General features: G+C 36.6%; 5 protein-coding genes across 9 annotated transcripts; 2 read left to right on the top strand and 3 right to left on the bottom strand.

Moving 5' to 3' along the window:
- Window positions 1–3,067: 3,067 nt before the first annotated feature.
- Window positions 3,068–4,817, bottom strand: LOC106081845 (putative mediator of RNA polymerase II transcription subunit 26). Its single transcript, XM_013244065.2, has one exon. It carries the CDS (start codon window positions 4,359–4,361, stop codon window positions 3,219–3,221), a length of 1,143 nt encoding a protein of 380 aa, XP_013099519.1. The 5' UTR covers window positions 4,362–4,817; the 3' UTR covers window positions 3,068–3,218.
- Window positions 4,818–7,397: 2,580 nt separating this feature from the next.
- On the bottom strand, window positions 7,398–8,920 carry LOC106081846 (uracil phosphoribosyltransferase homolog). Its single transcript, XM_013244066.2, has 3 exons — window positions 8,463–8,920; window positions 8,032–8,392; window positions 7,398–7,970 (listed from the first exon to the last, which is right to left on the bottom strand). The coding sequence occupies exons 1-3, from the start codon at window positions 8,690–8,692 to the stop codon at window positions 7,788–7,790; spliced, it is 774 nt and encodes a 257-aa protein (XP_013099520.1). The 5' UTR covers window positions 8,693–8,920; the 3' UTR covers window positions 7,398–7,787.
- A 15,031-nt stretch (window positions 8,921–23,951) lies between these two features.
- Window positions 23,952–64,594, top strand: LOC106081847 (mitochondrial coenzyme A transporter SLC25A42). 2 transcript variants are annotated; one of them, XM_013244068.2, is made up of 8 exons: window positions 23,952–24,467; window positions 60,797–61,008; window positions 61,090–61,204; window positions 61,274–61,462; window positions 61,575–61,694; window positions 61,786–61,931; window positions 64,046–64,232; window positions 64,312–64,594. In XM_013244068.2, exons 2-8 carry the CDS (start codon window positions 60,804–60,806, stop codon window positions 64,472–64,474), a joined length of 1,125 nt encoding a protein of 374 aa, XP_013099522.2. In that variant the 5' UTR covers window positions 23,952–24,467; window positions 60,797–60,803; the 3' UTR covers window positions 64,475–64,594. The 2 variants fall into 2 exon arrangements, with proteins under 2 accessions (XP_013099522.2, XP_013099521.2); XM_013244067.2 differs by having other exon boundaries at window positions 23,962–24,047.
- A 5,199-nt stretch (window positions 64,595–69,793) lies between these two features.
- LOC106081850 (atlastin) lies at window positions 69,794–116,820 on the top strand. Of its 4 annotated transcripts, none has more exons than XM_013244071.2 (6): window positions 69,794–69,935; window positions 111,019–111,378; window positions 111,447–112,379; window positions 112,443–112,723; window positions 115,647–115,713; window positions 115,773–116,820. In XM_013244071.2, the coding sequence occupies exons 2-6, from the start codon at window positions 111,184–111,186 to the stop codon at window positions 115,905–115,907; spliced, it is 1,611 nt and encodes a 536-aa protein (XP_013099525.1). In that variant the 5' UTR covers window positions 69,794–69,935; window positions 111,019–111,183; the 3' UTR covers window positions 115,908–116,820. The 4 variants fall into 4 exon arrangements, with proteins under 4 accessions (XP_013099525.1, XP_013099524.1, XP_013099528.1 ...); XM_013244070.2 differs by lacking the exon at window positions 69,794–69,935 and adding an exon at window positions 78,505–78,884; XM_013244074.2 differs by lacking the exon at window positions 69,794–69,935 and adding an exon at window positions 78,505–78,899.
- Window positions 84,723–89,849, bottom strand: LOC106081849 (putative inactive tyrosine-protein kinase Wsck). The gene is made up of 3 exons (XM_013244069.2): window positions 89,432–89,849; window positions 88,211–89,346; window positions 84,723–86,403 (listed from the first exon to the last, which is right to left on the bottom strand). Exons 2-3 carry the CDS (start codon window positions 89,327–89,329, stop codon window positions 85,090–85,092), a joined length of 2,433 nt encoding a protein of 810 aa, XP_013099523.1. The 5' UTR covers window positions 89,330–89,346; window positions 89,432–89,849; the 3' UTR covers window positions 84,723–85,089.
- Window positions 116,821–119,858: the final 3,038 nt, after the last annotated feature.

Genomic DNA, 119,858 nt, shown 5'->3' with positions numbered 1-119,858 from the left:
AAGAAATTCCGAGACATCATTAACGCAGCAGCCGCTCGCTTTATACCAGCCGGCCGAATACCCCAAGTGCGGCCCAATTTCCCGGCGAAGGCAGTGGACCCCACTAACCCCAGAATCAGCGAGCTGAATCTAAAAATAGAGATGGTAGTTAACGAATATAAGCGCAATATGTGGCTGGAACACTTGTAGCAATGTATCTTAGGCACCGTTGTAGGCAATCTGTGGTCTACTGTTAAGTCACTCTCGAACCTCAGTCACTTTTGGCGATGGGCTTGAAACGCTGGTCACGAATTATCTGTGTGGTCGCCAGCCATTTGTGCAATTTAGGGATAAGAAGTCGAAGCACCGTAGAGTGAAACAGGGAGTTCTCCAAGGTGGGGTGATATCTCCGGCACTGTTCAACCTCTACCTATCCTCCATTCCACCCCCTCCAGACGGCATAGAGATCGTATCATATGCGGACGACGGGAAGCTCAGCTTACAGCTACCGGCAAGTCCACACACTGCGGATCGTGGAATGCATTGTAAAGGAAGTGACTGCACCTACAGTCGCAGACAATCAAGCGATATCGAGTGGAGAGTCTCAATGAGAGGCCGAGTGGCACCTACTCTTGCTTAAATGCTAAGTGCCTATGGTGCTCGATATGACAAGGCGAGTTCTAGACGCCTTTAAGTAACCAATGGCCGTCACGTTCTTGCGGCGATCGACCCTATGGACCGGAACTAGATTCCTCACCTATAGTAGCTTGGCGAGAGTCGCTATTTGTGTAGACAATCTGAAGGCTATGCCTACGGGTCACGTGAGGTCGGGCGATGCAAGGAGGGTCTCGAACGTTTGGGGGCCGCTGTCAGATTGTGCTGAGTTCCGAGCCATCAAGGGGTGGCGAGAAACGAAGAGGGTGATAAGCTGGCCAGGTTTGGGTCGTGGAGCTACTCTGCGAGTGCGACGCTAATGGTGTTAGCTGTTTGGGATGTTGGTTTCCTACTATAACGAATGTTTTGACTCGACATGAGCTGCAGGGTTGCCAGGCCTTTGAAGCCGAGGTTCTCCGAAATGACCACGTCGATTGTTCTCGAGCTGGAGAAGAGTGACCTTGGTTTGTTGGTGGTAGTCCTAACTGGCACTGCAATGACGGGTCGCTGATATGGGCATGAGAAGAAGTTGGAACTTCTGCTGTGCCAATGCCCAGCGATGACGGGAAGAAGGCGTAGGTAAACAGTGTTCACGGAACACCCCTTCTCTTCCCTGAGTTCTCTACAGTTTTTCGACCCCTGAGTCACTCTGGACTTCTATAAGAGGGTAAGATGGTTGACGGAGCGGCCCTTTAGTCGTTCAGAATTCTTTCTGTCTCTACGCCGCCATTTTAGTTTATCTTTATCTTTTCTCTTCTCTCTTATTATTTTTCAGATCAATTATGATTTCACTTTCATATTTACCAAGCTGTCCCCTTAACCAATGAATATAACGGACGGTGCTGATTTTGGTGGAAAAATCTGTTCCGCTATACCCATTGGTTTGGGATGCTTCATATACGAAATAGCTGCAGCTGCAGTTGCGGACAAACAGCGGTATCAAGTGAAGAGTCTATGTGAGAGGCCGGACAGCCTATGATGCTCGATATGACAAGGCGGGTTATTTTGGCGGCTTTACATAAGTAATCGCCACCACTTTCCCATTGCGATCGGTCCTAAGGACCGGAACGAAATTACTCATCTTTAGGAATTTGACGAGGATCGCCACGTGCAATGTGGATACAACAACAACAAATGATAAGGGACCTCTGTTTATAGAGCATAGTCCGAACGGCGCGCGATACATATTGGGGGAGAAGTTTTAACATGGCATAACATCCCAGCACGGGATGATTATTAGAGCCACACGGATCGGAACTTTCAGCTCCGATTTGTGAGGTGTTCATCGTCATTACGAGAAGCTCAGCTGGGAGGTACTGGGGGCGCTTACAGGCTGCGTATAGTGGATTGCTTCGTATACAGAACAGCTGCAATTGCAGTCCCAGAAAATCAGCGATATCGAGTAGAGTCTCAGCCTTGAAATAACCAATGGCCACAACGTTCCCGCGAAGATTGGTCCTATGAGCTGGACAAGGATCGCTACCTCCACATGAAGGCACTTATTAACTTAAAATTATATTGAATCTTTTATTCAACTCTTGTCTAGAATCTATATTTTTTATTAAAGTTATTACCTACTTAGGTTTTTCTTGCTGTGTAATACGTATTTTATGCCAATAATTACTGAAATTCAAATAAATAAAATGTGGCTACAACAACAACTGGGGATACCCGCCGTTGAAAATTTTTTGTTCTCGCCAGGATTCTAACCCTGCACCGCCCTACGATGGCTCCACTCTATCACTGAGGTTAAACTTGAATTGAACAGCACTAATTGATGTGAAAGAAGATTGCCTCAAAAGGAATGTCCATTAGGAAAATCTGCAGTCACACAAATACGAAATCTGTGAAATTCTTACGACTGATAATGTTGAGGCCCCTACCTCGAAGCAAAATTAACGGTCATATAGATAAATAGGTGCATTGACTGACCGCCCAAAAGTTAAAGCTTCTTGGATTCTGACTGAGGGCACAAGATAGACCTGTGAAGCTGGTTGGTTAAATAGAACTTTGGTCTTTAAAAATTGGATTATCATATACGCATAGAAGAAATCTGTGACAATAAATCGGGCGTTACTCAAAATGTCCAATTAAATGGAAAATAATTATATTTTTGGCGATATAGATTGGAATGTTAATTAGTTTCAGTAACACCACCAGGGAGATAATCCCAGAAACATATAACGATGGAGGGTTTCATCGGCAAGGGCTGCCGCCTCACTGTACAACACACTGTTATAACAACCAACTTTTGTTGTTTTTTTTTTTGAAATTCAATGGACCAATTTTTGTTTGAAAGTTAACATTGTTTAAAGTATTTTAGCAGTTACATACCTCTCAACAAATATCATGCCCCAATGTATTCCAACGTAACAAAACATAATATCCATTGTACTTGTATCTATCTGTACGAGCATGTAACAAATCGACGATATGTGAGTGTGAATGATTTTGTTTTATTAAACACCCGAAGTAAGACAATAATGACTAAACCATTCCAGCAGGGACAAAGATGCAGTTGCCGTTACGATTGAATGTTGCTGTTGAGGATCTTGATCTAGCTGCTGCAACATGGGCTTCATCTCCTACTGGGACAGATGCGAGTTAACGCTCAAATTATCCAATTGCCCATTGAAGAGGACATCACTGATGAGCTTTTCGGCAATGATACGTTGGTGGGTATTCATGACACGTAGTTTGCTTGCCACATTTATGCCAATGGCATCAAACTCATCTTCGTTTCGTGTACCATTGCCGGCGGACGTTGTTGTGGTATAGGCGGTGGCAGAGCCAAAGAGCGGTTGCAGGTGTTCGCGCGCAATTTGTATGGTGGGCACTTGCTGATGGATCTGTGTTAGTTGTGCCGCAGCAGCAGCTCCATTTGCCTGCTGTTGTTGTTGATGTTGAAGTTGTTGTTGCATATGGTGTTGTTGCTCCAGCGAATTGACGGCCTGTTGAATTTCACGTTGTGAATTCGAATCGAGAGATGTGATTTCGAGCACTTTAACAGCCGTTGTATGTTGCGGTTGGGTTTGAGTATGAATTTGATGGTGTTGTTGGTGGTGATGGTGGTGCAACGGTGGCGGCTCATGCTGCTGGACGTGCTGCTGTTGCTGCTGCTGTTGGTGGTGATGGTGTATTTTGTGATCTTCACTCTTGACTATGGACACAGGCACCACTTCACCGTTGGCCACAGCTGCTGTTATGGTTGTTGCCAAATTTTGTTGTTCCTGCTGCAAATCCGTTTGCGAAGCCGAATGAGCACTACTTGCTTCGAGTTGTTGTTCATCCTCAAATTCCAGGGAATCATCATCTTCGAAAGCCAATGTAAGCGAACGTTTGGGTGGCTTGACATCCGAACCACTACTGCTGCCACCCAAACCTGTAATGGCACGTTTGAGGCCCTGGTCTGCAATGAACGAAAGTTTGTCGTAATACCACAAGCGGGTCTCATAGTTCTGTTTGGAGTGCATTTTGCGATACTCTCGACGAAAGGCCGAACGCAATGAGTTTATCTTACGCACCACCATATTGCGATCCGGATTCGGTTCCACCTCCTTCAGTTTTTCCACCAATTTGTCATAGGCTTTGTTGCGGACATTGTTGTTGCTGTAGTCGGGATGCTTGGGCTGCCACAAGCACTCTTCCGTCTGATACTGTTCAATAAATTCGCCCAACCAGTGGCGGGAATAGCTCCTCAAATCCGACAATTGGCTTATATTGGCCATTTCCCACGTAATTTTGCACAAAAACTAACACTGCAAACACAATAAAAAAAGTCAATACTACAAACGAGCCCCACTCTCGTTGGTTCCCTCGCTATTGTTGTTGGTTCGTTGGGGATGCTGTTGTCTGGCTGGCTGGCTGGCGTCGTATTGTTCTATACCACTTTATACTTATACCCACAACACCAACAAAACACACACACCGAATCGAAAGACGACGCTCATGCGAGTTTATTTTCCCTCACTGTTTCACTCTTTGTTCTTCAGTTTAATTTCTTTATGGAAATTCTTTACAAGCACATCATAAAATTTTCATTTCCACAGCTATTTTATTTAATTTTATCGCATTTTGCAGCGTTTTCTTATTTTTTCTCGTAGCCAACTCAAACACGTCGAGTCGATTGTTGTGTTGTGTTACCATATTCTTTTTTCTCTTTTTAATTGACAGATGTTGATATGTGCTTGTGCAATGAAAAGAGACAAAAGCTGTTCGAGTCAATAGAGTTTCCCAGCTCCTAAATATAACTGAGCACAGAGTGCCCAACAGTCGATTTTGGGCATTTGTAAATAATGCGACTATGAATATAAAGAGTCGTTAGATGTCATTTCATGAAAAAACATCAAAAGCCTATGCAATTGTCTAGGCAGAAGAATTGATGAGATAGTAAAATTTGCGTCGGAAAAGGATTATGGTCGAGACCATGTCTGAATTATTAAAAGGTTATTTCCATATGGTTCTTATGATGCTGTATAAAAGAGATAAACTTTTAATAATTCAGACATGGCCGCAACCATAATCCTTGTCATAAAGTTGATCGAATTTTTGCCAACACAAACAAAACTTTTTTCAATAAGTCATGGCCATCCAGTGAACCAGGATTCACTAGTAGAAGGTTAAGTCACTTGCGAAATCATAAAGTAGATAGGTCCCATCAACATCATTAAGGATGTCAAATAAAAAAAAATCGGCAAAGCCGGACCGGTATTCAAACCTGGGCACACGGAGCAACAGTGAGAGCCGTGGTCGTTGTCTAGCGTTCCAAGCCATCAATATAACTTCGAACAGATGCACAGAATTATGTGCACCATGGAAGTAGTGTAATTGACAAAAAATCTGTCATTACACGAAAACACATGTTTGAAAATTCTTCTAACCAAAGACGAAACGCTTTCCATTTGCAAAGAAAATCTCCTATCATTTATTTCGTCTCGAAAGAGAAACCAACAAAAATTGTAAAAAAAGGAATGATGAATGAAAAATGAATGTTGCGTTGCCCGAAGATAAAACCATGAAATACAAATTTGAGAATCAATATCAGTATTTGGAGCGATCAGATACTATGTAAAGTAAAAACAGGCAATTTAATACAGAAATGGAAATATCTTGAAAAAATTTGGGTAAAATTTTACTTTACGGGGTAGTTTGCAAAAAAAAATTCATATTTCCAAAAAATTAATATGAGTATATCACGAGGTGTAATAAAGGCATGTTGTCGTCTGGAAGGTTGAAACGCAAGTGAAGTTGGACGCTGGAGATGACAATAGTTATAGTGAAAGAGGTACCTACTACTATTGAAGTGTGAAATTGAAATATGAAAAAAGGACCTATTACTATTACATTTTTAAATTTTTTGTAAAAAAGTGATTTTGTTCAAAAAATAAATTTTTTTGTAAAAACAAGTGCCATTGCCGAAAATTTTTTCAATATTTTTTTTTTTTTTGTAGAAGAAAATACTTTTTTTAAATTTGTCGGTTTTGTTTTAAATTTGTCATTTTTCTGTAAAAAAAAGCGGCACTGGCGAAGATTTAAAAAAAAAATTACAAATCTGTCAAATAAGACTACTTCAACCCTACTTTAAGTTTTGTGAATATGGGCACTAATTTTTACATGTTGTAAGTCTTTAGTGAAATATAAGTATAACAGTCACAGTTGATGTTGTACCCACGTATTTGCATGTGGAGGTAGCAATCCATGCCAAGCACCAAAGGATGACTATGCGGCAATGAGAGCCAATTACCAACCATCACAATTTTTGATGGACAATGTTAAAAACGTAATTTTTAGCGGCAAATTGCCTGCTCTGAGCGCAGACCAATTTTCGACACTTATGCTGAAGAATTTGTATGTAAGGGGCATCGAGTGCTGGGCCAAAGACCTTAATCTACTTCTGCCATTCATACAGTTTACGATATCTGGAAAATGGGCAGAGTGATCTCACAACTGAGCCAGGAAAGAATTCGAATGACTTTGCATAGCACGGAGACTGCTGTGAACGCCATAATCTCACATATTAGCCGAGGTCACAAACAATTCAAACTCTGCCATACCTGTCAAAGCCTTTCAGTATGATCAGCCATGCCAAGCTTTTGAAGGACATCGCCAAAACGCCCCTCCAGGAGAGCCTGAAACGTTTGTTCGGGATTAGAAATATAAGCTCCTTAGTGACATAGGGAGTTATCCAAGGTGTAGTGATATCTCCTCCAGATAGAATCCAGTTCCTATCCCATACCAAAAACAAAGCCTCTAGTCTCTTTTCGCCAACACTTGGGGTGCAAAAATTTTTTTTTGGTTAAATACAAATGCAATTGTTCGGTCAATGGTGAATATGCAGCGCCAGCCACTGCACTTGAGGTCGAGTGCGACACACTGGTACCAGTGGTGCGATCTTGAATTGATGAAACTCTGTTGTTGCCTTCTAGCAGTTCATGCTACACAGGCGCCTCAAGGCTAAAGGGGAGAACAGCTTTGGATGTCTACCATAAGCACACGGAGTCCGATTTCCCTTTCTGGCTCCCTGATCATAGGTGTTGATATGATACCAGACTTTAACCAAAACTGGATTGAAAAAACTTTGGGAATATGTAAGTACCACGGTGTTGTGAGACCCGATCGCTGGAGTCTTTGCATTAGTTTGCTTGATATTTATGTTTGATTGATGGTAAATGAACTTGTTAACACGCCTACTTAAACTATAATGCAATTCCAAGTTGTTTCCCACTACTTCCCACATGCAAATTGCAGTGACAGTGCTGGCCTAGTTTGTTTTCATGATTCATCTACATCTAATTTATTTTTCTTTAGTTGTTTGTATATAGTATGTGTATATGTATGCACTTATTGTTTGTTGGGTTGTTGTAAATTAACAAGGTTTGTCAAAAAAGTTGTGTGTTTAAATCCATAAGAGGACAATATACAAATATATCTATATAAATAAATGGCTACTTTACAAATAAAACAATACAATAAAAATATTAGGTATTGCTTTTTAAAAAAAGCCAAAACGAGCAGTCATAATGTTAGAGGGGATAAAAATTAAACGATTTTAACTTAAATCTAATTTGTTTGCAATAATTTAGAGTTTTGACAGCATCATTTGATCCGGGCGAACTGTATACCAGCAGAATATCTATAATTGAGAGTCATGATGATTAGTCCGTGCCGAAATATTTTTGACCAAAGTGATTTGGTGCCACTGGATGCAGTTCTGAAGTGAGTATTTTTAAGCGGGGAAAAGCCGAAACAACACATTTGGCAGCAATGGGTGTGCAGAAGAGATTTGAGAGAATAATACTACTTTCAGGAACGCCATGCTCCTTAAGAACATTAACAGCCTAAAATTCCAAATAAAAACATATAGGGAAAACTGTATTTTTTGCATTGAATAACAACTACCTGCAATACCGTATTACCCGTGGACATTATTGGATACATCAGCAATATCTGTCTGCGTGCTATATCATCGGGAAAGCGGGCATATACAACCCGCGCTGCATGTGTATCTGAATCTGATTCGACCAAAATCTTGCCAATACGTATGGAACGACAACAATCACGCAAACCCTGTTCCATGGCCTCGCCAGAACGTATAATGGAGACACCACAATTTCCCGAACGATATTTTAGGCCGTCATAGATGGCACCAGTAGGTGTCTCAACACTGCAATCTGTGTAGGGTAATTGATTTAGAGATTCTTCGATGACTAGACGTATCAGACGATCTGCATAAAATTTGAAATCGCTACGCGATGTATTCCTATAAGAAAGTGCACATGCACAGCATTAATAAGTTACTCAGTGCCCTTGACCTTGTTTTGCATACTCACTTATCCCTAATAATTGTTAGCAATTCAGATACTTGCGGATTACATTCCAAAATTTTGAAATTTGCTCCAAAATTACGTAGTACTTCCTCGCTGGAGGTTATGGCGCGTGCTATTATGTTAGTCACACTGTCCATTTCAAATGTACTGTTTCCATTTGCGTCGTTGATGTTTTCGTCGGCATACTCCTCGTTGTCTTTTGTTTTTGTTAAATTGTCCAACGAAGCACACATTTTCTTCTTTGCCTTAGACGACTTTTTCGAGTGCCTTAAGCCAATTGACACTAAGACCTTTTACTCAGTTTTAATATTCTATTAAGTACTTGCGGCGGTATAGTTTGCAGTAAGTTGTTTCGTTCCCTATTTATAAAATTATTAAGTACGTCGTACTGCCGCTGTTTTTATTAAAGAAAACGTGATGATGAGTTGAGAATACCGACTCACATACTCACACATTCATGTGAACTTTCTTTTGCTATCTCTCTTGCGAGTTGCCAGAATTATAAGAGGACTTAAAAATAAATGTCAGCGGCTTTTGAGATTCTGGCAACTATAAGAAATTCATAAACATAGAAAAAAATAAAAATCGGTTTCAATCACGAAATTAATTAATCCAATTCATTTTTTAATTTTATCTGCTTCAATCACAAAAATGATAATATCAATCATAGTTTTTGAAAAGGTTATTGAAAAAATGTAAATTAAAAAATATTATTGAAATTTCTAATTAAATTTCCATTTAATTTTTAATTGATCTAATTACAAAATATTTGAATTGTTCAATTAATTTTTCAATTGATCCAAAAAAAATTATAAAAATTTCCTAAATATCCAATTTTTTAATTGGATCTATTACAAATTTAATTAAAAATATGCAAATGCTATATTAAAATTTTTTCTAAAGTCGCGTTGTATCACTGGTTCACATATGAAAAACTTCTGGAACACGAATCTTCTATATATAGAAAGTATTTATCAAAATTTCGAGCGGCTAGACTTTTTCAAAAACGGATAGTTATAACAGTGCTGTTGAGTATATATAAGTCTCCGATTGATTTAAATAATAATTAAAAGAACTTACTGCTTATACCACCAACAATTGTTCTTTTTGAAACTCGGTTCCTTCGCCAATTCAATGCAAACAGCTGTTTTCCCTTTATAAAATCGGCTGTTTTCAATGAATTCCTGAATGAATCGAGTGACAAAAAGTTAACAGCAGTTCGGGTGAGATCAATTCATTTTTTAATTGAAAACGTCAAAGATTTAGTTCAGATTCAATAAAAAAAATAATTCAATGACTTAATTTTGTTATTTAAATTGACAAAATTTTCAATCACGATCGTAATTGAAAATATCCGGATTCTATTAAAATAGATTAAATCAATTAGTATTTTAAATTTCAACCACGATCGTAATTGAAATAAAATCCAAATTCAATTTAAAAGTGATTGATTCAATTATTTTTTTAATTGAAAACCTTTTTATTTTAAATTAAATTTTTAATTAAAAAAATTTTCCAGATTTTTTCTTCTGTGTAGTGCAATGTAATCAAATTTGTATGAAATTAAATTTTAAATCGAAACATACAGCGGTCAAAAAAAGTATTCATCATTCAATGTTTTTTTTTTAATAAGTCTACAAAAGACAATTGGAATAAAAACATATTAAACTAATGATGCAGTAGTGCTTGTGTGATATATATGTACACAATTTCATTGTTTTTAAAGAAAAAAATAGTATTTATTGGAACAAAAAGGGCCATTTTTCAGCTGAACACAAAAAATTAAACAAAAAAAGTATTCATCATTGCAAAAAAACAAAAAAATAAATAACATAATTTAAAAAAATTAATACTTTGTTATTCGACCACCGCGTCTTATAACTTCTTTTAAACGGTTTGACATCGATTGGACTAATTTAGCGGTTATATTTTGTTAGGACCACATACATGCGCTAACTTGGGCCTTCCGGCAGCTCTTCGGCCTCAGGGAGATCCTCAACCCACCCAAAACTAGCCTATGGTCTAACATCATTTTTTTTTTTTAAGGAATTCACATAAAATTTAACAACACAAACACTTACAAAACACACGGGGATACTCTTTGGGATTTGAGTCCTATGGTGTTCCAGACCCACACTCTGCCCACCCTTCCATGGTCCATATGCTCCTTGCCTCATTTGGTATGGACCCCACTACCTCCCTCTACCACTTACTTCTCTCTTTCAACCGTTTCCCCTCCCAAACGAAAAAAAACTTACTCCATCTCAAATCTGTTAATACAGTACATAATATATATCCCTTTATTTAATTATAAAAAAAAAGAATCTAATTGAATCAGATAAATAAAAATACAAACACTAAATTCCCGTCTTTGCATTATTTAATTATGCTCTTTCTTTAAAAAAAAATCACAACAAACGCAAAAAAAAAAACAGATTAATCTTGCGGGTTCTACACAAACCTTTGGATGGGGTTCTGTGTCCAATGTGGACCGGATTACTATATCAGGATCTTTCTTTCCCTACCTAAATGAGCTCAGTTAAGTAGACGTTTTCCTATTTGCCTCAGTATTCAGTCTGTTGCAATAATAAAACCCTCTCACTGTTTTGTACAGTCCCTCACAAGTCACAAACAAAAAAATTAATCAATTATTAAATCCTTAAAGCATCAAAATCAAATAAGAATAAATTTATAAATGGTCAATAAAATTGTACATAAAATTGAAGATCATAAAAAAAATAGCAAGTAAATAAAATAAAAAAAAATAAATGAAACTAGGTTATCTACTACTATGACTACATTAATATCATAACCAAAATAAATAGGGGTTGGAAAATAAATTGAATCGAGGCGAATTGCCTCTTTTACGCACGCGCCTAACAGCGGGCTTTATTTCTGACTGTATGCCAGTCTTGGATCCTCTCGCAGTGTGGACTTTATGGGCTGTAAATCTCGTGGAACGTATATCGTCTCCACCGGGACACCATCTGTTCCCGAACAAAACAATTAATATACCAGCACTCAATGCGTCCCACACGTATATCACCCAACTTAGGTTGAAGTCGATGCTGCAATTGTTCAGCAGCTATGTGTCCCAACTTGGACAGGGTGTTCCACAACATGTACTTTTCTTGGTACCAATTTGGTGGTTACCCAAAACGTAACCCGGCGGAACGCCGTATGGACGAACGGACAGAATAAATTATGCACACGCTTACCGATGTGAGCTAGTCGCTTTGGCTTTCCTCCTAGGGCTTGTTCAATTTCAAGCAGAAAAATTCCTTCCGCAATCACCACGGCACCTATTGAAATTTACACACATTAACTCCTTATACATTCATCGTCCTCTTATATACATCATTGATCCATTTAAACTCACTTATAAATTTGCCGTTTGCTTATTTATTTCTGCCTCCAATTATATATTTCCCATAAACAATCATCTATAGGGCACCACTAGAGCGTTAAATAGCCGCGAAAATCTGCATAAATTCGTTACCGCCGGGACTTTTTTCTAAAACCAATATGGACGATTTTGGCTACTATTCTCCTTTTTATAATCTCGGTTCTCCCACATTTCACATCTACTTTCAATGTGTGGGTTAGTTTCCAAAACTACTTTCTCTTTTTCTCAACTGAAAGTTGTTATTTTATTTTTTTCAATTTCTCATTTTTTTAAATTTCTCATTTTTTTGCCATTCCTCTACGTCCACCAGCTTTCAGGGATGGCACACGTACCAACCCTGTACCAATTAGTTCATCGTAGTGTAACAACGCCGGAACCAACATGACATCTGGCACTTGTACATCTACATAGCAGCGCAGCCCCATTCATTCTTCATTTCTGACAAAACCCAAACGCATTAGCACATCAAGCCGGCAAGAAGACAATAAAACAAACCCTTGCCACATAAAATAGGAAGGAATCGCTGTGTGCACTGTCCATTGCCGTCAGAGGACTATTTAACACGGTCCCTGGCCTTACAAATGTGTCCTCGCCGTAAATTCTGCTGGCCCAAAAAAAAAAAACTAGCTGCACGAAAATTTGTAAACAATAGGTGGTGCATTTTGGCGTGATAACCAATTGATGGTTCACGATCCATGTGGTCAGCAGCCCTCACGCAACAAAACTCCGGCCGAGACGAATCCCGAGAGGACTGGACGGTGTGCGGGTGTGGTCCATCATAGGTCCGTCATCTCCTGTATGTGCTGAAGGTATCATTCAACCCTTAGTGCCATCTGCATCGTGCTGGATCTCCCTGTCGTCGCCAGAGACAAACGTGGGGAACTCCCACACCCTGGTGTCTCACAAGCCGGGCATAGTATCATCAGGGAAGTATCTCTCACAACGTTTCAGTGTACCTAGAGCATTGTTACTTTCTTTGAAATTTCAGGCTTTTAATCAGATGCAGTTGCCCATTCTGTTATCCGGTTAGCCAGTAGGGTTTTGACTGTGGTGATTCGTCTTCGAGTCGATTGAAGGTAAGTTCACCCCAATAGGGTTTAACCTAGGAACACACATATAGATGACATTCACGAAAAATAAATATCTAACCTATATTGCACTTAGTCCCTAGTATCACAGTCGTATTCTGGCCACAGGCAACTTATCACAATTAATATATCACATTTTGAGGTCCTTTGCGTGAGCCACACCCACTGGGCGACCTTGGAGATCTTCCAGTTCATACATATTATTGCCTATCGGCTTGACCACTCGACATTTCGTGAACTTTCGCGCAAATTTCGCATTGAAATTCTTTTGGAAGTCGCTGAGCATATAATTTCGCCGGAAAACTTCCTGGCCTGGCACAAATCTCACGACTCTTGCCTTTCGGTTATATATCTTTGCGCTCGCCTCATAGGCCTGATGCATATTCTGTTTGATCTTCTGCCGAATGAGCTCCAGGCGATCTCTTTTGTCTAGGTTGGATATCTCATGCTCTGTAAGTGACTGCAACTTTCTTGCTAGTTTATAATCGGCTCCTTTGGTGTACATATGATAGCCAAACAGGGCAAAAAATGGGGTTACACCTGTGGCTGCGTGTACTGAGGTTCGAAGGGCGCATTCGATTTCAGATAGATAGAGGTCCCAATCCCTATGGTCCTCTTCCATGTATGCCCTTATTGCCGCCAGGACGGATTGATTAACCCGTTCTGAGGCGTTCGACTGTGGGGAATATGGAGCGGTTCTCATATGGTTAATCTGATAAGCAGTCATAATGTCTTTAAATTGTTTGGAACAGAACTGTGCACCATTGTCACTATGGACAGTTTCTGGTACTCCGAACTTCCTGAAAACTTCTTCCACTAAAAATCGTACTACATTGCTGGCCGTAGCTTCTTTCATTGACTTGAGGAAAACGAATTTGGTGAAGTGGTCCATGACAATAAAAATATATGTGTTCCCACTTTTCGACCGGGGATATTTCCCCAAAAAATCCACATAAATTTTCTGGAATGGCCGATCAGTTTTCACCTCATTGCCAATTGTCGGACGTGTGGTATAGTTGACATTTTTGGTCTCTTTGCATATAACGCAGTTTGAAACATATTGACGGACTTGTGACGTCATAGTGGGCCAATAAAACTGCTGTCTCAGTCGACTCAGCGTCTTCGTCACACCACCATGAGCCGCCATAGGTGAATCATGTTCCTTCTGAATTAAAATGTGGGTCAAGGGCTCTGGTACCCATAATCTCCACTCATATTCACCTAATTCTTCCTTACCTTCCTGTCTCATGCGTTTGAAGACCATGCCTTCATGCACCTTTAAATCAGGAAGTCTGTCATGATTGGTCTCGATAGTCTTTCGGAGCTCCTGGTACTCTGGACTTTTGAAATCATTCGTGTCAAAGCCAAACATCTGCTGCAAATCCAATGCATCTACGGTGGGAAGTCTTGACAAGGTATCGGCAACGACGTTATCCTTCCCCTTCCTGTGCTCTATGGCGAACCGATAGGCCTGCAGCTGCAATGACCAACGAGCGAGACGACCACTTAAATCCTTCAAACTCATCAGCCATTGTAAACTAGCATGGTCTGTTATGACAGTAAAATCCATAAGTTCCACGTATGGGCGAAACTTTTTTACTGCCATAACAGCCGCTAAACATTCTTTCTCAGTTACACTGTAATTTCGCTGGCTTGAGTTCAGCTTCTGTGAGAAAAAGGCTATCGGGTGCTCGTCTCCTTGGTCATTGAGCTGAAAGAGCACAGCGCCAATGCCGTACTCGGATGCATCGCACTGAATGAAGAATGGTCTGCGGAAATCCGCGTGACGCAAAACAGGTGCCGTTGTCAGAGCCTTCTTTAATGTTTCAAATGCCTCAATGGCCTCTCTGGTCATTGTGAATTTCTTTGATTTGCGGAGGGTATCCGTCAGCGGTGCAGATATGGCGGCGAAATCTCTTATAAATCGGCGGTACCACCCCGCCGTGCCCAGGAAACTTCGCACCTCCCTTGGGTTTCTAGGTACTGCTATTTTCTTGATGGCTTCGACCTTCTCGGGATCGGTTTTCAACATACCATCGCCAATAATAAACCCGAGATATTTGAGCTCTCTAAAACAAAATTGTGATTTCCTCAGTCCGATAGTGAGGTTGGCATCTCTTAGACATTTAGCCACTTCTTTTAAAAGCCGCATGTGTTGGTCGAAATCGCTAGAGATCACCAGCAAGTCATCCAGATAGACGAACACGTTTTCTTTGAGCCTGGCGGGGACGACCTTGTCCATTAAGCGACATAGACGTTGTGCAGCGTTGCATAGCCCAAAAGGCATGACGCGAAACTGGTACAAGGGTCGTCCCGGTACCGTAAAAGCGGTGTACTTTTTGCTCTCCTCGTCCATTTCCACCTGCCAGAAAGCATACTTTAAATCGACGCTACTTATGTAGTACGTCTCATCAATCCGACTTAATATTCCATCTATATTTTGGAGAGGATAGGCATCCTTCTCCGTTAACTTGTTTAGCTTTCTGGCATCGAGGCAGAATCGGTTCTTTCCGGGTTTCCTCACCACTGTGGTCCGGTTACTCCACGGGCTCTCGCTTTCTTCTATAACATTCAATTTAAGCATGTTGTCAATCTCTTCATATGTGATTTGTTGCACTGCGGGCGACATGGGGTAGTGCCTGTCTTTCACTGGCTCGGCTCCCTCTATGAGTTTGATAGTATGCTTTTCCAGCTTGGTACACCCAAGCCCTTTTTCCTCGAATGAGTCAAATTCTTTAATGGCCTCGTTCAATCTGGGCTGTTGTTCTTCCGTCAGGACATGAGGTTTTAGCCGATGGTGCGCGCCTGAACTCCCGAAATCTTCGATGACTTTTTCCATATTAATCTCTTCTACGCCCAATATACCTGGGGCTAGATTAAATTTGCGCCAGAAGTCAATACCTAAGTAGAGGTTTTGCTCCAAATCTGGGCATAAATATAAGGTCATGTTTTCTTTATTATTTTCATATTCAACGGGACACTCGATCTTCCCAATCACTCCGTAGCTATGTCCGCTGGCTGTGGTGACATTGTTGTAAATCGGCTTTATATCAAACGATAGCTCTTCAATCAATTCTCTGCATCCTCTGCCAAGAAGGCTTACTGAGGCGCCAGTATCTAACAAACCTCTTATTAATTTATCCTTTAAACGGATTTCGGCATACATATGCCCTAGGGTCATTGCCCTTTATTTCTGCACGATTTAATGTCTCAACTATCATACGCTTAAGCTTGCGTCTATCTGCGGTCTTTTGCCGAATTTTAAAGATACGCCTTGATATATTGCCTGCATTTTCATCTTGACCAAATATCCTGGCCTTAACATTATCATAATTTCTTTGTCTCTCTTCCATTGTTATATAGTGCCTGCGACTGGCATATGAATCATGGCATTTACAGTCTGTTCTAATCTTGTTTTCTTCTTCCTTCTTTTCAGATTCTGGATTTCGCCGAAATACTTCTACTTGGCGGGGTTTTCTGACGGACGTGTCTCCCCCGGGTTCGCCACGCCCCTCTTGCTGTTTCCCGATTGGCAGTTTTGGCATCTCGGGGTAATAGTATTTGGTCTGCCGCATCGGTAGCAAAACAATCCCCTTTCGGAGGATGGGCAATCCATAAACATGTGGCCCTCTGCACGACAATTCCAGCAAACGATGGTCCTATTTGGCTGAATGTTCGTTCGAATAGCCGAAATACATTCGGGGGCTTCCCGGTGCGTCTCGTGTTCGTCAAATTCATATTCGTCAAGGGCCACTTCATTGACATGTCTCGTAGGACGCGTGTGAGGAGCCACAGGCCTTGGATCTCCCCTTGGAAAATTCCTCTCGGCCTCTTTGCACTCAACACGCAGCATCTCTACGGTGGCGATGGACATCGGATAAACCACCATCTTAATATTTTCCTTGACATTTACCTTTATGATGCTAATCATGTCTTGGTCAGTTATAGGGTGTAACAAGCGAGATCTCAGCTGTCCCATGGCCTGGAAATACGCATCAACCGGTTCATTTGACGACTGTTTTCTGTCCACCAAGTCTCTCATGGCTTCGAACGCCGATTTGGTAGAGCGATATTGGCACAGGAGAGCATCCTTCAATTGAATCCACTGGGTGAAATTCCTTAGTTTCTGTGATTGCCAGAACCACTCCAATACGGGTCCAGATACTAATAATCTAAAGTCCCTTAAGATCTCCTCCCACGGGACTCCGTATTGCGACTGTAGGCACTCCAAGCGGAATATAAATTCCTCAACGGTGAGTCTCATTGTGTTACCATCAAAATTTATGCCGAATTTATCGACTCTTATGCGCAATCGATCATCATTCAAAGGTGGCTGTGAGTAGTTCGTGCTCGTTGAGGGTGGCCTGTCCCTTTGTGAACTAGAGCCCGAGGATCCAGGCTGGGACGCGTTTGTACTCATGCTGCGGCTACCCTGGCTACCTGTTCCGTTCGCGGCGTTGTTACCTCCGAGGGCCATACCCTGCACGGTTCTAACCAAGGTATCTAATGTCTTTCTTATATCATTTACCTCGTTACTAATCAGATTTTTTATTCTGTCTTCCAGAGCCCTGTCGGCCGTGTGACTCCTGCCGTTGCCGGGAGTCGAATAGCGTTCGCCACCACTGTCGGTTGCGGTTTGTGCCACGAATGCCGGACTAGCCACATCCCCCTGGGCAGGTTGTCGATTAATAGTAGCAGATAAGTCCCTAATCTGACCATCCTTACTAGCCACATTACTATTCAAACTGTTCATCTTCTTCTTCTTAGTTTCACGATTATACCGTTCAGACTCCTCGTTGAATGTCGTTGGCCGGTCTCTTTTACTTTCCGAGCGAGACCTCGTATTCATCACCCAGAAGGTTTCCTACTCTAGGCTCTGATTCACGACGATATCCGTATTCGCGCCCCCAGATTTATTAGAATAATGTAAATCGGGTATTTCAATTCTGCCAGCCGTTATCTCTCAAACTTAAGACAGTATATACCACAAAAATGTATTATTATTATTAATTCCCTTTCCTGGCAAAGGTTTACTTTCAATAGGGTTATAAATGTATCGTTATTTCCTTTTCCTCTCACTGTATAAAAAAAAATATACTAGCTATTAGCGCACCTAAATCAATCGTAAATTCAGTAAAATTCAAATCTATTCAAACTATTAGGAGGTTCACGGTTGTATTCTCAGAGAGGTGTATGTGTTAGGAGTGTATTCATATCGTATCGATTCATGAAGTGTAAAAAAAAATCCCAAAGAATATCTTGTAAAACATTGCACATCTATATGGAATACCTAAAATAGGACCATTGTACCATGGCAATTAACTTCTCTCCTTTCGAAACTAAAGTCCTCATGGCAATAAGGCCTTCTGACACTCTGACTCACGGCATCCATCCTACCGTAACGGCTATCATTCTTCGCCTGCCATAAATCCTACGTATGTGGTATTCCTTTTTCTAACGAATCTAACATATACGAACAAAACGGGACACAGGTCGATAACAAACACTCATAGTTACAAATATACAACTAGATATTGCATTTGACCCATTTTTATATTCTAAATCTAATCCTAAACTAATATATCTTAATCTAATATTGCACTTTAAACAGCCTCTCCCATGTAGGGCTGGATGCAATACCAACCAGACATAATTAGTATTTGACTAGATCGATTTGGGCTATTGAATCTAAAAATTTGGCTATTACCAAGTACGTAGATGACATTGCACTTATTCTCCTTACTCCTAGTACTAGTGACTAGAAAGCATCGATTTTAGATTGGGCGCCATTTCTGTTAGGACCACATACATGCGCTAACTTGGGCCTTCCGGCAGCTCTTCGGCCTCAGGGAGATCCTCAACCTACCCAAAACTAGCCTATGGTCTAACATCATTTTTTTTTTTTAAGGAATTCACATAAAATTTAACAACACAAACACTTACAAAACACACGGGGATACTCTTTGGGATTTGAGTCCTTTGGTGTTCCAGACCCACACTCTGCCCACCCTTCCATGGTCCATATGCTCCTTGCCTCATTTGGTATGGACCCCACTACCTCCCTCTACCACTTACTTCTCTCTTTCAACCGTTTCCCCTCCCAAACGAAAAAAAAACTTACTCCATCTCAAATCTGTTAATACAGTACATAATATATATCCCTTTATTTAATTATAAAAAAAAAGAATCTAATTGAATCAGATAAATAAAAATACAAACACTAAATTCCCGTCTTTGCATTATTTAATTATGCTCTTTCTTTAAAAAAAAATCACAACAAACGCAAAAAAAAAACAGATTAATCTTGCGGGTTCTACACAAACCTTTGGATGGGGTTCTGTGTCCAATGTGGACCGGATTACTATATCAGGATCTTTCTTTCCCTACCTAAATGAGCTCAGTTAAGTAGACGTTTTCCTATTTGCCTCAGTATTCAGGCTGTTGCAATAATAAAACCCTCTCACTGTTTTGTACAGTCCCTCACAAGTCACAAACAAAAAAATTAATCAATTATTAAATCCTTAAAGCATCAAAATCAAATAAGAATAAATTTATAAATGGTCAATAAAATTGTACATAAAATTGAAGATCATAAAAAAAAATAGCAAGTAAATAAAATAAAAAAAAATAAATGAAACTAGGTTATCTACTACTATGATTACATTAATATCATAACCAAAATAAATAGGGGTTGGAAAATAAATTGAATCGAGGCGAATTGCCTCTTTTACGCACGCGCCTAACAGCGGGCTTTATTTCTGACTGTATGCCAGTCTTGGATCCTCTCGCAGTGTGGACTTTATGGGCTGTAAATCTCGTGGAACGTATATCGTCTCCACCGGGACACCATCTGTTCCCGAACAAAACAATTAATATACCAGCACTCAATGCGTCCCACACGTATATCACCCAACTTAGGTTGAAGTCGATGCTGCAATTGTTCAGCAGCTATGTGTCCCAACTTGGACAGGGTGTTCCACAACATGTACTTTTCTTGGTACCAATTTGGTGGTTACCCAAAACGTAACCCGGCGGAACGCCGTATGGACGAACGGACAGAATAAATTATGCACACGCTTACCGATGTGAGCTAGTCGCTTTGGCTTTCCTCCTAGGGCTTGTTCAATTTCAAGCAGAAAAATTCCTTCCGCAATCACCACGGCACCTATTGAAATTTACACACATTAACTCCTTATACATTCATCGTCCTCTTATATACATCATTGATCCATTTAAACTCACTTATAAATTTGTCGTTTGCTTATTTATTTCTGCCTCCAATTATATATTTCCCATAAACAATCATCTATAGGGCACCACTAGAGCGTTAAATAGCCGCGAAAATCTGCATAAATTCGTTACCGCCGGGACTTTTTTCTAAAACCAATATGGACGATTTTGGCTACTATTCTCCTTTTTATAATCTCGGTTCTCCCACATTTCACATCTACTTTCAATGTGTGGGTTAGTTTCCAAAACTACTTTCTCTTTTTCTCAACTGAAAGTTGTTATTTTATTTTTTTCAATTTCTCATTTTTTTAAATTTCTCATTTTTTTGCCATTCCTCTACGTCCACCAGCTTTCAGGGATGGCACACGTACCAACCCTGTACCAATTAGTTCATCGTAGTGTAACAACGCCGGAACCAACATGACATCTGGCACTTGTACATCTACATAGCAGCGCAGCCCCATTCATTCTTCATTTCTGACAAAACCCAAACGCATTAGCACATCAAGCCGGCAAGAAGACAATAAAACAAACCCTTGCCACATAAAATAGGAAGGAATCGCTGTGTGCACTGTCCATTGCCGTCAGAGGACTATTTAACACGGTCCCTGGCCTTACAAATGTGTCCTCGCCGTAAATTCTGCTGGCCCAAAAAAAAAAAACTAGCTGCACGAAAATTTGTAAACAATAGGTGGTGCATTTTGGCGTGATAACCAATTGATGGTTCACGATCCATGTGGTCAGCAGCCCTCACGCAACAATTTTGGTCTATATTAGTCCATTCCTCCATTATCACCTGTTGCATTTGACTCTTGCTCGAAAAATTGCGCGTTCTCAATTTGCGTTCGAGATGTTCCCAAAGATGTTCAATTGGGTTCAAGTCGGGACTTTGAGGAGGAGTTTTAATGACTTTGGGGCAGTTATACAGCATCCACATCTTGGTATTTAAAGCAGAATGTTTGGGGTCACTATCTTGATAATATTGAAAGTTGTTACCAAGCCCAAGTTTAACAGCACTATCTTTTAAATTCCTCTTTAAAATGTCAATGTAATACTTATGATCCATTACTCCATTAATAATTTCAAGATTTCCCGCTCCTGAAGCCGCCATACACCCCCAAACCATTAAACCACCTCCACCATGTTTTACAGTAGCAACTGTGTTTCGTTCTTCAAGCTCTGTATTTGGTTTTCTGTACACTATGACCTTTCCATCGCACCCAAAAAGATTAAACTTGCTCTCGTCTGCAAAAATGACTGTTTTCCAAAATGATTCGGGCTGTTTTACATACATTTTTGCGAAGTTTAGCCTTTTCACTCGGTTTATTTTATTTATAAAGGGCTTCTTACGTGCAGTTCTTCCTCTGTAACTATGCCTTTTGAGTGTATTTCGAATTGTTTGTGTAGTAACTTCCTTCCCTAAATATTCCATAGTGTTTTTACGAAGAATGGTCGCATTTGTCTTCGGAGTTTTCTGAACTTGCCGCACTAGCCAACGCACATCTCCAACTGAAAGTGCTTTTGGTCGACCAGATCTTGGTTTATTGTCAACAGTTTTCGTCCACTTTCTGATGATGGATTGTATAGTAGATCGTGGTCTATTTAATATTTCACTGATAGTTTTTTGAGTTAAACCATTCCTGTGGTGTTTTATTATCAAAACTTTTACCTCATCAGAAACCTCGTTTTGCTTACGACCCATTTTGACAAAAACTATATTTTCAATGAAATTAAATATTTGCTGTCAAGGGCAAAGCCTCCTTTACTAAATAAAACAGAAAAGGGGGATTCCCAAATAATATTTGAATTTGACTTTGATGATAGCACATCAATGATGAATACTTTTTTTGTTCTGTTTTTGGTGTTATTATATAAAATTGCATTTTTTGCGCTAATTAAATTTATTTTTTGAATTTATTTTAAAACATATTACGAAAAATAAACTATTGCATAAAACTGCATTATTTGTTTACTTTAAATTTTCTTCAATTACCCAAAATAAGTGAATTTATTATCAATTTTGCTAATGATGAATACTTTTTTGACCGCTGTAGATAGATTTCTTAAATTTCAATCACGATCGTAATTGAAATAATAATCAAATTCAATTAAACATATGATTGTTTCAATTAATTTTTTAATTGAAAACTTTCATTTTCTATTAAATTTTTTATTCTGTCATAGCCAATTAAAGTAAAGTTAAATTTTTATTAAAAAAAATTCGAGCCTTTTTTATCTGTATAGTGCAGTGTAATCAAATTTGTATAAAATTAAATTATAAATAAAAAACATAAACCCATATACCATTCCAAGGCGGATTTAATAAGATGGTCCCTCGCGAGCAGCTGTTAACAGCCAGCCAGGTTTGAATATATTATGATGTCAGATTTTTTATTTCATTTCATTTCATTTTTGTTTCGATTCTCTTTGTTGTTGTATTCTTTCTCGCATATTCTCTGCTCATATATGTATACGTATACACACAAGCACAGAAATTTCTTCACCTGCGTTGGCAAAACGTCGATTAGCTTGTCAAAGTGTCAATTAAACATACTATAAAACTATTTTATGTTTTGTGAATACCGGTGAGAGAGTACAGACAAATAAACAAAATGTGAAAAAACTTAAAAAATTAAAGCTGCTATCACACTATATGTGCTTGAGATGTCCAAATTTGCATTTGGACACGTAGTGTGATACGAATGAAACTAACATATCATAATCACATTTCAAAATAACATATGATGTTTTTTCGATTAGAGCGGTATTCTATTTCTTCTGACAAAAACATAAAGAAATTTGCTGTTCTTGTTGTATGTTGAGTGAAAGCAACCAAATTTAACAGGTAGGAGCAGTTGGCTAATAACAACAAATTGAGCGCTCTATCTGCCAAAATCAGTGATTAGTGCAACCCTGATTTTTAGTATGTCTCTAGTTCGCGCCATTTTTCGTTGTTTGTGTGTGTTATAGTTCTTAACTATAATGCGCACATACAACCAAAACTCGTTGACAGATAGTGCACTTCGCGAGAAAAAATTGTACTCAGCTGTTTGCTGTGCACTACCTTGGTCAATATGTCTTGAAAGCAATCCCAAATTAAATTGTTTTCACAACTTGAATAATTTGTCGTCATAAAAAATCAGTTTTTGTTCATATTTTTAGGTTATGTCATACAAAAATAACATTCTAGTGTGATAGCAAAAATGATGAATCGTATGGAAATTGGCAATTTTGACACATATAATGAAATACCAATGACACATAAAAGGTGGCATGTCATAAAACAAGAAAGAACATGTAGTGTGATAGAGTCTTTAAAAGTTTGGCGACGGCGTTTATTCTAAGTAAAAGCAAGTTTACATTAAAATTTTTATGATCTGGATTTAATTAATCCAGATCCTTCGAAATTCAAATTTTGTGCAACTTTTTTTCCCTTCATCTGACAATATGTATGGTGAACGCAATAAAAATCCAGATCACAATCAAATACATCCCTTTTGGCAAATACAAATCACTTGAATCGTAGTGTAAACGGGTTTTAGAGATTATCTCAAAAGTAAAATTGGGCTCTAGTGTAAAAATGGTTTAATGTTCATAAGCAAATTTGCATGTCATAAGACAAACACATAAAGTGTGATAGCAGCATAAAGAACTATTTGACATTCTAGCCGGATTGGGATACAACTCTGGAAGATTTCATCAGCTGGGCTTGTGACTTTACTTTGTATAAAGTTGCTTAGCATTCAACAAGAAAAACATATTATTACGCGATTTTTTATAATTTCGCATTTCGATACTGCGAATATAACCGTCAAGTTGTGTACCGCAAAAAAATAAAATTTCTCCGGATTTCGTAAACGGCGTGTACGTTCATTCTTTATTAAGCTAATAAAGTTAGTTGATGGAATTTTGATAGTGAAAAAAGTTCGAGAATACGTGCATTAACAAAGTGGACCCTTATACCAGAATATTGTTAGATTTGGTCTTTGTGCAAAAAAGCGAAAAAGTTGGAATAGGGTACCGAACGTTGAGTGGAGATCTAAATTCTGTAAAGAGAGTGTCAACGTGATAATTCATGAGTTCAATCAGGCCAAAAATTAAAAGTGTTTTACTAATTTTGAATTGCAATAGTGCAAAATTGTTGTTGATGTTCAGTGTGAAAACGGATTAAGGATTGGATTAAAGTGACATCACTACATCTCTGTTGTACTTGGTGGCTAATTAAGATCCCAACAGTGAAGTGGCACAAAGTCCACAGTTTCGTTGGTAAATCTGCTAAATAGGGTATGTTCTTTGAATTTTTGCGCATCATCGGTCTATTTACTTATATAATTAAATTATCTTAAGAATAGTAAACCTCTAGAAAAGCCAACAAACGTCTAGCAAGTTATCTTTATTCATCGTTTTTTTTGGGGGCAAATCATTTGTGTATTATCTGTGTGTTTATGTGTGAGCTTGTGTACGAATATGCCTGCCTATCATCATGGCTGGCGTTGTTTTTTTTTTTTGTTTTCTGGTGTTCGGTCCCCCCGCCCTAAAGTGTTTTGGAAACAAGAATAAGAAGAATAACAAGAACAAGAAGCGAAAAAACCTTTTTGGGGCTATGTGGGTGTGTGAGTCTATGATTTAAAATAAAGAGAGAAACAAAAAAGATAATTCTATTAGATAACAAATAAGCAAAACAACAAAAATCAAAACAATAACAATGGCTGCAATGTGTTTGAGATAATGAGTTAATCTGCATTTGTTTCACTTCATTTCAAAGATAAATTGCAAAAATATAAAAAAGTTTTAGTATTCAGAAACTCATATCGTGTAGAACACGATTATAGATTGAAAAGCGAAAATATAAAGAAAAGTTGTAGGTATTTGTTTGTTTAGTGTTTAAAAACTCATTTCGAGTAGAACACGATTAGGGAAAAACGCAAATCTGCACTTTATAGGGTCACCTTGATTTTTCACAGGCATCGATACCCCGCGGGCTTCAATTAAACCATCGCTCTTCTCTGCACAATGTCCCGTAGCTCCCCAGACGATCATGTAGCCTCAGCCCGTGTATGAAAATTGTATTCCATCTCGAACTGATATTTGTACCGGTAAAAATAACCAGCCCATGCCAAGATAATGGACTATGTCTTCCAATCCCAATCGTTAAGAGCTTAGTCTACTACTACATCCGGATCTCGGTTGTGATAAACTAACTCCGTTGTATCCTAGGCAGAATTCTCTCAATCTATGCAAAGGATTGAGATCTTAAACCAATGACTATATTTGGATGGTGTCGTATAGTCGCATTGGCAAAACCATTCTGGTCGGGCTTTCACATCGGAGAATAAGAAATTTGGGTCATCCTTTCGATGGCATCTCAGGAGAAACTTTTTCCTAATCAAGTTGGTTTATGTTGGCCACTGAAGGCTGATTTGTACGGATCTGCAGGTTCTCCAACTGCACTTTTCTTTCCTCTGCGGCCAACACTGGATTATTACCAAGCAGATTATTGCAATCCCATGGCAGCAGGTTGTACGTACCGGATTGATCCGATGAAGTCCTTCATTAACAATGGCTGCGGCCTCAGTGTGGAACACACTGCTTCAAAAAAAACCAAACGGTTAACCGCTTTATAGAAGGAGAGTCAATTTTGTAAAGAAAAGCTCCAGGCTTTTTGGAGTTGTATGTCCTGAATGAGAAAGTCAGGAGAAGTTTTCGTATATTAAATCCTCAGCAAAACTATTCACTGCCAATAATTGCCTTGGCAGTGAATAGTTTTTCAGAATCTTTCCAATATAATCAGACAAGGAGTTGATGCTGATTCAAGGAGTTGAAGCAATTTGCGGAAGCCCCTTTTAATCCCTTTCATCCTTTGACAGCTAGAAAAACACTTGAGTTTGATCAACATACATATTCTGCCTAAAGTAACATAAATCTAACACATCAATTTAAAAAATAGGAATACAGTTACATCCGGCAACTATTTGTTGAGTGCATGCCAGATATTCTGGACAGAATATCAGTGCAAAGTTGCACTGGTAAGTTATCGATATCATGCAATACCAGATAAAAAGAACCGATTAATCGTGATTTGCACTTTATATTACTCACAAACCTGACGTTTTCTTTTGTTTCATTCTTAAGAGTCACTTAAGAGAGGAAAAAAGGGATTTGGGTTTTCATAAACAGCCTTATTCACAAAACTTAATGTAGATTTGAAATAGGGTTATTTGACAGTTCTATAAGGGAAATGTGTCAATTAAACCTATTTCAAATCTACATTAATTTTTGTGAATAATGGCTGGTACTATGTTCCTTTTTTCACCGGTGAAAACACATGTTTTTCACAGTTATCTTTTTGAAATACTAAAAAAATCTCAATGATAAAATAATACTTTTGTGAAAAATGTTTCATAAGTAATGAGGGAATGTCCTATTGAATGAAATCCGCAAGTTCGTTTGCTTCAAAATATATTATCTAAAAAAACTAATCATTAAGGCCGAACAACTGTAGAATTAATGTAAATTAACAAGAAGAAGCTTACAGTGTTTTGTAAAACTTATTTAAAGTTCAAAAGCAAAGTAATTTCACAAACGATTGAAAACAAGTTAAATCATATTCGTTGTTCATACACAGTTCTCTTGAAATTCTCTATTGTCTTAATTTTCTTTGTTTTTTCTATTTTTTTGTACTTGGTGCCTCTTAAAAGAGACAATAGGTATGTTCGCGTACTTTTCCAGTAAAAGTTTGCCAGTAAAAATTTGCAGAAGAGTAAGAACGACATTTACTCTCTTTTGTTTTTCATTTGAATTAAAAAGCTGAATTTCATAAAACAGCTGTTCGATACGTAAATTTTTGAGTACGCACGGCTTATCTACTTAAATTTATTAAACACCTGTGATAGTACTAAAATAAAACACAGCAACTACAACAATGTACAGATGAAAGATATAATTCTTTGTTGTTGTCCCTTTACTTTGGCTGTATGTATTGGGTTGCCCAAAAATAATTGCGGATTTTTCATATAGTCGGCGTTGACAAATTTTTTCACAGCTTGTGACTCTGTAATTGCATTCTTTCTTCTGTCAGTTATAAGGTGTGACTTTTAGCTGGCTTTAGAAAAAAAGTGTAAAAAAAGTATATTTTATTAAAGTTCATTCCAAGTTTTATTAAAAATGCATTTACTTTCTTTTAAAAAATCCGCAATTACTTTTTGGGCAACCCAATATATGGTGATTTACTAGTAATCAAAGGCTGTTCTTTAAGTGGACAAAATATTAAGTCATTTGAGACATGGAGCGTGTTTGAGGTAATATAATTATGTTTCTGTAAAACAAAATCAATTTTTTTTTCTGTTTTCCTTATGATCAGTTATATGCAAAACAAATTAAATTCCCAATTAAAAAATTCCTACAATTTGAAATTGCCCACCCGTTATGAAAATCATAATTTCTTATTACCCTATCATATGCAGCATAACAATCAGTGAACGAGCATCTAATACAATTATAAATTATTGCATTGAATTGGCACTAAAAATAGAATGTACAAAGTTATCCAAGTACAACAACATGTTGGGTAATAATGAAGAATTTCATGACGGCGTAGTTGACTACACAAAACAAACAAATAAATATAACAGCGGAAAGCGAAAAAAATAACGCAATCAAGTTTTAAGCTCCTCTCAATCGCCGAAGAAAAACAGAACAATCATCTAAAAGTGATATGAGTGGTATACCAGAAAGTGTAGCGGGGATATTTTCTAAAAAACCCATAACAAGTACCGGCAAACTATTTGTAAACAAGTTTTGAGTATCACATTTTTTAAACAAGTACATATGTACAATAACATTTGCATGGGCAGCAGTGTTGCCAAACAATAAGATATTACAAGGAATTTTTCAATAGATTACATGAATGATGGGAGGTACATAAAATTAACAGTTTTCACAGATAAACTACATATAAAAAAATAGTAAAAAAGTCTGAAAAAACTCATAGGATACGCTTAGGCTTGAATTCTGGCGAAAGCATCGGAAACAATCAGCTTTGGTCACTCTTCAAAAAAAAACCGCTTCTACAAATTGTATCTGTCTTTTATCTAGCCGAATCCGAACGGAATGTCGCTGGACGACACCTCTTTGTAGAGAAGATATACAATGCTAACGACCCTTCAAATGTCACCAGCATTCGAAAAGAGACCGAAACCATCGGTAAAAACTTCTTATGCTCCAGCCATGAATCGAACCAGTATCCAGCCATGAATCGAACCAGTGCAATTGGCGGACATGCTAAACTCAGCGCCATGCAGCCCTTCTATTTAATATACATATTTAATAAAATATATTTAATTATTACAGTAAAAACTTTTGTTTGCATTTTAGACAATATGTAAACACATAAAGCTTTGTTGTATTATTAAATATTTCGATTAAATTTCCGTTTTTTAAACCTTTTTAATTTAGGTATATGGTAGAATTACATGCAAATTCTGTAAAAATGGCAACACTGCAACCAAAGCGGTAGAGAGAGAGAGAGAGAGAGAAACACATGCTAAACTTGAACTAAGCAACAACTATTCTGTATAAACAACAACGTGAAATAAATGATAATACCCCCATAAAACGCCATCATAAAGTGTATTTGGGGTGTGGGGAGGTGGTGGGATATTGTGGTGTGAACATGAGTTTTGCGGCTTAGCAAAACAAAACAATTAATACACGTATCTCCCTCATTTCGGGAAAGACTGTCACAACTTGCTAGTCTTAAATTGACAAAGGACAATTTTGACAAAGAACACGAATAAAATAAAAAACTCTTGAATTTTATAGCCTTTATTCAAAAATTTTAATCTAAACATGGGAGGAAGAGATTAGTTCTGCAAGAAAGTTAAATTTATTTAAAGATTTGTAGTTAATGTTGGAATTTGTAAATTTTCAGATGTCACACTCTTGAATTAAACTGTTGATGCTGGGTGTTTGTATTTACATATGAACATACATGCACGCGTTAAGTCATGAACTAGAATAATGAAGGCGATTATTAAAAATAGAATCAAAACAATATTTACATAAGTTGTTAGGTTTCTTCGCAGGTGACAATGGTGCCAGTTCGATCGATGCTTTCTACTTAGAACTTATCATCCCCTCGGAAATGACTCTTCTAGAAAGTCAACTATGAAATAGTTTAAAGAGCAGTGGAAACTTTTTAAATTTTTTGTTGAATTTTCATAGATGGCCCTACCTGGTATAGACCGCAATGTAAAATGTGAGGCAAAGCATCATGGTTGTTTGTCTAATTTTTTTTTGGCATATTGGACTTTGAACGCTATCTAAAACCGCGAAAAATTGTATGGATACTCATATGTGTATTTGTATCTACTTGACGAAATACATATGTTTGTATGTATGCATATTGACTACAGCAAATGGATGTGGATATGAATACGTTCGTTTGTCCGTCTGGTTTCTGCCTTAATTGATGGCGTCTGTATACGTGACTGTAAGACACTCGTAGCTAACAGACAATATGAAAGTATTTTTTAATACGTTTGTATTTTTACTTAAGGATCCACAAAACATTTCCACAGGAAACGTTCCCGTAGAGTACAGCTGTCGGCATAAAATTTACAAATGAGTAGGTACCATGCGTAAAATATTTAACTCTCAATATGCGTTTCGCTCAGGTCAAAGTACAACTTCTATGCTACTTCACCTAACTGAATCCATTAGAATTAGTGTAATAATGGTAAAGTGAATGCCTTTCTATATCTTTACTTGACGAAGGCTTCTAATTCTATTTGTTTCAGGGCTATGATAGACAGGCTGAGAAATAATTTCAGGTTTTCAAATTCTGCTTGTAATGTCGTACATGCTTGGTAGGACTCAATTTGTTGATTTAAACTGGTTATATCTGGGATTATTTCCCTACCTTCTGGTGTGCCTCAGCGCTCGGATTTGGGACTCTCCTTTTTATACTTTATATTAATGACTTTTTTCGATTTCCTAGGACCTAGCCTGTGTATCACCTTTCTTTTTGCAGATGATGGTGCGGATCGTGTTTATGGCAATCTTTTAAAATTCAAGATGAATACTTATCTTAATCGTATCTTTTTGTGGTCTAGTCTTAACTCACTTTCATTAAATCCTTCGAAAAATACGGCTATTCTATTTGGGTTACGGGGCAATCTGGCTTTGGTAGCGTTGTTCAGAACTCGTTGGTGAGTTTTGTTGATAGGCTTAAATGCTTGGGCGTTACTATTGATAAGAACTTGAATTTTAGTATCCATATAGACATTTTCCATTCTCGGGTTTACGGTATTTTACCGCTTGCTCATGCCGTTTTAATGCCACAGATTTTATGCGGGTTAGAAGTTGTGTCAGGGACTTTTGACTACAATCTTCAGAAATTGATACGGGCTTTGAATACTGTGACCTTGATTAGATTTCGTTGGACGCCAAAGTTTTTTTGGTGACATCGATAAATAAATTCAAACTAATGCTTAGCACATGGAAATTCTCCAACAAGACCCAGAAGATTTGTACGTTAAACGTCCAAAGAATCTTTATTTGTTTGTATCAACGTTTCTTCCTTACTCGAATCCGTTTCTGGCTTAAGGAGCGGGATCCTGGCATTGAGAACCATAATGGTTTCAAGAGACAAAATGAGGAACTTTGTTATGTACTCGACTCCCAGTACATCCAGGTTCTTCAGCATCAGGGTAAAGATTCCAACGAAGCCAAGCGTCTTGACTTGATGCAACGGCAGAGCAACACTAATTTGTAAAGCAATTTTACACAATTGAATACACCACAAGCTGAGAAGTCGTCAAGGCTTCTCATAACGAGAAGCTCAGCTGGGAGCTACCGAGATTATTGATATTTGAATGCTTCGTGTGCGTAACTGTAATTGCAATCGTTGGCAATCAGATATTTCGAGTGGAGAGTCACAGCCCGTGCGTACACCGGCTCTATGTTTTACTATATCTCAGAAATCGTTTTTTTTTCACTAATACAATAATTAAAACACGTTTGACCTCCTGGAAAGGTTTTCGTCAAAACCACTAGGCACTCAATTAGTTTCCTTGCCAGCATGTCTTAAAAATTTATTTACTCCTTAAAAAGACACCCTGGACAATTGTTCGCTAACAAATAATATAATTAATTAGACTAACATTGCTAATGTTTACCTTTCCTTATTTGCTTAAAAAAAAACTTAATAAGTTATAAATAAATGCTTAAGTCATTAAGCGATCAAAGATTATATACAAAGTAGGTGATGGGCAAAAGAAGCATCGACATTCGAAATATTGAGGGATAATTAAAAATTGTTTTGTATACTTGAAGACTCTTATAACTTATCATAAAATATGAAGTAGTGAGTATATTTGCTGAAATACGGAAATCTAAGTTGGTAAAAACATTATAAAACGTTTAGGAAGTAATCATTACCCATGGCATTGGGTTGCCCAAAAAGTAATTGCGGATTTTTTAAAAGAAAGTAAATGCATTTTTAATAAAACTTAGAATGAACTTTAATCAAATATACTTTTTTTACACTTTTTTCTATAACAAGCTTAAAGTAGCAGCTGATAACTGACAGAAGAAATAATGCAATTACAGAGTCACAAGCTGTGAAAAATTTTGTCAACGCCGACTATATGTAAAATCCGCAATTACTTTTTGGGCAACCCAATATTATATGTCAATATAACAGTATGTAAGGCCTAAACAGAATAAGCGCGTTGAGGATCGTCGCTTTGAAAAATGCAACTCTACAAACAAATGTTAAAAAAGCAATTATCAAAAGTTTAACATATTTCAACTTTGATCACCAAAAAACCGAATGAAGCTCGGTTTCAAGCGTCAAAGTTGAAAAATTTTCAGGTTTTTCGCATTGCTTTTGTGGCATTTGTGTGCAGAGTTGCATTTTTGCAATGCGATGCTCAAAACCAAAGCTCAACGCTCGTTCTCTTTTTGGCCTTCAGGGCTACATAAAAAAATATTTGTTATATTATGGTATAACAATATAACACTTAGCGAAGGGTTGTTGAACGTGCTAAGGAGTGACTCTATATTCACTGCATTCATAGAATTAAAGATTTTTGATGTTTTAAACATTTTATATTTTCTGGATATTTGCTTTTTAATTGTGTTTATAGATCTAATCAAGGAGGTAAATCGTTGATTATATCCATACCCAACATAACTTCGTGATTTTTGCACGTAAACTAACTCATAGTATCTATGAAAACCAAATTAACAGATAATAAGCCATGTCAATAATATTCAATTGTGGTAATACGGATTTTCTTTGAATCTCTTTACCTTTTAAATAGGTTTCGGATAAATGATTTCATTTTAATTAGTTTCTTTTCCTGTTATTAATAAAAGTGCCTTGTTTTTCATTTACACTACAAAGAAAGAAATGTGTTTGCTAATTGCATGCATATTTTTTTATTTGTATATATGTTAAAAAATAAACTGTAGATAATTCTATTTACAAATGTTAGCAGTTATCAGCGACAGTTTTAGCTCAGCAAGTATTGCAAATTATTGTTATCGGAAATGTCAAGATTTCATTCATACGGTGTACACATACAGAAGATGAAAGTCCACAGATAGGTAAAAAATATCAGTTTGAAAATGTCTCAAAAGGTTCCAGTCAGCGTGTGTTCCAAGATTTTTTCTGAAAAAATGCAACTATTGACATTTTCTTGTAAAAGCTTATGATGACTTGTCAAAAATTTTAAATTTAATTTTGTGCAAGAGCCGGTGACCCCGACCTCTCACTGAGGCTCTCCGCGATGATTGTCCGCGATTGCCGTTGCAGCTTCTCCGTATGGAGAAATCCACTATCCACAACCTGTGGACGCGCCCGGTATCTTACCTAAGCTTCTCGTGATAGCAATGAACACCACACAGATCGGACCTCAATATTCCGGCCTGTGTGGTGCTCACATCTATCCCGTGCCGGGAGTACGAATTTTCTTGTTTTTTTTTTATTGCGCTTGTGAATCAAGTCGTCTTAAAAAGCCTTGTTCAAATTCAGATGTGTGCTTTGAAACCTACTTTAGTCGGGTGGTATGGAAAGCACCGTAATCACTTTGAGAAATTTTGGCTGATGATGATTCTGGCGAATCAGAAATATCGAATCAGAAAGCCGGTCAAATGCTTTTGAGCAACATCACATATTTTGCCTTACTTTCGAAAGTTCTTTGTTGTGCTTTTCTTTGAATAGAAAGCATTGAATAAAATGGTCTATAGTCGGACAATATCCTGCAATGAATTCTAAATAAAATTTTAAGACCAAAAAAAAAAAGCGCAAACTGTTAAGATGAAATTTTGCACAGAGGTATATTTGAGTGTTTAATAGAAAAAAATGGTGTATGGTCAAAATCGTTCCATAACCTGATATTGCTACCATATAAACCGATCTCCCGAATTAACTTTTTGAACCTCCAGTCGTCGTAATTATTACCCAATTCGTCTGAAATTAAACATTTACCAAAGTATGGTCCAAATCGGTCTATAAGCTGATATAGCTCCCATATAAACCGATCTCCCGATTTAACATCTTGAGTTTTCAGCCCCCCCAGAGGGGGCTGTGAGCATTCCAAAACTATGTGGCCTAATATAGACTTGAAAATGTCTACTGCTTTGCAGTCATTGGCTAGAACAGATGTCTCAGTCATTGTGTCCGTCATGACAGGGCACTGTCTAATCGGAAACATGCTGCAACTGAAGGTTGCCAGCAACGACTTTTGCAGAAGCTATGAGGACATCGAAGAAGAACAGACTATAGAACACCTTCTGTGTGTGTGTCCCGCACTAGCAGTTAGAGGGAGTTCCACTTTAGGTTCTCATTTTTTTAAGAACCTGTCTGATTTAGCGGATTTGAACATTCGCAAGCGTACTGCGTAAAGTTTTAGACCTAAAGTCAATGAGATAATTGGACCCTATCAATGCGGCTTTAGATATGGAAGATCCATCCTGGACCAGATATACACACTGCGCCAAATCCTGGAAAAGACCGGAGAAGGAGATGCAGTTGTAAATAGATATGGTGCACTAATTACAAGAGAACACATGCTACTCGCCTATGCCGACGACATCGATATCATAGGCCGGTCACCGGAAGTAGTAACTGTAGCCTTTGAAAGAATCGAAAGAGAGTCCGTGAAAATGGGTAAGTGGAGATAAGTCGAAATGGATTGTTGCAACTCCCAAAAAGCCTTGCACAACCGAACAGATAAAGAAAATGGAGCAAGTTGGGAACCACAACTTTGAGACAGTCAGTAACTTTATCTACCTCGGCACCGCCGTTACCGAAACGAATGACAGCAGTTTTGAGATTAAGCGAAGAATAATACTGGCAAACCGATGCTATTTTGGACTAAGTAAGCAGTTTAGAAACAAGGCCACCTCTCGACAGATGAAGATTGCACAATACAAGACACTCATATTAACCGTGTTGTTATATGGTTCTGAAGCATGAGTACTTGTGAAAGCAGATGAGGCAGTGCTTGGAGTATTTGAGAGAAAAATTCTTTGTAAAATATATGGCCAGTTTGCGTTAATGGAGAATATAGGCGAAGTATGAACCACGAGCTGTATGACGACGATCGTATAGTTACACGCATCAAAATACAACGGTTGCGTTGGCTAGGTCATGTTGTCAGAATGGATGAAGAAGCTCCAGCAAAGAAGTCTTTTGAAGGCAAACACGGTGATATACGCAAACCGGGAAGACCAAAAGCCCGATAGAAATATCAAGTGATAGGAGATACCTCAAAACTTGGTGTGAGAGATTTTAGAATGAGTGCAGAAGATCGAGATGCTTGGAAAGCTATTCTACGTTCGGCTAGTGGAACAAATATTCTGTCATAGCCAATTAAAGTAAAATAAACAACATTCGCAAGTTATTGGGCTTTTTTAAAGCGATCTGGATGGTTCAATGGTAGGAACTAGAAGGCATCTTCCTTCTTCTGTTCCTGTGGTATCACAAAGGACGAAAACGTCTAAGTGAGTCTGATGGCAGACTGCCACTTAAACCTAACCCAACATACGTTCATATAATAAATCGTCCAAAAATATTCAGCAGAAATTTTCAAGAAGATTTGGGTTAAGGATAAGTATTAACACAAGCACAGTTGAATCCCATGGCAGCCGGTTGTACGTCCCGGATTGACCAGATGTAGTCCTTCATCGGCAAGGGCTGCAGTCTCAGTGTATAACACACTGCTACAACAACAACAACATCTGTGAAATCAATATTTGCCATTATCTGTCTGTCTCATAGGGCTACACTATTCCAATGATTCGACTACTCGATTCTTTGCCTTAATCGCTGACATCATAAAATAAAACAATAAATATTATCATCAGACAAACCAGAGATAAGATAAACTAAGTACTACTGGTCAAATTAAAATCCTACGCCATTAACGACACCTTCTGCTAAAAATATAGTCTATTAAATGTGCCGAACAACAGTAGCCTAATTTTTTTATTATGACGAATTTCTAATTGGGAGTTAAGAAAAAAAGCGAGAGTAAAAACTAAATTCCTACAAAGGACATAATCAGAAGATAAAAATAAAAATAAAATCAATTATATATTGAAACATTACATGGGAGAAATGCAAGTTCCGTTTTTTATACAATAAAATTTTTTGTCGGTGTATTTTTTAAATTTGATGTCCATGATCATGATTTTTGTTTTCAAAACATATACATAGAAGAAAACTTTTTTTGAAAAACTACTATTGGGTTGCCCAAAAAGTAATTGCGGATTTTTCATATAGTCGGCGTTGACAAATTTTTTCACAGCTTGTGACTCTGTAATTTCATCCTTTCTTCTGTCAGTTCTGCCAGTCAGTTATCAGCTGTTACTTTTAGCTTGCTTTAGAAAAAAAGTGTAAAAAAAGTATATTTGATTAAAGTTCATTTTAAGTTTTATTAAAAATGCATTTATTTTCTTTTAAAAAATCCGCAATTACTTTTTGGGCAACCCAGTATAAGCAATGTTTGCGTTTGTTTTTTATGACCAGGGTTATAAATGTAGTTGCAAAAAATATAAAAACGGCCGAAAAATTTGAAATCTCTTTTTAAACAAGTACCTATGTTTATTGTTGTTTTTTTTTTTTTTTTTTTTGCTGTAGTGTATGATGCCAAACATAGATAACAAAGTCAAAAACTAATCTAACTTAATTTTAGTTTGTTTTTAGAACATTTTGGAAGATAGCCTCATTTATCTTTTATTAAGCATACTGCGAAAATACATATCTAAATTTTTTTATTCTTATTAAGGTTTAATTTTTTTATTAGCATTTCCTTTTATAGCAAATTTATCAAGTTTGTTTATTCATCAATCAAAATTTCACTTATCAAGTTTTTATAAGGCGCATTCAGCTTTTATTGGCTAACAACAATGACTGATATAAAAAAAATAAAATTCAAACAAAACCATTTCTTTACTTATTAAATATACGAGGTCTGTTTAGGAGAAAAGGTTAAATTTAATTTTTCTTAACAATCTCGAAAGAGAAACAAACAAAAATTGTAAAACAGCCAGAGCCATAGCCGTTGTCTTAGCGTTCAAAGCCATCAATATAACTTCCAACAGATTCACAAAATCATGTGTAGTACGGAAGAAGTGTAATTTGTCACAGAAAGAATGTCTGTCATTACACAAAAATAAATGCATTGGGAAAAGTACAGCTAATAGTCAGGGTTGTCGAGTGTGGTAATTGTGTCATAGATGCGTTTTCGCTATTAATACGATTCAAATACAACATACCAACGCACGGCTCTTGAAGCCATCACACCTAATATGGATGAAAAGTCTTCTAACCAAAGACGAAACGCGTCCCATAGTGATTGGTGTGTGTTGCTATCTTTGGATTTCCTTTTCCATTTGCATCTCCGATCATTGTGCTCGTTTCGAAAGAGAAACAAATAATTTTATTTATTCAGAACGTTATTCCCTCTCAGTTCTGATAAACTTCGGCCAAAGTTCGAAGTTATTAAACGAATCCCGTGCTATGTTTATTACTTGTTTAACTAATTTCTTGGTAAAAATGTTTAAAAAACAATTTTGCCTAAAGCGACCTAATCTACTAGTGATTCGATAATTTTTTTAATTTTTTAAAAAATGTATATAAATTTTATACCCTCCACCGGTTGTGGGTACACTACTACTAACCACTAAATTTCCTATGAACATTCCACTAAGGAACAGGGAATATTTCTTTCATATCACTGAGTGCAATCCGATTAAAGTTTAAACTCAATGATAAGAGGCCTCCTTGTTATGCCGAGTCCGAAGGGAGTGACGCATATCGACACCATTTGATAGAGAAGTTTTTACATAACAGGATACCTCATTAATGTTGTTTTTGCCGATGAAGGACTTAATCGAGTCAATCCGGTACGTACAACTGGCTGCCATGGAATTTACCTCACTAATGTAGCCAGCATTAGTAAGGGGATAAACACCGCTGAAAAAATTTTCTGAGGTTCACGCCGGGATTTAAACGCAGGCATTTGGTGTCATAGGCGGACATGCTAACCTCTACGCCACGGTGTCCTGTGGTTTACTAATATCGTCATTTCGTTTGTAAATAATCGAAATAATGTTCTGAGACCCAACAATGTACATAGATTCTTGATCGCACTTTCATTCTAAGTCTATTAAACCATGGAGGTTACCGTGGCGCAGAGGTTCGCAGGCCCGCCTTTGACGCCGAACGCCTGTTTTTTGAAATTTCAGTGTGAACATCAGAAAATTTTTCAGCGGTGGTTATTTCCCTGCTAATGTTGACTACTTTTGTGAGGTATCCTGCCATGTAAGAACTTCTCTACCAAGTGGTATCACTATGCGGCACGCCGTTCGGACTTGGCATAAAAAAGGAGGCCCCTTATCATTAAGCTTAAAATTTTAAGCTTAATGATATACACTAATAAATAATTGTTATTAGTGTATGTCGGCTGCCTTAGAAGGCGATCTGCCAATTATACTTCTTGATCCTCTAGAAAGCGCAACTCTTGTAAAATTTGGCTGAAATTTTGTACTGAGATTTCTATGACTCCAAACAGATGTGGCAAGTATGGTCCGAATAGCTCCAAAACCTGGTATAGCTCCCATATAAACTGATCTCCCGATTGTACTTCTTTAGCCTTTAGAGATTGTGCTTCTTTAGCCTTATCCATATAAACCATTTAAACCGATCTTTCGATTGCAGTTCTAAGCCCCCAAAAGGGCGCAGTTAATATCTGAATTTAGCGCACGTGCTAAATATGGTCCGAAACGGTACATAATCCAATATACCTCTCATAAAAACCGATTCCTCGATTTTACATCCTGAGCATCTTTAGAGGGCAATTTTTATCTCATTTGGCTGAAATTGTGCCTAATGACTTTTACTATGGTCTCCAACATCTAAACCAAGTACAGTCCGAATCGGTCAATATCCTGATATAGCTCAAATAGCACAGCAATACTTATCCATTATCCCTTGTTTGCCTATTAAGAGATACCGGGCAAAGAACTTGGCAAATGCGATCCATATTGAAGGTTATATAAAATTCAGACCGGCCGAACAAATGGAATCACCAGCCTACCCCATCGTTGCGGATGTAGTGATGGAAGAATTCCTTAGACAGTGTATAGAAGAACTGGAGGGAAAACCAAGGGTTTTAATTAAGTAAGTTGACGATCTGTTCGATTCGAGCGATAAAGAATTCCACCGCTCCAAGTATAATTTAAATCATTTTACAACAAAATTTCTTTCCAGAAAACGTAATCAGAAGGCTTTAGAACGAAATCGCGAAACCAAAAAACACTAAAAAGAAGGAATCACCGCAAAAATTTAGAATATCGGCAAGATTAAAAAACTCTGAAAAATATGGTAAAATATACAACCCTCAAAAACCGCCAAAGACGTTAAAATAGAGCTGGCAAAATATCGATGGCACTATAGATTATATCTAAATTTTATTTTATGTCTGAATATCGATAGATTTTTTTTTATCGATACTATCAGGAATGTATCTATAGAGGATGCAATTTTCATCCGATAGGATTAAAATTTTGAATAAATAAATTTTGTTTTTTTTAGTCTGTACTTTGATATTGCTTCTATATAAATCGATTTTCTAATTTTTAAACCCACCACCCATAGGATGGGGTTATACTAATTGAGTCATTCCGTTTGCAGCACCACGAAATATTCGTCTAAGACCTCATATAGTATATAAATTCGTGATTGTCTCGACGTTCTGAGTCGATCTAGCCTTGTCCGTCCATCCATCTGTCGAAATCACGATAGGGATCGAATGCATAAAGCTAGCTGCTTGAAATTTTGCACGGATACCTTATATTGATGTAGGTCACAGAAGATTTCAAATGGGCCATATCGGTTCAGATTTAGATATAGCTCCCATATAAACCGATCTTCCGATTTGACTTCTTAAGTCCCTGGAAGCCGCAATTTATGTCCGATTTGCCTAAAAATTTGCATGTAATGTTCCGTTATAACTTTCAACAACTGTGCCAAGTACGGTTCAATTCGATCTATAACCTAATATAGCTCCCATATATAAACTGGTCTCCCGATTTGACTTCTTGAGCCCTTGCAAGCCGGAATTGTTGTCGGATTTGGCTGAAATCTTGCATATGATGTTCTGTTATGACCTCTAACTTCTGGCCAAGTGAGATCTAAATCAGTCTATAACCTGGTATATAAATCCGATCCATATTGGAGGTTATATAAAATTCAGACCGGCCGAACAAACGGTTAATCGATTATCCTTGTTCGGTTCGTAGAAGCTTTAATTTTTGGGCGTTTGGCAGAAGTTTGGTATGTATTGGGTTGTCCAAAAAGTAATTGTCGGTAATATAGTCGGCGTTGACAAATTTTTTCAACGGCTTGTGACTGTAATTGCATTCTTTCTTCTGTCAGTTATCAGCTGTTACTTTTAGCTTGCTTTAGAAAAAAGTGCGCGAAATTTTGTTTACATTTGTTTGTTTGGCGTCAATTTTAATATGGGTGCCACATGTATTGAAAGAAATTCATTTAACAAACCGAATCAACGCTTGTGATATGCACCTTAAACGCAATGAATTCGATCCGTTTTTAAAACGAATCATAACTGGAGATGAAAAATGGATTGTTTACAACAACGTTAGTCGAAAACGATCATGGTCCAAGCATGGTGAACCAGCTCAAACCACTTCAAAGGCTGATATCCACCAAAAGAAGGTTATGCTGTCTGTTTGGTGGGATTGGAAGGGTGTGGTATATTTTGAGCTGCTTCCAAGGAACCAAACGATTAATTCGGATGTTTACTGTCAACAATTGGACAAATTGAATACAGCCATCAAGGAGAAGCGACCAGAATTGGTCAATCGTAAAGGTGTCATATTCCATCAGGACAACGCTAGACCGCACACATCTTTGGTCACTCGCCAAAAACTGAGTGAGCTTGGCTGGGAACTTTTGATGCATCCACCATATAGCCCTGACCCTGCACCATCAGATCTTTGCAGAACTCCTTATATGGTAAAACTTTCGGCAATGATGAGGCTATAAAATCGCACTTGGTTCAGTTTTTTGCAGATAAAGGCCAGAAGTTCTATGAGCGTGGAATATTAAATTTGCCAGGAAGATGGCAAAAGATGGTTATCGAACAAAATGGCAATTATATATTTGATTAAATTTCATTCTAAGTTTTATTAAAAATGCATTTACTTTCTTTTAAAAAATCCGCAATTACTTTTTAGGCAACCAAATATTTCAACTTTTTCGGTTTTTGTTTTACAATTTTTGATACTTGACTTTTTAATAGTTTGGCCAGTCATTTCATGTTACACAATTCACAAAGAAATGTCTTGTGAAAATTTTTGCAATATATATAAAACGTAACTATTTATTACAATAGAATAAAACACGTATGACGACTTATGATTTATTGCCCACAATTGCACTTAATTCAATTTAATATACAAAACAATAACAAAAACAAAATAATAAATAACGTTGACATTAAATTGTTTACAGGTTTCTCTTACCATTGCGAAACGCCATATACTAATATTAACATATGTTAATTTAATTTAAAAATTTACAATTCTTACAACTGCATTTAAAGGCACGAAAGCTTCACGTTTGTTGTGTGTGCTGCGAGAAAAAAAATATTATTTTTTGTAAAGCATCTACGATCACCTATAAATGGTGGAGTTTAAATTGCATGAAAGCGTTGATGCTATTTCGAAGTAGTTCAAATACAGTGGGTTGCTGATATAAATAAAATAATTATTTGCTTTAAAAGTACAAGTTTTTCAAGGGTATTCTCCTTACTATTATGTGTATATAGCTCCCTTATAAAATGGTCTTTCGACTTGATTTCTGGAACCACCAGAGTTCAACTTTTGGTATGTGAAGTACGTTTCTGCCTTACAATGCCCACACCGAATCCATTCAATAGGAAGATATACGTGATTTAAGTTCTTGAGTTCTTATACGCTTAAATTTGCATCCGATTTAGATGAAATGTGGTACGTGAAGTTTACTTAGGTGGGTTTGGATCGTAAATCGGCAAAATCGGTCCATGTTTTGATATAGCTGCCATATAAACCGATCTTGGGTCTTGACTCCTTGAGCCTCTAGATGGCGCAACTCTTATCCGATTTGACTGAAATTTTGCACGTGGTGTTTTAGTATCACTTCCAACAAATGTGCTAAGTATGGTTCAAATCAGTCCATAACCTGATATAGCTGCCACATAAACCCATCTTGGATCTTGACTTCTTGAGCCTCTAGAGGGCGCAATTCTCCTCCGATTTGACTGAAATTTTGCACGTGGTGTTTTGGTATCACTTCCAACAAGTATGACTCAAATCGGTTCATAATCTGGTATAGGTGCCATATAAACCGATCTTGGATCTTGATTTCTTGAGCTAATAGAGCGCGCAATTTTCGTCCGATTTCGCTGAAATTTTGCATGAGTTGTTTTTTTTATAAATTTAAATAACTGTGCTATGTATGGCGCAAATCGGTATATAACCTGATGTAGCTGCCATATAAACCGATCTGATATCTTGACTTCTTGAGCCTCTAGAGTGCGTAATTCTCATCCGATTTGGTAGAAATTTTTGTACAAAGGTTTCTCTCATGACCTTCAACATACGTATCTAATATGGTCTGAATCGATGAATAGCTTGAGACAGCTCTGCATAGAAACCTATCTCCCGATTTTGCTTCTTGAGCCCCTACAAGGCGCAATTCTTAATCATTGATTTCTAGAATGTTCAGCATTCATTTATGGTCCGAATCGGACTAAAACTTAACATAACTCCAAAGCGTAACAGTTCTTATTCAGTATTATTTGTTTGCCTAAAAAGAGATACCGCGCATAGATTTCGATAAATGCGATCCATGGTGGAGGGTATATAAGATTCGGCCCGGCCGATCTTAGCACGCTCTTACTTGTTTTTCATTGATTTCTCTTCTTATGAGTATTCACCTTACTATTATGCGGTTATAGCTCCTTTATAAAGTGGTCCTTGACTTCTGGAGCCCCTAGAAGTCAACATTTGATATGTGAAGTACATTTTTGCCTTATCCACACCAAATGTCCAAACAGTTCAATAAGAAGATATAGCCCCTAAATAAACTGATCAGAGGATTTAATTACTTGATTCTCTATGCACTTGAACTTTAATCGGATTTAGATGAAATTTAGTGGGTGAAGTTTACTAACGCAGCCCTAGTATAGTTAATAATTACCCGATGTTATTTCTTTAGGCTAAACCTCATTGATATGTGAGAAGTTTACCCCTTGTTCCTCAATGGAATGAATATTCGTATGAAAATTTTCCATCCCAAAGGTAAATGGTGGGTACCTAACCTATAAAGCTTTTAATTTTTGTATACGTTTAAACTTGCACACTATGAATGCAGATTCAGAATATAAATTAGCTACTTAATTATTTACACTTAACTTGATACAAATTTTTTCACACTACACATTTACAAAAATAAGAAACTAGTATTTATTGTATAATATTTAAAAAGTGCTAACAGTTAAATAACGAAGATCAATTGTGGCTATATCTCTTGGTATTTACTAAATTATTCTTAATGCTAATTAGGCATATATTTATTAAATTTTGTTTGTTGCCATAATAATAAAGAAGGATAACCAAACGGTGCAAATTGCATAAACACTTTTGTTTCTTCAATACTGATGTATATTTTATTCATTTGTTTAAATTGAATTTCCGTCATAAAATGTTAAAATGATGTATAAACAATTGTTTAAAATATATTTACTTTTATTTAAATTACCTTGTTGTTGGCCTAAAAAGCTTAGCAATCGAACAAACAAACAGATAATAAGAGAATTAGTTTTTATAATAAAAAAATTTTATAAAATTGTTTGTACATTAGTGCCAGATCGCCAGTGATGTCAAAACAAAATTTGTTAATGGCATTAATCTTTTTCTATTAGAAAGTCAATATAATAATAAAAATATAATATGTACTTAATTCCAAGTCAGAAGTCATTAGGGAATATATAGAGACATTGCGAGATATATGGGGCATTATCAGTAGCATGCCAGTACGGACATTATATAGAAATTTTTAATCATTTAGTCCGTAATTTTTGAACTTTTCTCCAAATTTCAAATCTAGCTGAATAAAGCATTAAAATTATTATAAACATGCAAATGCAAATTTTGCACATGAACAATGCACTAAAGAACAGGTACAAACTTCTCACATATCAATGAGTGCAGTCCGATTCAAGTTTAAGCTCAATGATAAGTGGCCTCCTTTTTATAGCCGAGTCCGTACGGCGTGCCGCAGTGCGACACCACTTTGGAGGAAGTTTTACATGGTATAGTACCTCACATATGTATGTTGCCAGCATTAGGAGGTGAAAACTATCGCTGACAATTTTTCTGATGGTCTCGGTTATAATCCGTCTTCAGCGCCAAATTACCCGCTAAGACCCATTTGTTCTTCAATCAACTCGTCCTCTAGTCACCTTTGTAAATATATAACAAAGATTCTGACAAAATTGACTGAAAATTCCAAATTCAGTATCAAAAACTCTATACAATTTAGAAATAGGATTAAGAATGCTGTGATAGAAAATTACGAGATGGTGATGTCCTTCGATGTAATTTCCTTTTTCCCTAGAATTCTAGTAGCATTACTTTTGTTAGCTCTACCCTTTTCATGAAAATTGGCAAGTTCTGCATCCAGGAAAATCCATATTTTAAATTGTAATGGAAGAGCTCTTGGGAAAATCAATAAAAAAAAACTGTGATATTAGACCTAAGGCACACAGGGCAGTCATCTGGGTCCAATTCTTCTTAATCTGTATATAAATGATTTACCTTGTGTTATTAAAAACTCTCCAATCTTAATGTATGCTGATGACGTCAAAATTTTTCAATCGCTCTGTGTTCCTTCTGAGCAGGATTTGTTACAACTCGATCTTGATGACTTTTGTTTGTGGTGTAATATAATTTTAATGGAACTAAATATCACGAAATGTAAAATAATGTATTTTTATAGAACGCAACACTTGCCAAAAAGTTATCATCTTAACGGTCATGAAATTGTCATAGAAAAAACTTTTCTAGATCTTGATATCCTCTTAGATCGTAAATTGAATTTTAGACAACATATTTCTATGATGGTGAAGAAATCTTTTAGTTCTCTTTGATTTATGAAAAGATGGAATAAAGAATTTGATGCTCCTTCAGTTATTAAGAACTTACAGCGGTCAAAAAAAGTATTCATCATTCAATGTTTTTTTTTTAATAAGTCTACAAAAGACAATTGGAATAAAAACATATTAAACTAATGATGCAGTAGTGCTTGTGTGATATATATGTACACAATTTCATTGTTTTTAAAGAAAAAAATAGTATTTATTGGAACAAAAAGGGCCATTTTACAGCTGAACACAAAAAATTAAACAAAAAAAGTATTCATCATTGCAAAAAAACAAAAAAATAAATAACATAATTTAAAAAAATTAATACTTTGTTATTCGACCACCGCGTCTTATAACTTCTTTTAAACGGTTTGACATCGATTGGACTAATTTAGCGGTTATATTTTGGTCTATATTAGTCCATTCCTCCATTATCACCTGTTGCATTTGACTCTTGCTCGAAAAATTGCGCGTTCTCAATTTGCGTTCGAGATGTTCCCAAAGATGTTCAATTGGGTTCAAGTCGGGACTTTGAGGAGGAGTTTTAATGACTTTGGGGCAGTTATACAGCATCCACATCTTGGTATTTAAAGCAGAATGTTTGGGGTCATTATCTTGATAATATTGAAAGTTATTACCAAGCCCATGTTTTACAGCACTATCTTTTAAATTCCTCTTTAAAATGTCAATGTAATACTTATGATCCATTACTCCATTAATAATTTCAAGATTTCCCGCTCCTGAAGCCGCCATACACCCCCAAACCATTAAACCACCTCCACCATGTTTTACAGTAGCAACTGTGTTTCGTTCTTCAAGCTCTGTATTTGGTTTTCTGTACACTATGACCTTTCCATCGCACCCAAAAAGATTAAACTTGCTCTCGTCTGCAAAAATGACTGTTTTCCAAAATGATTCGGGCTGTTTTACATACATTTTTGCGAAGTTTAGCCTTTTCACTCGGTTTATTTTATTTATAAAGGGCTTCTTACGTGCAGTTCTTCCTCTGTAACTATGCCTTTTGAGTGTATTTCGAATTGTTTATGTAGTAACTTCCTTCCCTAAATATTCCATAGTGTTTTTACGAAGAATGGTCGCATTTGTCTTCGGAGTTTTCTGAACTTGCCGCACTAGCCAACGCACATCTCCAACTGAAAGTGCTTTTGGTCGACAGATCTTGGTTTATTGTCAACAGTTTTCGTTTCTGTCCACTTTCTGATGATGGATTGTATAGTAGATCGTGGTCTATTTAATATTTCACTGATAGTTTTTTGAGTTAAACCATTCCTGTGGTGTTTTATTATCAAAACTTTTACCTCATCAGAAACCTCGTTTTGCTTACGACCCATTTTGACAAAAACTATATTTTCAATGAAATTAAATATTTGCTGTCAAGGGCAAAGCCTTCTTTACTAAATAAAACAGAAAAGGGGGATTCCCAAATAATATTTGAATTTGACTTTGATGATAGCACATCAATGATGAATACTTTTTTTGTTCTGTTTTTGGTGTTATTATATAAAATTGCATTTTTTGCGCTAATTAAATTTATTTTTTGAATTTATTTTAAAACATATTACGAAAAATAAACTATTGCATAAAACTGCATTATTTGTTTACTTTAAATTTTCTTCAATTACCCAAAATAAGTGAATTTATTATCAATTTTGCTAATGATGAATACTTTTTTTGACCGCTGTATGTATTTCTCTTGTCCGAAGTAAACTTGAATATGGATCAGTTATTTGGGATCCGCTTTGCACTATTCACAGAAATAAAATTGAGTCTGTACAGAAACAATTTCTACTATTTTACCTTCCTAATCGTGGTTGGAATTATCAAATTTACTTCCTATACGTTTAGATTAAATTTAATAAAGCTACCTACTCTCATTAGCCCCAGTAAAATGTTGAACATCACTTTCATGTGAAATATTTTACACGGGATATTGAAGTCCGAATTTTTGTTAAGCCGGCTTAATATTAACGTTCCTTCAAGACGAACGAGAAATTTTCAACTGCTTAATATTCAATATCATCAAAGCGATTTTGCAATTATGATCCTCTTCGTCGTATTTGTTTAGATTTTAATATATATTATCATCTTTTTGATCTTACCGAAGATAGATACTCATTAAAAAGAAAAATTATACTATACTTCAATCCTACTTAAATATTAATGTTGTTTGTATATCTGTATATTTATATTAGTCTGTAAGGATATATGTATCTATAGACTTAAGAATAAAAAAAAAATAATATGTTGACGACTTTTTTGGGTTTATTTAAATATGTGCAATAGACAATATTTTGACGAATTTAAATTATTAATTAACAGAAGACAAACTGGCGTACCTATTTAAGACCATAACCAAAGATAGAAACAGATTGCGGATTAATTCGTACCAGAAACCAACCGCGTCGAGGATATTGGTGGAGGGTATAAAAATAGACACAATGGAAAAGTCAAACCTTATATACAATATATTATAATTTACGAAATGTGGAATCCAATACATCGGACAAATGAAAATGTGCTGAAGACACGAATGTCAGGTCATAAATCCGATCTAAAACTTCTCTCTAAAAGAGAAACGACAAAAACCGCACTAACATCCCATTGTGCAGAAATCAACCACCATCCCATTGAGAGAGTAAAAGTTCTGCATGGCGAGGAAAACTAACAAAAAAGACTCACACTTGATAAACAAGGCGAAAATCCTATCAGTGCAAAGAAGACAACCAAGGCGACAATCTGCTTAGAGAAAAACTCTAGATTTATTTGACAATTTCCTTCATTACACAGTCAAACAAACATATTTTAAGGATTTTATCCTTCGACTCCTCTTACTTCGGTATAAAGCATCATTCCGCATTCAGCTTTCTTCCCGATTCCCTCTCGGTAAAGCCCAACACTATTAAAATATAAATATTGGGTTGCCCAAAAAGTAATTGCGGATTTTTTAAAAGAAAGTAAATGCATTTTTAATAAAACTTAAAATGAACTTTAATCAAATATACTTTTTTCCACTTTTTTTTCTAAAGCAATCTAAAAGTAACAGCTGATAACTGACAGAAGAAAGAATGCAATTACAGAGTCACAAGCTGTGAAAAAATTTGTCAACGCCGACTATATGAAAAATCCGCAATTACTTTTTGGGCAACCCAATATTTAGAGAAGTATAAATATTGAGATTTTCTGTTTCTTTAACTATGGTACAATGTAACTACCAACTACAGATATGCTGTCCTTTATTAAAATAATAAGACACACAATTTCAGGATCTATTTTATTAAAATATTGGAATAGTGGGAAATTTGAAATTTAATTTCACAAATTTTTGAAGTTAGGATAAACATTTTTCAGTGAGAAATCAATGTTATAATGTTTTACAATATATTAAGCTCAATAATATTTTTAGTAATAGAATTTTAAACATTGTTTTATGCATTGTTATAGGAGAACTGGAGACTATTACCCTGAATAAATAGATTAGCCTTGAACTTTGTTCCCAAGATTTTAGTTTGCTGTGCTTTCTCTACAATTGAAAGCATTTGCAAAGAATGTGGACATTTAAAAAAGGCCCAAGTACAAAGGCGTTATGTTCAACCTAGTCGAATCTTATACACCCTTCGCCATAGATCTGCGGACAAGACTTTCTATAAGCTAAAACCTTTGATGATTTAACATATGAAATCGGAATATATTTTTATAAGGGATGTCTTTATCAGTTAATAGCCCATTTGCACTATATATAATACGTTTCTTTATAAGTGTATTTAAAATGGTGTTGTTAAGTTTCTCTCCTAAACATAAAGAAAATTGGGATTCTCCAGGTTTTTCAGTAGTCAAACCAGAAGATTGGTTTAAATGATTTTTTTTTAATTTAGTTTAGGATATCTTGTTGGACGATACTAAGCATGAATGTTGAAAACATAACAGTCCATGGTATCCAACATTTATTTATTTATTTCATGCAATGCAATGCGAATCCATCAGGCCTATAAACAATCACACTATGCATAAGACGTACTTTTCTAACATAAGTTAAAAAATCGGGACGGGAGGGGAAATCACAACCGAGAAAACAACACATATAGGGCGTTATATCAACACGTCAACCTATACCGTAAACAAAACGAATCAAAATATTAAAAGCGACCTGAAGACGATGCATGCTCCATTGCGAAGCACCAGAGTACACCTCCAGATAATATAAAATGGCCCGAAAAACTAATGCTTGCGCCAAACGCTCCCTCACAAAGAGCGGGTAAATATAAACTCGTGGTATACAGGCTTCTTAAAGAAAAGTTAACTACGGAACTAACGTGCCGATCAAACCGAAGTCTGTCATCCAGCTGAATACCCAGACAATCAACGCTTTGCACAAATTCTATATCTACATTATTATATTTAACACTAACATTATTATGCCAGCCCGAAGATAAAAAGAGCTTTAGTTTTAGAGGCTTTAACAGTGAACATATTCTCCGCCATCCTCACACGTAACGACTCCACGCAAAATTAACTTTCGTCTGAAGAACATTCAATCACCGTTAAAAGCAAATGGATGTCATCAGCATATGCAAATGGAGTGCACCAACAATACAGACGTGAAGACCCATTATTGACAAATAACACAAAAAGAAGCGGACCTAATACAGAGGAACACTGCTTCTTACAGAAAGAAGACTACTACATTTACCATCAACACAAATTAACTGGCTCCTACCTGTAAGATACGGGCGTTACAATGTACATGCACTGGTCGAAAACTTTAATTTACTAAGAAGAAGGCTATAATCCGCCCTGTCCAAAGCCCTTTCCAAATCTAAAGACAATAGCACGCAAAATCGTGAACCACCCATGTTTGAACGGCCTAAATCCCCTCTGGGCAACACAAATAGAGCTATTACTTTCCAAATAGCAAGACATTTGACTTTTAATAACATGCTCGACAATCTTTGAACAAATAGGTAAAATAGAAATCGGAAGGAACTCCTTCAGAGCGTGACAAGACTGTTTTTTCCCACGGACACTATTTTGGCTAATTACCAATCGGACGGAAAAGAAGAAGTTAACAAAATAGAATTTACAAGATGTAGCAGATGACAAGACACAAGAGGATTGACTTTCTTAAGAAATTTTAATGAGAAACACCAGCATTTCTGAAGTGGTTGGCTGGTGTTGTTTAAACTACAGATCGGTTTAAATGGTAGCTAAATAAGATTATTAACCGATTGATATTATAAATTATGTCTACATATTGTAAGTTAAAACAGAATATACTAAGTTTTAAAACTTTGAAAGATTTATTTATATGGGTTATGGATAGATTTTAAAACTGCAAATTATTTCTATAGATACGCTACTAAGGACCAAGAGGGAGACTTCATTTATAGGAATGATGCGAACCTTGCCTAAGCATATATGAAAGATTTGTAGCGAAATCTCTGGCAAAGTTTAAAGACACAACCGATAAGATAGTCGTGTTCGGTTTGTATAATCCAAATTGATTCAAAGCGAAACAACAATTCACTCTATTCCCCAACCTATGGTAGAGGATGAAGAAAAAATAATTATACATTTAAATAATTGCAATCAATTGCATTGAACTCGCTATACATAACGTTTATAGTAAAAATGATGACTAGACACAATAATCATGGCAGGGGAAATATGCAAATAAAACAAAAGGAAAATGTTTTTATAAGCGAATCACAGCCAAACTGCCAGACACTCAAACTATATGGAATGGAAAACAAGTGTTGATGTTAATAATCTTTGTTCTTGAACTTCAAGAAAAATAAATAAGTTTTACTATCAGTCCTCTCAAAGGAGGGCCGGTTGTTTTTCTTGTAATACAAAACATATGTATATATGTATATATAATATATATTGTATAAACTTCACATGTTTTTTCAAAAATGTGAAAAACACATATAGAAAACATCACAAACATTTTATTTTTATAAAATTTTCAACGTCATACACACCCCCTAACAACGAAAAACATGTTGGCCCAAGGCCAATGTGTGAGCCGGAGGAACAAACGCGCCTTTTCTATCAAATGTGGAAATATTTTTGAAATTTATGTTGCAGAATATTTAGCGGGACTGCTCAATCAAAATGTTATAAATACAAATTTTCACGTGCGTAAAGCTCGAATGTATTGAATTGAAAAAAAATAATAAATAAATTGAAGAAGGTATTTATATGAAACAAAAACAAGAATGAATGCCTATTCATCTTCTTATATTTTTAGTAAAAAAAATTTGTCAACGCCGACTATATGAAAAATCCGCAATTACTTTTTGGGCAACCCAATATTTAGAGAAGTATAAATATTGAGATTTTCTGTTTCTTTAACTATGGTACAATGTAACTACCAACTACAGATATGCTGTCCTTTATTAAAATAATAAGACACACAATTTCAGGATCTATTTTATTAAAATATTGGAATAGTGGGAAATTTGAAATTTAATTTCACAAATTTTTGAAGTTAGGATAAACATTTTTCAGTGAGAAATCAATGTTATAATGTTTTACAATATATTAAGCTCAATAATATTTTTAGTAATAGAATTTTAAACATTGTTTTATGCATTGTTATAGGAGAACTGGAGACTATTACCCTGAATAAATAGATTAGCCTTGAACTTTGTTCCCAAGATTTTAGTTTGCTGTGCTTTCTCTACAATTGAAAGCATTTGCAAAGAATGTGGACATTTAAAAAAGGCCCAAGTACAAAGGCGTTATGTTCAACCTAGTCGAATCTTATACACCCTTCGCCATAGATCTGCGGACAAGACTTTCTATAAGCTAAAACCTTTGATGATTTAACATATGAAATCGGAATATATTTTTATAAGGGATGTCTTTATCAGTTAATAGCCCATTTGCACTATATATAATACGTTTCTTTATAAGTGTATTTAAAATGGTGTTGTTAAGTTTCTCTCCTAAACATAAAGAAAATTGGGATTCTCCAGGTTTTTCAGTAGTCAAACCAGAAGATTGGTTTAAATGATTTTTTTTTAATTTAGTTTAGGATATCTTGTTGGACGATACTAAGCATGAATGTTGAAAACATAACAGTCCATGGTATCCAACATTTATTTATTTATTTCATGCAATGCAATGCGAATCCATCAGGCCTATAAACAATCACACTATGCATAAGACGTACTTTTCTAACATAAGTTAAAAAATCGGGACGGGAGGGGAAATCACAACCGAGAAAACAACACATATAGGGCGTTATATCAACACGTCAACCTATACCGTAAACAAAACGAATCAAAATATTAAAAGCGACCTGAAGACGATGCATGCTCCATTGCGAAGCACCAGAGTACACCTCCAGATAATATAAAATGGCCCGAAAAACTAATGCTTGCGCCAAACGCTCCCTCACAAAGAGCGGGTAAATATAAACTCGTGGTATACAGGCTTCTTAAAGAAAAGTTAACTACGGAACTAACGTGCCGATCAAACCGAAGTCTGTCATCCAGCTGAATACCCAGACAATCAACGCTTTGCACAAATTCTATATCTACATTATTATATTTAACACTAACATTATTATGCCAGCCCGAAGATAAAAAGAGCTTTAGTTTTAGAGGCTTTAACAGTGAACATATTCTCCGCCATCCTCACACGTAACGACTCCACGCAAAATTAACTTTCGTCTGAAGAACATTCAATCACCGTTAAAAGCAAATGGATGTCATCAGCATATGCAAATGGAGTGCACCAACAATACAGACGTGAAGACCCATTATTGACAAATAACACAAAAAGAAGCGGACCTAATACAGAGGAACACTGCTTCTTACAGAAAGAAGACTACTACATTTACCATCAACACAAATTAACTGGCTCCTACCTGTAAGATACGGGCGTTACAATGTACATGCACTGGTCGAAAACTTTAATTTACTAAGAAGAAGGCTATAATCCGCCCTGTCCAAAGCCCTTTCCAAATCTAAAGACAATAGCACGCAAAATCGTGAACCACCCATGTTTGAACGGCCTAAATCCCCTCTGGGCAACACAAATAGAGCTATTACTTTCCAAATAGCAAGACATTTGACTTTTAATAACATGCTCGACAATCTTTGAACAAATAGGTAAAATAGAAATCGGAAGGAACTCCTTCAGAGCGTGACAAGACTGTTTTTTCCCACGGACACTATTTTGGCTAATTACCAATCGGACGGAAAAGAAGAAGTTAACAAAATAGAATTTACAAGATGTAGCAGATGACAAGACACAAGAGGATTGACTTTCTTAAGAAATTTTAATGAGAAACACCAGCATTTCTGAAGTGGTTGGCTGGTGTTGTTTAAACTACAGATCGGTTTAAATGGTAGCTAAATAAGATTATTAACCGATTGATATTATAAATTATGTCTACATATTGTAAGTTAAAACAGAATATACTAAGTTTTAAAACTTTGAAAGATTTATTTATATGGGTTATGGATAGATTTTAAAACTGCAAATTATTTCTATAGATACGCTACTAAGGACCAAGAGGGAGACTTCATTTATAGGAATGATGCGAACCTTGCCTAAGCATATATGAAAGATTTGTAGCGAAATCTCTGGCAAAGTTTAAAGACACAACCGATAAGATAGTCGTGTTCGGTTTGTATAATCCAAATTGATTCAAAGCGAAACAACAATTCACTCTATTCCCCAACCTATGGTAGAGGATGAAGAAAAAATAATTATACATTTAAATAATTGCAATCAATTGCATTGAACTCGCTATACATAACGTTTATAGTAAAAATGATGACTAGACACAATAATCATGGCAGGGGAAATATGCAAATAAAACAAAAGGAAAATGTTTTTATAAGCGAATCACAGCCAAACTGCCAGACACTCAAACTATATGGAATGGAAAACAAGTGTTGATGTTAATAATCTTTGTTCTTGAACTTCAAGAAAAATAAATAAGTTTTACTATCAGTCCTCTCAAAGGAGGGCCGGTTGTTTTTCTTGTAATACAAAACATATGTATATATGTATATATAATATATATTGTATAAACTTCACATGTTTTTTCAAAAATGTGAAAAACACATATAGAAAACATCACAAACATTTTATTTTTATAAAATTTTCAACGTCATACACACCCCCTAACAACGAAAAACATGTTGGCCCAAGGCCAATGTGTGAGCCGGAGGAACAAACGCGCCTTTTCTATCAAATGTGGAAATATTTTTGAAATTTATGTTGCAGAATATTTAGCGGGACTGCTCAATCAAAATGTTATAAATACAAATTTTCACGTGCGTAAAGCTCGAATGTATTGAATTGAAAAAAAATAATAAATAAATTGAAGAAGGTATTTATATGAAACAAAAACAAGAATGAATGCCTATTCATCTTCTTATATTTTTAGTAAAAAGATTTAAAATAATGACATAATGCAAATTTTGATAATTAACACCTGTTTAATAAGTTCTAAGCTAAATTGATCCTAATTAATTTATCACAAAATAAATGAAGTAAAAAAATAAGATCTTAACATAGATCTTAAAATTGCTCTAGAACTATAATGGGTGATAATTTCTAAAGTAAATAATGTGGAATAAATGAACATCCATAAAAATACACACTCAAACGGTAATTAATATACAATCAAAAAAAAACTTAAAACTATCTTTTTTTTCCTTGATCGAAAGATTTTGGTAATTATATTGGGGCAAAAAAAAGGAAAACCACAAATAAGGATTTTAGTCGCTATTTTGAATGGACACAAACTTTTACTTTGAATTTCGCTGGTAGGCTGAATCTCATTTGAATTCACTCCTATTATCATCCCTTACGAAAATTCTTATTTTTAAACTGAGCATCATTTTTTCTTAACAAATATCTCCTAAAATCCTCATCCGCAGTTTTTGACATATTTTATAATTGTATGGAAGACTACTAGTAGCCTTCGGCATGTTATTTTAACGCTACGCTAAAATATATACGAGGGCGGTTCGGAAACTTCTTAGCCTAGCACAAAAAGCGCGGTATAAACAGAAAAAAGTTAAGTGTTTTGAAAACTTCCATCTCTGCTATGAACACATATCCAATTTTGTTTCGATCTGGCAACTCCTTCATATAGAAACAGGTGTTCACAAAAGACGCATCCGTAATTTTTTTACAATGGAAAAATTAGAAATGGGTGGTGTCGGGACAAGAAATTCATAATGATATGGTGAATGTGGTAGTTGATAGTGCTCTTTCATATGCAACAGTAAAAATTAGGTTGCTGAATTTAAACGTGATTGAAGATGAACCACGTAGTGGTTCATTTCTGCACTTTGGCAGAAATTGCAGCCAAAGTGCATGATATGGTATTAAATGATCGACGAATAAAACAGCGTGAAATAGCTAATATCATGGTCGAATCCATTTAATATTGCATGAAGAACTACAGATGAAAAACCTTTGTGCAAGATGGGTGCCGCATTTGTTAACAGTCGACCAAAAACGCATAAGAATGAGCATTTATCAAGCTTGTTTGGATCGTTTTAAGCGAAATTAAATGGATTTTAAGCTTTGTTTCATAACTGTTGATGAGACATGGATTCACCACTATACTCCAGAGACAAAAGAATAAACCCAACAATGGGCTGAAGCTAGAGAAAGTGCCCCAAAGAACGGTTTTTTGGGACTTCAACGGTATTTTATTGATAGTCTATCTGCATAAGGGTAAAACAATAAATTCTGATTACTATTGCAACCTTTTGGATCAATTAAATGTACAAATTCGAAAAAAACTTCCTGGCTTACAGCACGAACAATTAATTTTTTCTTCAAGACAACGCACCAGCGCACAAGAATGTTTTAACAATGACTAAAATCAACGATTTAAAGCACGAGTTGCTTGACCATCCACCTTATTCTCCTGATTTAGCTCCCAGTGACTTTTACCTGTTCCCAAATCTAAAAAATTCCGTGCTGGCAAGCTTTTTACCTCAAATGAAGATGCAATTACAGTTGTAAACCACTATTTTGAAGACCTTGAGGAATAGAATCTCAAGAAGTCAAGATCCTAGACCGGCTTATATGGCAGCTATATCAAAACATGGACCGATTTGGCCCATTTATTGAGTTGCCCAAAAAGTAATTGCGGATTTTTCATATAGTCGGCGTTGACAAATTTTTTCACAGCTTGTGACTCTGTAATTGCATTCTTTCTTCTGTCAGTTATCAGCTGTTACTTTTAGCTTGCTTTAGAAAAAAAGTGTAAAGAAGTGTATTTGATTAAAGTTCATTCTAAGCTTTATTAAAAATGCATTTACTTTCTTTTAAAAAATCCGCAATTACTTTTTGGGCAACCCAATACAATCCCAACCGACCTACACTAATAAGAAGTATTTGTGCAAAATTTCATGCGGCTAGCTTTACTTCTTTAAAAGTTAGCGTGCTTATTTCGAGGTGTTACAAACAGAATGACGAAATTAGTATACCCCCATCCTTTGATGGAGGGTTTTAAAATATTTTTGAAAAACTAAAACCGAACCGCGCTCGTATCCATATATATTTGTATAATATATCATCGCCCAGTCCAAACGGCTAAAGCTAGAATCATGAAACTTGGCACGAATGTTGGGGTTGGGTAATGGTCATAGCGTTTGGCGAAATTCGTTCGTTTGGCACGAAAAAGTACCAAATTGTACAAAAGGGCTAATGTTTACCCAGCGCGAATGGATAGGGTTAGGAAAAGAAGGTTGGGCGTAAAATGAAATGGCACCCCTTTTCCTCTTATAGCGTGGAACACTTGCGTTAGGGATGACTCCGTTTTAGATCTATTTCCCACAGCTTCTCTAACAAAAAACATTCTATTGTAGTTGCAACATATGCGCATGTGGAGATAGCGATCCTCGTCTAGCTCTTATAGGCGTTCCGGACCGAACGCCTAGAGAACGTGATAACTGGTTATTTAAAGCCATTGATTGTCTGCGACTGCAGTTAGAGGTACTCTGTGTGGAGCATTCCTAGACGCACCCTTTAGCTCTCAGCTGAGCTTCTCATGATACGATTAACGTTGCATAGAAAGGAACTCAATGTTTTAGCATGTGTGGTGTTCATCCTATGCCGTGTTAAGTTTACCGTCTTTATCGGTTAATACCACAGACAATAAATGAACTACGAACAACAATCTGAGGTTTTCTTTCGTTTCATTCTTAAAAAGTCTTCTAAGAGAGGGGAAAAAGCGATTGGGGGGATACGAAAACTCTAAAAAACAATTAATTTTTTTTGGTTGAAAACTAGCTAAATCAGAATCAATGTTCATTTCCAGTAAAAATTTCTAGGAGAGTAAGAATAGCCTTTACTCTCTTTAGCTATTTATTTGGATTCAAAAAACAGCTTTTCGATGCTGCAAAATTTTGCTGGAAAAAAACCTCCAGTAAAAATTCACAAGCTTTCAATTACCATTCTCTGAAAATGTAACTTGCTCTCTCGCACTCTCCCGCTCTTTTTTGCTGGCAAATAAAGTACGCGAACGACTTTTAGTAACAATTTGCACAAATTTTTGAGTACACAAAAACATTTATTTTCTTGCTGGATTTGTTCCCCAACTCATCGAAATTTTCGCTTTATAAATGCAGCTTATTTGAAAGACATAAAATCTTTGAGACCTTAGCCTATGCCTAGTACTGACTTCATTCACAGCGAAAATTCCCGTTAAATTATTGCGAAATCCGACGGACTCATTTCTTTGTCGGAACACAAATCCAACAACAGCACACAACAGAGACAACAGTATGGAAGGAGAGTTGATTCGGCACATTTCGAGAGCAATTAATTACATTTGCAATTAAAATTGTGCGAAATTTATTCTGATGCAGCGACATGTCGCTACTATTTTTCTCATAGAACTCAGTACCACTTGTACGGAATGTGTTCGCATTATCTTCGTCACCATTTTTTTATAGTGCTTTTTGACAGTTGTTCGTGTGAAATGTCGAAGTCAGTACTAGGCTTTAGCGAAAGAATTGAGTGACTGTCCTTATAAAAATAAGAGTTAAAGCTGCGTGTAAAAAGAGAGAGAAAGGATGTCAATTCCCTTTCCCTCCCTCTCTCTTTTGCATGTGTTCATTTGACAGAAGGCAACCTATCTATGTGAATAAAATGGAAAAAATATGTGTTGAAGTCAATTGCAATAACGGTATATGTGTCAATTCAGTTAAATGATTTTTTTCATAGTCTAGTTCATGAATTACCCTGGCCACATATTTGTTGTTGTACACTTAGGCGGCAGCCCCTGCCATGGGAATGCGGCCGGTCACATTGTAAAGGGTGATTTTTTTGAGGTTAGGATTTTCATGCATTAGTATTTGACAGATCACGTGGGATTTCAGACATGGTGTCAAAGAGAAAGATGCTCAGTATGCTTTGACATTTCATCATGAATAGACTTACTAACGAGCAACGCTTGCAAATCATTGAATTTTATTACCAAAATCAGTGTTCGGTTCGAAATGTGTTCAAATTTTGACAAATTTTGTTCAGCGATGAGGCTCATTTCTGGTTGAATGGCTACGTAAATAAGCAAAATTGCCGCATTTGGAGTGAAGAGCAACCAGAAGCCGTTTGTGGTTTGTACGCTGGTAGAATCATTGGACCGTATTTTTTCAAAGATGCTGTTGGACGCAACGTTACGGTGAATGAACACATTTCGAACCGAACACTGATTTTGGTAATAAAATTCAATGATTTGCAAGCGTTGCTCGTTAGTAAGTCTATTCATGATGAAATGTCAAAGCATACTGAGCATCTTTCTCTTTGACACCATGTCTGAAATCCCACGTGATCTGTCAAATACTAATGCATGAAAATCCTAACCTCAAAAAAATCACCCTTTATATGCGCAATGCTAAGATAATGTTATTTGGAAATTTTATAGTAAGCAATAGGGGCCACCGCAGCGCATAAGCCGGCATTCCGCATTTTACGTTGAGTGCCGGCTATCGAATATTGGAGGAACATCAGAAATACTTTTTCCAGCAGTGATTTGTTGGGACTTTTCTCAGCTGCGCGCTGTTCGCATTTGCCATTCAGGCATTTGTTACATGATTTTCTAACTGTTTTATTGTAAGGTCACTTGTCCAGCTGGTGGAATTTTCCAATTCCAGAGTTGTATCCAAATCCCACTAAAACGTCACATGCTTTGTTTGGGTTTTAAAAATTGTTCACATTTTGTCCCTTTTCTCACATTTTATTATTTTTTTATTTATAATTTACGCGTCTATTAACATAAATCTTTTGATCTTGCGGCTGCTACACAGATAATGCAAATAAAAACAAGTTAGAGCGTGCTAAGTTCGGCCGGGCCGAATCTTATATACCCTCCCCCATTGATCGCATTTTTCGAGTTCTATGCGCGGTATCTGTTTTTAGACAAACATAGAATATTGAATAAGAACTGTTATGCTATTGGAGTTATATCAAGTTATAGTCCGATTCGGACCATAAATGAATGCTGAACATTGTAGATGTCATTGTGTAATATTTCAGTTCATTCGGATAAGAATTGCGCCTTGTAGGGGCTCAAGAAGCAAAATCGGAAGATAGGTCGGACCATATTATACACGTATATTGAAGGTCATGAGAGAAGATTATGAGTCGTTGTACAAAATTTCAGCCAAATCGGATGAGAATTGCGCCCTCTAGAGGTTCAAAAAGTCAAGATCCCAGATCGGTTTATATGGCAGCTATATCAGGTTCTATACCGATTTACGCCATACTTGGTACAGTTATTGGAAGTCATAACAAAACGCCTCATTTCAGCCAAATCGGATGAAAATTGACCGCTCTATTGGCTCAAGAAGTCAAGTCCCAAGATCGGTTTATATAACAGCTATACCAGATTATGAGCTGATTGGAATCATACTTAGCACAGTTGAAAGTGATACCAAAACACAACGTGCAAAATTTCAGTTATATCGTACGAGAATTGCGCCCTCCAGAGGTTCAAGAAGTCAAGACCCAAGATCGGTTTATATGGCAGCTATATCAAAACATGGACCGATTTAAACCATAATTAGCGTAGCTGTTGGAAGTGCTACCAAAATACTACGTGCAAAATTTCAGTGAAATCGGACAACTATATCAAAACATGGGCCGATTTAAACCATACTTAGCGTAGTTGTTGGAAGTGCTACCAAAACACTACGTGCAAAATTTCAATACTATCGGACGAGAATTGCGCCCTCTAGAGGTTCAAGAATTCAAGACCCAAGATCGGTTTATTTGACAGCTATATCAAAACAACGACCGATTTGGCCCATTTACAATACCAACCGACCTGCACTAATAAAAAGTATTTGTGCAAAATTTCAATCGGCTAGCTTTACTCCTTCGAAAGTTAGCGTGCTTTCGACAGACAGACAGACGGACGGACGGACATGGCTAGATCGACTTAAAATGACATGACGATCAAGAATATATATACTTTATGGGGTCTTAGACGCATATTTCGAGGTGTTACAAACAGAATGACGAAATTAGTATACCCCTATCCTATGGTGGAGGGTATAATTAGAATGTTAATTAGGAAGTGTCTAGAAATTTGTCAGTTGGAATTTGCGCCAAGTGACTTAACCTTCTTAATTATATCATGGGTGATTGCTCATATGCTTTCATGAGCGCCATCTCGGCTATTTTCATACCAAATTTCGTACAAATAAATTCTTCCGTTAATAAATGAGTCAAATACTTTTATTAAATTTTTTTTTTGCTTTCTCACTGTGCATCACACAGTGATGGGTAAAACTAAATTACTTAATGTAAAAACACAACCATTATCTCGAATACAAATGAATTCTACGTATTATTAATTATTTCCTCTTCCTATTGTCATTACAGTCCTCCAATGAGCCATCTTTTGGAGAAGCCAAATATTGCGATGCCCATTAAGACTACCAGTGGCCAACTAACTACAGCAGCCGCCGCCGTAACCGTTACCACCAATGTCAATCTTAATGCCGCCAACACCAAATTGAATGAAAGTCCTATAGCAACAGCCACGCACACAGAATCAAAACGGGAAAGTGGTATTACGACAACAGATGTTAAGGGTAGGCAAAAATAAAACATAAACGTAAGAAGCCCATCAAGAACCCAGGATTTAATTAGTTTTTTCTTTGTGTTTACTTCAGCTACAACAAATTTTGATGCCGTCGTGACAAGTTTAACAGCGGGAGCAGCAGCGGGTGCTTTGGCAAAAACAGTCATAGCTCCGCTGGATAGGACGAAAATAAATTTTCAAATAAAGTAAGTACTAAACTTTGGCATATTTTCGTTTTCTTTTCTTTTATCAGTTTTGTACTGTTTTTTTTTTAGCAAATCCGTGCGTTATACCTTCAATGGGGCCATGCAATTCCTCCAACAAACCTATGCCAAAGAGGGTGTTTTGGCATTGTGGCGGGGCAATTCTGCTACTATGGCTCGCATTGTGCCTTATGCTGCCATCCAATTCACCGCCCACGAACAATGGCGTAAAATCCTGCATGTCGACAAAGACGGTACAGAGTAGGTTTTCCAAACAAGACAAAAAAAAAAAATGAGCAACAAAATTTGCAATTTTAGTCCTCGAACCACAAACAAGAATTTAATGCATATTTGTTGCCTATTTTTTGTCCAGTACCAAGGGTAGACGGTTTATTGCTGGTTCTCTAGCGGGCATAACATCACAGTCCTTGACCTATCCTTTAGATTTGGCGAGAGCACGTATGGCTGTTACAGACAAATATACAGGCTATAGGTATGTTGATGTAACCTCCATTTTTATTCTGTTAATTGCTTACTGTTGCTGCATATGTTGATTGTTCCCTTGATATTTATGTTTGTTTTAGGACATTACGTCAAGTTTTCGTTAAAATATGGGTTGAGGAAGGACCTCGTACCTTATATAGAGGTTATTGGGCGACGGTTTTAGGTGTTATTCCATATGCTGGCACATCATTTTTCACCTATGAAACACTGAAGCGTGAATATGCGGGTAAGTATTTAGTTAACAAAATAATACAACTATAGTTTATACGATAATCTTTTGGAATAGCTTGCCAAAGTGTAAATTGAATACATGGCTAAAAATCTTTAAAACCAATGAAAGAAGCAAATTTGCCTAAAATTATTAGCACTGATTGGGTAGATAACATCACCCGATTTCTGCGCCGATAATTTAGGCCTAATCTGAGGCATTTAACGTTCGTATTGGAGGCATGTTCACCTACGATGCTGTATGCCGGGTCGACAGCTCTTTCTTAACATGGTAAAATGTATTAGGACGTATTTTTTTTTGTCCTTTTATAGAAATCCATTCAGAATTGTTTGGGGGTTTTTTGGGGGATTAACTTGTAATTGAGGATTTTTGGGGACAAAAGATTCGAAAGTTGGAGACAAGGGACGGAAAATCTTAGGGTGTAAAAAGGAGACTAACGCCTTCTCTGAGGATGGCACGATGCGCTTCGTTGGGTACCCGCCATAGCGCACTAAGAGGGAATGAAAGGTCAGACGATTTGGTCGTTAAGGCCAAAAGACTGTCATCAGTAATCTTGGTGAATGTTCGGGGCGGGAATAAGTGCACTGTGGAACAGTGAAACGGTCGGTAGCACGACGAAAGCCTACGGGGATTTCCAGACCATGCGAAAATATGGCTAATACCGAAAGGAGATAAGAAGGAGATCAGTATAGCTTTCTCACTTATACAGAAGTGCGCCAAGTGATAGCGTATGTTGGGCATGTGGAGAAGATGATGTTGTTTATGGTGTTCTATCTTTCGTCTGCTTCATTCTGTTGATTGTCAAGACCCAGGAACTCTGCGACTAAGATGGGGTGCGTCCACAGGGATCTGGGTCTGAGTCGAGTGGGTCCAGGTCGGGCAGTTAAACAGGTGACGTCTATCGTGCGATCCCTGCTTACAATCGGCAGTTGAGGCGGCTGCATCTGCCGGAACGTAATTGAGCCAGAACTACTTTGGTTTGCCGGGGGAGGTCAATTTCTTCAGGTGCAATGGGAGGCGGTCGTTCTCCCGGACCCTGCTTCTGTTCGGTTTGCCAGAATCGCCTCCATCATCTATGGGTGTCGGTGAGGTGTAACCGGTGCATGGAGTGGGTACATTTCCGATCTTGCTCTTGCCTAACTTCACTACAGGAGTATAGTCATACTGGATATGTCGCAAGGTGTTGTGCGAACATAGCTAGCAGTGGGTCACAAGCGTCGGACTATGTAACCCCCCGCCCTCTCCTGTACGGCAATATACGCAACGGCAGCATCCCAGCCCAAATATTGCCAGGCCAGTGCCGGTAAATGTATCGTTTTTGCACTAAACTGCAACGGACTCCGTGGCAAGATCGATGAGATTGTGGATTTCATGAGTCGCAAATATATATTGGTCGCAGCGATCCAGGAGACAAAGCTGAGCAACATCTGCAGCTTGCACAGTTTTCGCGGACACAATGTGCTACGTAAGGATTGCTCAAGGAAGGGAGGTGGGGGATTAGCCTTCGTGATACATCATACCATGCAATATATACCCATATCACCTGCACCTGGCGCTAGTGACCTCTACATGGAGTGCATGGGGAGAGCAGTCAGGTCTGGTACTGCCGAGATAGAGCTATACAACGTGTACATACAGCTGGTTGGTAGCTGTGTCCCGATTGATGACCAAGCTTACAACCCCTATATGAGTGGGTTACTATCTGGCCATAATCTTATGGTTCTAGGGGACTTTAATGCACTGGCACTGCTTTGGCAGAGTAGATTGATAGCTCCACGTTTTGCACGGTGAATGAGGATGTCCCCATTAGGATTACGAGGAGGTGCAGCAGCACGCCAGACATGGAGAAGATAAGACGTGGGAGCATTTCCAATATCATTAAGTAGAGAACAATTAGGGATTTTATGAACAATAAGAAATGTCTGACATGGATTTTTCGGGGTTACCTTTTGAAGTGTTTAAAGCACACAATAAGCCAATCTCTTAGGCGTAGGTGTATGTCCATAGTGGAATGGACCATAGTGGAATGGACAGTTCTCTTCTTCCGCACCCTCTTTTTAAGTAGAAACACTTTCAAAAAAAACTTACAAATTTTCTTCTCTTTATTTCAGAAGTTTCTGGTAGCAGTAAACCAAATACTCTTGTCTCGCTGGCCTTTGGCGCTGCAGCTGGTGCTGTGGGCCAAACATCCAGTTATCCATTGGACATAGTCAGAAGGCGTATGCAAACAATGGGCGTTACCAAAGATGGGCAAAATAAATATCCCAATATATATGTGACATTAAAAACTATTTATAAGTATGTCTGTCCTAACTCACAGTAGTACTGTGTCATAATGGTTGTTGAAGGAATTATTTAACCTCTTTCTCATTTGCAGGGAGGAGGGTATCAAAAATGGCTTTTACAAAGGCTTAAGCATGAACTGGATAAAAGGTCCCATAGCCGTGGGCATTAGTTTCTCTACATACGATTTGATCAAGGAACTGTTGCGTGATTTATTTCATTTAAAACGGGGCAGAGTCGGTGCACAAAATGAATAAGAAAAAAAGTCAGCCATCAAAACATCCGCCATAGTGTTTCTTGAACCTACCCACTAATACTGCTACTACCAGCGTTATGTTATATTAAAGTAATCCTATGATTTGTTGTTGATTTTTTAAGTCTTTTCTTTTTGTTTCTAAGAACAAAGATGGGGAAAACTCCCAAAGAAGTTATTTACTTTAGTTTTAGTTAATTGCTTGGCCCCACACCATACAAGTGTTTGAGCTGAGACTTCCTCCCCAAACACACACACACACACACAAATTTAAGCTTTTGTTTCGATTTTAAAAATCCCTAGATTTAGTTACCCCTAATCGCCTGGCAAGGCTTTAACATGTGTCGAAATTAAACCCTAGAAAAAAATCTATGTTTTAAATTTATAATTTTAGTTTACACCAACAAGTAGGTAGTGAGTGAAAGAACAATTCAATATTGTAAATATTGTCTAATTGATATCTGATATTAGGACGTCAAAAACTAAACAAAGAGTAACTAACAACATTCATTGTTTTATTTTTGGAATTTTGTTTTTTTTTGTTTTTTGAGATTCATCATTCTCTTATGCGCCTATATTCACCTTATTTTTCTGTTCCGTTCAGCTACTACGCACAAAGTGAGACAATAATATTTGAAATTAGATCGTTCTTTTTTTATAAATATACCTAACAGCAGCAAATAACAATTGTAAGTAATAAAAAAATAAAAATCAAACAGTTTGTAAATGCTTTCATGTTTTTAGTCATGAATTTATAATAATATATATTTCTCTATTGAAATTCGAGGAATTTAAAAATATGCAACTGCAATTTGTTCATCATATGATTCGAGGTATATGTTTGTACTTACAACAAACTATTACAAATCTTCTCTACCTATGAAGAGGATACTGATGATATTACAAATTGTTCTCCTATTATTAACCTACCTATTTCGAAAAAAAAAACAAATAAACAACCTAAGGGAAAATACTGTCTATTATATTATTGTGATTGATTGATAGAATGATTTTTTTTATTACTAATATATTAATTTATAAAGAAAAAGTGTATAATAGGATTATGATGATGATGATATATTTAGAACAAAACGAGATATTGTTTAATATATGTAAATAAAAACAAATTGTTGCAAGAAAACGAAGTCTTTTTAATTATTTAATTGTAAATGACTGCTAGTTTATGGTCCGGAAACTTTCATGTTATAACCGGAAAATATTGCAAAAATTCCCATTGTGATCACAGTGGAGCAATCTATGAACTTGTAGAATGGGATCTACAATACTGCCAAGTATGTAGCTTTACAAATGCCTAAGACGCAGAGATCAGTCTATTGAAGAGTGATGAGATATAGCTCTAACGAGTGGCTAAGCCCTACATCCTGACAGCTAGAATTCCTCAATGATGGCCGAGCTACCCAACTTTAGCGGCTCGACTGGTTGATTGATGTTAATTGATTCAATAATTTTTAATTGAATCTGAACTTCCATTTCAGTTACGATCATGATTGAAATTTTTGAAATTTTCAATTAAAAAAATTGATTGATTCAATCATTTTATTAATCGAATCCTAAAAAATTTTAAATATAAAATGTGATTAAAAATGTTATATTTTTTAATTAAACTATGTAGGTCGTTATTGTTTAATTAAAAAAGATAAAATTTTTAATCACATTTTATATTTAAAAATTTTTAAGACCACTAACTTTTTTTCACTCTATTCATTCACCAATTCATTCAAAACAGCTGATTTTTGAAAGGAAAGCAGTAAGTTCTTTCCGCCATTTTTTAATTGAATCGGAAACTCTTTTAGAACCAACAGTACCGTTATGACTGTCTGTTTTGAAAAAAAAAACTCATCCATAAAACATTTGTTCGACTACCTTTAAATTTTTGTTGTTGTTGTAGTAGCAGTGTGTGGTACACTGAGGCGGCTGCCCTTGCCGATGAAGGAATTCATCGGGTCAATCCGGTACATACAACCGGCTGCCATGGGATTTGATTTTTTGTTGTAGCAGTTTGTTGTGTTCTCTTTCGTCTGCTTCATTCTGTTGAGTATCCAGATCCAGGAACTCTGCGACTACGATGGGGTGCGTCCAGAATATCTGGGTCTGAGTCGAGTGGGTCTGTTTAGACAATTAAAAAGGTGAGGTTTGGTCCCTGGTCACAACAAATGAAAAAAATCGGGGTGCGTCCTATAAACTGCAGTTTTCCCCAGTATGCACTTATAAGGTCAAGTCATGCGAACAGCTGAGTACAATTTTTCATATTTGTTTTGATTTTGCACATGCCGAAATAATTAAAGGTGGTTTCATTTGTACAACAACCACAAAGCATATGGTGCAATCTGCCATCTTGTCCTCAAGCTGATCGAACTTTTGCCAACACAAGCAAAAAAATTTGTGTGCGTGGGTGTAAACGTGTAAGTACATGAGCAGAGAATATGTGAGAGGGATAACAAAAAAGAGAATACAAACAAAAATCTTTAATCTTAATACCGTCAAACCTGGCCAGCTGTTAAAGGCTGTTAGCGTGAGAACACCTTTTCATATCCGCCTTCAATTTTGAAGTAAATCTAAATGTCAAAGGCTGGATAACACAGATTTTTTTTCTAAATCTTAAAAAGATGGTCTATTCCACACATTAGCAACAAAGCAGTGTTATAATGATGCAAATACAAATAAAAAACACATTTGTAAAAGATAAGTTGTTAAACAAAGTTTATTTCTAAAACCACTTTGATATTTCAATTTACAGCGTTTGCCACTCAAGGTAGTTTCGTTGAGGGTATATTTTTGTTATTGTGCTAATGACACCACCTCTTAGTTGTACCATGAGTTTTCCCATATTTTGTACATTTACAAAATAGTTATTGAACCCATTTGCTATACACTTCCATAATGAAATACTAAAGAAAATACCGTGGCTCAATCACTAAAGGTTGTCTATCCAGTACAAGTCAGATGTCCTGGATAAAATATGAGTGCCCAGCAAAAATTCTCTTGAGCAAATAAGCAGAAAGGCAAGTTCATTCAAAAACTAATAACTTCTTACCAATAGTTTAAAAATAGGTACTTATGCCTAAGCATACAAGTTGTCAAAAAATAATGACATATTATCTTAGTTGAACGTTGCTAAAAAATAATTACTTAAACTCACAAACATGTTCGCGCTTTTCCCCACCACCACGTTCTAAATGCTCAGTTTCTTTAAAGAAGACAAATTTTTTTGAACCAAGAACCTTCCGTTTTCAAAGCAGACGGTCTACGCATTCACCAATTTACTATTGTTTGAATAATTCACTACTTTCTCCATTAAATTAAGGTTTGACGGTATTAAGATGACAGATGAGACCAGCTTTAATTGCTTCGCCATTTGAACTATATAATTCTCGCAGATTTTCTGCACACGTACGCACTCTTTCTATACACTTACACACAAGCGCACAAATTTATTTGTGTGTGTTTTGGTAAAAACTTCGTCTTTGTAAATCAGATTGTAGACAAGTTAACGAGTTCTGCATGTGGGTCCATGGCGAAATAATTTAAGGTGGTCTCATTTTTACAACAACCACAAATCATACGGTGCAATTCGCCATCTCACCATCAAGCTGATCGACGTTTTGTCAACACAGGTAAATAAATTTTTGTGCTTGTGTGTATATGTGTGCATACGTGAGCAAGGAATATGCGAGAAAGAAGATAACAACAAAGAGAATCGAAACAAAAATCTGACATCTTAATATTGTCAAACGTGGCGGGCTGTTAACAGCTGCTCGCGTGAGACCACCTTATTAAATCCGCCTTGATATGGGTCTTACGTTCTTGACAAATGTGACAAACATTTACCGTTGAGCCATGATGAAATACATACATAGCTTTCAAATCCATGCCAGCCGGCATGGCGAAACAATTAAAGGTGGTCTCCTCATTTGTACAACAACCACAAATCATATGGTGCAATCAGCTTATCGGCGTTTTGCCATCACAAACAAAGAAATTTGTTTGAGTGTGTGTATACATGTGCGTACATGGGCAGAGAATATGCGGGAAAGAAGATAACAAAAAAAGGAATGCAAACAAAAATCTGTCATCTGAATGCCATCAAACCTGGCCAGCAGTTCGCGTGAGACCACCTTGTTAAATCCGCCTTGGACAGCCGGTTGCACAATGGGAAACACCATTATTATCGTGATTTGTGACAAATTAATCAGTTAGTGCAAACGACCCATAATTAAATGCAAAATTCGATGGCTGAATTGAAACGATTATTCGATGTTTAACAATTTTCATGTCCAGTTTACATGGCACATCATGATGGTTGGTCAATGGTTTAGTTTGGTGAAAATCATGGCGAAACAATTAAAGGTGGTCTAATTTGTACAACAACCACAAATCATATAGTGCAATCCGCCATCTTGCCATTAAGCTGATCAACGTTTTGCCAACACACACAAAGAAATTTGTGTGTGTATATACGTGTGCGTAAATGAGCAGAGTATATGCGAGAAAGAAGGCGTGAGACAGCCTTATAAAATCCGCTTTGTCGTTGCACCTAGAAGTCATTATTTTGGGAGGGGAAAGGAACATCTATAGGAATCTATTGTCTATGGGTTGGAATTCTATTCTGCTTTCGGAATATCCGCTGAAATTTTTAATTTTTCCGCGAGTGGAATTTGGCAGCAATCAATTTTTTTATACCAAAACACGTTTCTTTACCTTCACTTATTGTTTTCTCTATTTTATATATTTTTTCTCAAATAAATATAGAAAAACGAAGCATTGAAACCAATGAAATAAACAAAAATGATGCCGGCAATAGTTTCAAGTGTTGCCACTATAATAGGTTTTTGCCCTTTTCCTCATTATAAACAGAGTACTACTTTTCCGTATACTTTCAACCAACGTTTCTTTTATAAGGAGTTTGACAACATTCTGCTTGAAAAGCTTAACAGAACACTCAAGGCGGATTTAATAAGTTGGTTTCACGGACAGCTGTTAACAGCCGGCCAGGTTTGACGGTATTAAGATGACAGATTTTTGTTTGCATTCTCTTTGTTGTCATCCTCTTTCTCGCATATTCTCTGCTCACACACGCACACAAATTTCTTAGTATGTGTTGGCAAAACGTTGATCAGCTTGATGACAATATGTCGGATTGGACCATTTGTGGTTGATGTACAATTTATTCCACCTCTAATTGTTTCGCCATGCAGAGTACTCAGCTTATGATAACAATGACCGTGCATGAAAATCGACTTTGAATCGTCTAAAATCGGCTTTGAATAGTCGAAAATCGACGTTTTAGAAAACAAAATACAACAAAAAAATAAAAAATACGTATCGTGTGTGTAAATTCGCGAAAATATTTCATATTTTCGCTAATACCCAAGTTTAGTTGTTTTTTATAATTTCGCCATTTGGAATCCTATTTTAATTTATTGCAACGATAGACATCGGCACAAGTAAGTTTTTGTGGAATATTTTAAGTGTGCACTTTAAAGTAAGACTCGTTTTATGTGTGTGTGTATGAATATGTGGCTGAGGTTGGACTTTTATTTTGTGTGTGGTGTATGCATCAGTATTTTTCCTTTATTTTCGAATGCCTCGTCATTTTTGCCCAGGTGAATATTGGAATAAAGTTATGGGCATAACGATGACACCCTAGAACCTTACGAAATTTATATAGTTAGTGAATCCTGGGAGGTTTTGTAATTTTCCCCGGGGGTGGTGTTGTTCGCAAATTACAATTTGGTGACACCGTAATGGGGCAATAGACAAAATAGAAACATTAGAAATGTTTTTTTTGTGTAATCTCTCGCCTTAAACTAGAAGCATTTTAATAGGTATAATGCCGCAATTTTTAGTTCTGCCTTTTACAACCGTTCTAGGTTTGGTGTAGGATTTGAAGTCACAGTCGTATATTTGGATTAATAAAAAGTTGTATATTCCGATTGTCGATTTTAATGGAGACCATGAAGTGATGGAGGTAATGCCACCAATTATATGGCAATCATATAATCTATAAACACCATCGGTTCAATATGGGATAAAAAAGCATTAAATGTATACCTCATGCATTTTATTATTGGTGTGTTTAAAAAAACAAACCTATTGTTGGTCATTGGCGTTTCACACTTGGTTGTGTGTTGAATTTCCGTTGTTGTTAATAAGTTGTTTTGCATTTTTCATTTTATTCTCGCAATGTTTACGTTTTCCCCCAAATGCTCGTCTCATTTTGTTTACCTAATGTCTTCTCAATTTTGCTTAGCTCTGCTGTTCGAGTGTTGCAATCCCTGACCTATGACCCTCGTTTTGTTGATACATTCATAATTTTAAATATAGATGCAATATATCATATGTATTTATTAATTTTTATTTTGTCTTATTTTTGATAAGATGCAATTGGAGTGAATATTATATTTTAAATATCGTCCTATTCAAATTATTTCTACACAAAAAATAATAAAAATCGGTTTCAATCACACAATTAATTGATCCAATTAATTTTTTCGCCGTTTTTGAAGAAGTAATTGAAAAAATTTCAATTAAAAAATGTACAAAATTTTTTAATTTATACTTTTTTCTGTGTGCTTATCTAAGTAATTGAGGTTTCTAGTGTCTCAATAAGTCAAATAATGGGACTTTACCTACAACCCTGGTCCATAAGGGATTATAAAAAAAAAAAACAAGTAAAAGCGTGCTAAGTTCGGCCGAGCCGAATCTAGGGAACCCACCACCATGGATTCTGATAAAAATTTATACAAAATAAATCTAGTTGAAGGGCATTATTTTGTTCTGTCAAACCAGTAAAGCTTATAGAAACCGAATACGGATGATCCGAAGACCGGTTTATATGGGAGCCATGTCAGGTTATAGAACAATTTGGAATGTATTTGGCACAGCTTTTGGAAGTTGTAACAGAACACCACATGCAAAATTTTAAGCCAAATCGGACAATTATTGCGGCATGTATGGACCTTAGAAGGCAAATCGGGAGTTCGGTTTATATGGGAGCTATATCAGATTAAAGACCGATTTGGACCGTACTTGACACAGTCATTGGAAGTCATAACAAAACACTACATGCTCAATTTCAGCTAAATCGGACAAATATTGCGTCTTGTAAGGACCTAAGAAGGCAAATCGGGAGATCGGTTTATATGGGAGCTATATCAGGTTATAGACTGATTTAGACCGTATTTGCCGCAGTTCTTGGAGATTTTAAAGGCTCAAGAAGTCAAATCGGGAGATCGGTTTATATGGCAGCTATATTAGGTTAAAGACCGATTTGGGCCGTACTATGCAAAGTTGTTGGAAGTCATAACAGAATACTAAATGCAAAATTTCAGCCATATCGGAAGAAAATTGCGGCTTGTAGGGGCTCAAGATGTCAAATCTGGAGATCGCTTTATATGGGAGCTACATCAGGTTCTTGGCCGATTTGGACCGTACCTGGCACATTAGTTGAAAGTTATAACAGAACACTTACATACTTTAATTGGCAATGACAGAACATTTGTTCCACTAGCCGAGCGTAGAATAGCGTTCCAACCGCCTTGATCTCCAGCGCTCATTCTCTCTGACACCAAGTTTCGAGGTGTCTCCCACAACTTGATCTTTCCATCGAGCTTTTGGTCTTCCCGGTTTGCGTGTACCACCGTGTTTGGCTTCAAAAGACTTATTTGCTGTAGCTTCTTCATCCATTCTGACAACATGACCTAGCCAACGCAACCGTTGTATTTTGATGCGTGTAACTATGCTATCGTCGTCATAACAGAACATTATGTGCAAAATTTCAGCCAAATCGGACAAAAATTGCGGCTTGTAAAGGCTCAAGAAGTCAATTCGGGAGATCGGTTTATATGGGAGTTATATCTAAATCTGAACCGATACTGCCCATTTGCAAACCCCAACGACCTATATCAATATTAAATATCTGTGCAAAATTTCAAGCGGCTAGCTCTACGCATTCGACCGCTATCGTGATTTCGACAGACGGACGGAGGGACATGGCTAGTTCGAATCAGAATTTCTTGGAGTCCTAGATCAATATTTCGAGGTGTTACAGACGGAATGACTAGATTAGTATACCCTCATCCTATGGTGGTGGGTATACAAATATTCAACGGTGGTTTTTCCCTCTTTTTACTGGCAACATTTGTGAGGTACTTTGCCATGTCTAACTGCGGCACAGCGTTCGGTCTCGGCTATAAAAAGGAGGCCCCTTATCATTAAGCTTAAACTTGAATCGGTTAACACTCATTGATATGTGTGAAGTTTGTCCCTGTTGCTTGATGGAGTGTTCATGGATAAATTCGCATTTGCAAAATTTTCTATAAAATTAAAATTTTTACACAATGATTCTGTGAAAATAAAATTTTTACAGCAAAAATGTTGATATATAAAAAAATGTCTATGTTTACAAACATTTTTACTTCCCACTTCATTAAGACGATTAGTTCTGCCTTTTTTGAATGAAACTGTAATCATAATGGTACGCAGATACTACCACCAAACAAAGTGACTAATTAAATTACCCACACCAATGTGGGAATGCCTGACGGACTCGTTGTTGAGATCACCCAGAGTCCAATTATTGATATGATCTTATTACGTAGCTCTTTACTTTGGCCAGAAGTAGGCAATCTGGTTGAGCGATAAAAAAAAAAACAAAAACAATTCATTGCCAAATTTCTTACAAAAATAAATAAACACACACATCGAAATGTTCATATTGAAATGAAAAATTAATCACCAAGTCAATGGAGAGAACTACACCACGAGACTTTTGGGGAGCACATTCCGAAGAACATTAAAGAAATGAAATCAAACTAAATCAAATCAAATAGTAGATATTGTTGTCGGTATGTGGCTCATTTTGCATTTTGTTTCGCTTTTCTGCAAAACGTCACCATTAATATCTACTACAAACCAAATGACATACATACATATGTACACATGAGTGTATGTACAAACATTCATATGTATTTATTATTTATTTACTCTGCTGTGTGTTTTATCAATGACCTTTAAACACCAATTATTAATTAACTATGTTTGTTGTATTGAGTATAGCCAATTCAAACGTCGCGTTCACGAGTTTCTTCCTCTCTTTCTCACTCTCCACTCTCCCAAATGCGAAGATGAATGAGATTTAGTTTGCATATCGAAAATGGGATAACAAATGACCAATGTTTTATATTTTTTTTTTCTTTTTGCAGGAATAAATTTTCAAAAATTCTTATATGAAACAAATATTGTTTCTCTTTTACAGATTATACAGACAGCTATCTTGTTAGCCAGCTAGAAAACTCTCGTTTCTGTAGTTCAGGGTTTTTTTTTTTAAATTTGCTGCCTCTGTTGCCTGGCTGGCTGAGGCACAGTGGAATAAAAAAAAACATGTGTTCGATTCGATTTTCATATGAAATTAGGTCAAAAATTTTTTTTTTAATTTCCAAATTTGATAATCTTGGAAACTTTTGAAGAAGCTGGAATTTGAAATTAATTATTATACCCTCCACCATAGGAAGGGGTATACTAATTTCGTCATATATTATATATTCTTGATCGTCATGTCATTGTAAGTCGATCTAGCCATGTCCGTCCGTCTGTCTGTCGAAAGCACGCTAACCTTCGAAGGAGTAAAGCTAGCCGTTTGAAATTTTGCACAAATAATTCTTATTATCGGTATTAGTAGGTCGGTTGGTATTTTAAATGGGCCATATCGGTCCATGTTTTGATATAGCTACCATATAAACCGATCTTGGATCTTGACTTCTTGAGCCTCTAGAGAGCGCAATTCTCGTCCGATTTGACCGATTTGCACGTGTTGTTTTGGCATGACTTCCAACAACTGTGCTAAGTAGGGTGGAAATTGTTCCACAACCTGATATAGCTGTCATATAAACCGATCTGGGCTCTTGACTTCTTCAGTGAGTTGCATGAAGTGTTTTGTTATGAATTCCAACAACTGTGCTAAGTATGGTTAAAATCGGTTCATAACGTGATATAGCTGTCATAAAAACCGATCTGGGATCTTGACTTCTTGAGCCTCTAGATGGGCACAATTATTATCCGATTTGGCGGAAATTTTCTACGACGGTTTCTCCCATAACCTTCAACATACGTGTCAAATATGGTCTGAAACGGTCTATTGCCTGAAACAGGCGTAATTATTATACAATTTGTCTGAAATTTTGAACAACGGCTTCTCCCATCACCTCCGACGTACGTGTCAAATGCGGTCCGAATCGGTCTATAGCCTGATACAGCTCCCATATAAACCGATCTTCCTATTTTACTTCTGGAGCCGCACGAGGGCGTAATTCCTATCCGATTTGGCTGAAATTTGGCATAAAGTGTTTTGTTAGGACTTCCCACAACTGTACTAAGTATGGTGCAAAACAGTCCATAACCTGATATAGCTGTCATATAAACCGATCTGGGATCTCGACTTCTTGAGCCTCTAGATGGGCATAATTATTATCCGATTTGGCGGAAATTTTCTACGACGGTTTCTTCCATGACCTTCAACATACGTGTCAAATATGGTCTGAAACGGTTTATAGCCTGAAACAGCTGCGGGGGTATGAAACAGCACAACAGAAAAACCGGGAAAAGAATTCCACAAATTTGATTCATGGTGGAGGGTGTATGAGATTCAGCCTAGCCGAACACGCGTTTACTTGTTTAAAATAAAATTGTTTCAAATCTTTTCTATAGACAAATTTTGTAAAAATACAATTCTATAAAAAAATTTTCAAAATTTAATTCTAATTAATTGGTATCGCAGATGTTGGGCCCTATGTAGACGGGCCCTAGGCTCGAAATCGGGCCTGAAACCGGGGAAAGTCCTCTCACTCTACAGGAGTGTGATCAGACCTATACTTACTTACGCCTCAATAGTTTGGTGGACTGCAATGGAGGAAAAGTACAACGTTAGGATAATACAACAGGTTCCAAGAACAAGTTGTCTTGGCATAGGCGGAACGATGATGATAACGGAGTCTATTCTATATCTACGACCCATAGACATAGAGATTAAGTGTAAGGCAGCTGCTATGAGACTTTAGGCGATGGGAGAAAGGATAGGAGTAGGTAATACCATCGCTGTATAAGAAGAGGTTTCCGATCAGACACCTGAGAGGACATTTGAGTTCGAGTGCGAGGCACTGGTGCCAGCGGCACAGTCTTGGAACCCGGTATTTCCATCTGGAAGTTCATGCTAGACAGATGGATCCACAGGTACTGAGATCTGTCTGGACTGTAAACTGGCCATCAGGACAATAACAACCAGGACAGGCAGGTCACGAAAAGTCCTGGAGTGTAAGTAGGAGATTAATACCTTTTCTGAGTAAGGCTCGATTCGCATCGTTTGGTTGCAGGGCCATAGCGCAGTAGGGGGAACGCAAAGGTAGTCTTTCGGGTCGAAGCAGTTCGAGTGAAAGTCGTGGGCGAGTCAAGGTCGCAACACATCGAAATATCGATTTCCGACCCTATATATACTTTACTCTTGATCAGCGTAAAGATCTAAGACGATTTAGCCATGTCCATTGAAATCACGCTACAGTCTTTAAAAATAGAGATATTGAGCTGACACAGATTCCTTTTTTGTCCATAAGCAGTTTAAGTTTGAAGATGGACTATATCGGATTATATCTTGATATAGCCCCCATTTAGATCGATCCGCCGATTTAGGGTCTTAGGCCCATAAAAGCCACGTTTATTATCCGATTTTGCTGAAATTTGGGACAGTGAGTTCTAATAGGCCCTTCGACATCTTTCTTCAATTTGGCCAAGATCGGTCCAGATTTGGATGTAGCTGCCATATAGACCGATCCGCCGATTTAGGGTCTTAGGCCCATAAAAGCCACATTTATTGTATAATCCGATTTTGCTGATATTTGGACAGTGAGTTCTACTAGGCCCTTCGACATCTTTCTTCAATTTGGCCAAGATCAGTTAAGATTTGGATACAGCTGTCATATAGACCGATCTCTCTTTAACGTTCTGGGCCCATTAAAGGCGCATTTATTGTCCGATGTCACCGAAATTTGGGACAATGAGTTGTGTAAGTCTCTTCGACATATTTCTGAAACTTGGTCCAAATTGGTCGAGATTTCGATATAGTTGCCATATAGATCGATCTCTAGATTTAAGGTTTTGGGGCCATAAAAGCCGCATTTATTGTCCGATTTCGCCAAAATTTGTGACAGTAAGTTGTGTTAGGCTCTTCGACATTTTTCTGAAACTTGGTCCAAATCGGTCCAGATTTGGATATAGCTGCCATATAGACCGATAACCCGATTGAAAGTCTTGGCCCCATAAAAGGAGCATTTATAATCCGATTTCACTGAAATTCGACCCAGTGACTAAAGTTAGGCTTTTCGACATCCGTGTCGTATATGGTTCAGATCGGTTTATTTTTAGATATATCTACTAAAAAGACCAATATTTTGTTATACACAATTGAACAATGACTTGTATTTATTAGTATTGGGTCCAAATCGGAACATATTTCGATATAGCTGCTTTGATGAATAAGGTATGAATTTTTCACAGAGTTTTGACGAAATGTGGTTTAAATATATACCCGAGGTGGTGGGTATCAAAAGTTCGACCCAGCCGAACACCTTTGAACTTGTTTAATTTTATTTTTAATTTTTTTTTTTTTTTTGAAATTTGATCTCTTAAATTGTTTTTATTTATATTTTATGGAAATTTTTACTTCTATAAAACAAATGTTGAATATTGTGTCAGAATTTTATTTCTATAGAAAGTTGTGTTAACATTTTATTTAAATAGGACAGTTAACATGCCATGAAACTGGCCCGGTTAGACGGACGAATATGATACATTAGGCACTGGCGAAGGTCTTACCAGCCCAGAGCGCGTCTGTCAATGTTGTGAGAACCTTACCTGATTACTTGATATTTGGCGATTTTTTTCTTCAATTCATAAAAACTCTCGTCCTCTCGTGGTCATTATAGCTTGACTAACGCAATTTATTTCTATAAAAATTTTTTTTTTTAATTTTGTTTCCTTAGAAAATGTTTTTAATTCTATATGACTTTTCAGATAGTTTCGGTTTTTTAAAGGAAAAAACAAAAAAGCGAAACTCGTCCCATAGTGGTTGGTGTGTATTGCTATCTTTGGCTTTCCTTTTCCATTTGCATCTCCGATCATTGAGCTCGTCTCGAAAGAGAAACAAACAAAAATTGTAAAATTTAATGATCTCGCCCTAACAGGAAAAAAACTTGAAAAACAATAATTTTTGATGATTTTATTCAATTTATTTCCAATATATCGATTGACTCCGTCTAACCGTTTACGAGGATTTAATTGTTAAGTTACACAAAAAAGTGAAGTTTTGGGTGTAAATCATCAATTAAATCCTCTTTAATGGTTAGACGGAGTCAACAGAAATATTGGAAAAAAATTTAAAAAACCATCAAAAATAATTGTGGTTTTCCTAAACTAAAAAACCGAAAAAATATATAAGAAAGTCAAATATTGGGTTTCCCAAAATGTAATTGCGGATTTTTTAAAAGAAAGTAAATGCATTTTTAATAAAACTTAGAATGAACTTTAATCAAATATACTTTGTTTACACTTTTTTTCTAAAGCAAGCTAAAAGTAACAGCTGATAACTGACAGAAGAAAGAATGCAATTACAAAATCCGCAACTACTTTTTGGGCAACTCAATATATCCTCAACAAATCCAAAATTTTATTTCTATTGAAAATTTGGTCAACATTTTATTTCTATAGAAAATTTGGTCAACATTTTATTTCTATAGAAATTTTTCAAAATTATATTTCTATAGAAATTTTATTTTCATACTAAGTTAGGTAAAAAACTATTTTTTGTAACTTTTTTTTTTAATTGTTTAGTCTTTACATTTTTTCCCAACTCTTTCCACTGTGCCCCTGCTGTTTTGTTGGCGGTTCAACACACATTGGCGAATGTGTGTTTTTGCTGCGGCCATTATTCGAAATTTTTCGAAATATTTTTGCTAAAATTCACTTAGTTTTCAATGTGTCGAGGTGGTGTTATAAACATTTTGGTGTTGTGTTCCGCTTTCTTTGTGCTTTTCTCGGTTCCACTCTGAATTTTTAATATAATTTTGTTTTTGTTTTTTGCTTGCCCGTATTTTGTACCGAAACGAATTTGGCCTGCGCGTTAAGTTTAATAGTCATCGTTAAAATCGTTCTACTTGTAGTGACCTTATAGCTCCCCCCTCTTCATAGATAAAATAAAAGCAGTTTTTGTTTTGGTTTTTGAAAACTCGAAACGAATCAAGCCGGAATTCAACTTTTTCGAACTACGAACTAACGAACATCTTCGAAACGCTGTTAAGGAATATCGAAATTAAGAAGCTGTCATCAGCCAACCTTTGTTTGAAGTTAAGGTGGGAATTGAAAAGGTGTTTGTAAATTTAAATTTTCAGTGCTGGAAGAAAAAGGAATGAAAAAAAAACAATACTAAAAATTTGATATTACTTGAATAAAAAACTTATTTTGCGAATTGTTATTTATAAACTATAATGCATTGTGTTGTTAAATTATTATTCATTTTGGTTTTTGTTGATGAACATACAAACATACACACACACATAGTGACTGAGAGTGTTTGTGTGTTGTTGCTATTTCTACATGCCATGTATATGTGTATGAGAGTTTTGAGTTTTTGCGAAATGTTTGGCCCGATCCTATATTACATACAGAAATAACGTTTGCATAAAAAATAATTAATTTGTTAATAATTTTGAGAAAATGTTCTGTGTTAAACACAAAAGACGACTAAAAATCCTATATACTTTATTACATCTGTTGTGATGTAGACGTACCACGGCATGAGACAGCATTACGTAAATCATAACAAGCAGTTTTGAAATAATTCAAACAAAAATGTTTTCTGTTTCAATTTCAAATGTTGCAAACAAAAATGTGATTTTTGCCAAATTGTTTATATAAATGTCAATAGACCCTTAACACCAACACCAACAACCACAATGACGGTGAATGAGTGTGTTTTCTATCTTTTACGTCTTATTGCTTATAAAATGATATTCTTTATCGGTGGGTTTTTTTGCTACCTGTGTACACGATAATTATTGGAAGAAGAGTACTTTATATGCCGCTTACCATGGATGGCGTTCTTCAAGTTCTATGGAGATTAAATTATTGTAAACAAAGTCCATTGCTTAATTTTTAATAAATTTATTTCCAATATTCAAATAACCTATACTTAATATTGAGCAATTTATATACATTTTATTTTTATAAATAATTTTGTCAAAGTTTTATTTTCGTAGAAGAATTTGTTAACATTTTGTATACATCAATACTTTTGTCAACATTTCTATGCTATAGAGAATTTTGTTATAATTTGATTTAGGGTCCAAGAGACTGGGGGGACCGACCCCAGGGGGGAATAAAGTCTACAAAAATTGTCCATGGATTTGCCCATGGACATTCCATTAAGGAACAGGTCAAAATTCGCAATGAGTGCTTTCCGATTCTCCTTCACTTAAAATTTGTATAGGGTATCTGAATCGTATTCCACTCTCATTTAAGCCCTATATGGTCCCGATTAGCTTATATGTCCTGTTGGGGTGCTTTGTGGAAGGATGACACTTTCTGATACGCGTTTCTCTAAGAATAGGAAAGAATCTCTCGGAACCATTTAATACCAAACTAGGTTACAGACAAGGGGACAACCTATCGTGTGATCTCTTTAATATCCTGCTGGACAAGACTGTACGAGATGCATATGAGAATAGATATGACACACTAATCACAAGAGAACACATGCTACTCGCCTATGCCGATGACATCGACATCATATTTAGGTCAGTCACCGGAAGTAGTAACTGCGGCCTTTGAAAAATCGAAAGAGAGTCAGTGAAAGTGGGTCTGGCAGTAAATGGAGATAATACGAAATGGATGGTTTCAACTCCCAAAACGCCTTGTACAACAGAGCACATAAAGAAAATGGAGAAAGTTGCGAACAACAACTTTGAGTTAGTCAGTAACTTTATCTACCTCGGCACCGCCGTAACCGAAACGAATGACACCAGTTTTGAGATAAAGCGAAGAGTAATACTGGCAAACAGATGCTACTTTGGATTAAGTAAGCAGTTTAGAAACAAGGCCACCTCGCGACAGACGAAAATTACACTATACAAGACACTGATACTACCCGTGTTGTTATAAGGTTCTGAGGCATGGGTACTTGTGAAAACAGATGAAACAGTGCTTGGAGTATTTGAGAGAAAGATTCTTCGTAAAATATATGGACCAGTTTGCGTTAATGGAGAATATAGGCGACGTATGAACCACGAGCTGTATACACGACGATGGCATAGTTACACGCATCAAAATACAACGACTGCGTTGGCTAGGTCTTGTTGTCAGAATGTGTGAAGAAGCTCCAGCGGCTGCGTTGGCTAGGTCATGTTGTCAGAATGGATGAAGAAGCCACAGCAAAGAAGTCTTTTGAAGGCAAACACGGTGGTACAGCCAAACCGGGAAGACCAAAAGCCCGATGGAAAGATCAAGTGGTGGAAGACACCTCGAAACTTGGTGTCAGAGATTTTAGAATGAGTGCAGAATATCGAGGCGCTTGGAACGCTCGACTAGTGCAACAAATGTTCCGTCATTGCCAATTAAAGTAAAATAAATATCTTCACTGCAATACAAAGATGTTAGTTCATCAAAGCATTCTTTTCCTGATTATCCACGTTGAAAGTTGTGAAAAATCGCCCGAAAACGTTCGCAAGTTGATTCAATTTTTTTGACAAATTAATTTTTTCAAGTCACTGTAAACAACACAAATGATGATCGTACTTTAAAAAATTCTGACTACGACAATGCCAGAAAATGTTGGTTTGCAACATAGCAGCCCTCATAGATGTTAGTATGATACCAAGATAACAAAACCATGAAACGTTTTCGGGAGGCTGATAGTGTCATGTAAATCAGAGTTATATCTTGGGTTACTCATTACTTTAGTTTTCGCGGTTTATTTTGCTACTTCATGCTGTACGACACTTATTTTATCTTGCGTATCCACAAAGGTGGATGTTGTACGTCCGCATATTCTAGGTTTTCAACGTTTATTGTTAAGTCCCCATGTTACGGCTCTGGTAATTAATAAGGCTTGCTGTACAATGTTGTCGGAGACATTGTTGAATGACAGCGAACATAGTATCTGTAGTAATTAAAAAATAATTAAACGAGTCAAATTCGCTGAACATTGTTTTCATTCAGCTACATAGTGTTATAATATCTAACTTCATTTTTCTTCCATCTGCAATAGTCGAAAAGCATTTAACTCAGACAATTGCCTCAAATTATCTATTGCCTTACGAACCTCTTATTTCTTCGAAATCAACAGCATATCGACGTAATCGTATTAAAAAAGCAACATCCATTCATAATCTACAGTCACTCTATAGTCGAATTTAAACAGTGTTCGAAAATGGTACACAACCCTATTCTGAATAACAATTCCCTGGGAGTTTTTTTTTCCTATTTCCTTTTTTTCTCATTCTGGATAACAATTTCCTGTGAGTTTTTTCTTCTACTTCCTGTTACCTTACCTGTTTACCAAACCACTCTGGAAGCATCTCATTTTAGCCAACGATTGTTGGATGCAGGGCTGCGGAGTCGGAGTCGATCAATTTTCATTTAAATATAGGTTAGGTTTAAGTAGCAGTCTGCCATCAGACTCACTTAGACGTTTTCGTCCACTGTGATACCACAGGAACAAAAGAGAGAAGATACCTTCTAGTTCCTACCGTTGAACCATCCAGCTCGCTTTAAAAATCCCAATAACGAATGTTCACATCCGCTAAATCAGACAGGTTCTCAAAGAAATGAGAACCTAAAGTGGAACTCCTTCTAACTGCTAGTGCGGGACAAACACACAGAAGGTGTTCTATAGTCTCTACTTCTTCGATGTCCTCACAGCTTCTGCAAAAGTCGTTGCTGGCAACCTTCAGCATGTCTTTTTGTCATGACGGCCACAATGACTGAGATGTCTGTTCTAGCCAATGACAGCAAGCAGTAGACCTCTTCAAGTCTAGATTAGGCCACATAGTTTTGGAATGCTTACAGCCCACTCTTTGTGGCCATCTATCATTTGTTGCCCTTTGGGCCTGGTCCTAAAAACTTAGGTTACATGACGCTAGAGGCACTGATTCCAGTATCCCTGGAATGTGTAAGGTAGTTCCTAGTCTCGCAAGCTCTGCTGCTGCTTTTGAATTCCCTGGGCCCGGCACCCAGAACAGGTGAATTTTGATCTGTTCAGCCATCTCGTTGAGAGATCTGCAACAGTCGAGGGCGGTTTTTGTTTTCAGAAATACATTCTCCAGGAATTTAATGGTTGTCTGGCTGCCTGAGAAGATATTTATGCCATTCGTCGTTATGACATTATATTGGGTTGCCCAAAAAGTAATTGCGGATTTTTCATATAGTCGGCGTTGACAAATTTTTTCACAGCTTGTGACTCTGTAATTGCATTCTTTCTTCTGTCAGTTATCAGCTGTTACTTTTAGCTTGCTTTAGAAAAAAAGTGTAAAAAAAGTATATTTGATTAAAGTTCATTCTAAGTTTTGTTAATAATGCATTTATTTTCTTTTAAAAAATCCGCAATTACTTTTTGGGCAACCCAATATCTTAGCCATTCCACCACTTCCTTAATTGCAAGGATCTCTACTTGATACACACACTGCAGTGGTCGGATAACCTTTTCGATATGACCAATTCTAGATCATTAGAGTATACCCCAAAGCTCACCTGGTCTTTTAGTTTGGAACAATCCGTATAGAAGTCTATGTAACTTCTGTTGCCAGGGATATAGTAGTTCCAATCGGTTCTATCAGGAATAGTGGTACAGTAATTTTTATCGAAAAGCGGCTCAGGTAGGGTGTAATCCACACTGCCTGGAACATCGGATATTGTATCAAGGATAACACAGTGTCCGTAGCCGCCACATGACAAAGCTCCCTTAAAATCATTTAAATATTGTCTTAGAAAAAAATCATTAAAAGTTTGTCTTTGGAAAAAATTTCATTGAAATTATGTCATTAGACACAAACTCATTGTTTTTAAATTAAATTTCTTCTAAATTCTGTTTTCAGAAAAAAATTGATTAAAGTTTTGTCTGTAGAAAAAACTGCATTGAAACACACCAAGCACAGCCTCGTCTGCTTTCACAAGTACTCATGCCTCGGAACCATATTACAATACGGGAAGTATCAGAGTTGATTAAATATTGCTGCGTGGATGTGGCAATCACACATTAATGCGCTTAGGAGTAAATTTAATGTGTGCTACCTTTATACCCACGATGTAATGTCTTCATACTCATCATCATCCTCTTCCTCCTCTTCATCTTAAATTTTGAATAACAATTAACCCATATGGGTTGGGGTTAAAGGGGTCCAAAATCCTCAAGATCCCTTAGATCCTTCACGGGTTCAATTTTTTTTGCATATTCGCAATCTAATCGTTAATACCTTTTATTTGATACCCTTAGGTTGGGTATCACCCCATTTTTTAGTGGTGGGTATAAAATATGCAAATGCAAATTTTCCCATGAACATTCCTCTAAGGAACAGGGGCAAACTTCTCACATATCAATGAGTGCAGTCCGATTCCAGTTTTAAGCTCAATGATAAGGGGCCTTCTTTTTATAGGCGAGTCCGAACGGCGTGCTGCAGTGCGACACCTCTTTCGAGAGAAGTTTTACATGGCATAGTACCTCACAAATGTTGCCAGCATTAGGAGGGAAAAACCACAGTTGACAAATTTTTCTGATGGTCTCGCCAGGATTCGAACCCAGGCGTTCAGCGTCATAGGCGGACATGCTAACCTCTACGCTACGGTGGCCTCCATATAAATATAGCACTTTTTAAGTGCCCGTAGCTGTCTCCAGAGCCCGAGTCGCAGTCGAGCAATTAGCCTGGAGTCGGAGTCGAGTCAAAATTGCTCGACTCTGCAGCCCTGATTGGATGAAGACAGAAAGTTGTTATCGCAACACAGCTAAATCGTGACAGTTTCCAAATTCCCTCTCCCCATTCAATCAGAATAGGAGGATTTTATTCGAGGTAGAAATTTTTTCCTGGGGAGTTTTCAGAATTGGGTTGATAAAGATAGACATTCTCAGACATTACATTTACCGCATACAAAAACTAATTAGTTTATCTCGATGAGCATAAGAAAGGAAAACAGACTCCAAATAAGATAATTTACATTAACGATATAATTGAAGAAGAAGGTGAGAAAAGATGTTTGAAGATTATCTCTCAGTTAAGATACAAACATTCAGTTTGGTCAATAAGACTAGTGGGTTGCAGCATACAATTGCTTCATCTGAAAATTTGCAACAATTTTTAAGAACTAAAATTCTTAACTACTTTCTAGTTTTATTTACATAAATTACAATGGTCATTCTTTTTTTGTTAGGACTAAGGCACTGTATTTAAAACACACAATTTTGTGTTTTTTTGTAATAACTAAATAAAATATAGTAAAGCTTATCGTGATAATGTCCTATATCGCTAACTACATTCCATTGGTTTTTTCCTCATATTTCATGTCATTCCTTTAGTTTTCCATCTCCAAAGCTGGCATATAAAATGGCAAAGCATCAAGTACTGCCTCATTGGCACCCGGTTTGCTGGGCTGTACATCGAAGCATAGGGAATGGCGTGGAGAGGTCATCATTTGCCTTACATTAAAGGTGATATCCTCGAAACTAGTGCGCTCACTGGGCTCCAGAGTCCAACAATTCAAGAGCATTTGATATAAATCCTGAAACACAAACGAAGGCTGGGCGGGACGTGAACCACTTTTTAAGGCATCCAATACTTTATTGGAATTGTTGATTTGAGAATATGGAGTGGCGCCTAAGGAACAACATTCCCAAGCCACTACTGCAAATGACCATACATCCGATTTCGAAGAATAATGTTGATAACGCAATGCTTCGGGAGCCAGCCATCGTGTCAGATCCACCTTCTTTTGGTTTTGTATATATGGTGTGGGCCCAAAAACGGAAACTTTCAATTTCATTTCGGCCGTAACATAAATGCAATGTGAGCTCAAATGCTTGTGCACCACTTTTGACTTTGCCAAATACTCCAGGGCGCTGGCTATTTCATAAATCCATTGCAATACCATTTGCTCGGATAATGAAGTAATACGTTGCACGGGTGCCGAACTAGGGGCCCGTCTGCTCTCTATGAGCCGACGTTTCAAAGTAACCGTTTGATGTTCGAATACAAAATAAAACCAATCGGTGCTGGCCGAAACACCAAAGAAATCCAATATATTGGGATGTTGCTGCAGTTTTATCAAGTTGCGAAATTCTTGCAACAACTTGCCCTGATCTGTACTGGTCAATTCATCCAGGGATAGTACATGAAGTTGGCATTCTGCAGTAGATTCAGGCAGGCTGTTCTGCATAAGTTTTCCTGTTATTACATCTCCATAATTGCCCATGGCAATAACATCGTTGACATTTAAACGCAAATTATTGCGTGGTATTCTCTTGGAGGTTTCCAAGCGATCTACCAAACTATTTAATTGTTCCTTAAAACTTTCCACATTATGAGGCGGTTCATCCTCCATGACAAATCCATTATTTTCTCTATCTATGATGGGTTGTTGCATGGTCATTTCATGCGAATTGCCTCCTCTGCCCGCCTGCATTTGACACGTTTTGTAACGCAAATAGAAATAGGTGATCACAGAAAGTATGAAACACACTCCAAAAATTGAACAGGTCACAATAAGGGCTACCACAGAATTGGAGCCCGATTCAAAAGTGGAATAGGTGAAATTATCCATAGAGCTGACATGCTGCTCATGTGTACTGCGCGTGTAAAGGGTTTTGGTGATGTTATTCAAAGTGCTGACCTAAAAAAAAAGAGAGAAAATGCTAAATTTTAGTTTTGGTATTTAAAAAGATTGTGAGTATAAAACCATATTATCGCGAATATATGGGGGGTAACGATATTCAACAATTTAATAAAAAAATATTCTTGACACTTCTTAAAAATTGAAATTAAATGGCAACGTAAGAGGTTAACGCCCCTATCTCAAAGTAGGGTTTTTAAGAAATCCTGAGAAATACGGGAAATGTTGTTTTTGTAGCAGTATGTTATACACTGAAGAGGCAACCCCTTCCCATCGTGTCATTTCGGTACGTATAAACGGCTGTCATGTCAAAGGAAAAGGTGCTTACTGTTGCTTTGCTAAGCGTAAATATTTTCTTACTACATTTCACTTGAGGCTAAAGGTAATGTATTCTGTGACCGGTATAAAATGCTAAAAATTTGCTAGACATGACATTCACAACGTCAAAAAATTGGTAAAGTAGTGGTTCAGTCACCTTTCATGCTGCACTAGCAACAAAATGTTGACGGGGGCCACTGTGGCATAGACCTTAGTATATCTAGCCGCATATGGAGCTGAACGCCTGGTTTCATATTTTGGTGAGAACAGTAAGAATTTTTCGGCGATGTTCTATGAGGTCATCAGACTTGTCAAACTTATCAGATAAGTGGAGTTGGACTGCGGTCACACCTTCGGTGTCGCTATAAAATGGAAGTGCTTTATCATTGAGCTAAAAATCATACATCACTAATTGATATGGGAGGCGTATCTCCGATGTTCCTTAACGGAGTTTCCATGGGTAAATTTGAAACAAAATTTTGGCATTGTCATGGTGTCCGTACTTTTCATGATGTTATGTAATAGTGATCGATAAACTTGCTAAAAGAGCAGCTATTTTAGCTCTTATTATTTAACTTAAGCTTGAATCGGACAACAATCACTGATATGAGAAAGAACAACAATCACTGATATGAGAGAAATTAACCCTCTATTACTGAGTAAAGTGAACAATTTAACATTCACCGGGATCGGTTCCCAACTCTTTCAATTCAAAACATGGGACTTTGTAAATTAAAAACGTCTGTAGAAGGTTTCTATTTTATTAACAAATTATAGACTTTGGGCAGACGAACGAACAGTGCGGTATGTTCCTAATCTATTAACGCGATTATACTTTGAGAAAAATTTATTTGATATATTCTATTAACGCGATTATACTTTGAGAAAAATTTATTTGATATATTTATGACTGGCTCTATCCGTGAACAGCGAACAAAGATCAACTGCATCGTACCCCTGGTTGGTATTAATTTTTCCTTTCATTCATTTTTTGATACATATAGTTCAGGGTAGAGGTAGGCTCATTTGGGGTAAATCTTACATTTCCCTAGCCGTTTACATCAACATGCGACATCTTGTGCCAAGAAGATATATTGCAAATTTTGCCCATGAACATTCCATTAAGGAACAGGGGCACACTTCTCACATATAAATGAGTGCTGTCCGATTCAAATTTATGCTTAACGACAAGGGACCTCCTTTTTATAGCCGAGTCCGAACGGCGTGCCGCAGTGCGACACCTCTTTTTAGGAGAAGTTTTTACATGGCATAGTACCTCACAAATGTCGCCAGCATTTAGAAGATATATATTGTAGAATTCGTATAATAGAATTCTGAAATGTATACTATGAATATGGTCAATCTTTTCACCGTTTCGATGGATGTTATGTACCTTTTGGCTTTTTGTCATAAAAACTGTGCTCTTTCTATTTTTATTTTAAAAAATAATAATATTTAAAAACTACTTTTTTTTAAATATTTCACTCACCACACCCAAACTGATGTGTAAATCCGAATTTTTATTGTCCAACGGAGGATTTGTATAACGGCCATATCGCTTACCATCGCCCACTACGAATTTTCTTGTCTTATTATCACCCGGACGATCGTAATCCAATTCAGCTGCAATGTAGTATGGTAAACCACTTTCTTCAGCTTGACGCCAACTACCCAACAATTCACTATCAAATGGTTGGGTTATGGAATCATCAACACGTTCCACTATGATCAAAACTTTAGTCACTGGACCATTATTGTTTCGTATGGGTCGTATTTGTATGGTTATAGTCTTATCGGAGGAGGCCAAAACCTTTGGTGCCGGTGGTGGAGGACTAGGATCCCCCACCACTGTAGTGCCCTCCACGGAGGCTAAGCCGCATTTTGAGGCACCCTGAGTATTGCTTTCACACAATGACTGAACGGTTATTTTGTACTCTGTTGCTGGATGTAAATCTGTAATTTCAAATTTTGTCTCATTGCCTTGCACTATAAACTCGGGTGGTTGGTAAAACGGTTGTGTTGAGTAGGTGTGTAAGCGTTCCGTTTTAATCATGTAATTAGTGACTCTTATCATGGGCATCGATTCTACACCAGCAATGAAGTGCTTCATGATGTTGTGACCCAACCAAGAGATGGTTAAACTATTTTGGCTGGCATTTACCACCTTCAATTCTTTGGCCGCTGCACTTCTGGCTACTTCCGTCGAGTAGTAGCTGTGGACCCCAACACCACCACAATATTCGGATTTACTTGCCAGGCAACGGGTGGAGCACAATTGGTCATCCTGTTTGTCTTCGGCAACAATGGTGTGGGTGCAATAGCATTTATCCGAAGATAGTGCAGCAAAGCTATAATCCTTCACCTCACAGAACTCCACACATACCTGTGGGCCTTTGCTAAACAGTTGCTCTTGCGTCAAATCCACACGAGCTGTATAACAGCCCAAATAGTAATAAGGTGTATCGCCAGGGGCTTCTTGAGCGGTAATAAACAGTGGCCGGAGAAAATCCAACGTTAAAAATGCCAATAGTAAGACTTCAATTCCGAATTTAGGGCGGTGGCCAGGTGGTCTTATGGAAGAGACGACACAATAATGTTGTTGCGCCATCGCTTGACTATTTAACTCTGCAAATGGAATGGCGATTTTAAAATTTCAATTCTTTTTTTGTGGTTTTTTTCACAAACATTCAAACACACATTTCACAATTACCTTCTGTTGTGATTGCGACCGAACTATAATTTTTTGCTGTTGTTGTTATTTTGTTTAACTCAATTATTAATTATGCTGCAAGAGCTTTTCCTCTGTATTTCATGCTGCACTTTGTTTTCTATGATGGTTGGCAGAACGGGCCGTTTTCCAAGTTGCTTTTTGTCGCTTTCCATTCACTAATCATTTGGTTAATTATTTAGTTTTATGAAGCCACCACCATGTGTAGTACCATCCATCCATCCACCATCCGTCAATAGCTGAGCAAATACATTTTTACTTTGAATACTTTGCATCCAGAATATTTTTCACTCTTCATTGCTGCTGCTACTGCTGTCATGTATGGAGGACAGACACACAAAAAACCATAATTATTTATAGGTTGACTAAGCTGAGTTTTAGAGAGACAGAGAAATATTAATGTATATAAACGCTCTCATTATTAGACTCTTTGTTTGATATCAACCTTAAGAGAAGATCTTGAACGGCGTACTAAGAAACTCTCCCCCGCTCACTGACTAGTACATTTGTCAATAATGAGATTTTCTTTAAATGACTCATTTATTTGTTTGGTTATAAATGTGGCTTTAATGTTAACGCCGCGGTTGCCATAAGGCAAAACGGAACAACTGTTCTCAGAATGTCATTTAGTTGACTGTTATTGTCCTCTCGCTCTCACTCACCCTATTTTAGTTTTGCTACTACCAGTTTTATTTTAATTTTCAACCATGGCTTAAACGAACTGACAGTAAATACGTGACTGAGCTAGTGATTGCATGTACACATGTGTGTGTAAGTCTTAACGTCAACTTTGTTTTGAGTTTACTGCTGACTGTTTCGTAAAATAAAGTGTTGGTAAACGTTAGTTCAAGTTAGGGACAGGCAGAAAAAACGTAGTCTAATTCTTAATGTTATCCGGGTATGCATGTATATAGATTTTAAATTTTAATACCTATTTTGTAAAATTCAGGGCTATCATGCAATTTCGTGTCTCTGTCAGATTTGTCTAGGCTGCCTTCAAAACATGCTGAAATTAGAAATTGTTACATCTATTTTCCAAAGGTCAGCTATGTTCACAGGTGGGCCAAATCTTATATGATGGCTCAATTAGTGGTTGCTTAGATTTTTGGCGACCATCTCTATAAATGTCGAAACAAGGTTTCCTTTTTTGTGAATGGGTGATGTCCGATTCAACTTTAGCTCATAAATAATGAGCCGTAAAAGTTGTATGGAAAGTAAAGGGCGATTTTTTAAGAGCTATAGGAATGTTTTCGAAAAAAACACATAAAATTAAGAAAACTTTATGAAATATTTATTAGAATCGATAGTACGATCCAAAAAATTAATGTTTGAAGATTATTTATGTTGACTGTGATATCGCCTCAAATGGGCCATCCGCTTAGTAAAATGTTGGCACACCAAAATTTCGGTCAGTATCTCACGAATAAATGCTTTAATGTTGTCTTCCAATGCATCAATTGAAGTGGGCTTGTCTGTATAGACCAGGGCTATGGAGTCGACCGCAGTCGAAGTCCGAGTAGGACTATTGAGCCCGAGTCGGACTCTGGTTTAGAGTTTAGCACGCTTGCCCCGACTCCGAACCGCTCTCCGACTCCGAACCGCTCTCCGACTCCGGCTTAATATTTCGACTCTGACCCGGGGTCGAAGCCGAGGGCTAGACTACGCAGCCCAGGATAGACATGAGCTCTAACATAGCCCCACAAATAATTGTCTAAAAGCGTTAAATCGCACGATCTAGGCGGACAATTAAACGGTCCCGAACGTGAAATGAAATGTTCACAGAACTCGCCTCTCAATAAGTCCATTGTTACGAGTGCTGTGTGGCATGTGACACCGTCTTGTTGAAACCACATGTCATCCAAGTCAAGCTCTTGCATTTTGGGCAAAAAAAATTGGATATCATCTCACGAAAGCGCTCGCCATTTATAGTTACGATACGATTCGCATCATCTTTGAAGAAGTACTGTCCAATGATGTCACCAGCCCATAAACCGCACCAAACTGTGAATTTCTTTGGATGCATTGCTAGCTCTTACAATGCTTCTGGCTGATCTTCACTCCAAAATCGACAATTCTGCTTATTTACGTAGCCATTGAGCCAAAAATGAAATTTGTCGCTTCGTCGTAGAAGCGCCCGATGAACTTTCTTAACAGAGCATGCATTTTGATAAAAAATTCAATAATTTTCAAGTGTCATTCTTTTTGGAGACGATTCATAGCTAAATTATAGACCAAATTGAAGTGAAACAAAACACGAAACTTGCATAAGTTGTTTAAACCAATAATAGCTAAAAATCACCCTTTACAAATTTGAAGTTTTGAATAATCGACTGACTGCAGGATTATCTACGTTTGGGTATCCTTTTTAAAAGCAGTGTGGTCAATCAAATAAATATATCTAGCAAATGACAGAATAAGGGTTAGTATTCTGTTCGTCTTTTTACATGAAAACTGTACAACTCCATGTAAAAAAAAAAAACATTAATAGTAAAATAGAGCTCAAATATAACACTATAAAACAATTACTTCTAGTGTAAAATGAATGCAAGATTGTTCTTGATAAAACAACATTTCTAATTTTTATGTATGTTTAAACAATTTATTATATTTTGTTGAAGTCTTTCACAACTATTCGCGAAATCGGAACAGAGTACCCAGCTTAAGGTTTGAACCAACCTTTTAAAAAATTACCTAAACAAATTCTAACAATTTTTATAACATATGATATGATATATGTTTTAGGAGGCCACCGCAGCGCAGAGTTTAGCATGCCCGCCTATGACGCTGAACGCCTGGGTTCGAATCCCGGCGAGACCATCAGAAAAATTTTTCAGCGATGGGTTCCCCTCCTAATGCTGGCAACATTTGTGAGGTACTATGCCATGCTTGCTTGCTATGCTTCTCTCCAAAGAGGTGTCGCACTGCGGCTCCCTTATCATTGAGCTTAAACTTGAATCGGGCAGAACTCATTGATATGTGAGAAGTTTGCCCCTGTTCCTTAGTGGAATGTTCATGGGCAAAATTTGCAATTTGATTAGTACATGTTTACGTTAACTTCTGAATAAAACAAGGTTGACACAGATAACAAGTAGTATAGCCTCAGCCATAGGATAGGGGTTTACTGATCTGTAAAGTATATTTGTATATTCCGAAGCGTTATAACGATAGCGTCTACACGAATAAAGCAATTCGCTAGAAATTGTTTAGATACATTTCCCATATAAACCGATCCCCGGATTTGTTTTCTTGACCCCTAGAGGGCGCCGTTTTTATTCGCTTTTGCTGAAATGTTGCACATATCTTCTCCCATAATCTCCTACATCCACGACAAGGATTGTCTTTATAAGTCTATTACCTGATATATGTAGCTTTCCCGATTTGACTTCTTGAGCCCCTGGAGGGTGCTCAAATGTATAAAGAATCCATTGAATCCATCCATTTACTACGTTTGCCTATGAAGATAAACCATGCAAAGAACTAGACAAGTGCGATCCATGGTTGAGGGTATATAAGATTCGGCCGAACTTAGCAGATTTGTAGTTTTTCCACATCTTAATATATCCTATTTTTGTCCATGTAAAAGGTATAAATACTAATATCCCATGTAAACTAAAAAAATTATTTATATCAAGGTATGCTTGATTCCAACTTTTGCCTATCCTGCTTTTGTTCGCAATTTGTTTTAAATCATATATATATTGGCAATACGCAATAGTTCAGTGATTTCATTTTCTACCTGAATTCATTGTTAATCCTGAGTCATATAAAATTATTCTTTCCATTGATTCTTATAAGCTGTGTATTTCATTCAAATCACACCTATATACGGAGTATTACACAGATTGTTTATACGATTTTATAATCTTACACACACTCTCTCGGTTTCCCTTCTTATTTCTCTCTCGATTTCCCTCATTTCTCTCTCGCCTTTAAATAATACCGGTCTGGGGTTGGCACACAACACGTACGATCGGGCAATGCATTCGTTGGTCACATATGTGATACCATCATCACTTTGGTTTTTGTGGTTCTTCAGATATTACCTTTTGCGAGCTCGTTGATGTTGTTAAATTGCCAGAGATGGCAGTTATAAAGAAGAAGGGGTAATACTTAAAAGTAAGAAATCCCATTGGAGGTTGACATATGTTATCATATTTGATTGAAGGCTGGTACTAGATTCGATTTTCACAGGTGAAAACCAATGCTTTTCACGTTTACTTATTTGAAACACTACAAAAATCTCAATGATAACATAATACTTTTATGAAAAATTTTTCAAAAGTAATGAGGGAATGTCCTACTGAATGAAATTAGTTTATTTTGCTCTATTATCTAAAAAAAAGTAATCATAAAAAATAAATAAAAATGTATATCATTAAAATAAATAAAAAATGTGTCTTCTTTCCAAATTGTGTTGAACAAATTAATGTTTTTAACTTTTTTGTTATTCTTATTCCGTGGAGCATTGGAAAGATTAGGGATGGTCATTTTTAGATTGCTACATTCCCCAGCGTTTTGATGAAAATAGCTTTTTCAATACGTAGAAGACGTCTTGATAATAATAATATAAATACACTTAGAAAAAATGCTTATAGTAACTATGAGTTATTTACATAATACAAGTTAGTACATGATATTTATCAACTATTAGTTCAAAAATTTGAAAGAGTTAGAAAAGTAACTTTGTACAAATAAAACTTACTAAGCATGAGTATAGATAACAAATTGTACAACTCGGGTGGAGTTAGTAATTTTTCTTAAACGATTATTTTTGACCTGTTTAAACTTTACTAAACATGTGTGAAAGCAAGCCAACTGTGGCAAAAAAATTTCATTTAATTTATAATTGCAATTTTTCATATACAATTTATCTTCTTCAATATAGCTGAGCAATTAATAGCATGGAGGTGGGAGACATGCGGAACTAAATGTGTTGTGTAATAAAGATGAGCCCGTCAATCTCCAATTGGACGCTTCGAAGAGTTCGGAAATAGTGTTTTTTCCAATCTTTAACGTTTCAGTTTCAGTGCACGTTAGTTCATTTTTTACTCGGAGAAGTTTAAAGTGAACTAGAAATATTAATAAACCATTTCGTAGCTGTTAAGAAATTTGTGAACTCATAACGACCATATAATTCTTTAGCGCTATATGGAGTTCAATACTGTTCAGATTTAGTTAATTTCAACTGGTGTTTAGGTTCAACATTTTTTGAGTGTATATACAGGGAGCACCACGAATGTGGTGGTTATGAATATGTGTTTATTATATTCGTACTCTGTGTCACATGACCTTTCATTTGATTCCCATATTGTCGCGATAGGCCTACATATCGGTATGTGGGGTTTTCGGATCGTTGCGTTCCCTTAAATAACATTTTATTTCAAACTCCTTTTCGTGAACAGCATTTTTCTTCATTTAGATGGGTACTTAGTTCGATCGAGCTTCAAAGGGAATATTTTCACTAATTATCAAAATCAAATTTCGGGAGATCGGTCTATATAGCAGCTATTTCCAAATATGGTCCGATCTGGACGATATTCAACAAAAAGGTTCAGAGGGGCTCCGGAACTCGCTGTGCCAAATTTCATTGAAATAGGATGAAAAATTTTCGTTGGGTCTTATTGGTCAACTTTTTCTTAAGTTGCTATTATATTTTCTGTATTCATCAGACTTGTCTGGTGTACGTATACTACGGGTAGAGCGCGCTCTAATCGGCATGTATTGTACTTTTTTTTTTTTTGAAGACATGTGTCTGATGTGCCCGATTTAATCGGAAAATTTGCATATTTATTCCAAAATCCATTTGTCATATTAAAACTTTCGTAACTATCGCACGACGTGTACAACTTTCAGAGTTGCTATTTGTGAAATTACAAATGATATGTCTGATCGTGTAATAGCAGTTTTATAACGCAATAAGAAACATTTTAAATCGAACAGCTAACAGCTCCTCAAAAAGACATATGCATGTCATCAGCAACACACATAAAGTAAAAATTTTTTATCCATACAATCTTAAGATTGCAATTGAATAACCTTTAAAGTGAGCATATGAATTTTATTTTATTAGAACTCCCATCCCTGGTACATACATTTCGTATCGAACAAGTGTATCTCGATCCAATCAACTAGCTTTCGTTGCTTGTTTAGTACCAAATGTCTCTTGCAGCTCGACGAACGTGTCGCAGGTTAGCTAAGATTTTACAATTTACAACCGTTTCGTTTAACAACGCGTTCAACAACAGCGTACCGAACTAGACTTGCTTTATTTTGTTTTTATAAATACATACCACAAAATTATAATTTTCTTGTGTGTGAATTTTTTTACTTACTGATGGACAAAGTCAACAAAGCACATTTCTAAAGTCTCTGAATTGAACCTTGATTTAGATATATGTATGTAAGATGGAAGTGAAGTGATTCTGTAAACAGAGCTCTACAGAGAGTGGGCACAGTGCGTAAATCTGTTAAATGTCAGACAAAGAATATTTATATGTACCTATTAATTAATTAATGATGAAATATATTAAAAAGATTTGAAATATTAAATAAAAATTATATTGAAAGCATGTGTGTGTGTGTGTGTGTGCTTGAGAGAGTGAGTCTATATTAACAAATAAATTTGATATTAAAAGAAAATAGTGTTTAATAATCTTATCGTTAATTCTTGCCATGTGTCCGTTCGATTGTGGTGGCCATCGTGGACGGCAAACAAATTGAAAGAAACAATGAAAGTTGCTTAGTTGGAATAAAATTTTAATGTCAACGTCATCAAAGGTCTGTGGGTATCAGTCAACCATTCTTTGGCTGTTGATGTTTGGGAGTAATTTTTGTTCTTTTGATACACTTTTTGAACTTATTGCAGAAATGGAACTTACCTATACTTGCAATGTTTCTGAAAATTAAACAATTGACGTGCGTGTGTGCATGTGTTTCTTAGTGTGCATATATTTTTAATTATTTGTTCATATTTAATGAAATGTGAGAGAATGTGTCATTTATCTCCCTTGACATGCCGTGGCTGTTAATGTAGTGCTCTTTGGATCTAATTGTTAACAAATACATACATGTGTATATACATATGTACCTATATCGTTCGCTAGTTCGCACAACTTAATGAAAAACAAAAAACAAAATGCAATGCATTTATGTAGGCAAAAACGTGTATAATTCATTTCTTGTTTTTTGTTAATTCATTTACATATTTCATGACTTTGCTGTCATCATCACCATCATCTTTGATATTGTGTGGTGCTACACGTATGGGGGTTTGGACAGTTGTGTTCATTAAAGTAGCATAAAATTGCTTCCATTTATTTTTAACACTAACGTGCCGTACAAATGAACTGATTTGTATACACGTGCAACTTATATGATATAGTGTACGAATTTATATCACATTATGTGCAATTTAATCCTACAATGAGCTCAAAAATTGTTTAGAAGATTTGTAAATCGAACACATTACCAAAATAGATATAAAGTGCAGTTAATGGGTAAAATGTTAGAAAAAACGAATTTTTTGCATAACCTCGTATAATGAGCCCAGCAACACGAATATGAAGTCCCTATTTGGGGCTCGGGCCTGACGGCCCCCAAACACAACCTTGACCCCAACAAAAGAAAGTGAAATGACATTTAAATACCGTCAAACTGGCCGGCTATTTAACCCACCTTGTTCTCCTCCGAACTTTATAAAAATCGATCGAAAATCCGATTTTGAAGGAAAAAATGTTCGGTAAAAATTGCATCCAAATATTGCCGTATGTATCTGTATAATTTGCATCATATCTTCATAAGTCCCTAAGAAAATCTAAGAAAAATTGGTAGAACTACCAGTTGTAAACTTTTTTCTTTCTTTGCCAACTAATTTTTACTCTGTAGATGAAATAAATAAATGAGGTCAAATGACCTAGCGACAACCGTAAGTGAAATATAAAACTCGTTCTCATAGATAAAAGTCTGCCGATTAATATTATTTTAACTCATTTCCTTACTTAAGGTGGGTGTAAAGTTCCTTTCATTGTAAAAAGAATTTTTTGAAGAAAATCAAAAATTCAAAATGTAAATTAAAAATTTTTTTCAAAATTATTTCACTGTGTCCAACTTTACGGTCAAAGCCTACAGAACTAATAAAATCAATGCAATGATCAATAGCAAATTGACTGATAGATTTTGATCCTAACTCACTATGAGCTCTGTATCAATTGCCTTAAATACTGTATTGTAAAATTCCAGAAAAAAAAGAAATGGTTTCATTTGAAATAATTATTTTAAAATGTAAATCTGGACGACTCGGTCTTTAAAAATATGTTATTGATCCATAAAATACGAAAGGATAGCAAAATATCCAAGAATGGAACTGTCTTAGAAAAATTCCAGCTCGAGCTTGGATAGAGGTATCCTTATCCCTTATCATTTTATGGGGGAAATTGTCTTTCGAAATTCGACAAATTTTTACATTCAAATAAATCAAAAACAAAAATTTTTTTTTTCAAAATTCTTATAAGTGGGATTTTTGGAATCCATTTTAGTTTCTTGTTGCACTTGATGGTTGCTATATTAAAAAAATAAATTTATGGCGATAAGTCAGCAGGTGCTATTTTATCTCAATGTTGTTAAATCCACCTTTCTTCGCAAAATGGTTACAAAATATTAAAAGCATTGAAAGCAAAAGAAGATATTTTTATTTTTCAAAAATGTTTACAAAATTTTTTTTTTTAAAATTGTCGTTAAAGAAATAAAAAATATCTACGTCAATATAAATGCTCTAAATTATGAATATATGAAATTACATCCAATTTGGACAAGGGAGTCGAGGGTCAAGCGGAATGGGTTAAAATTTTGTCTATAGAAAAAATATTAGAACAATGTTTTCGTTTGAAAAGATGTTATTGAAATTTATCGAAATCTTTCTTTTGGAAAAAATAATTTGGATGGTGCCGGGCCTGAGCAACATTTTCCCTTTAGACATATTTCATTGAAATTTTACATTTAGAAAAAATGTCTTTCAAGTTTTATTTTTACATAGAAAACTTTCATTTTGTGATTTTTCATTTTGTTTTTGTTTCTATTTGGGACAGAAAACCATAAAAAAAAATTATAAATGTCACAAAATGCATTGATCAGGCGCAAAAGAAGTTTGTCTTTAGAAAATGTATCACTAAAATATAGTCTTTAGAAAAAAACAAGTAAAAGCGTGATAAGTTCGGCCGGGCCGAATCTTATATACCCTCCACCAGGGATCGCATTTGTCGAGCTCTTTCCACGGTATCTCTTGTTAGGCAAACAAAAGATAAAAGAAAAGAATTGCTATGCTATTGGAATATCAAGTAATGGTTCATTTCGAACCATAATTGAATTGAATATTGGAGATCATAGTAGAAGTCATTGTGTAAAATTTCAGCCAAATTTAGAAAGGATTGCGCCCTTTAGGGACTGAAAAAGTAAAATAGGGAGATCGGTTTATAGGGGAGTTGTATAGCTCCCTTATTCAACACGTATGTTAAAGGTCATGGGAGAAGCCGTTTAGAGACTCAAGAAGTCAAGATCCCATATCGGTTTATATGGCAGCTATATCAGGTTATGAACCGATTTGAACTATTCTTAGCACAGCTGTTGAAAGTCATAACAAAACACCTCAAGCAAAATTTCAGCCAAACCGGATAATAATTGCGCCCTCTAGTGGCTCAAGAAGTCAAGACCCCAGAACGGTTCATATGGCAGCTATATCAGGTTATGAACCGATTTCAACCATACTTAGCACAGTTGTCGGAAGTCATAATAAAACACATCATGCAACATTTCAGCCAAATCGGATAAAAATTGTACCCTCTAGCGGCTCAATATTCCAGATCGGTTTATATGGAAGCTAAATCAAAATGTGGACCGATATATCCCATTTACAATCCCAACCGACCTACACTAATAAGAAGTATTTGTGTAAAATTTCAAGCGGCTAGCTTTTCTCTTTCGAAAGTTAGCATGCTGGCAGACGGACCAATATTTCGAGGATTTACAAACAGAATTAGTATACCCCCATCCTATGGTGGAGGGTATAAAAAACCATTAAAATGTAATTTTTAGAAAAATGTTGTCTTTAGGAAAATTTTAAATGAAATTTTTGGGCCCGGGCTGATTAGAAGTTTTGTCTTTAAAAATATTACGATGAAATTTTGTCTTTGGAAAAAATTTCATTAAAATTTGTTTTGAAAAATATTCCATTAAATTTTTGAACTATTTTATTTGAAATTTTAGTAAAACTTTTTAAAATGACAAAAGAAAGAAAATTTTTTCAGACCAGGACCACCTCAAAATTATTTTTCTTAAGTTAAAAATTTTAATGAAATATTTTTCAAAACAAATTTTAATCAAATTTTTTCCAAAGACAAAATTTCACCGTAAGATTTTTAAAGACAAAACTTCATCACAGTTCTTTCCTAAAGACAAAATTGTAATAATTCAGCATAACATTCTCATCAGCCAGGACCCAAAAAATTTTTTTAAAAATTTTCTAAAGACAACATTTTTGGCTACGTCCCTGGAAGTGATCTCTGTGCGTCGCGACATAAAGAGAGTCATACTACTTTCACAGCATGTCGTATTGAGCAGTATATATTTCATGGTTCATTGCGAAAATGTAATTGTTTCCATTGGAACCAGTTTGTTTTGTTTTTTCACGTATCTGCGCTATGATCTAATAAATACGTAATCTGAAAACAACAACGAAAGCGTAATTAGTCATACCATTCTAAACCTTACGATGGCAAAATCAAACGAAAACTATTTAAATCCATGCGAATTCAAATATGGTTCAAATTGTGCAACAATGAACCAACTCAAAGTCATACAGAAATACATATATTTTCGATCATACCTGTTTGTGAATTTTTCTATAAAAAGAAAAATCCCATTCAGCTCTGTACATTTTTTAACTTTGACATGTATCCGTCTACAATGACATGGGGTTTTCATTTTTTACAATAATTTATACATTTGTACATATAAAACAGATGAACAGCATGAAAGATTCAGATGCCCAATGAAGATTTTCATAATTAGTACAGTGACCCAAAAAATTATGCCTAAACTCTTTATAAAATTTTAAAAGCTAACAAACGGCATAATTTTTACTATTTTTTCCAACTTTGATTTTAGTATCTGATATAACAATCAATTTTCTCCTAAGAACACAAAAAAAATCGTGCGTCTTATACTGTTCTTGGAAAAATAACGGTTTTTGTTTTGCTAAAACAGTTATGATGGTATTATACCTTGCTATTCTAATTGATTATGTACTTCTACCCCATTAATGTTCATTGAATCTTCGAATTTTATTCAATAACTATATATAAAAAAAGTTCTTTGCCTAAAATCGGAGAGCACACTCCACATTTCAAAGCGTGATAAAAAATATGATGACATTGGTCAATTGCCCTCTAATCATAAAAACGCTGAAAGATCCAAAGCGTTATCTCATCTTAAAGAGCGTAATGAAATAATGAATGTAAAGGGAAATTTGTTAGCTATTATCTTTTTGGCAACACTGGTTTAAACAGCTCCCGCACGTTTAGTGTTTTTTGTTTCACTGTCAAACATCTTCAGTTTGGCCTGAATCATCTTACAAACGAACAACGCTTGCAAATTATTGAATTTTAATATGAAAATGCGTGCTCTGTTAAGAAAATGCATCAGGCGTTTCTTCCATTTTACGACGAAGCAAATTTTGGACTCAATGGGTACGTAAATAAGCAGAATTGCCGATTTTGGAGAGAAGATCAGGCAGAAGCATTACAAGAACTACCAATGCATCCAGAAAAAGTCAGTTTGGTGCGGTCTATGGGCTGAGGGTATCATTTGACCGTACTTCTCCAATGACGATGATAACTGTGAAGGGTGAGCGCAACCGTGAGATGATATCCAACTTTTTTTGCCCAATATGCAAAAGCTTGACTTGCATGACATGTGGTTTCAACAACACGGTGCCACATGCCACACAGCACGCGTAACAATGGACTTATTGAGAGGAGAGTTTGGTTAACATTTTATTTCAAGTTCAGGACCGATTAATTGGCCGCCTATATCGTGTGATTTAACGCCTTTAGACAAATTTTTTGAAGGGCTATGTTAAAGCTCAAGTCTATACAGGATTCACTGAATAAGGTTAAATTAAGTGGTCGGTCGACATATTTTTTTTTAAATTTTTGGCAGTACTTGACATTGATCACTTTGTTTCCGCAAGTGACCTAACCTTCTATTAGTGAATCCTGATGTCTATACAAACAAGCCCGCTTCAATTGACGCATAGGAAGACAACGTTGAAGCATTTATTCTTGAGATACTAGCCGAAATGCCAAAATTGAACTAAGTCGATGGACCATTTGAGGCGCAATGGTCAACATTTGCATGAAAAAATCCTCAAACATGAAATTATTGATTATCGATTCAAATAAAAATTCATGCATTTTTCTGAATTTCCTGTCCACCCAAGGAGACATGTTCCACTGTAGGCAACTTGTATCTTCTGCTGAAAAGAACTACTTCTTTCTTGCATGGAATTATACCTAGACCACTTTCGGCAGCCCACTTTGCTGTTGCACGTAGGGCTTCCTGAAGTATATCTCTTAGAGTGCTGGGAAAGTTTCCCCTAACCGCAATTGCCACGTCATCAGCATATGGGACCACTTTAACACCTTTTTCTTTCAAAGACAATAATATATTGTTAATGGCTTTATTCCAAAGTAGAGGAGACAGTACACCTTTTTGAGGTGTTCCTCTGCTAACCCATCTTTTAAAATCCACAGATCCCAAGCCTGCCGTAATGCATCTTTTAGTAAATAAGTTATTAATAAACTTTCTTACGGTAGAGTTGATGCCTAGAAACTCCAATTGAAAGCACCTTCAATGTCACCTGGACCCTTTGGACCCACTAACGTTTGCAGAAAAGTCAATACTGCAAGGCAAGAAAGAACCTTATTCCAACTGTAAAGCATGGTTGGGTAAATGTAATGGTTTGGGGTTGCATTAGTGGTTGAAAAAATGGACAAGCAAGTGTATTTGAACATTCGAAAGGTATCCCTAAGGGCTGAGTGGGACAAGATTTCTGCAAATAACAGATCCAATCTGGTGAAATGTATGCTTTGTCGTTTGACAGCCGTTATGAAAGCTAAAGAAGTCCCAAAATAATATAAAACATTATTTTAATTGACAAAAATTCTTTTTATATATTTAAAATATCTCGATGTACGAATAATTTTTTGCATAATATTTAGACTTTTTGTTTTCCGTTTGTTTTATTCTTAAGAAAAGAGAAATGTATGTTTTTTGCTTTAGAATATACAATTTACTTCGACAGCAAAATGTTATTGCCTAATTCGAACATGTTTGAAAGCACATTTGAAAGCTGTGGCTGCACGAATAATTTTTTGAGTCACTGTATATTGCAAAAAATCACATATTTATGACAATTTTTTATTTTTTATTTGGCAATATGTTGTACACAAATAGTTCTCGTCATTCTTAGCTTGTTTCTAAAATATTTCAATACTTTTATAAAATTAATGCAGATGTTGAAAAAACCTATTTAAATAGGCAATAAATGTCCAATATAAAATTTCTTAAAATGCAATGTGGGAGGAGGAATTTTGTAGGCCAACATTAAGAAAATTTCATCTTGAAAAACAAAATATGCCTTTTTTGTCATTGCCTCTGCACTGCATAGAGATATTTATTTCCGACCCTTTATCGAAATAATGTGTGCCCCTCACATCTTTAAAGTGTCCAGTGTGAATATTTAGGAGTAAAAACTGATTCTAAAAGGTAAATTTTGGAGGTACAACGGATGCATTCCTTATTCCTTGTAAATTGACAAAGGATGTCCAAAAAACTAAGGCCTTTCCATCTCATAGCTCAAGTTGGGGATTATAAAATGCCGCAGACGGAAGGACCTTTTGAACGTTTAGGAAAAGAAAAATAAGAGGAAAAAAATAAAAAGTCTTTCTCTCTCTATTTTATTAAAGAGAGACAATGCAAATGCAAATTTGCCCATGAACATTCCATTAAGGAACAGGGGCAAACTTCTCACATATCAGAGAGTGAAGTCCGATTCAAGTTTAAGCTCAATGATAAGTAGCATCCTTTTTGTGGCCGAGCCCGAACGGCGTGACGCAGTGCATGGCTTCAATGCATGGCATTGATGTCAACAATGATGTCAACATACAACTGTTTACTACCACAACAACGCTTTGCATGCCAAATAAAAAAGTTTAATTACAACTTAACAAATTAGCAACACTATTGGAAACATTATGAGATTCCACAAAATTTAATTGATGTTTAGCAATATTTTCCGCACAATCGATGTCAGTAATAGGTTTTAAGTGGTAAACGTTCCATCCATAATTTTGTCAGCTACAAAGGATATGTATAGACTCCTTAAGATTGGTTCAAAAAGCTCTAACAGTTGGAATAAATGTCAAATTCTCAGTCGTTTATATGTGAGTGCGTAAGTAACCCAGGCGACATAAAATGGAGATCTTTTGAGTTACAGTGGTCAAAAAAAGTATTCATCATTCAATGTTTTTTTTTTAATAAGTCTACAAAAGACAATTGGAATAAAAACATATTAAACTAATGATGCAGTAGTGCTTGTGTGATATATATGTACACAATTTCATTGTTTTTAAAGAAAAAAATAGTATTTATTGGAACAAAAAGGGCCATTTTACAGCTGAACACAAAAAATTAAACAAAAAAGTATTCATCATTGCAAAAAAACAAAAAAATAAATAACATAATTTAAAAAAAATAATACTTTGTTATTCGACCACCGCGTCTTATAACTTCTTTTAAACGGTTTGACATCGATTGGACTAATTTAGCGGTTATATTTTGGTCTATATTAGTCCATTCCTCCATTATCACCTGTTGCATTTGACTCTTGCTCGAAATATTGCGCGTTCTCAATTTGCGTTCGAGATGTTCCCAAAGATGTTCAATTGGGTTCAAGTCGGGACTTTGAGGAGGAGTTTTAATGACTTTGGGGCAGTTATACAGCATCCACATCTTGGTATTTAAAGCAGAATGTTTGGGGTCATTATCTTGATAATATTGAAAGTTATTACCAAGCCCAAGTTTTACAGCACTATCTTTTAAATTCCTCTTTAAAATGTCAATGTAATACTTATGATCCATTACTCCATTAATAATTTCAAGATTTCCCGCTTCTGAAGCCGCCATACACCCCCAAACCATTAAACCACCTCCACCATGTTTTACAGTAGCAACTGTGTTTCGTTCTTCAAGCTCTGTATTTGGTTTTCTGTACACTATGACCTTTCCATCGCACCCAAAAAGATTAAACTTGCTCTCGTCTGCAAAAATTACTGTTTGATTCGGGCTGTTTTACATACATTTTTGCGAAGTTTAGCCTTTTCACTCGGTTTATTTTATTTATAAAGGGCTTCTTACGTGCAGTTCTTCCTCTGTAACTATGCCTTTTGAGTGTATTTCGAATTGTTTGTGTAGTAACTTCCTTCCCTAAATATTCCATAGTGTTTTTACGAAGAATGGTCGCATTTGTCTTCGGAGTTTTCTGAACTTGCCGCACTAGCCAACGCACATCTCCAACTGAAAGTGCTTTTGGTCGACCAGATCTTGGTTTATTGTCAACAGTTTTCGTTTCTGTCCACTTTCTGATGATGGATTGTAGATCGTGGTCTATTTAATATTTCACTGATAGTTTTTTGAGTTAAACCATTCCTGTGGTGTTTTATTATCAAAACTTTTACCTCATCAGAAACCTCGTTTTGCTTACGACCCATTTTGACAAAAACTATATTTTCAATGAAATTAAATATTTGCTGTCAAGGGCAAAGCCTCCTTTACTAAATAAAACAGAAAAGGGGGATTCCCAAATAATATTTGAATTTGACTTTGATGATAGCACATCAATGATGAATACTTTTTTTGTTCTGTTTTTGGTGTTATTATATAAAATTGCATTTTTTGCGCTAATTAAATTTATTTTTTGAATTTATTTTAAAACATATTACGAAAAATAAACTATTGCATAAAACTGCATTATTTGTTTACTTTAAATTTTCTTCAATTACCCAAAATAAGTGAATTTATTATCAATTTTGCTAATGATGAATACTTTTTTTGACCGCTGTATGTTTTTTTTGAGTTTCATAGTCTATAGATTTACTTTGTCTATGGTGTTGTAAGAAAGCTATTTTAAAATTTGACATCTCATTGAAAAAGGGATACATTTGCAAAAAAAAAACTTGATGTTAAGAGCAATTTACTCATACTATTTATTTATATTTATTGAGTTCAAATACACCCTTAAAAGATGTCTGCCTAGGCTATGTGTACACCCAAAAAAAAAGTTAATGCCAAACATGCTGCCTTCAATTTTTAAATGAATAACATATTAAGTCGTTTAATATTAAAAAGTAGTTCGTCGGTATTAGGTAACACGAAGTTCATTGTTAATTCAGTCTTAATTCAACGAAGGTGAGATCAAGAAGAAGTTATGTTGAAAAGTTATAAATGTAATACAAAAAAGAATATCAGTATAAAGCATAAATGCAATAAGATAGAAAAGTCAGATAAGACAAAAAGCTAGATAGATGCCAGATAAAGTTACAATAGATATTTAGACAAGTATATTGAATACCCACCATCATGGATGTATTAATCATCCTATTTTATTATAATTCCACTACCATATCCATAGTTATATCTAATTAGGTGTTGATCTCGATTGAATGTTATTCAGGTCCCGAGATATCTTATACAAGTAACAATTTCAGTGAAATCAGGCAATAAGTTCTGAAATCTAGACCCTAAATTGGAAGATCGGTCGATATGCCAGCTATATATATATAGTGTGATATGGATCATATTTGATAGGTCGGGAGACTTAAAACAACTCAATATTTCAAATTTCAATAAAATCGGGTAACAAAAAAAGCTTTTATGGGTTTCAGACCCTTAACCGGCAGATCGGTCTATATGGCAGCTATATCTAAATATAGTAAAACCCGAACCATATTTGGGTGGTATGTCGGGAGGCTTAAAACAACCCACTATTTCCAAGTTTAGTTAAAATATTGAAATAAATAAAGCTTTTATGGGCTTCAGTCTCTTTATCGCAGATCGGTCTATATAGCGGCTATATGGAAATATAGTCCGATTTGAACCATATTTGGGTCTGTTGTCGGGAGGCTTATAAAAACCTACTGTTTTAAATTTTAGTGAAATCGGGAAATAAAGCTTTTATGGGCTTTCAGACCCTTTATCGGCAGATCGGTCTATTTGGCAGCTATATCTAAATATAGTCAGACCCGAACTATGTTTGGGTCGTATGTCGGGAGGCTAAAAGCTATCTACTGTTTCAAAATACAGTGAAATCGGGAAATAAATAAAGCTTGTATGGGCTTCAGTCTCTTTATCGGCAGATCTGTCAATATAGCAGCTATATGGAAATATAGTCCGATTTGAACCATATTTGAGTCTGTCGTCGGGAGGCTTATAAAAACCTACTGTTTTCAATTTTAGTGAAATCGGGAAATAAAGCTTTTATGGGATTTCAGACCCTTTATCGGCAGATCGGTCTATATCAGATCTGGCAAAATATCGATGGTACTATCGATATTTAATTTTTTGGCTGAATATCGATTAATATTTTTCCGATGGATACTATCGCAAAAGTTAATTTTTTGCAAAACTAAACAAAAATGAGCAATCCGACACTGAATGTATCCTTTAAGATTCATTTCGCCCATAGAGGGCGCAATTTTTATCTGATTAGACAACATTTTGTACAATAATTTCTCTCATGACTTCCAACTGACTTTATTTACCATGGCTCTATTTGGTCTGTGCATTGATATTGCTTCTATATAAATTGATCTCCGTATTGTTACTTCTCACTTTCGTTTGAAATATAGGTGATGAGAAATTAACGATAGTATCGATACCATCGATATTTATTATTAAAACTATCGAAAATATCAAATGTTGGCATTATTGATAGTTTGCCAGGTCTAGTCTATATGGAAATATAGTCCGATCAGAATCATATTTAGGTCGAATATCCAAATATGGTTCGATTTGGCCCGTTCAAGAACTTAACCTGCAGCATAAAGACGCATATGTGCCAAATTTCAGCTCATTATCTCAATTTTTGAAGGCTATAGAGTGATTACAACAGACGGACGGAAAGACACATGGACATCGTTAAATCGCCTTAGAATTTCACGACGATCCGAAATATATATACTTTGTGGGGTCGGAAATATTTGAATGTGTTGCAAATGGAATGACTAAATCAATATAATACACCCCTATCCTATGGTGGTGGGCATAAGAATTGGTGCCGATTTGGAATTGTTGTAAGTGTTATTGTCCTATCCAACAGGTGACGTTTGTCATGTGGTCCCAGGTCACAATCGGGACACACATCCTGCACGTTGGCATCAATCCTTGCTCTGTAGAAGTTAAGTCGGCTGCATCACTGGATAGAGGATAGACAGCAGTTAAACAGTGCTGGAGATATCACCCTGTCTTGGGGAACTCTCTGTTTCACCCTACGGTGTTTCGAATTCTTGTCCCTGAATTCCGCACATAATTCGCCACCCAGTGTTTCAGGCATGGCTGACCGTGTCGAATGCTTTCGATAGGTCCAGTGCCACGTTTACCGTCCCATCATATGGCCTGGTGTGATTGAAGCCATGGCAAATCTCATGGGCAAATTTGCAATTTTTTTATGGAGGCCACCATGGGATGTCCACCTACGACACTGAACGCCTAGCTTCAACTCTTGGGGAGAACATTGGTGGTAATAGGTACTGCGCCATGTTAATGGAATAGCAGCTATGGAAAAACTTCTCCCAAAGAGTTTTCCTCACGCCGTTTGGACTCGGCCCTCGAATTATCATTGAGCTTAAAAACAGTACTCATTGATATGTGAGAACTTTGCCCCTGATCTTCGGTAGAATGTTCGTGGAGAAATTTTTATTTTGCAATTTGTGTATTGAGGTTAATGTTCAAAAACTTAACAAATTTGAGATTTCTTGTGAATTCCCGTACTGCTATGCAAAGTTGCCCATGGACATTCCATTAAGCAACAGAGGCAAAGTTCTCACATATCAATGAATGTCGTCCGATTCTAGTTTAAGCTCAGAGTCACAAGCTGTGAAAAAATTTGTCAACGCCGACTATATGAAAAATCCGCAATTACTTTTTGGGCAACCCAATATAAAAGCCACTAAGTGGGCTCTTTTGGAACTGTTGTTTATGCTTTTTTAATCTTTTTGATATTGATTTTTTTTTTAATAGAATTCATTGTTGTTGTTGTTGTAGCAGTTTATTGTTTTCTATGTTTCGTCTGCTTGATTCTGTTGAGTGTCAAGACCCAGGAACACTGCGACTAAGATGGGGTGCGTTTATAGGGATCTGGGTCTGACCGGGCAGTTAAACAGGTGACGTGTATCGTGCGGTCCCTACTTACAATCGGGACATACATCTTGCACACGCCATCAATCCTTGCTCTGTAGGAGTTGAGGTTGAGGCGGCTGCATCTGCCGGAACGTAATTGAGCCAGAAATACTCTGGTTTGCCGGGGGAGGTCAATTTCTTCAGGTGCAATGGGAGGCGGTCGTTCTCCAAGGACTACATTCACCCGGTAGCCATTTATCGCGTCTGCTACCGTGTCTGCACGAATTTTGTCTAGACCTGCTTGATAAGCCGGTTGATCTAGAGGTTCTCTCTTGTAGCGCTGAACCTCACGCTGTAGATCATGTAGATCTACCTAAAGGCTTGTGGGCGGTGATTATCTATCCACAAGATGATGATTTGGATGGTGTCTGCGATAACATTCCAAAAGGTATTGACAGCATGTAATGTCTTCGCACTGGCAAGATCTTGTCTACTGATGGAGGTGGTCCACATGAGAACTGAGGAGACAGCACGTCGCAGTTCGGAGGGCGGCATTCTGACAGATCTGAATATTATTCCACTACGAGTCGCAAAGTTGACGAGACCACACTGGCGCTGCATAACTTACCACAGACCGGCCATTTGCTTTGTACGTGGTCAACAAGGTTTCTTTGTCTGCACCCCAAGTGCTGCCAGCAAGTGACTTGAGGACCTTGTTTCTACTTTTGACTTTATCGCGAATTGCTGTGACATGTGGGGAGAATGTGTAAGAGCTGTCAAATGTGACGCAAAGTATTTTGGGACACTTGATGGTCGGAATCATTTCTCTATTCACCTCACGCGTATTTGTAGTGAGCAAGGTGGCTGAAGATTTGGTGGCAGATATCTTCAGATTTCTCGCAGCGAAATATGAGGCATGTTCGTTGAGGAAGACGTTGAACCTAACGCAGATGTCAATGTCGATTGTACGATCATGGCATAATCGTACAATCGACGATTGTACGATTATGCCATGATCGTACAATCGTCGGTCGTATACGATCTCTATGCCGTCTGGAGGGGTGGAATGGAGGATAGGAAGAGGTTAAACAGTGCCGGAAATATCACCCACCTTGGGGAACTCCTTCTTTCACTCTACGGTGCTTCGACTTATTATCCCTAAATTCCACAAATGGCACACACAGATAGTTCGAGACCCAGCGTTTCAGGCCTGGCTGGAGGGACGTGTTGGCGATGTCCTCAAATAATTTGGCATGGGTGTCGAATGCCTTCGATAGGTCCAGTGCCACGAGGACCGTCCTATCACATGGCCTGGGCTGATTGAAGCTACGCCAAATGTGTGCGGTGATGGCATGCAAAGCTGTTGTTGTGCTATGCAGTCTTCGAAATCCATGTTGATGGAATGGAAATTCACCTACGAGGCTCGGGAGGAGCAATGCCTCAAGCGTATTTGCCACTGGTGAGAGAAGGGAGATCGGTCTGTACGACTCCCCCAAACTCGGGTCCTATCCAGGCTACAGTAGAGGGATCACTCTGCCCATTTTCCAGACATCGGGTACTATAAGAGTGTTCAAAGACAGGTTGAGACAGTTGATATCTTAATCCGTAGTTCTTTGTGTTAAGGACTTGCTCTGGCAATGGTCTACCAAAGCTGAAAATTGTTGAAGTGGTTTTGATAACACAGTGCCGACTGTTAACCTTACCTTTTCATAGCATCTTAAAATGAATATTGCAAGGTGTTACAGGCGAAAGCTATAAAAAATTGCTTTTCTCTAAGTGTATATGTTATGAGCGACACCGGCATAACCGCTTAACCAACACCATATTTTCTCATCTATTTTTATATTCAAATGTGAATATTGTATGTTTTTGGTACTACAAGTACATAAGTACTACATTCGCAATCCAAGCGAGCGTATGATTCAAGTAGTGCATCACAATTTTGTGTTTTTTCGTCATCTTCTAAACTACAAAGTTACGCACAGCTGTGTGGATCGAATCAGGGATAGAAAACTGTTTCTCGTATATAAAAATAATTTGTAAGGCTAAAAATATTTCACTTCCTCCCTATCCATAGATAAAACTTAAATTTTTTTTTTTATTTTTTTCGTTTTTTTTCACAGAGGAAGGCATTGGTTGTAGAATCCCAAAAAAACCCAACGCTAAGGAAGAAGTGTAAAGACGTGGAGAAGAAGGTACTCTTGCCTCTGCTAAAATTGGGTCAACAATACTAACACCGGTGAAGACAAAGGAGCCAGTCAGGCCAAGGTGTATACAGCCCCGTCAAAATGCCTGGAGAGGCGGTACAAGTTATCTCCACCTCGGAGGAGCACACTTTTGTTCTCAACGAAGATCAATTGAGCGAGGTGCTGATGCGTGAAGAAGTTAAAGATCGTTATGTGTGTGTGGTCTCGGTGGCTGGAGCATTTCGCAAGGGAAAAAGTTTTCTTTTAGATTTTTTCCTCAAATACATGTACTCCAAGGTGAGTTAAAAAATAAAAAGCAAAGCCTCGTCGATCTGCAAGCAATAAATCCAACAATTCTTTTATAGTACGTGCGTCATGATGTTACCGATTGGCTGGGCGATGAGGATAGCCCCTTGACCGGCTTCTCTTGGCGTGGTGGCTCGGAACGTGATACCACCGGCATTCTTATGTGGTCAGACATTTTCCTGCACGACTATCCCAACGGTGATAAAATTGCCATCATTCTTTTGGACACTCAAGGCGCCTTTGACAGCCAAAGCACAGTGCGCGATTGTGCCACTGTATTTGCTTTGAGCACCATGTTGTCCTCCGTGCAAATTTATAATTTGTCACAAAACATTCAGGAGGATGATTTACAACACTTGCAGCTTTTCACAGAATACGGTCGCTTGGCATTGGCCGATTCGGGTAAGAAGCCTTTTCAGCGCTTGCAATTTTTGGTGCGTGATTGGAGTTTTCCCTATGAGGCTGAATATGGTGCCCTTGGTGGTGATCAGGTGTTGAAGAAACGCCTGGAAATTTCAGACAAACAACATCCAGAATTACAATCACTCAGACGGCACATCTCATCATGTTTCCAAGAGGTGGCTTGCTTCCTTATGCCACATCCTGGCCTTAATGTAGCCACAAATCCCAATTTCGATGGACGTCTTAAGGATATAACTCCCGATTTTAAGCAGAGTTTAAGAAGTTTGGTACCCATGCTATTGTCGCCCGATAATTTGGTCTACAAGGAAATCGGCGGTCAACGCATTCGAGCCCGTGATCTCATTCAGTACTTCCAATCGTACATGACCATATACAAGGGCGATGAATTGCCCGAACCCAAGAGTATGTTGGTGGCCACAGCCGAAGCTAACCATTTGACAGCCATGGCAGCTGCCAAGGAAATGTATAATCAACTAATGGAGGATGTTTGTGGTGGTACAAGGCCGTACTTAAGCACTGGTCATCTGGATGCTGAACATTTGAGAGTAAAGGACAAAGCAGTGTTTCAGGTAACCCAAAGTTAGATCTTGATACGTAGGGAATGTGCTCATTTCTCCTTTTTCCCATTTCAGTTTTTGGCCAAACGCAAAATGGGTGGCGAAGATTTTACAGAGAAATTCCGCTTGCAATTGGACGCAGACCTGGAGGAAATGTACAACAATTACAAATCGCACAATGAAAGTAAAAACATTTTCAAAGCTGCCCGTACACCGGCCGTTTATTTCGCTGTGGCTGTTATTTTCTACATCCTAAGCGGTATTTTCGGTTTGGTGGGCATGTACACATTTGCCAACTTCAGCAATTTAGTGATGGGCATTGCCCTATTGACATTGGCGTTGTGGGCGTACATAAGGTAAGGTGATATCAGTGCAAAAAAAAACATCAGATATTGTGTAGCGTTTATGCAGCCATTGTGTTGCAAGTGTTTTTAGTATAAGGAAAGCTTGTGTGGACGTTGTTGCTTTGTTTTCTTTGTTCGTTAGGTGACGTTTGATTGCAGAATGCAAATTTTGCCCATGAACATTCCACTAAGGAACAGGGGCAAACTTCTCACATATCAATGAGTGCAGTCCGTTTCAAGCTTGAGCGACACCTCTTTGGAGAGAAGTTTTACATGGCATAGTACCTCACAAATGTTGCCAGCAATAGGAGGGGAAAACTACCGCTGAAAATTTTTTTCTGATGGTCTCGCCAGGATTCGAACCCAGGCGTGCAGCGTCATAGGCGGACATGCTAAACTCTGCGCTACGGTGGGGTTTGATTAGCCACTATGTTTCCCTGCCAAAACCCAATTCACTCAGCTGAGCCAATAGTACTTCAATCAATTGTTGTTGTCAGTGGAAATGATAAGAAAGACGGGTACGAATGGCTTATTATGTATTGGGGACGTTTTGAGTATTCTGGCGTCGTCGAGGCTCGTTGTGCTTTATCGTTGAAAGTCAACGGTCACACAGGAGCCCTGGTTAGGTCACAGTTCGAAACCCTGGAATACTGATTGATTTGCCGAATAGTGGTCTTGGTAGTGTGATCGCATCGATTGGGCCTTGAGGAATACGCTTGCACTGGTGACTACTGATAGTTGAGTTACATCACGTGTAGTCTGACTCCTGTGTCCACTATTGGTTACATGATGACCCCGTACTGTCATGGAGACGTGACTCTAGTACTAAGTGACCCTAGAACAAACCTAGTGGATTGAAGAGAGCAGGGCAATAGTTATTAGTTACAAGGCTTCGGACAAGCACACGCATTGCATTGGTTGATTCCACTCCATGTCGGTTGTTGGTCTCGTTGGATGTCAGGGTAACAATACTTATTCAGCATTTGGTGAACTTGGTCATTCCGATGCCAAAGTACCCGTTTCATGCAAAGGACTTCAAGCTAGTATTGCTTAATTCAACATACGACTGGCAACCTCTCAAGGTTTCAGTGATTAATCCCATGACAGCCGGTTGTACGTACTGGATTGGCCCGAAAGAGTCTTTCATCGGCAAAGGCTGCCGCCTCAGTGTACAACACACTTCTAAAACAACGACATATTATCCATTGTGATAATCTAGCAAGAAGAAAGTTTTTGGTGGTCCCTCGGTAGTTTGAATGGGTAGCCCAAGGCCCAACATCCATTGTAATAATGTAGCAAGAAGAAGTGTAAGTGAGAAAATGAAAAAGAAAAAGAAGAGAGCTGGCAGCAGCAACCTATCGGATATACATATTGAGTTACCCAAAAAGTAATTGCGGATTTTTCATATAGTCGGCGTTGACAAATTTTTTCACAGCTTGTGACTCTGTAATTGCATTCTTTCTTCTGTCAGTTATCAGCTGTTACTTTTAGCTTAGAAAAAAGTGTAAAAAAGTATATTTGATTAAAGTTCATTCTAAGTTTTATTAAAAATGCATTTACTTTCTTTTAAAAAAATCCGCAATTACTTTTTGGGCAACCCAATATATGTGCATCCCTTGAACGTATACTGCTCCACACCCACCTAAGTGTATACGTGGTGTTTTCCCCTAAATGATCCTTTAGAGGATATTATGGCGTTCCCTGTAAGAACCATCCCGCTTTATTGAAGTATTTGAAAGACCCGTCAAAGATATGCTTCCAATATCACACAGATTGGAGAAGAACCGCCACGTAAGATGGAGTGCTGGCAATTTAGCAGACCCGGACATGAATTTAGCAAGAGCTCGATCGTTCGATCCTCCTCCAACGCCCTATAGTACAGTGAAGAGTCCTCTTGTCGAAAGCAAGCAGTTCGTACGTCTTTCCGACGATAGTTCTGAGATTTCTGACAATTCGGCATTCATGCATATATGCCCATCTTAAATCAGTGTCTTCGCACTGGCCATCCCTTGTACTAGGTTCAGTAGCTCGACAAATGGCCCAATGTAGAGAAGGGATTGTACAGGATAAATACCCAACGCTTGTTTTTACCAAATAAATACCTTTTTTGGGTATTTATCTTGGGTATAACAAAATGCAGATATCTTGGGTATAACAAAATTTTCAAAAAATTTTTGATGATTTCGTATTTTTTGTATATAAACCTGATCTTCTGATCTCATAAAACCGGATTTTAGTTATATATAGCCGCTATTAAGATCGATCTCCAGACTTAAAGTCTTGAGGCTTTTGGGTATAAATGGGTAAATACCCGAGTATTTACCCAATTTACCGGGTAAATACCTTTCGGGTATTTACCCATCGGCCATATGCAAGACTGAGAACGTTTAACACATTGCGGATAGCATCTGCAATCGCGGATAATCAGCGTTATCGAGTGAAGAGTCTCAGTGGGAGGACGGGAGACATCAATACTACATGCCTATGATGCTCTATATGACAAGGCGTGTTATTGGCGCTTTTAAATGACCCATGACCATCACATTCCCGCGACAATCGGTCCTATGGACCAGAACGCACATAGCCACCTGTCCATTAGCAGGATCGGTACCTCGGTACAACAACTTAGGTTACATTAGGTAAGAGTGACAGGTTTAAAGCACACTGACTTGCCCAATTTTAGTCCATTGTGGTACACCACAGACCAAAACTTTTAATGGAAATCGAATCCACAATCCCCTCACTAGTAACACTACTAAATTGGCTATCGGGGCGCTCAGGCTTCGCCCCACTGTTTTGAGAAGGTCGTGAACACATCCATACTGCCCACACAATTCCTGACTTGACTTTTTTTTAATGAAAAACAGACAATATTTTGCCCATTATTACCATATTACACACCCTCTTATTTTATATTAATTTCTTTTTTTTACAGATATAGCGGAGAATTGAGTGATTTCGGAGTTAAACTAGACGACTTTGCGACGTTAATGTGGGTTAATGTAAGTTAACCTTTTTATTTGTATGTTCATATTTTCTAATCATCCCGTTTCGTTATTAGTTTATGAAACCAATATATCAAGGTTGTATGGAAAAGGGTATACAACATGTGGCAACACATGCTGCCGAACATGCATTGGGTGGTAGTGGTGGCCGTGGATCGACATCACTCAATGGCAAAGTGAAAAGTTCATGAGAATACGCCAAACCCTCATTGCCAAAAGAAGCCCGCGAAGTCAAAAATGGTGGTGGAGTAGTAGGAGGAGGAGGAGGAAGAGGGGCTAAGCCCAAGGCAAATAGAGAAAAGGGCCCACCAACAATGTCATCTACATCAGCAACATCATCATCATCATCACCATCATCAACAACAACATTAAATGCAAAAACACAAAGCCAATCACAACAACAACAGCAATCGATGGCAGTCAATAGTAATAATACAAGCAAACAGCAACTAGGAACTCTAACAACGAACAATAACTATATTGATCACAAGCAGCAACCTGCATATAATTCTACAGCCTCGCCAGAAACCTATGCTGCCAGCAGCAGTGGCGGCAGCTCTTCGACAATGTTTGCCTCAATCTGGAGTAAATTTTCAGCTACCTGTAATGAAGCCAAACAACAAAAGCTATTACACAAACAGCAGGGAGAACATGGTGTAGCAGCAGCAACACCAGCTGCAGCTTCCTCGGCATCGGCTGCCGTATCTGCAAATATTACGGTTTCAAATCGTAAAAAACGAAAATCCAAGAAATCCGCAAGCCAAACTTCTAATGCTGCAAAATGAGAGAATTTTTAAACAACAACAACAACAAAACGAGTTGTTCTTTTTTATGAATATTGTAGTTTTTTAAATGAGTTTTTTCATGGTACCACCATCCCCCTAATCTGATCCCCAAAGGGCAAGACCTTAAGTATGGCGATGGCCGCATCGCAGCGGGCTTAAGCCCTCATTTGCCAGCCCCCCACGCCACATATATCCATTGTTTTCTTTTTATTCCAACTCTCCCTTTGTCTCTTGTTTTTGTTTAACTTAGCCACGTAAATTTATAATAAAATATATATATATACATACATAAACCAATAAAGTCTAGTTTAAAAAAGTATGCTTAAATTAATAATTATAGAGGAGAATAAATATAAAAACAAAAAATAATAAAACTCACCAAAAAAAACAAACACACACACATTTTTCGATAATAATTCATGTTTCCTAAGCAAAAAAAAAAGCGCTGGCGTTGTATACAAATTTTTGTGGCCCCTGTTGTGTGGGGGGAGGGTAACTTCTTCAGATCGATAATGCTGCTATTGTTCTGTTCTGATCATTTAACGGCATTAATTGCTGCAAAACATATTCCCATGCTCTACCAAAAGAAAAGTTATGAATTTTCTTTTTGCTTTTGTTTTCTTTTTAGAAATGCACCCTTTGTTGTTGTGTGTAAGTAGTAGATACTTTGCTTTAATTTAATTTTCTTTTAATGTGTCATTAAGAATGCCTTTTTTTTAAAAAAGAATGTTTGTAATCTTATGTTTAATTGAACATTTTTTTTAATAATTTTATGTTTTTTTACTGATTTTCTGTTAATTTAAATATATATATTTTTTTATTAATATACGTACATATATATACATATATATTATTTTATACATATCCACTCATGGTTAAGGTATGAAATATAGAAATCCTAAGTTTGCATTAATAAGTCAAGCGATGTATAGAAGTTAACCCCTGAAGAGAAGAATGCAACAAAACAACATCGAAAAAAATTGAAGCGAGAAAATTTGAAAATGAAAATTGGAGTGCAACAGTAACTGTTGCAAGAGAATACCACAATTGAATTTAAAACAATGTTTAAATTGAAAATTAGTTAAAGAATAAAATAAATTAAAATCCCTACAAAAAAAACACACATCTCGTTTTCTTTGCCATAACCTCACTGTTGTGCACACCTTTAATTTAAGAAAACCCCAGCAAATTCGTTTGTTCTTCAAGACTTTAGTTTTATTTTCTATTTAAAAAAAGTCAAAAACGCCATCTAATCGCTTTTGGTCTGCTTACTGCAGCAAGATTTTCCAGCAGCGGCCGCATTGTCCTTATCACCACCTTCCATGCAATTACATTTGTTACCTTTGGCACACTTGCAACGTTCATCACACTTTGAAGTGGTGCATTTACAATCTGTTTTAAAGCAAAATTGTTATCAATTTTAAAACCATAATTGTGAAAAAAAAACTAAATCCTACCTTTTTCACATCCCTTGCAAGGCATTTTGTTTAAAAACGATTTTTCACTCTGTAGATGCAGTTAAACAATGTGCCGACTCATATTTCTCTACTTCAAAAAAATGATGACAAGTGCGTATCAATGCGCATGTCTGTTTCCGTTATCGTTGCAATCGATTTGGTCCTTATGGGCGATAAAGGAACAGTTTAACTTATGGAATTGCTATGCAACAAGTATTTTTTAGAAGAGAAAGCTGACAAAAATGACCGTTAAAATACACTTTGTAACACAAAAAATAGTTTTCAATCCGAAGCCTTGTTTAGCAAAGTGAAAATTTACTAAAGAAATTTTCACAGTGAAAATTTACTAAAGAAATTTTCACAGTGAAAATTTACTAAAGAAATTTTCACAGTGAAAATTTACTAAAGAAATTTTCACAGTGAAAATTTACTAAAGAAATTTTCACAGTGAAAATTTACTAAAGAAATTTTCACAGTGAAAATTTACTAAAGAAATTTTCACAGTGAAAATTTACTAAAGAAATTTTCACAGTGAAAATTTACTAAAGAAATTTTCACAGTGAAAATTTACTAAAGAAATTTTCACAGTGAAAATTTACTAAAGAAATGTTCACTGCGAAAATTTACTAAAGAAATGTTCACTGCGAAAATTTACTAAAGAAATGTTCACTGTGAAAATTTACTAAAGAAATGTTCACAGTGAAAATTTACTAAAGAAATGTTCACAGTGAAAATTTACTAAAGAAATGTTCACAGTGAAAATTTACTAAAGAAATGTTCACAGTGAAAACTTACTAAAGAAATGTTCATAGTGAAAATTTACTAAAGAAATGTTCACTGTGAAAATGTACTAAAGAAATGTTCACAGTGAAAATTTACTAAAGAAATTTTCACAGTGAAAATTTACTAAAGAAATTTTCACAGTGAAAATTTACTAAAGAAATTTTCACAGTGAAAATTTACTAAAGAAATTTTCACAGTGAAAATTTACTAAAGAAATTTTCACAGTGAAAATTTACTAAAGAAATTTTCACATTGAAAATTTACTAAAGAAATTTTCACAGTGAAAATTTACTAAAGAAATTTTCACAGTGAAAATTTATTAAAGAAATTTTCACAGTGAAAATTTACTAAAGAAATTTTCACAGTGAAAATTTACTAAAGAAATTTTCACAGTGAAAATTTACTAAAGAAATTTTCACAGTGAAAATTTACTAAAGAAATTTTCACAGTGAAAATTTACTAAAGAAATTTTCACAGTGAAAATTTATTAAAGAAATTTTCACAGTGAAAATTTATTAAAGAAATTTCCACAGTGAAAATTTACTAAAAAAATTTTCACAGCGAAAATTTACTAAAAAAATTTTCACTGTGAAAATTTCCTTAGTAAATTTTGACAATAGACAAAAGCTTGTCAATAAACTTTAGTGCTTCAAATGCTCTGGTTGTTGTTGTTGTGGCCACATTCGCTGTACAGTTTGATTCTTTCCCAACTACCGTCCCCAGATTTAGTTCCAGGAACCTGGACGCTTTAATTGGAGCGGTTCATAGTGATACTGCAGTCAGATAAGTTCCTCGGGGCATGCAAGTAGGTAATTAGTGTCATTCGAGTCCTGTTTTCCATGCATGACAGACATTGGGGATGGTATCAGGTCTGGTAGCGATATGAGTTTCGTTTGCTACACCATCCGTACCTTAAGATCTTTCTTATAGTCTGCAATAGGTGGTGGACGTATGCAAATGCAAATCTGCCCATGGACATTCCATTAGGGACAGCGAAAAACAACTTAATGGTAAGAGATATCCGCCTGCAAATGCAAATTTGCCACTTGACATTCCATTTAGGAACAGGGACAAACAATTTAAAGCTCAATGATAAGGGATCTCATTTTTATACTTA

The sequence above is a fragment of the Stomoxys calcitrans genome, chromosome 2 (genome assembly GCF_963082655.1).
Source record: "Stomoxys calcitrans chromosome 2, idStoCalc2.1, whole genome shotgun sequence".
Lineage (NCBI taxonomy): Eukaryota > Metazoa > Arthropoda > Insecta > Diptera > Muscidae > Stomoxys > Stomoxys calcitrans.
This window is presented reverse-complemented; position numbering and strand designations above follow the sequence as displayed.

Coding starts and splice junctions, on each gene's coding strand:
- LOC106081850 (XM_013244071.2), top strand. CDS start 111,184: ATGCCTGGAGAGGCGGTACAAGTTATCTCCACCTCGGAGGAGCACACT. Junction 111,379..111,446: donor TCAAATACATGTACTCCAAG/GTGAGTTAAAAA, acceptor ATTCTTTTATAG/TACGTGCGTCATGATGTTAC. Junction 115,714..115,772: donor CGACGTTAATGTGGGTTAAT/GTAAGTTAACCT, acceptor TTTCGTTATTAG/TTTATGAAACCAATATATCA.
- LOC106081849 (XM_013244069.2), bottom strand. CDS start 89,329: ATGGCGCAACAACATTATTGTGTCGTCTCTTCCATAAGACCACCTGGC. Junction 86,404..88,210: donor TACACATCAGTTTGGGTGTG/GTGAGTGAAATA, acceptor CTTTTTTTTTAG/GTCAGCACTTTGAATAACAT.
- LOC106081845 (XM_013244065.2), bottom strand. CDS start 4,361: ATGGCCAATATAAGCCAATTGTCGGATTTGAGGAGCTATTCCCGCCAC.
- LOC106081846 (XM_013244066.2), bottom strand. CDS start 8,692: ATGTGTGCTTCGTTGGACAATTTAACAAAAACAAAAGACAACGAGGAG. Junction 8,393..8,462: donor CTAACAATTATTAGGGATAA/GTGAGTATGCAA, acceptor ACTTTCTTATAG/GAATACATCGCGTAGCGATT. Junction 7,971..8,031: donor CGGGTAATACGGTATTGCAG/GTAGTTGTTATT, acceptor TTGGAATTTTAG/GCTGTTAATGTTCTTAAGGA.
- LOC106081847 (XM_013244068.2), top strand. CDS start 60,804: ATGAGCCATCTTTTGGAGAAGCCAAATATTGCGATGCCCATTAAGACT. Junction 61,695..61,785: donor GACAAATATACAGGCTATAG/GTATGTTGATGT, acceptor TGTTTGTTTTAG/GACATTACGTCAAGTTTTCG. Junction 61,932..64,045: donor ACTGAAGCGTGAATATGCGG/GTAAGTATTTAG, acceptor TCTTTATTTCAG/AAGTTTCTGGTAGCAGTAAA.